The sequence below is a fragment of the Ictidomys tridecemlineatus genome, chromosome 2 (genome assembly GCF_052094955.1).
Source record: "Ictidomys tridecemlineatus isolate mIctTri1 chromosome 2, mIctTri1.hap1, whole genome shotgun sequence".
NCBI lineage: Eukaryota > Metazoa > Chordata > Mammalia > Rodentia > Sciuridae > Ictidomys > Ictidomys tridecemlineatus.
The window spans coordinates 231,765,488-231,906,648 of record NC_135478.1 but is presented as its reverse complement, the minus strand read 5'-3'; the positions used below and the strand labels follow the sequence as shown (position 1 = coordinate 231,906,648).

General features: G+C 47.3%; 2 protein-coding genes and 2 long non-coding RNA genes across 41 annotated transcripts in view; 2 read left to right on the top strand and 2 right to left on the bottom strand.

The window, feature by feature from the left end:
- Esyt2 (extended synaptotagmin 2) overlaps positions 1–58,645 on the top strand; it is a 77,359-nt gene extending 18,714 nt beyond the window's left edge. For 2 of the 4 annotated variants that reach the window (XM_078040946.1, XM_078040949.1), the window contains exons 2-23: positions 5,468–5,509; positions 6,306–6,440; positions 11,775–11,851; positions 16,297–16,369; positions 16,575–16,664; positions 25,564–25,619; positions 29,578–29,698; positions 31,909–32,085; positions 33,119–33,201; positions 34,547–34,595; positions 36,018–36,107; positions 36,524–36,619; positions 40,916–40,978; positions 44,436–44,510; positions 45,323–45,409; positions 48,035–48,184; positions 49,514–49,887; positions 52,001–52,099; positions 54,030–54,161; positions 55,055–55,160; positions 55,858–55,907; positions 56,010–58,645. In XM_078040946.1, the coding sequence (XP_077897072.1) occupies positions 5,468–5,509; positions 6,306–6,440; positions 11,775–11,851; positions 16,297–16,369; positions 16,575–16,664; positions 25,564–25,619; positions 29,578–29,698; positions 31,909–32,085; positions 33,119–33,201; positions 34,547–34,595; positions 36,018–36,107; positions 36,524–36,619; positions 40,916–40,978; positions 44,436–44,510; positions 45,323–45,409; positions 48,035–48,184; positions 49,514–49,887; positions 52,001–52,099; positions 54,030–54,161; positions 55,055–55,160; positions 55,858–55,907; positions 56,010–56,055 (2,271 nt within the window). In that variant the 3' untranslated portion in view covers positions 56,056–58,645. The remainder of the gene's footprint in view (positions 1–5,467; positions 5,510–6,305; positions 6,441–11,774; positions 11,852–16,296; positions 16,370–16,574; positions 16,665–25,563; positions 25,620–29,577; positions 29,699–31,908; positions 32,086–33,118; positions 33,202–34,546; positions 34,596–36,017; positions 36,108–36,523; positions 36,620–40,915; positions 40,979–44,435; positions 44,511–45,322; positions 45,410–48,034; positions 48,185–49,513; positions 49,888–52,000; positions 52,100–54,029; positions 54,162–55,054; positions 55,161–55,857; positions 55,908–56,009) is intronic. The other 2 variants (XM_078040947.1, XM_078040948.1) reach the window with 2 other exon arrangements.
- A 9,182-nt stretch (positions 58,646–67,827) lies between these two features.
- Positions 67,828–73,510, bottom strand: LOC106145427 (uncharacterized). 34 transcript variants are annotated; one of them, XR_013435571.1, is made up of 6 exons: positions 73,381–73,492; positions 71,344–71,369; positions 70,296–70,393; positions 69,215–69,653; positions 68,540–68,760; positions 67,828–68,446 (listed from the first exon to the last, which is right to left on the bottom strand). It is a non-coding gene; the product is annotated as an uncharacterized LOC106145427 (long non-coding RNA). The 34 variants fall into 34 exon arrangements; XR_013435574.1 differs by having other exon boundaries at positions 70,296–70,344; XR_013435567.1 differs by lacking the exon at positions 71,344–71,369 and having other exon boundaries at positions 70,296–70,344; positions 73,381–73,510.
- A 6-nt stretch (positions 73,511–73,516) lies between these two features.
- On the top strand, positions 73,517–132,671 carry Ncapg2 (non-SMC condensin II complex subunit G2). Of its 2 annotated transcripts, none has more exons than XM_078040944.1 (29): positions 73,517–73,655; positions 74,826–74,965; positions 76,608–76,724; positions 81,532–81,720; positions 82,854–82,968; positions 84,777–84,931; positions 86,935–87,069; positions 90,324–90,418; positions 91,404–91,473; positions 94,142–94,228; positions 94,647–94,739; positions 95,731–95,856; positions 97,545–97,724; positions 100,354–100,506; positions 103,248–103,470; positions 103,655–103,758; positions 106,946–107,119; positions 112,107–112,177; positions 112,424–112,577; positions 112,671–112,844; positions 113,507–113,623; positions 113,709–113,849; positions 114,237–114,336; positions 118,144–118,331; positions 119,456–119,596; positions 122,234–122,337; positions 123,103–123,203; positions 124,771–124,870; positions 132,304–132,671. In XM_078040944.1, exons 3-29 carry the CDS (start codon positions 76,647–76,649, stop codon positions 132,353–132,355), a joined length of 3,420 nt encoding a protein of 1,139 aa, XP_077897070.1. In that variant the 5' UTR covers positions 73,517–73,655; positions 74,826–74,965; positions 76,608–76,646; the 3' UTR covers positions 132,356–132,671. The 2 variants fall into 2 exon arrangements, with proteins under 2 accessions (XP_077897070.1, XP_077897071.1); XM_078040945.1 differs by lacking the exon at positions 73,517–73,655 and adding an exon at positions 73,713–73,731.
- A 5,015-nt stretch (positions 132,672–137,686) lies between these two features.
- LOC144375519 (uncharacterized) overlaps positions 137,687–141,161 on the bottom strand; it is a 15,885-nt gene continuing 12,410 nt past the window's right edge. Inside the window, exon 2 of the long non-coding RNA XR_013435588.1 lies at positions 137,687–141,161. This exon is cut by the window's right edge and continues 2,636 nt beyond it. This is a non-coding gene — a long non-coding RNA (uncharacterized LOC144375519).

The window sequence follows — 141,161 nt, the reverse complement described above, 5'->3', positions numbered from 1 at the left end:
AGAAACTTGAGTAACATTATAATGACTACTTCTGCTTCATAGAGGTAATACAAATAACAAACATAAAAGCTTGTTTTACAGTTGGAACTTAAAAGAGATTTGAGTACTTCTACTTTTTTAGTTGGAGAATAAGATTTGAAACTAAATGATACATGTTCATGCATTCTTATATGATTTGGGAACATGTTTTCTGTTATTCTGGGGTCCCGGTCTTTCTCTATGATGTCTTTACTACTTTAAATTCTGCTTTGTGAAACAAGCAAATGTTCATGAATTATGTATTAGCAACAAGCAGATTTTTTTATCTAGTGAACAGAATTTGAAATTTGTTAAGATTTACTTTCTTCAAATATGATATATTCTCTCATTTTCTTTGGCACTTTGAAACAACCATTTATAAATTAAAATCCCGAGAACTATTGAGTGCTTGGAATGCTTCTACAAGGAGCTGCCTGGTGTTCAAACCCATCCTTTATGCGTTCTAACAATGCAGGCTGCATTCTTATGCACGTAATTCTCTGCTAGTTCCAGGTAGATTGGCCTCTATAGAGCGTCCCCTCAGATTCTGACCTCACACATTGTGCCTTACATGGTCAGGATGCACTGTGGCTTCCTCCCCTCCCCTCTCCATCCCCAGTGGCTTAGAATCTTCTCTCTTCTTTGCCTTGTTTAAGTGATAGGAGAAAAAAAATCACACTCTTTTGTTCTCATGATTAACACTTCACCTATGATCACCAAAATATGGTGGTGCTAGGGGGCTGGGTAGAGGCCATCACACCAAGCAACAGCCAACAATAGCTGGGCGTCCTATAATTCAATTTGATCTTGACACTGTGTGCCTAGAATTAATGTCAGACCCCAAGGTTAAGGACTGTCCTGCAAGTTTGTTCCCCTTCAGATGTCAGTTGCACGGAATAGGTTGTCACCTGTGCTCCTTCCAGCCACTTATAAATCAGGGCTCCCACAACCCCTTCCAGGAGTTTGATTAATTTTCTACGTTAGCTCACAGTCTCAAGGAAACATGTATTTATTTACTGGTATATTACAAAGAACACCAAAAAGAATATAGAAGACCAGCTGGATAAAGAAATAACATGGGTCTGGGTCTGGGGAAGAGGACCAGAGCTTCTGTGCCCTCTTCAGATATGTCCCACACCACACTCCGTGTGTGCAACAACTTGGAAGTTCTCCCAACTCCATCCTTTTGCATTTCGGTACAGGATCAATAAATAGCCACAGGCTGGTTCAGTCATTTAGCCTTTGATGGTCAGCTACCATTAACCCTGTCCCCTCCACAGAAGTGGGAGGAGAGGCTGTTAGCCAGAGGCTAGAACCCTTTAATACAACTAGCCCCCTCTGGAGGCTGTCCAGGAGCCCTCTAGAACCACCCGATTAATGCCTGTCACCCAGGAAATTCCAACAATTTAGGAGTTCTGTGTCAGGGACCCAGTCACTGATTAATTCAGAAACAAAGGTTCTTTTATCACCTCATCTACAAGGGTTTTAGCCAAATATATCCCTGTTGTCTTTTTCTTGAATCCAGAAGGCCCGGCATTATTCTCCCCTCTCCATGCCAGCCCCTCTCGTTCCCTAGGGCTGGAGCTGGTCTACAAGTGCTCCATGCATGCTTTCTTCAGAAGGAATGGCCCGCGACTGAAATCAGAGCTCCCAGGTGTCAGGTTGCTCTTGCCCTCGTGTGTGGCTGTGTGTAAAGATGCTGTACTTACTTGAGTATAATTGCCCTGGCCCCTGGCACTGGTGAGTGTTCAGCTTTAGATGTCAACCTGGCGTTTAAGAGTGACAGGAGGGGCTGGGCTTGTGGCTCACTGGTAGAGCGCTCGCCTACCATGCGTGAGCCACTGGATTCGATCCTCAGCACCACATAAAATACAATAAAGGTATTGTGTCCACCTACAACAACAACAACAAATATATACATATATATATATATATATATATATATATATATATATTTTTTTTTTTTTAAAGAATAACAGGAGTAGGAATTCACTAGCACACTGGCAGACCCACCTGAGAAGTGTCAGTGAGCTTAGTGAATGGTTTTGGAAAAGCAGATTACTTTTTTTTTTTTTAATATGGGGATTAATCTTACCACTGAGCCACCACTCTAGTTCATTTTTTTTGTTTTGTTTTGTTTCGGTTTGGTTTTTTTTGAGGGGGGCTTCACTGAGTTGCTGAGGCTGGATTTGAACTTGGAATTCTGCAGTCTCAGCCTCCCAAATTGCTGGGATTATAGGTGTGAACCATTGCACACAGGAGAAGAGCACTTTCATTCTGGAACACTGGTGGGAGTCATTTTCCATGTTCAGTCATAAAGAGTTTGGTCAGCATGGTTGTATTTTCCCTTTAAAACTTAATATACCAAAAATTTTCATTAAAATCAAATTTGGAATAGATTATTTGTGTGCAATACAATCCTATTTCCAATTATCATTCTCTCACAGTATTGTTAAAATATTATTTAATTTATGAAAATTCCATTTTTACAGTTTTAGTTACTTTATAAAAATAGTACTTCTGTATTAGAACATTTTCTTATGTTCAATCCTAAGTTACAATAATAATTAGAAAAGTAATTTACATTTCTCATAAGGAATCTCAAAACTAAGGAAATGCATAAAGTGGAAGGTAAATCTTCATTCTCCTTGTGACTGCCTTTGTTTATATTCTTGCAAATGTCTACTTTTATAGAAATGTGTAACTTATAAAACGTTTTTATAGATACATATGTATGCTAACAGTATTTTAAGAATACTTGGCCCCTTTTCATCAATTTTGGTTGGTTGGAAGATCTGGCTATATCTTCTATTACCAGACAGTCATTTCTCATAATTTTTTAAAGGCTTTGTTAGAAAGTGGAAGTTTGTTTGATGTGTTTAAAATGTGGATTTGATATAGTGTACTGACTGGAAAATATCAGGACTATTGTTTATTGGCTCAGCTGATGAACCGGTCACAGATGGTGTCTAAGTAAGAATACTCTGATGCTGAGAAGATAGAAGCCCCGTAACCCTAAGGGGTGGACTAAGAGGCAGGGTGCAGGAGTTGGCCCTGTCCAGCGGAGGAGCATTTAAGGCTTGTGGGGAGAGGGTGAGACTGGAGGTGGTGTAGGTGGAGGAGCCCTTGGACTTGGGCGTGTGTGGTTCATTGTCCAGCACCAGCTCTTCAGAGGAGCTGGCAGGAGGAGGAAGTAGGGAAGATAAGAAGTAAACAAAAAAGAGCACAGTTGTTTGTAGTAGTGGCTGTTTTGTTTGGCTTGGCAGGAGTGAGATAAAAGGCAGGTTTTTCTACTGTCCATCCTTTCCCCCCTCCCTCCCCTCCCATCTCTTCTCTCTACCTATTATTATTGTGTGTATCTACGGAACTGTATGACCAGTATGACTCTGCAACCTGTACACTCAGAAAAAGGAGAAATTGTGTCCCATCTGATTCAAATGTATGATATGTCAAGGTCATTGTACTGTCATGTGTAACTAATTAAAACAAATAAAAAATTAAACAAAACAAAAAGGCAGGTTTTTGAAGGTGAACCAAAGAAAACGTGACTCCAGCTTTCTTTGAATATCAAGCTGAGAAAGTTTAACTATTTGATAAATAAGTAGGAGCTTGAGGTCTTGAATAAGATGGAATGAGATTCTTGTTAACAGAACAATGTTTCTTGTAGCTAAACTCAGTGAAGTTGGGACAGTCAGACACTTAGGTAGACACCTGCAGAGATGTCCTTTGGTGTTCAGTCTTGAATTCAGAAGGAGCACATCAGTAATAAAGTCTGGCTGTCGGCACACAAGGTACACAGTGTCTGCCTTTTATTCCTTCTCTTGCCTCCAGTGTTGGGTTAGATTTGGAGAGAAGGGTCAGAAAGGGAGACAGCCTCACAGCAAATTGGGAGAGACCATAGCTGAGTATCCGCTTTAATGCTTAGCTTACCCCTGTGTGTCAACCATACATCCCATTCCCGATCTGACTTTTAGAGTGTTGAGCTACTCTAGAGCAATGGAAAGAAATGGCAGATTACCCATTGCAAATGAATTGCACATAATTTTGCAACTTCATTCGATGGGTCTAGCAACTCTCCAACTTTCCTCACCGAAATCCCTGACTTTCCCAGTTCCCTGGGGAAAACTGGTTCCACCTGGATCAAAATTCACCTTTCAAAACTGACAGAAACTTATCCCCTAAAGTCCAGTGATCATCTCTAGCAGTTTCTTTCCTGACTTCTAAGCCATTCTCTGATTCTGGAATGTTGCTACCCCTTTGGTTTTTGCTGTCAGAATGGACTCAAGCTAACTTAATCTAGAAGCCCTCCAGCTCGGCTCGTGGTTCAAGCACAGTCAGTATGTTTTGCCGAGTGGTGTGAAGAATAGGGCCTGCTCGGGCGTGTGGACAGGAAGGAGCCAGAGCACTGCCAAGCCTGCTGCCGCTGCTGGCTCTCCTAGAAGTGCCAGGGCCTCCAGGGGCTGGTGGGCTGAGTAGTGCCTTAGTTAGGCCTCTGTGGGACCAAGGCTGGCCTTCTGCTGGGTGGCACCTCAGTTGTTGGTACTCAGAGGTGAGAGGTGGAGTTGGATCTCAAGACCCCTTCTTGGAAATCCCCCTACCTGCCATGAGAATATTCCCTGCCCAACTTCTCCGCCTAGTCCAGCTTCCTCTGCTGCAGCACAAGGTCAGAGCTTTAATTGGCTAAAGTGCTTAGGAAAGCTTTGGCATCAAGACCTTTCTCCCCTCAGTCACCAATACGGACGTGCCTGGGATCTCTTGTACCTCTAAACCAAAGTGTTACCACCGCATTGGTGTGGCCTGTGTGCTCCTCCTTCTTTGAAAACTCTGTCTGTGGCCAAAACAGAGCTACCCTTCTGCTGTAAGGATGCTTTATTTAGCTCCAACAGCAGGAAAAAATATTTTTTCTGCTTTTTTTCTAAGTAAGCTTATTTTTGCCTTTGCAAACTCTTCTAGTGCACAGTCTAACCCTGGAGAATGATAATGCACCCTTGGGAGGGGGTGGGAGAGCAGGGGAGAGGAGCTCTTGAAGAAGGGCATCTGGCTGGGTAGAACCGAGAGGGGCAACAGAGGAAGAGGTGGGTTCTGAAGGCTCCGAGTCTAGAGTTCTAGAACATGAAGATGGCAGTGCTAATGATGATCCTTTCAAAGAAGAGATTGTTTTTGTGTGTTCTGTGATGTTTCAGACACCAGGAACAAACATCTCTCTGGACAGTGGGAGGCAGAGAAGGTTCTGGTGGCATTTGTTGGCTCTTGGCTTTTCTGCCTTCAAGTTCTGAGATGGTGAGCCAGGGGCCACACCTTCCAGCTTTCCTCCTCCAAGCTTTGGAGCAGACTGTAGAGAAGCCTCATGTAAACACGGGACACTGTGAGAAGACAAGAGAGCCTGCAGGGTGTTCATCCACAGTGGGCCGGAGCCAGTCAGTCACGTCTCTGTATCTTTTTCTCTTAGGTTCATTTTCCAGACACTGAAAGAGCAGAATGGCTAAATAAGGTAAGATTAGAATATTCCAAATACCAGATATCAGTGGGAATTAGAGGATGAGAGACCATCTTTCCGTATTTGGGAATTTGGCTGTTGGCATGACTAGAGCTCATTTAGACTGCAGTGGGAGGCTCTCGCTCCCCAGAGAACTGGGTCTGCTGCCTTCCTCCTGAGTCAAGGCTTACCGCTAACCGAGAAGACTTGGGGCTCTCATTGCATCACTAACTGGCCTGTGTCTCCCTTTCTGGATGTAGAGCATTGAGTCTACTGTATGATGATCACAAGCACAAATTCAGGAAATGCTATTACAAGAAGGGAAATAATTCCCAAGAAACCTCGCAATGTATAATATGCTTTTAAGATATGTTTTAGGATTAGTAGACTTTGAGATTAGTAGACTTTGATCTTTATCTTGTACTTTGTGTATCTCTGGGGCTGTCTGTGAACACTCACCTAGATAGTAACCCCTGTAGCCCTGGTAGTCTGTCCTTAAACAAAGTCCCAGGCACTCACTAGAATCTAAGCAGTTAAGGTGTCCAGCAGTGAGTTGAAATCAGTCATCAGGTGTGCTGACAGCAGACTATTATAGAGCTTGTTCCTGCAACACAGTGGTTAATTAGTATTTTATCATCATAAGTTTTTAAAGTTTAAATTATAAAGTGTTGATTTATATAACAAGAAAAGCATTTCCCCCTTTTAATTTTTAAAACCAGATTGTGGCAAGCTACAGGATTATGATTTTTCAGGATAACTCAGGTACATGTGTATCATAGCGATTGTTAACATGAGTTCTTTCTCCTTCCAGACTGTAAAGCACATGTGGCCTTTTATTTGCCAATTTGTAGAGAAACTTTTTCGAGAAACCATAGAGCCAGCTGTGCGGGGAGCCAATACCCACCTCAGCACCTTCAGCTTCACCAAGGTGGACGTGGGCCAGCAGGTCAGCTGCTTCTTGGTGTCTTATTGTGCACACGGTAGGATTACTGTCAGAACAAGACATCATTAACCACTCCACATATTCCAGAAGGAACTGTCCACCAAGAGCCAGCCTGTGTGCCACAGTGTCACCCAGGACCCACACCCACAGGGTGCCTTCTGCCCAGGGCAGTCCCCGCATTGCCCACATGCTCGCTGCGCTTCTCCACCAGCTCAGCTTCCATTGGGTACTTTCTCTCTGACTCTCGCTTTGTCTTCCATAATGTGTCTTTCTGCCCCACATTCTTCTGGCAGAACTGCCTTTTAGATGTGCAGTCTGACATGTTAGAGTTCGACATGTGAATTCACACGAAACGTCCAATAATTGACAACAAGCTTTATATATTTATCCCTCTCAAGATGTTAAGAGCAACAGCTAAGGATACCTGCTAGATGGCAGGATCATGTTCATTAACAAGAAGAAAGCAGAGCTGCTGGTTGCTGATACCACCTCTAATGAAAGCTCAGGATTGAATTTAAATAACTTGGGCATGGCAAGTTTCTTTCTTTCTTTTTTTTTTGTTTTTGTTTTGCTGTACAGAAGTTCAACCTAGGACCTTGCACATACTAGGCAAACACTCTACCACTGGGCTAAACCTCCAGACCTTTTTGTTGTATTTTGAGACACAGTCTTACTAAGATACCCAGGTTGCCCCAAACTTGTGATCTCCTGCCTCTGAAGCCTCCAGAGTAGTTGGGATTGAAGGTGTGAGCTGCCACATTCAGGTTTCCAATTTTTTGTTTGTTTGCTTGTTTTTAATTTTAGTACTGGGGATTGGTTAGGGGTGCTGTACCACTGAGGTACATCCCAGTCCTTGTTACTTTTTGTTCCGAGACAGAGTCTTGCTGGGTTGTTGAGGCTGACCCAGAACTTGCCATCCTCCTGCCTCAGCCTTAAGTCAGTTTTTATAAGAATTACCAACAATTCAAGGTAACGTTGTTTTATATGCCTAATAAGAACTGGAGTCTGTAATGTTTTGAACGACCAACAAACAATAAAAAAAAAAAAAAAAGAACTGGAGTCTGGTTATACTTTTAAACCCATACAGGGTTCACACACTTCAGTGCAGAGACAGTGCTCAGGTGTCCTCCTGTGGTGTGGCTCAGGGCTGTAGCAGATAGGGCCTAGGGCGTGTCTGGCGGGTGCTGCACATGTCACCTCATGGCTGTGTCGGTGTCCATCCTGTCTCTACTGGTTGGAAGTTACTTTCACCCATCACATCTGGTTCATGCTTGTGGAGGATGCTCACTGCATATGGAACCCTGTGGTCATTCCACATGCAGTGTCTGCAGCGCAGGGCCCCTCCCAGCCCAGGCTAGGGTGGCTTCTTCCCTTAGTGTTCCGATGTCCACTAGGATGCACAGCTGCCCTGTTCAGGTGTCCCAGTATCTGCACAGGCTGCCTGGTGACCCTGTGTGGGTAGTGCTGCTTTATTTCCATGAGCTAAACTGATAGTAGCAGTTAGGGAAAACAGGGATACAAGTTAAAGTGCTGGAAAGAAGCTCCACAAGCCTTTCTGTGACTATCTGGATGGTACATATTCAAGCTCTTCATGGTGTTTTCTTCTCTTTTTCTCCACTCCTTCTTTTTAAAATCCTTTAAAATGTTGAGAACCATTCTTAGCTACAGACTGTACAAAAAATAGGACAAAGATCACTGTAGCTTACAGACCAAGTTTACTACTGTCCCCTACTGGAAAGAATGCTTGTGTTTATGGAGATTTAGAAGTCTAACCTCCGCTGCGTTTATTATTAATGATATTCATGTTCTATCACACATGCTTTAGTTTTGATACCAACTAATAAGATCCTTGGAGAAGAATGAAGCAATAGAGTGATGGTTAAAGAACACCTTACGGAAGAGTGACAGTCGAGGAGGACAGGTCACTGGAGACCTAGGGGAAGGGTCACAGGAGAGAAAGGGAGGTCACTTAAGGTGGCTTTCATATTACTGTCTACCCCATAACATCTCTTAAGTGGCCGCTAACCCTTGCTGTCCCTTCCAGAACTCCAGAGCATGAATGGAACCCGTTTGTGGAGCTTTCTCATGTGAGGTCACTCTCAGTCATCTGGAGTTGGGTTCTTCTTAATGCTCCCCCTAATCTAAGATGGCACTTAGGCTTGGGAAGGGCATGTGTTGGCTACTGCGCATCCTTAAGTAAGGGACGTTGTAGGTAACCCATTTTCATTTCCCACAGAGTGGGCTGATCGGGTTTCTGAGTGTCCACATGTCTTGTCTTGTTTTTAAGTGAGCTTTTGCATTATTGTGGCCGAAATACCTGACAAGAACAACTTAGAGGAGGGAAAGTTTTTTGGAGGCTCATGATTTTAGAGATCTCCAGTCCATAGATAACCAACTCCATCCCTCTGGGCCCAACATGAGGCAGCACATCATGGAGGAAGGGTGAAGTTATTGCAGTGTCAGAAAACAGAGGGAGACCTCAAGGAAGAAGCACCCCCCAGGGTAGATCCCAAGTCTCCTCTGAGACCCAAGGCAAACTCTTGGCTGTGCACCCCTGTAAAAATCAATAGCAAGTTATATATATATCCAGTATAGAGTGGTGCAGAGTGAACATTCCCATTCCAAAGGACTAGGGAATCGGGGGGCGTAGAAATAATGGGTGAGCCCAAACTAAGATGGAAACCCAGCGGGGCAAGCAGCTTTCCTAATTCTGCTTGCGACTCTGTACAGCATAGGACATAGGGCAGGGAGATACGTTCTACAGAAGCCTGGCAGCCTGGCCCTTGGCCATGCTGGGTGCAGCACACGTGGTCTCTTCAGCCTTGCTCTCTGCATGGCCAGCAGCCTTTCTCACCAGACAGTGCACATTACTGGCATCTTTAATTTCTAGGGTCTCCATTCCACCTTCACTTGCACAGCTTCATTCAGGACTCAGACCTTGCTACTATTTGCCTGGCTCCCAGGCCTGTCTTTGAAATAGGCATGGGAGCCTCCTGGTTTCCTCAACTCTAGCGTGCTGCATTCCTGCAGAACCAGCACCATGTGGATGATGCAGAGGTCTGCCAGCTAGTGCAATACCTGGACCCTGGAATCATGGGTGCAGTAACCTCTGAGTGCCTGCAGGGTTCATCATGTCGAAGCAACTTCCTAGACCCCCTGTGTTAGCAGGGTGCTCCCACTATCTCTTCTCAAGGGGATTTTTCTTTCTGGACCCTTTAGCCTGCAATGGGTATGGTTGGTCTTACAAATTCCTGAGGTGTCCTAAAGGCATTTTTTTCTGCTTCCTCCTCTCTTCTGTGCTATTTATTTATTTATTTAATTTATTATTTTTTTTTAGAGAGAGAGAGAGAATTTTTTAATATTTATTTTTTAGTTATCGGCAGATACATCTTTGTTTATATGTGGTGCTGAGGATCGAACCCGGGCCACATGCATGCCAGGTGAGTGCGCTACCGCTTGAGCCACATCCTCAGCCCTCTTCTGTGCAATTTAGAGGTTGTAATCTATTTCTTGTCCCCAGTTTTATAAGCATTCTTCTGGTCAAATTGCTTGTTTTTAAAATCCTTTAGCCTTGCTTTCTACTCCTGATTCTCATAGTAAATCTGGCTAAAACATGCCTGCAAATGCCACAAATGAATACTATACTGCTTTGAAATTTCCTCTATTAAATAAATTTTTAGTTCAGGGGATGGGGCTATAGCTCAGCAGTAGAGTGCTTGCCTCACACATGTGAGGTACTGGGTTCGATCCTCAGCACCACATAAAAATAAAATAAAGATGTTGTGTCCACCGAAAACTAAAAAATAAATATTAAAAAAAAATCTCTCTCTGTCTTTTTCTCTTTCTCTCTCTCTCTCTCTTAAAAAAAAAAAATGGGCAAAATGTAGACAGATTCTCTGCCAGAATACAATACAAGTGGCCTCTGGCGAATTCCCCAGAGTCTTCAATTCTTCTGAAACCTCATAAGTCCAGTCTGTACTCAATAGGTATTCTGTCCGGGGTCCCACCAGAGCCACCCATTAAACTGCATTTACAACATTCTAAAATTTTCTGGTTTACATCTCTAAACTTCAAAATTCCTCCAGCTTGAAAGACTTCTGAACCAACAGTCAGGTTAGTCACAGTTACAACCCAACTTCTCAGTACCGATTTCTGTTTTAGTCAAATTTTGAGACACTGTGACCAAAATGCCCAACAAGAACAACTTAGAGAAGGGAAAGCTTCTTTGGGACCCATGGTTTTGGAGGTCTCAGTCCGTAGACAGCTCACTCCATTGTTCTGGGTCCTAGGTGAGGCAGCACATCATAGGGGCAGGCTGCCGCTGAGGGAGGCTGCTGGGAAGCCGAGAGAGGGCCAGAGAGCGAAAGTGGTCACCGGGAAGAGGAGCCCGTCCATGGCACACACCCTAGCATCCCACCTGCCTGCAGTTACCACCCAGCAGTCCATTCAAACTAGGATGACCTGATTAGGTCACAGCCCTCCCAGTCCAGTCGTTTAGCCTCCCAGCATTCCTGCACTGCCACAGAAGCTTCTGGGGGAAGCTCATAGCCAGGCCACAACACCTAGTGTGGAGGGGACACTCTGGAGCCAGGGGTGGTAGGAGAGGCACGGACTCTTGGGTGAAGCCTAAGTGTAGTTGTGCGGCTCCTCCGGAGGCCAGACTTCAAGGCACTCAGACTCCAGTAAGCAGCAGTCCTCTGAAGGGGAGCTCTCACTGGCAGCTAAGGCTCCAGGGCTTTCTCCCAGGGATCCGGATGGACAAGTGCAGAAGGCTTTGATGTGATGATGTCTACCCAAACCCTCGAAAGACCAGTCGTCTGCCTTTTGTGTTTGCATTCATTTACCTGTTTCATATATTGGGTGTTGATATTACATCTACACTTTGTCTTTTGATTCACTCAGAAGCCTCATTTTTGTGAAAATCTTCAGAAATGAAGCATTGCCAATCATACAGAAAAAATAAAGTGAAATTATGTTTCAAACAATGTAGTAAGGATGGAGTACAGGGAAAGGATCGAATTAAATTGAAAGAGACCGAGTGAGGGTCTTGGAAGAGTACAAAAATTACATGTGCCCAGAACAGCAGTGATGCCAGTTTTTACTGAGTGCTTACTGCACAACGGGCCGTGAACGCAGTCCTTCTTATAGGGGAGAAAACTGAGGAATGGGGTTAGTTTGCTTGGAGTCCAGCAGCTAGCCAGTGTGTTTTGAGAGCAGAATCATAGCCCCTTCAGTCTGGTGCTAAGTCTGGTTCTCATCACCTCTGTGCTATATTCAATGTTTGACTTTTTTTTTTTTAACTCTCTGTATTTTAAAATAAGCTGCTTTTTGTTTCAGCCCCTTCGGGTCAATGGTGTTAAGGTGTATACTGAAAATGTAGACAAAAGGCAGATTATTCTGGACCTTCAGATTAGGTAAGTTTTTTTTGTGTTGTACTTGTGTCATGGTTAGTGATGGATAATGTCACTTAGCTGTATCCACAAGGTGAAGAATATAGTGAACACATTTTTTACCTGTTGTTTATTGAATTTGACTAAATATTCTAGATAAATAGCATTTATAAAATGTGTTAAATAAAAGATATTGAAACATTGTAAGAAAACTGCAGACCAGTCAGTATCTCTTATGAACATTGATGTAAAAATCCTCAACAGATTACTAGCAAACCAAATTCAGCAGCATATTACATACTGTGAACAAGTAAGGTTTAATCTCAGAATGCAAGGGTGATTCAATATGTAAAATCAGTCCAGTTCTCAGGATTTCACCATGCGACCAGTGCAATGGTTTCATTAATGAGGTTCTTGGCATAAAAGTTAGCTAGCGAGATCGAAATAAAACACACAGACTCAGTGACCTTTTTCCATGACCAGGTCCGAGACGGCTCCCCTCTCTGGCTCCCACCTCGAACCACCTGTAGGGCAGCGAGGATTACTCTGGGCTAGCAGGAGAGAGAGAGCGCGAGCGAGCACGCCTTTTATTGGGGAACAAGAAATTCAGGGGAGAATTCCATCCAATGAAGGTTGAGGGGGGCCGCACTCCAATCTCAGGGTCACTGATTGGCCCCCGGGGTCAGTGGTCAGTCACACCCCCACACGGACGGGTTCTCTCATCAGGAGAGGGCTCGGAAAGCTCCGATACAGCCGTAACGCCTCACACCCAAACCGGGAGTCGCCCAGTCACGTGTGAGAACGGCTCCCCACACTCAGGTGTAAGTACTCTGGTGAGAAAAGGTGTTCTTACAAGAGGCTGCACCTCATGACCTAGATGCCTGTCACTTGGCCTCACCTCCCAACACTGGAACTAAGGTTTTAACTCATGAACTTTTGGAGAACACACTCAGATCTTATCGGGGATAAACCCGAAAGAATTGAAGGCAGAGACTAGACAGATACTTGAACACCTTCGTTTATTATAGTGAATGTGCTGCATAACTACACGTCCATCAATGGTAGACCAATTGTACAATGGTGGTCGCATAGGTGACTTTGCTCAGTGACAGGGTAGCCATCTAGATTTGCGTAAGTGTCCTCTGTGACATTCACACAATGATGGCATCCCCTGCTGATGAATCTCTCAGAATGTATCCCTATTGTTAAGTGACACACAAGTGTATTTATAATAGCTAATAGATAGAAGCAGCTAGATGTCCAGGAAAGGATGAATGCATATACAAAATAGGGTGTACACAAGTTGCCCAGCCTTAGAAAAGAAGGGAATCCTGGCCCGTGTTGCAACGTGGAAGAGCACTGAGGTCATCATGTTGGTGAGGTAAGCCCAGTGCTAAAGGACAACTACAGTACAGTGCTACTTACTTAAGGAATCTAGAGCAAACAAACTCTGGGAAGCCAAGTAGAATGGCGGGCAACCAGGGACTGGAGGATGAGGAATAGGGAGTTAGTGTTACTGGGTACAAAGCTTCACTCTTTGCAAGAAGAGAGGGTTCTGGAGATGGATGGTGGAGATGTTTGCATGGCCTTACGGATGTTTTTTTGTTTGTTTTTTTTAAAGAGAGAGAGAACTTTTTTAATATTTATTTTTTAGTTTTTGGCGGACACAACATCTTTGTTTTTTTTTATATGGTGCTGAGGATCAAACCTGAGCCACACGCATGCCAGGCAAGCGCGATACCACTTGAGCCACATCCCCAGCCCCCTTACGGATGTTTTTAATGCCACTGATCTATACACAGAATAGTTGCAATGATACATTTTATGTATATTTAAAAAAATTTTTTTTAGTTGTATTTGAACACTACCTTTATTTTATTTATTTGTTTTTATGCGATGCCTAGGATTGAACCCAGTGCCTCACACATGCTAGGCAAGTGCTCTACCGCTGAGCCACTACCCCAGCCCATATTATGTGTATTTTAATACAATTTTTTAAATTGCAAAACAAACAAAAAACAAATCTGGGGGTCTGCTAGGTACCATGCCTAGAATAAAAAAGGCGATGTCCTTGTGTTAATGGTTTGGATGTGAGGTGTCCCTGAGAGCTCCTGTGTTGGAATGGCCGGAGGCGAGGTGAGTAGATCACGAGAGCTGTGCCCTGATTACTCAGTCCATCCTAATCTGAATAGAGAAATACCAGGTGGTGGCTATGGGCAGGTGGGTGTGGTTGGAGGAGGGGGGTCCCTGGGGACGTGGCCTTGGGATTGTATCTTGTCCCCATGGCTCCTCCCTGTCTCCTACTGCTTCTTGGCTGCGTGTTATGAGCTGCCTTTCTCAGCCATGCTTTTTTGCCATGATGCTCTGCTTTACCTTGGGCTCAACAATGAAGTTGTCTAACCTTGGACGGAAAGCTCTGAAATCACCAGCCCCAAATAGACTTTCCCTCCTCCAAGTTGCTCTTGTCAAGTATTTTGGTCAGCGGGACAAGAAGCTAACCAGCGCGCATGCCTCTTGTCTTGGTTCCTATTGAACGTGCTTATGGCTTCCTGCATTCCCGTGTGGCCTGGCTAGCAGCTTGTTGTCACTCTTGACAGATATCTGAGATAAACTATTTATAAGGGATAAATTTATTTTGGCTCATGGTTTTAGTCCAGGGTCACTTGGCCTGTTTCCTTTGGGCCTGTGATGAGAAACAAGTCCCGTCGGGAGCAATGGGAAAGGATACTGCTCACTGCGACTGCTGCAAAATGAAGAGAGAGGGAAGGGTCCCAGCATCCCCTTGGGGGGCATGCCCCCAGCGACTTGACTTCCTTCCACTAGGCCCCACCCCTTAGAAGGTCTGCCACCTCCCGGTAAGGCCAGGGCCGAGGCCTGAGCCTACAGCCCATGGGCCTTTGGGGGCATTTCAGATTCAGACTGTGACAAGTGCTCACAGACACATGCCTGCTGTGTATGGTGAGTGCCAGACACTGCGGACGCAGGACAGCTGAGCGGTTGTAGCAGTTCAGAGTGGTCTGTCCTAAAATGATCCTTGATTAAGGATCATTATATGTCATTTATGAGTTTTCAAACTAAGTTGCAATCATACAATAACTGAATAGAGTAGGTACCAATTACCTTTAATTTAGAAAAGAACATAGAATGTCTTTAATATGAGAAAACCTGCACCTTTTAAAATGTTTGACATTTGTGCAAAAAACATTGTTATCAGTGGAATAAGAGAAGGGCCATTGTATCTTCATGAGGCTGTGGCCAGAAGACCTGTCCACAGGGCCAATGACAAGCTTCCTGGAGGCCCACTTGTGTCTCAGGGAGGTCCTTCTCTAGAACGCCTGTCCACGGGCTGATGATGAGCTTCATGATGGTGGAACTTTGTTCTTTTGTTCAGGTCCCTTAGCCCAAGTGAGTTTACTGAATAAACATTTGAGTAAATCAGTTAGTGGATGTCATTTGAAGATGCAGCCATAGCAGCATATGCATTCTCCTTTTTTTTTTTTGAGTTCCATACAAAGTTCTTAACTACATTGGTAGTGGGGATGGGGAAAGAGAAATGGAAAAGAATTAGGAAATAAAAGGACAAAGTCTTAGGGGAAGAAAGGTAGAGTTTTGTGATGATTTTTGAAACAGGCTATTGGTGAGTTCACCAACTAGGAAGTATTCTCCTTGAGAAGAATCTGTAGGTTTGGGCTTTAACACCAGGAAATGAGTCTTAGAAAAATTTCATCCCTGATCCCTTTTGTTATTGTTCTCCACATGTGGCTCGGCACTCCTGGACCGTGCTCGTCAAATTCCACAAGAGTGCCTAAGCAGGAATGTGAGCCCTGCTGCAAAGGCCAAGCATCGGCTCCAGTCCTGCCCTGCCCTGTGCAATACGTATTTGGCTTATCATGTTCTTATTGGAAACAGCACACTTTGCAATCAGTGTCATAGTGGGTTCACATTTGTTGATCATTGTAAAGGTAAGCCCTGAACAGACCTACGGTGTCTAACCTATGACGTCACAGAGCCATGGAGCACCGGAACCAGAGCATGTTCATGACTGGAGAGAAGGGGTATAGAATTTCCTAGTGATGAAATGAAATCAAAACCTTTTTATGTTTTAAGCAAACAGGATTTGTATGACAAGTAAGAACTACATTTCACCCAGTGATCCAGGAGTTGCACTTGTAGTTCACATTTTATCTTTGGAAATGGACACTTACTGTAGTTGAGTGTTTATGTATGACAGGTGTGCGTATGGCAACCTTCCCTGGTGCTGTAGCAGGATTAGGTCTGGTAACAGCTGTGCCTGTGACCTAGAGCAGCAAAGTGCATAACTCGGGTCACACTGTCCAGTTTTCACCTTCAGTCTGATTTTGGTTGCTTTACTGTTGTAATATTCTGGCTGTAAACCTTGAGGTTCTATGGTGATTTAAAAACAGTTAATTTCACTCGCTTTATGTAATGCAGATTTTTTTCTTTGCTAGTTTTGTAGGAAATTGTGAGATCGATTTGGAGATCAAACGATATTTTTGTAGAGCTGGTGTGAAAAGTATACAGGTACCTTTTTTAAAATTTCATTTATAAAATTCTCTAATCTGTATTCAAAAAGAAAGAAAATTAAGAAGTTTGTCCTAGCTCAGAAAGTTTTTAAAGTGTGTGTTTGTGATCGTAGAGTGACCCAGGAAGTCAGATGCTTGAAAGTCCTTGGTGGCCCTGCAGAGCTACCTTCTCTTACGCGTTCTGGTGTCCTGTTTGCGTTTAGATCCACGGAACGATGAGGGTGATCCTGGAGCCTCTGATTGGAGACATGCCTTTGGTTGGAGCTCTGTCCATCTTCTTCCTCAGAAAACCAGTAAGTCAACACTTGTGCTATGTTTAGGACCTACAGAAGGATAGGTAAAGTGAAGGACAAAATTCTATCCGTAACTTACTCGTTTCCCTTTCTGATGCATGTGTCCTGTGAGTTTTTTCATACTCTTTGTGCCTTCACTGAGGATTTCATCTCTTGATAAGCAATGTTCCTTTGTGATTATGAAAATGATTGTTGTAGAAAATTTGAAAACACAAACTTTTTAAAAAGTGTAGGTTTAGCAACCATTTTATTTAGTGCCTGTCACTGAGGGTAAGTGATAGAGTCTTGCTCTTTTAACCCTCATGCCTCCAAATCAGGAAGTGGGATTGAGAGGTCTGTTTGTCCAGGTCATACAGCCTGCATGTAGATCTGGACTAGCCACCGAGAGCCATGTTTCCAACACTTCATACAGTGTCTTACCTGAGACCCCTCCCTGCTCCCTCCCGAGACAAGTGCTGCTGTCTATTGGATGTGTTCCTTCCCTTTGGGGGGTACATTTGATCAAGTAGGCATAGTGTTGTGTACTGTGTTTTAAAGTGAAATACTTTCCTTGACTTGGATAAGCTATAATGTTACCGTCTCGTGATGTTAGATATGCAAACAGGCAGTATTTATCACTTACTATTAACAAAACACATGACAGCACAACTATCGCTTCCACCAGACAGAGTCCCTCCTCCTCTGAGCACCGCAGCCTCTGACTGCCACTGTCTCAGTGTGCACTCCTATTAGATGCCAATTGACCACTGGGAGTTGCCCTGCCCTTACAGACAGGACCACAGTGACACGGAGGAATTTCTCTCTCAGCTTCATTTTCCACTGCTGTCCCAGCCACAGGGAACGAATGACACCAGGAAAATTGTCAGCTCCCTCTTCCATGGCTTCCTCCCTTTTTTTTTTTTTTTTTTTTGGTGCCAGGGATTGAACCCAGGGGTGCTCAACCACAGAGCCTCATCCCTAGCCCTTTTTATGTTTTTGAGACAGGGTCTCACTAAGTTGCTGAGGCTGGCCTTGAACTTGTAGCCCTCCTGCCTCAGCCTCCTGAGTTGTTGGCATGCACCACTGCACCTGGCTCCTCCCTCAACTTTTTCCTTCCACCCAGAATGTTTGTTTCAATTCCCGTCCCCCACACTCATTTATTTCCAGAAAATTTCCACATGTCCCTTCATGGGACAGAGTACCATTTTAGGCCATTGTAGGTAATTCTGAAAGCAAGGGCAGCTGTCTCCATATAGCTCAGCAGATGTCTGCAAGTGAACAGCTTCTTCTAGGTCTGCCACTCGGGGGTGTCCTGAGAGCCCTCTGGGAAGGTGCCTTTAATAGCATTGTAGTTTAAAGCAGGAATGTTAATTCATATAGGTTGATTCAAATAACATAATTAAAAGTATCGTTTCGTTTTGTTCTTGGCACTAGGGATTGAACCTAGGGGTGCTTAATCACTGTGCCACATCCCCAGCACTTTTTTTACATTTTATTTTGAGACAGGCTCTCACTAAGTTACTTAGGGCCTCACTAAGTTGCTGAGGCTCTCACTAAGTTGCTGAGGCTGGCTTTGAACTTTCAGTCCTCCTGCCTCGGACTCCTGAGCTGCTGGGAATATAGATGTGTGCTATTGTTTTTAAAATATGGGTTTATCTAAGTCAAACTAAGTGTAGTGCAGGTTGTACTTTTTAAAAAAATTTTTTTTAGTTGTACATGGACACAATACCTTTGTTTTATTTATTTTAATTTTTATATGGTGCTGAGGATCTAACCCAGGGCCTCGAATGTACTGGGCGAGCACTCTGCCACTAAGCCACAACCCCAGCCTTGCAGGTTGTACTTTTTCTGTGGAAAGACAGAATTGTGTCTTCGCTTTCTGTAACCACTAACATTTTTGTTCTCATTGACTCATTGCTTAAATCATGGACTTATTTTAAATGCATTTTAAGCCTATAGAACATGTAAAATTTTAAAGCTTCTAGAGTCTATATCAAATTTTACTTGTTTAAAATTTTGGGAAATGAAGAAATCCATAAAAAATTTCAAATTCATATTTTAATCTGGGATATAGCTCAGTGGTACGGTATTCACCTAGCATATTTGAGGCCCTCAGTTCAATCCCCCAGCACAAAAATAAATGAATGAATAATAAATAAATAAAATTCTTGTTTTTTTCACATATCAGTTATTTTAAAACCAGTATGTATAAGAAACTGACTTTCCTAATGACTATGAAAAGTTGATCTTGGGCACTGTAGCACAGGCTGTAGTTCCTGAGGCAGGAGGGAGGATCAGTTGAGCCTAGGAGTTCCAGGCTGGCCTAGACAACACAGGGAGAGCCTGTCTCTTGAAGTGAGAGGGAAAGAGAGAATGGGGCTGGGGGGTCTTAGTGGAGAGTGCTTGCCTAGCATGCGTGAAGTCCTAGGTTGATCCTCAGCACCACTGGGGGTGGGGGCTCTTTAGCACATTGCTGAAGAGTTTAAATTTACTCTTCCTTGGCTGAGGGCATTCTTCACAATTTACCAAAAAGTCTTTTTTTTTTTTTTCCTGGAATGTAACAAAATCCAAATATTTTAGTCTTCTTCAAAATTTAGCAGTGCTCTTACTTAGTTTGGATCTTCTACAGATTAATTTACTTTAAAATAACTGTACAGTATTAACCTCCAAATTATATTTTTTTGCCCAAGGGATGAGACTGAAAGTGCAGAATCTCCCATCTCCTTATATGGTGAGTAAAGTCACCAAACATGCCTCAGAGGGAAGGAAATTTTTTTAGTTACTTTTAGCTGGAAAATATGAGAATGGATTTATTGCTAGCTGCCAAGAGTTCTTTCTCCCTCACCCTGGTAAAAAATGCAGTAGAAGGACTTTTAGTTTTATTATTTTTTATTGTCTGTCTGATTTGGAAGTATAGTGCCGGAGATTCATGTGAAACTTACAAATTTTCTGCTTGTTGATTTGCTCACATTAGTTTTGAAAATATGGAATTTGTGGGAAAACCCCACAGTTACTGAAGCGATAGGCTTTTGGGGTCAGGGGAAGACAGTTTAATGTAGCAGGCTTCCTACCACTTGGCTCCACTCCTGGTTCTTTCTCTTCCTGCTGTGTGCTTTGAACAGCTCATTTCATTTCTCGGAGCCTCAGTTTCCCTGTCTGTAACATGGGGGTGACAGCATGATTAAATGTGAGAATTAAAGGTCAGTTCATGTAAAATGGACAAGGCCTGGCACATAGTGAGTCTTTAGATTTTTAAGACATTAAACATTTTGCTACACTCAGGTTTCACATTCTAGCTCCTGAACACTAGAGGTGAGTTATGGTGATTGTGTTCTGATAAGGGCTGAGGTTCAGTGACCAAGTTCTGCTTAGCACGTGCTGGGGCACTGCAAAAAACAACTGATAAGAACCAAATGGTGCCTGTTACCTTGGCTGTTGTCCCAGGGAGCCTTCTGATGTGCCTCAGGTGTGCGTTCTGAAGGGTGCTAACCCAGAAGTGCCCTGAAGCTGAGGGGAACCCGAGGTCCCTGGCAGGGCTTGCTCTGGATGTGTGCATCTTTCAGGACTCCTTCCGTCCAGGAGGGAGGGGCTGCTGCTGATGTCTTTTGAGCCACAAATTTATTTCTTTATCTGGCAAATGGAAATGATACCCTCCTTTTAGAGTTAGTGTGAGAAGAACTTGAGTCCTATTAGACTAAGATTCGAGAAATGTAAGTATTTTAAATGGGGCAGCAGAGGAGATGAACTTAATTACAAATAACAGTAGCATATGTTGTTGTCTCGTGAGCCTCACATGAGGGCTGCAGGCGAGTCCCAGGACAACCTGGAACCAGGAATCACACAGGTGGCAGCTGCCACGCTTCTGCTCCACTCCTCCCTCCGAGACCGGCTTTGGTTCTCTAGCCCCTGCCAGAGTCATGCCACTGCACCCCCTGGAGGCTCCGAGCCTCCCTCCTTCCGTTCTCACACTGGACCAGGCCTGGGGAGGGGGGACGAGGGGGTGGACGAAGCTTGAGGAGCTCACCCCTGCTGCCCGCAGGCCAGCTGCAGACACATCCAGACTCAGACCATACCTTAAGGGACTCGAAAACTTTGGGGACAATGTATTCTGATAAGTTTCACGGAACTGTGATTTGAACTCTTTCATTATTTTGACAGTCTTGTCCTACCCCTTGTGGTCCTTGTCCATACTGGGCCTTGGGGGTGAGCTCTCTCAGCAGCTGCCCCTCCTCCACGTGTCCTTTGTCTGTGGTGGGTCTTGTGGTACTGAGACTCTCCTGCCACACCCCCAAGGGACCTCGCTTTGAGACCTCGCCCGTGCTTCCTTCCCCCAGTGGCCTCTGTCCTTTAAGGTGGAGGGAGGACGGGGCTTTCTTTGTGCCTTTCTGCAGTGCTCCCCTTCCTGACCACTCTCCTGCAGAAGTGCAGCTGGCTTCCGGCGTGCGTGCCCAGTGTCTGTGGGTCTCTGGCTCACCCATGTTTGGCCTTTGGTCTTTCTTTAGGGTCTATCTGGACTCATCTCACTGCCCAGTAGGGGCCTTGTCCTCTTCCATGCTCAGCTCTCCCATGCCATCAAGAGTGGTACTTGTTTCACTGTTCCGTTCTCCAGGTGAGAGCTGGACATCTGGGACTTTAAAACATAAGGAAAGCATTCTTGGACTTTAACTCCAACCCAAATCACTAAATCAAAAACACTGGGGAGAAAACCCCACTGGAGAAGAATAGAGCCGTCAGTTTGTATTCTTAACAGATTCCTGGGTGCCTGGCCTGCGTGGACCTCCCAAGGGCCGCTCGTGCTCAGAACCAGCAGTGGGACTGCCCCGTCAGACAGTGCATTCCCTAGCCGCAGGGAAGGGCCTCTGCTGTTCATGAAACGCATGATGTGTCTCGCTGTTCAAGTGAAACCTGGTGTGCTTTTCCAGCTGCCGCTCGTGTTCTGCTTCTCACGGAAGAGGCACCAGCGCCCAGAGATAACTTCTGTGCTTGGAAACACATTTCCACTCACTGCTCAGTCTCTGAAACAAAGCTCTTAGTCATCCAGAAGCACTGGCTGCGTTTTCCCTCAGGAATCTTGGAGCCCTGTAGAGGCCAGCAGGGGCAGCTTCTGGCCTGCTTTTGCGAGGCACTTCCCAGAGCACTGCCTGGGTCAGGCCGCTCCCAGCTCTTCTGTGTCCTGTCTGACTTCCCAGGGGAGCTGTTGAGCTCTGTGCACACATGCTCTCACTCGCTCATCCTTGACCTCGCCCACCACACACTGGGCCTCACACATGTGTCCTCTCACTCATCTTCACACTCATCCTCACCCACAGGCTTGCCCAGTCTCCCCCACTGATCTTCATTGCCCGGTTCCCCTGCTCCCAGCTCCAGTGCCCAGGGGCAGGCCATGTACTGCTCAGTGCCTTTCCTTTCCCAGGGCCTGCCTTCTTGCATTCAGACTCTTCTCAGAACCCAGCTCAGTCCTGCCCTCCCTCGGATCCTGCCCCTGCCTCCTTGAAGGTTTGTTTCTGTGAACTTCAGCAGCACTCAGGTGCATCTCGGTCATTTCAGGGAGGCTCATGTGAGAGGACAGAGCATGGATAAACTTCATCCAAGCCAAGCTGGCAATGCTTAGGAGCAGGTGTGGCCAGGGTGGTCCCTTATGGAGCTACTGGAGGACAGGGAGGCCATGCACATCAGGGCCTGGGAGCAGGGCTGCCGTGTAGCAGAGGCCGTCCTTTAAAAACGTGGGTCCCGTGGGGAGACCCTGCTGTCCTACTGTCACGCAGCTGTGGAGGTAAAGGGTTACAAGTGAAATCACTTACTCTGGGTCTCAGTTTTCTTATCTATAAAACTCAGATTTGATCGTTCTCAGTTCCATGACAAGTCCTAAATTTGAACCTACTTTTTAAGCCAGTTTTATGCATATAACTTTAAAATGTATATCTGTTTTGCTTCCTTTTTTGACTTATTCCAATAAACCTTTAAGCTCCTGTGTAATGCTTTCATGCTCTTTGAAAAACATTATAATTTTTTCCTAGTTTTGATGCCCTTTGCCATTGCTTCTGTGGCAGAAAGACATCTTTCTCAATTCTCCATCATCTTCATAGAGTTGGTTTTTGGTTCCCACAAGTACAGCTAGTCTACTAATGCCCATTTGTGGAGATTTTACTTTCCACTAGGAGCAGTTTTTAGTATTTAAAATACTAGAAAATGTTTATTTTATTGCCATATCATAATTTTAAAATCTTCATGCAATAGCAGGCTACTCATAGGCAGATGAACATCGTTTCCATCAGTTAAAACAGAAGCATACTTTTTAAAAAAAAAACATTTATTTTTTTTTAGAAGTAATTGGACACTACCACTGAGCCACAACCCCAGCCCAAGAAGCATACTTTTTTAAACAAAACAATTAGAGGCCAGCCAGAACACACTTTATACTGGGTTTTCTTTTGTTCTGTTCTGTGTTTGGTTTAAGAGGCAGGGTCTCACTATGTTGCTCAGCTGGCCCTGAGCTCCTGGGCCCAAGCCATCGTCCTGCCTCAGCCTCGGCACCACCGTGCTGGCTACAAGGATTTCTCTACAGCACAATTGTACAGGACACAGTTAAGTTTCCAGCATCAGCCTGGGGCATGTCTTGTATTCTCCACTGATCTGCAGCAGGGTACATCTGGAGGAAAAGCTGATGAGTCACTATAACTAGAGTTAATTCTTGGGTTCTGGGTTATAATTTTGATCAAACAAGCAAGATGTCAAAACTGGTTGTGGGCATGTGTTTGGGATTGCTGCGTGCGGTAAGAGCATGAAGCAGGTGAATCTTGGGGAACAGGACTGGGAGCAGATTCCTTTGTTGTTGTTTATTCACTTCATACATGTTTTTGTCTTTGACAATTTGTGACAAGTTACATTTGTCCTTTTTTTGCATTTTTATCCAGAATGCAATTTATGTGGCGGTTCAGCCTTCTTAGTTTAGGCCAGTCTCTATTTCACCTGAGTATTTTAGCAGGTCCAAAACACCAACTAAAATTAGCTTCACACTGTCTTTAGTTCTAAAGCCAGCCCTTGTCTCACTCAAGTATTTAACAGGTCCAAAAATACCATGAGGCCACTTGGAAACATAATAAAGTCTCATTACAACACAGCTCTCAAGTATTCTGCATTATATTCTTCTCCTTAAAAGATGACTACTTAACAGTGCTATTAATAGGATTGTTAATTCTGTTTCCCAAAACGTGAGTGTCATGCTGCTCTAAGCAGGTTAGGACTGCAGTCTCCAAGGTGGCAGCGCAGTGAAGCGTGGTCGCAGCACTTGGAGGAGAGGTGTCTGTAAGAGGCGCTCTTCACTGCGTGCCACTGTGGACTTCTCTGCCTGGTGCTGTCTCACCCATGGTGGTGTCGCTGGCTCTCCTGCAGAAGCTTACCATCTCCCCTCAGCAGGGCGGCCCTGTCCTGGGGCTCTCTGGCTCCCCTCTCAGCTCTGCAGATGCTGCAGCCAAGACACAGGCATCTTCTGTGAGAGCACCACATAAAGTGCTCACATTTGAACTTGAGTCAAATGCAAAGATTCCACACTGCACCTCTGAGCATTCTGTGGTCAAGAGAAAGGGCCTTCGAAACCCTCAATAAAACCCTGTTGCAGCGTCCTCATCAGTCTGCAGCTGCCTCGTGTGCAAGTGCTTTTAGAGGTCAGGGGTGGTAACACTGGGGAGCACCTCTCCTTCCTCAGTTCTGAAACGTCTCATCCTCCTCGTTGAGAGTGTCGCGGTGCTTCTCAGTCTGCCCAGACTGTAACTGTCCAGCCCTCACATAGCGTGTGTCTCTGGTTGTGGCACATACCATCTCACAGCAGTCCTTCTGGTGGTCAGAGGGATGCCCACCCTGGAATCGGCCCTTTTCCAAAGCCTGGTGCTGCCCCCTGGTGGCCATCACCTCTGGGCCCGATACTGAACTCCCTGTGTAAGATTAACTACCTGTTATTTTTCTTATTTTCTTCCCAGGATTCATGTATCACTTCTATGCTGAAAAAAAATTATAGTTTTTAATGGATGCTTTTTTCCCCTTAGTTCTAGTCTATCCAACAGAATCTTGACTCTCAATTCATATTTGTGTGTAACCACTGACTTCCAGGGCAAATTTGAAGAGTTTTGTTTCCCTGGCTGTGAACGCAGCGGGGAGCATACAGCTCACCTAGCATTTTCCTCCACGAGTACAACACACAAGCGGTTTTACTGCATGATTTACTGCGTGATTCCATTTGATAGGAAAAATAGTTTTTCCAGTCAGTGGTTCTAACTAGTCCACGTCCACTTAATGGGATCTTGGCTAACTAGAGGAGTTCCTTTCTGAGATGGTGGATGACCAGTGTCACACAAGTGGGTGGATGTATTCGACTCGTTGGGAAACGCAAATTAAAGCAGTAATAAAGTACCATCATTTGGGCTGCTTTTTAATATCTTTTTTTAAAATTATGTATTCTTGTTTATTATACATGTAACATCTGTTTTTGGTGCAGGTATGTGAAAGACATCTTCACACATTTTTGTTGGCAATGTAAATTGGAAGCAGTATTTTTGGAGGTCAGGTTCATTTATGAAAATGAACATAAATTTTTAGCTTCAGATCTCGCTTTTTTAATGCTAGTCTGCATATGTACATGAGAAAATGTGTGTAGAAAGACATTCACTAAATCATCACTTGTAGTAGAAGAGAGATTTCAAGTGTTGGAAGTGCCTGTCTGTAAGAGGATGGGCAAGTACATCATTATATAGTTCTTGTAGAGAAGACCACGGCAGTGTGGCAGAGCAAAGCCAGAGGCAGATGTGCACACCAGGGAGGAAGCATGTCCTTGTCGCACCCCGGGGTGAGCCCTGGGAGGTGACATTGGATTATACTGCTGGAAGCAGTTGGATACTTAACGTTGTGCCCCCCTTTCTTTAAACAGCTGCTAGAGATTAACTGGACAGGACTGACCAACCTCCTGGACATCCCTGGATTGAAGTAAGTCCTGTGTGCGTCCTGTCGCAGTTGGCGGGTAGGTGAGGCCTTGTCTCGGTGTCGCAGAAGTAACTGGGGAAGGCTGAGAGCGGGCTTCCCAGGTGGCTCCTGGAGGAGCACTGCCCTCCCAGCCCCCCCAGGCTCAGGAGTGTGCTCCATGGAGCCGCGGCCCCTTGGTTTTCTGGTTTGTCCTGAGGCATTGTCCCAGTTGTGGCATTTCAGAAAAGTAACAGCCTTTTAATGTTCTATAAAATTAATTTTTAACTTGAGTTTTACTATTTTTCCATAAATAATAGAGAAAACTTGAGAAAATGAATCTGCTTCAAAACTAACCCTTTGTGTCCCTTTTTGTGTTCTTTCCAAACTGTGGCTGCCCTTGTCTTCCTCCTTGAAAGCACTGGGTCCACAATGGAACCTAGGTGTGAGATTTCTGTATCGTATCATTAGAAATCCCTTCATCAATCTGTAGCAGTTTAGTATCTGAAAAACAAGAAAAAATGCCCCTTGAAAAGCATCTGAGAGGGCTGGGGCTCAGTGGTGGAGCGCTTGCCTAGCATGCGTTAGGCACTGGGCTCCGTTCTCAGCACCACATAAATAAAGGTCCATCCACAACTGAAAAAAAGTACCTGAGAGCCAGCAGAGGTGGCGCACACCCGTGACCCCAACTACTCGGATCAGGGCCGACCTGGGAAGCTTAGTGAGGGCCTGTCTCAAAAAGGGCTGGAGATGCGGCTCCGTGGTAAAGCTCCCTTGGGTTCAATTCCAGAAGCATCTGAGACCGTGAAAGACGTGTGCCACAGCTGCACACAGTACCCCACCACCCTGCCCCGTGTAACTCGGGGCTGATGGACAGGCCCTCAGCCTGTCGGCCACCACCAGACAGGAGCCTGTGAGAGTACAGCGTTGTCGAGGCGCTCATCACGCTCTCAGGGAGCTTCACCTTCCCCTGGTGTTTCCCTGCTCACAGAGCATTCTTTGAGGGATGTCAGGCAGATTGTGAGTCCCTCCTGCTTTTCGGCATTCAGGATCCTGCCTTCCACAGCTGCTGCCAGCCCCTGCTCGGTAGACAGCAGCCTCTGTCAAAAAATGAACCCTTTGACCAGGCGCACGCCTGCAATCCCAGCGGCTCTGGAGGCTGAGGCCGGAGGATTACAAGTTCAAAGCCAGCCTCAGCAAAAGTGAGGTGCTAAGCAACTCAGGAGACCCTGTCTCTAAATAAAACACAAAGTGGGGCTGGGGATGTGGCTCAGTGGTTGAGTGCCCCACTTGAGTTCAGTCCCCAGAACAAAAAAAAAAAAAAATGAACCCTTCTCCCTGGTTCCAGAAAAGGCCCCAGGGTTAGCAGATGTGTCCACAACTTCTGTGATTCTGTGTACCCCTACAGGAGGCCAAGAAATGGGAAAACCCGAGAGAATGCAATATCCTTCAGTGGAAGCAGGGGAATGGACACGGGGTAGCTAGGCGGAAACAAGAAGCATCTCTTCAGGCTAGTGTAGAAAAGTTTATTCTAGTTAGGTGTGATGGTACAGGCCTGCAGTCCCAGCCTCTCGGGAGGCTGAGGCGGGAGGGTCTCATGTTCCAGGCTAGCCTCGCACCTTAGTGAGACCCCCTTTCAAAATGAAAAGGGTGGGAGTGTGGCTCAGGGTAGAGTTCCCTGGGCTCCATCCCTAGTATTGCAAAAAGGACAAAAGTCTCCTTTTGCTTTGCTTCCCTTCAGTGTTGTGAGTGCAACAACTGTGTATACATCAGTCTGCCCTGAAGTAAAGGTGGACTTATTGAGTGTTGCCTCTAATTCACACCATCTTACCACCTGAAGGGTGACATCCAAGGCGTGCAGGCTCTGGCAAGACTGTGGCCAGTCTCAGATCACATATGCACACAATGAACATACACATCTAGCTTCATTTTATTTAATATGCTTCTAGCCATTAGTTTATGTGTAGATCTTATGTATATATTCTATAAAACATTCCTATATAATCTTCTCTGTATATAGAATCATATTAAGATAGACATTTATTGAGCTAGAGCTGTAGCTCAGTGGTAGAGTGCTTGCCTAGCATGTGTGAGGTACTGGGTTTGATCCTCAGCACTACATCTAAATAAATAAAATAAAGATGTTCATTTACAACTAAAAATATTTTTAAAAAGATATACACTTATTTTAGGCTGGGGTGGGCTCAGTGGTAGAGCACTCGCCTCGCACATGTAAGGCACTGGGTTCGATCCTCAGCACCACTATCAAGTGAATCAGAGCTACAGCAAGCCTGTGTTATAGGTGTTTTCTAAAACGCGAGTTCTCGACACTGCGTCTGACAGGATGAGCTCTGGGGAGGCATGTGAGCCAGGAGCCAGCCAGGCAGCCGGCACCGCACTCAGGATGCAGAAAGGAAGCCGCACACCACGGAGGGAGCGGTGCCACAATACTTCCGTGGCCACCCCCGCCGCAGCACCCTGCCAGGAGGAAGGTGGAAGGTAGAGGGGCCAGTGGGGGCTGGCAGGCAGCAGCAGGGCTCCAGGACAGGATGGGGAGTGGTGCCTCCCAGACCAGCCGCTGCTGCCTCGGGGGCAGTGAGGAAGCCAGGAGCAGCGTGTGCACCAGGGTCCAGGAGGGCGCTGGGAGTTGTAGGAGGAGCAGGGTCTGTGGAGTGCTGGCCAGTGGCCACTGGCTCCTGGACACCAGGGCAGGTGTGGCAGTGCAGCGTGAACTGCACAGGCGTTACCGTCCAGGGGTGCTGGGTTGATTGACTCCATTCAGCAGAGAACTAAAGAGCAGGATAGAGACAGCAGTCAACAGGTTTACTGCAGAGGCCACAGACGGACTTCTCCAGAGAGAAGGGGCTCCAGAGCCAGTCGTCTGGTGGAGGGGTTTGACCTGTCCTTCTGTGGTCTCTGGTCTTCTGCGTATCTCCTGTTGTCCGCATGCTTCTCACTGTAATTGATTGGTGCCCCCCATGTCTACACACCTGTTTTAGTTTCTATTTCTTAGGAGCACAATACAGACATGTCTGTCTGATTGGGTCTCCCACTTGTGGGAAGTTGACCTCCTCAGAAGACCCTCTGCCTGCTCCTTTGTCCTGACCCTGCCCTAACTTCCTCACTCACCATCCGACCCTGGCGGCCGGCACCCTTCTGCTCCTCTCTCCCTCACCAGCACAGCAGCAAGGGGGTGCTCCAAAACCCCTTACTCAGGGACTCTTCCAGTGTGAGCACAAGTAGTTTCTACGTAAGAACACCGCAGGTTCCGGAGCACCCAGGACCATCCAGTACCTCCTTAGACAGCCTGTGTCCAGCGCCCCGAGCTTGAGCCTTCCAAGTCTGTTCGGGGCCTGAGGCAGGAGGATCTCAAGTTTGGCCAGCCTCAGCATTTCAGTGAGGCTGTCTCAAAATGTAAATTAAAATGGGTTGTTGGTGTAGCTCTGTGGTACCGCATCCCTGGGTTCAGTCCCACGTGCCACACATATGCATGTGCGCACACACACAGTATGTTTGTTCCTTTATTCTAAACAGTTGTATTCTTGTTACCGAGTTTGCTGTGCAGCAGTAAATAGGAGTTCAGAATTGTTAGTTGGTATGAAGAGAGCAATGAAACCCTTATACTTTGGGAGAAATTCAATATGTACACAAACATGGAGCCGGTTAATGTATATGTTAATAGAAATTTAGAGAAATGCTTTAGTTAGGTATTAAATCTTTGACGAAGCCAGGTAGAAGTACATGGAAGGTTATTTAGAAATCACGAAGTGTAGCTAGAATTTATTTGTGATCTAAGAATAAATTCTCGCTCCTGGTTACCAGCCCAGCCGAGGCCCTGAGTGCTGGCTTTTGTGTTGTGTTGAAGAAGTGAGCCTGCTCCTGCCCTGTGAGCAGACACCACCTGTGTTGATGGTGACATTCGTCAAAGTTGATAGCAAGTGTTGACATATCTGATTGTTTTTTCTTTTTACCTCCTAAATAACAGTGGCTTATCTGATACTATCATTTTGGATATAATATCAAACTACTTGGTGCTTCCCAATCGAATTACTGTTCCTCTTGTCAGCGAAGTTCAGATAGCCCAGTTGCGGTTTCCTATACCAAAGGTAAGTGTGACACGTGGCGGGCGGCCTTTTCAGATAGGTGGGTCTCGACATAGCAACAGCTGTCCAACCACACTCCGAAGAGAGGTGCTGCTGCACGTCAGGCCTGGAGCCTGTCAGAGACTCCAGGGCAGCTCTGGACCTCAGTCCCTTTCCTCCAGAGTGCATAGGGTGTGCAAGTTCTCAGACTGCCAGGGGCAGCAGACAACCTGGTCACCACCGCAGGCGTCCGTCACATTTGTTTGTAATAGCTCTCAGCCACAAGCACAGTGACTGAGAGGATGAGGATTTTGATATGAAGACGTGTATCAGCTTTCTCTGGGACACTGGGAAATGGTTAGCTTGGCGTCACCTGATGAGTAATGTGGTAAAAGAGGAGCTTATGAAACAGCTCACTTGGACAAAATTGGATGAGCAGATTCTTGAACTGAGTGGCACATTGTTTTGTGGATGTGTGACTTGGCCAGCTGGGCCTCAGTTTCTGCAGCTGTAAGATGGGGTAACGGGGCCCACAGGGCTGTGTCCCAGACGTCAGCGTCCCCTTCATGCCTGAGTGTGGAACCCCACTGGTCCTGAGGGTATGGTGTTCCTGGGTGTGCCAGCCCCTTGGGCCAGGTGCCACCTCCTGACTCTGTCTGGACGGTAGCCTCCAGTTGTAAGGGAGACAACTGCTGTGGTGCAGTAAGACCCAGCGCTGACATGGGTCAGGCCACTTTCACTGAAACAGGAGGCAGGTGGGTGCTGCTTCAAGGATGTGTGGTTCTCACCTGTCTCCTGAGCGAGCTGGAGACCGCTGTCCACACCTTCTCCTTTTTTGGTTAAATTAGATGTTGGCAGCAGTACACAGACCATCAGACCTTCTTGAGCACTCTTGTGTTTAAGAGTCACCCAGAGGAGTAGTGCCGTTGGCGCTTGACGGGTGGGATGTGACACTAAGGTGCAGAGGAGCGTCCCCTCTGGAGATGCAGGTGGAAATTGTCATGCTCCTCGCTGCGTGGGCCTTCTGTGCCCTGAGTGCAGCAAGCCCCGATCCTGCCTGGACCTTGCTGCCCTCCACCCCACAGGGCCTAAGAGCCAGATCTCCCAGGCTTCAGCCTTAGGCAAGCATGAGGAAGAAACATCTCACTGTGTGTCCGCAGAGCGCTTGTCTTCCTGTGCCAGTCCAGTGGGGGCACTGCCTCTGGTTCTGTTAAGAGTTGGGTGCCAGAATGCTGCCTGCCAAACTTTACCACCTTTGTTTGCCTTGAGACAAACCTGAGTAAATGTTTTCTTTTCAGTCAAACAGCATTTGAGGAAAAAATACTGTATTGGAGTTGATGGGTAACGCCTATTTCAAAGTTCCAGTGTTGTCCTCTATAAAGCAGGTTTTATAACAGCACTTCATGCCCTTCTAAAGCTGGGTGTTGCCAGGCACAGTGGTGCAGCCCGTAATCCCAGCGCTCAGGAGGCCGAGGCAGAAGGGTCCTGAGTTCAGAGCCAGCCTCAGCAACTCAGTGAGACCCTGTCTCTAAACAAAATATTTTTAAAGGGGTTGGGATATGGTTCAGTGGTTAAGCACCCCTGGGTTCAATCCCCGGTTAAAAAAACAGACTGGGAAACTGGGTGTCATGGCTATATCCAGTGCTGATGTTTCCTGTCGTGTTCATCCTTCCTTCTTAAGACAGACCCAGGCGTGCTGGCCGCTTCCACAGGCCTGAGAGCCCCAGGACCTCTGCTCGGGGTCCCTTTGCCAGGGAGCTCTCTGCAGGCGCCCTTGGCTCAGTCCCTCCTGTGTCTGAGGTGTGTCTACTCTCCCTTCTAGACAGCTCCACTCCTGTGCTCTCGCCCACCAACTCCACCTCAGTACGGGCATCAGCCCCGGGTCTCACACATGCTAGGCTGCCGTTCCACCACGGAGCCACATCCCTGGCCCTTTTTTATTTTGAGAAGGGGTCTGGCTAAGTTGCTGAGGCCTTGAACTTGAGACCCTCCTGCCCTAACCTCCCATAGCTGGGATTGTAGGTGTGTGCCACAAGCCCAGCAACTGGCACCTTTTCTCAGCCCTGGTCTTCTGACCTGCCCCATCTCTGCTGCCTGTGCTGGGATGTACGTAATGGGAAGAAGGTCTTCGCTTCGCTGCCTCGGCAGCTCTTAGGGCAGGGTCAGGCACGCAGCTGCCCAGTTCTCCATAAGTGAACCAGTGAGTGGCGAACACAGCCTGCGCTTCCTTTCAGGGTGTCCTAAGGATACACTTCATTGAAGCTCAGGATCTTCAGGGGAAAGATACTTACCTTAAGGGCCTTGTCAAGGGAAAGTCAGATCCCTATGGAATTATCCGCGTGGGCAACCAGATCTTCCAAAGCAAGGTCATCAAAGAGAACCTGAGTCCGAAGTGGAATGAGGTGTATGAGGTAAGGCTGGTGCCCTGGGGGTCTGCTCCAGGTCTGCTGTGCAGAGGCATGGCCAATTGAGACCATGGTTTCACTTCTTTGTATCAATTTCCCTTTCTTTAAAAGCATTGTACCCTGTCTCCCTTCCTCATAATGTTCTTGCCATGTGAACACATAGGTTTTTAAACCTTAATTATATAATGATATCATCATGAGTAATTGGCAAAAATATTTTTCATAATGTGAATAGTTTGTCTTTTTCTAAGTAAGAAACATTATGTGTTGTTATTAACACAAACACAAAAAAAGACATTATGTTGTATTGCAGACTTTGCATTTAATACATCTGGACATCTTTACATGTCAGTGAAGGAGAGCTGCGTGATTGTAATCCCACCCGCTGCGTGGCACCCTGGTGTTTTACCTGGGGAGGCCAAGCTGCCCAGGGTGGCAGCACTGTATGGGACAAGCCACGCAGGGCAGGCACCCCAGCGGCACTGTAGGAGACAGGCCGCGCAGGGCTGCGAGCGCCAGTGGCACTGGGCAAGGATGGCATGGATTTCTCTTTCGCCTGCCCAGTTCTCCCCGTGTAGATTCCAGGAATGCAAGATCAGATCATGGACTGTTCTCCAGAGCACAGGGCTTCACCTGTCCCTCCTCCCGTGCTTGGTCCCCCTGTGTCTCACCCTGCGAGGTGAGTGGACAGCTGGTGGTTTTCAAGGGCAGCATTGGCACGGAGCCGTTTCAGGGCTTGGGCAGTGGGTCCTGCATCATTGCCCTGTCCCAGACCTTAGACGGTCTTAGGGTGACATCCTGTGATGATGTTCTAGGAAGGAATATACTTGAGCTTTGAGAAGTCATGCAGTCAACTCTAGGTAGGTATAGTAGGCTGTCACTACATTGGCAGGCATTTCAAATGGCCCAGTCATCAAGCTGAAGGTAAAAACTGCTTGTTGCTAGAGAATAGTTAATGGCCATATTTGCCATAACCATCGTACTCAATAGAAGACGATATTAGTAAAAATGCAATAGCTGCTAACCATCAATCTTCCAGGCTTTGGTCTACGAACACCCCGGACAAGAATTGGAAATTGAGCTCTTTGATGAAGACCCAGACAAGGATGACTTCTTGGGAAGGTGAAGAAGGCCTCTGGCTGTGGGGACAGTGTGGGCACTCCGCTCTCAGTCACCCTCACAGATAGGAGCTTTGAACCTACTTATTTACACGTGTGCATTTTTAAATGCCTCTTAGATACAACTTTCGTTTCACATTTCATTTCTTAAGACATTTTAATTTCTAAAAAGTCACACTGAAGAGAAGACAAGCCACTAGCTCTAGCTGTCTGTCACAGTGACCACCCAGGGGTACTTGAACCGCCAGTTAGAATGGAGCAAGCCAGGAGACTCAGCAGTCACCTGCAGAGCCTGCCCTTGTGCGGAAAGCAGCTATTTCAGTTTACTGGGATATAGTAAGTTGCATTGTTCCTACACTGGGAAAATAAATATTGACTTGTGGGGATAGAGCTCAGCGGTGGAGTACTTTCCTAGCAGGCTTGAGGCCCTTTCAATGGCCTGTACCACACGAGAATAATAATGATAATACTGTTTATTTATTTAAAATGATATATATTATGGTAATAATAATTGGTTTAAAATTGAAAATTTACATAGCTTGGGAAAACAAACTTTAAAAAATAGACTTCTGCCTGATCTTTATTATTTAATTTATCATGACAGAAAAAAAAGATGCAGGAATAGATAGATGACACTGCAGAGATTTGAGCCTCATCAAGAACAGCCCTGAGTGGCATGCCCTGGCTCCAGAAACCACAAGCCTGCAGAGGACAACCAGAGCAGTCCAGGCAGGACAGGGAGCTCAGCATGGAGGCTGCAGGGTGCAGACCTCACAGGAGCCTGCTGCCAGGGTCAGGGCACAGAGGTCCACACAGACCCACAGCACAGGGGCAAAGAGGAGGGCCCTCCAGGAGGAAGCGCCAGCACCTCGTCCCTTCACAGTTGCTGCTGGCCCTGTGGGGTGGGGCGCTCTCTGCTGTAGAGCAGGCTTCTTCTCACACAGGCTGGCCAGAGGCTTCCGTGGGACCCCAAGTCAGGTGGGCCTAGCGCAAGCATGCACAGAAAGCCAGTCCTGATTCAGTACGTGCCAAGTGCTGTGCACAGTGATGTTTGGCAGTACCCAGCAGAGTGTGTAGAACACGAGGACTGGCGTGCACACTGCACCGAAGGGGCCTAGTTCTTGACAGCTCTGACCTCTGCCTCTGATCTCACAAAAGTGCAAACCCTACTCTTGTCCTTGCTCCTCTTGACACTGGGCAGAAGCTGGAGGATGCCTGTGGGAAAGGGGCCTGCCTCCCGATCACCTGTGTTGTGTTTTAGAGTACTTTTTCATAGACAGGGGCTTAAGATTACTTCATTGTAAGAGCTGTGTTTTGTGTTCTAAACTTTTGTGTTGTTATTCCTATAGTCTTATGATTGATCTTATTGAAGTTGAGAAGGAGCGCCTTTTAGATGAAGTAAGTTTTCTCTGAGTTTGGTATATTTAATAAGCATTGCCTGAGCACCTACTGTGTGTCAGAGATAGGGAGAACCATGCTGTTGCCCAACTGTCAGTGCAGGAATCCTGGCTGATCCTGTAAGGACAGCATTTACTTCATAAGTATTAAGAATGCAGGCCCTTAAAAAATATCAAAAAAAAAACATAAAAAGAAAATAACTAAAAGAATAAAAAAACAACGAAAGAATATAGACCTTTTAAAATAACAAGCTAAAAAGAAATAAATTTAGTCAGGCAAGGTGCCACATGCCTGTAATCCCAGTGACTTAGCAGGCTGAGGCAGGAGGATCACAAGTTCAAAGCCAGCCTTAGCAAAAGCAAGGCACTAAGCAACTCAGTGAGACCCTATCTCTAAATAAAATACAAAATAGGATTAGGGATGTAGCTCAGTGATTGAGTGCCCCTGAGTTCAATCCCCTGTCTCTGCCACCAAAAAAGAAAAAGGAATATCAAATCAGATGGTTCGCCTAGAGTACCTGCCACATGCTAGAAATTCTTATGGACAAAAAAACATAAAGCTGACTCTGTGGCAGCAAACTGTGGCATACTACAGGGTTAGGGCAGAGTCTGAGAAGCCACCAATAAGGGGAGTTGTCATGATATCTGTAGTTAATGGCAGAAATTGCACCATGCAGTCAGATTATAAAAGAGAGCTGTAAATACCATTCGAATTTAGAGCAAGAAAATATTATTTCAAGGGCTGGGGTTGTGGCTAAGTAGTAGAGCGCTTGCCTCACATGTGTGGGGCTCTGGATTCCATCCTCAGCCCCACATAAAAATATAAACAAAATAAAGGTATTGTGTCCATCTATAACAAAAAATTAAGAAAAAGAAAATATTATTTCAAACAGGGATATTGGTATCAGAATAAAACATCAAAGAGGAAAAATATATAGAGGCTTCTAAAAGATAGTCAGATTTAAGCAAGCGAGCTCTAACCAGCCAGACTGGCGTCGAGATCCTGCTGCTTCCAGAGCAGCCACCTGCCCACAATTGCACAAGACAAACAGAACAAAGCCTTGGGCTTTTTATCACTCACTATTTAGGGACCCTCTTTAATGGACCATTTTGTGGTTTTTAAGCCAGTGTTTGACGCCAGTGTTCAGTACTTGGGAACCCACGCTGGCTGTCTCTTGGCCTCTGAACTCCCTGTGAGTTACATGCAGGACTTCCTAGTGCACGAATCCTGTGTGCATGGGAGTGGTGGTAGTGCTGCTTGGCGGCTTTCCTAGGGAGGGGCTGATGATCTCATGTTCCTGGCCATCATCTTGGAACACGAGTTCGGTACGTCAGCTTGGTTGGGCACTGGGAGCAGCAGCAGTGCTTGTGGAGGCAGGGCTGGACATGGGTCTCTGACTGGACTTGAACTCTCTCTCTGTAGTGGTTCACTCTGGACGAGGTTCCCAGAGGGAAGCTGCACTTGAAGCTGGAGTGGCTCACTCTTGTGCCTGACGCCGTGAACCTTGACAAGGTGCTGTGCAGTGAGATCAGTTTCTCCAGACGGTGTTGCTTCTTAGCTAAAAAAGTTTATACCAGTGGTTTTTATCATTGTGCTGTATGTGTCTACAGTAGTATCGAGATAAATTAAAGAAAATGGGATTTTTTTTATAGTGGACTTTACAAGTTATACACCTGTTTTATATATCTTGAAATGGTATGCTTACTACAGGACAGGGATTTGGAGGGCCACACATCACCGAGTGCTTCATTTGATTGGTGTGTGTGGGGATAGCAGTCTTGTTTAAAAGACACGTATTGTACATTTTCAGTCTGTTGCACATATTGTTAATTTCTCACTTTTGTGGTTGTCTTATGCATAATTGACATATACAGATAGGAAGAGTCTCTAGTCTTGTGGACACACACTAAGGCCTTTTCCTCCCCTAGGTCCTGATGGACATCAGAGCTGACAAAGACCAAGCCAATGATGGCCTTTCTTCTGCACTGCTGATCTTGTATTTGGACTCAGCACGGAACCTTCCGGTAAATATAGCAGTGCTTGTTCATTTGGGTGCTTTTTTTCCTGATAGCAGTTCTAGCTTGGAAATCACTTCTTTGTTTACCCACGGTGTGGCACCTGGTCTTGTCTAGCTGAATTTGATTTCACGGCAGTGCAGAGGAGCAAGAACAGAGAGCATAAGTTAATGTTTGCTTTGCATGTCTAGATTCACATCTGATCAGTGAAACTTCACTGCCTAAAGGTAGAAATCACCTTTATTTGGAATGGATAAAATGAAGCCTCTCCGATCACAGACTCCAGTCTTGTCCTAGTTGTAGCACAACAGTGCAAAGGATGCTGTACCCTGGAGGTGTCCAGGAAGCTTCCAACAGAATGGGTAGAGATGAACAGTGTCTGAGTAATCTGCTGCCAAACAGACACTGTTCTGCAGCTAAAAGCACATGCTTATTTACATCAGAATTGTTTTGTCCTAAGGAAAAATGAAACACACAATTACAGGTCTGTAGGGATGATGGTAACCTTGAAGAGGTGATTCTGTTGACCAGACCAGGTAGGAACACTGCCAGACTTCAGCCCCCCATTCAGGGTAGTGACATTGTCATTGTGAACACTACACCATTTGGTATTTTTTCAAGTGCCCACATGCTTGTTCACCAGGCAGTCATTCTCTATCTAATTGTACAATTAAATTATTTAATTGTATCAATGACGAGTTTTGTTGAAAGAAAGAACACTGCTAGCAGGTACTGAGGTGGCCCCAGGACTGGCCATCACTTACTTCTCACTGCATGGTCAGTGGGTCCCCTCACGTGAGTGCATTAGTGAGTAGCAGTCTGCAGACAAGAAGCCGACTGCGCAAGTCTGTTTCACGAGAGGACTTCACACACGTGTTTCAGTCTATCATGCACTTTCCTTCAATGAAGCTTTCTTGACTGATTTTACCTTCTTAATTTCTTACATTTTTCTTAGAAGAATTTACCTTAATCTCTTTGCCAATCTTTCTATCTAAATCTGTGGCTTTATCTGTTATAATTTCACTTTGGGAAACGTTACTTCATTATCATTTAACCCTTCTTCAGAGTTTCTCATACAGAACGTTCTCATTTTACCAATGATGTTTATTATAAAATGTCTTTTAATGTTACAATGACTTATAATGCCTGGTGAAAGTGAATTTGTTTTATATCTTAGAATATAGAGCATAGGGTGGGTGAACTGGCAAGAAAGGCTTATGCCCATCTATAGAACTGATGTGTTTTGTCACATTAAATTGAAATTTCAATCATGTCATACAAACAAAAAACAAAAAAAGAAAAGTGATGTACTGATTTTCTGTTAGCTGGGCAATTTGTGCATGAAGTGTGCTGTGGCCGTCAGAGGCACAGGATCCCCGCCACCGGGTATAGTGAGGGTGGGGACCTTCCCTGGGGTCCCCATGAGCTGGGATCCTTTGGCTCTGCCTTGGCACTGTTTTCCTGTGCTTCTGGTGCACTCATTGACCACAATCCACCGTTCTTTGCTTTTTCCTCCCGTCTGCACTTTCTTAAGAGTATCTTCGAGGGAAACTTTGGGTGTGGCTACTTAAAAGAGAGGCGAACGTCGGGACTAGTGTTTTGTGAGAATACTACCTCAGTCTATAGAGCACTATTTGTGAGTCCTCAGGTCCTTTCCTTTGTTGATTGAGTTCTGCCGGAGTGTGGCCTGGACCTTCTGTGGAGTCTGCTCGTGTGGAATGACGGGGCATGCTGTCGTCATTTTCCTGCATGATTTCAGTTTCTGTGTATTCACTCTGTGCTGGTTTTGTAAAACGTAACACTGCTTCAACATTGGCAAGTGCATCTGACGGGAGATGAACTAAACTGAGATGTCTCGATTGCTGCTGGCCCGTAAAAAAATAAAAATTCCCATGACGAAGAAATGAAGCCACGATGTGAAAATTGTTTTGTAGTTCATCTCCATGTGAGATGTAAATATCTTCTTGTTCCCTTTCCCAAACTTTCTTCTATCTGCCTTTTCCTCCTGACCAAACACAGCAGTGTTAGAGCGTCCTTTCTTCCAGTCCATCCCTCTAGTCCATGCTCAGTCACCAAGGCGTGGTCACGTGAGGACAGGCAGTGCCCTCCTGGTCGGGCCTTCTCCCTCGGGGAGAAGAAGACCACTTTGAGGTCACTGTCCAGTTCCTTTTAAGGAATTGGAAGGCTTTCTTAGAGTGGATAACTATGCACTTTTGTCTTAGTCTCATTACATCTGTTACCATGCCACATGGGTGGGACCTCCACTGGGTGCTCTTCTGGGTCGGTACTCTTAGTTGGGATCTGGTCTCACTTGCTAGGGGCACAGAAAACCACTACTGACCTGTTAGTCTAGAGAGTCGCCCGTCAGACTAAACTCTGTGGCTGGCAGGGTCCCAGAGTCCGTTTGCCCCTGAATCTTACGGTGACAGTGCTTTGTGTTCTCCAGAGACGGAATTTCTGTTTCCAGAGCCTTTCCACATGCATCCTCAGCTTCGCTCGCATACCATGCGTGAGGCACCAGGTTCCATCCTCAGCACCACATAAAAATAAAAAATAAAGATATCGTGTCCACCTATAGCTAAAAAAATAAATATTAAAAAGAGAGAGAGAGAGAGAAGGTGGCAGGACAATACCTAAAGGACAGATATTTGGCCCCATTTTACAGATGAGGAAAGCCAAAAGCCTAAGTCCACCGGTAGGTGGATACTGTGGCCCTCCCAGCTCTGTCCACGCTCCCGTGCTCACGGCCAGGAGGCCAGTGGCACGTGCTCTTGTTATTTCAGAAGCAGTCCTTTGCTTCTGGCGTTACTTAGTGATGACCAAGTAGCTGTGCTGTGTGGATTCTGTCTCCAGCAGCTTTTCCAAATTGCTTTTCCCATTCTACAGCTGCCTGCTTCTGCAAAAAGGAGATGAGCCGGGTTTTTTACATTGTTTTTTAGTATTTAGCCTGTGACATTGCTGGGTTCTCAGTCAGGTTCCCCCCACATGGTCAACTGTGCTGTTCCATCAGGATATATGCACCACAGGCTATTCCATGACACAAATGGGAACACTCTGTCACCTGCTGGTGTCCAGCGTGATGCCAGATCTGCTCCCTGGGTCTTCCCGACAGGCTGCCATGGGAACTAGTAGAGCTCCAGGCGGCCCCGGCTGCCTGCCTTCCCTCCTCAGCCATTTCACCCGACTCCCCACCCGGAACTGAAAGCAGCAGCTTTCCTGCACGCTGGCACGACCTCGCCCTCATGGAGGCTCCTGGAACATGCCCTGCTCTTCCTCTCCATCACGTGCTGCACTTGAGCTCCGGCCGTGGCGACCAGCATTCAGGAGTCAGGCGCACACCGTAGCTCGTGTTATTGAGCACTTGCTAGGAGCCAAGCAGAGGACTGTTGATGATGTTTTTCAGATTGGAGATGAGACAGCACAGAGGACATAATGACTGAGATCACCACAGGATTGGGAGTAGCAGAGCTATCGCTTCAGCAGGGTTATGGGCTCATGACTCCACATGTGGAGTATATCTGAGACAAGTGGTATTTCTGCAGTGCCTACCCTGAACACAGCAGTGCAGCATAATGGCCACCACTGCTCAGACCCTGGCGAGGGTCCTTTTCTTGGCTCTCCTTTAAACAAAAAAGTCCAGTTGCTGCTGCTGCCTCAGTTGATGGTGAGAGACCCAGGGGGAATGATGCCTGACTTCTAAGCCTTAGTCCTGGACACCTGCCCAAAGCCTTTCAGTGACTTGGTCTCTCTCACATCCAGGACTGCAGCCTTCCACGATTGCACACAGCTCCTCCTGCACCCCTGGCCCCACATCACAGCGGCTCTCCTTGTTGCCCTGTAACTGATGCATGTTGGAATAATAATCACATTTGTCTCAGCTACATTTGCCCAGTGTGAGCATCAGGAAAAGTCTCTGCAAGCTGGAGTCGTCATCCTTACCCTCGAGGGCCAAGGCTCCCAGGCTCGAGAGGGTTGGGCAGCGTGGCCCATCATTGTGTACTTAGTGCTCAAGATTTTAAGAGTTTATTCGGGCAGATGATGACAAACAGAACCCTACCTAAAAATCTCTCTTGAATTTTTCAAGTCCCAAAGGACAGGTGTTAGGAGAGTAAAGGATTGTGGAGGACTTGAAACACATTTTGAAAGCCTCTAAGGTGAAATCTTGGGCATAAAGAATCCTATGGTTGGGGGTTTTGCTTAAGTTTGTGTTTACTCTCCTAGATGTTCGTGTCATTAACCTTCCATAAGCTCCTCATTGCACGTTTTATTAACCCTTGGTGTATTCATTTTCTTCTGACCTGAAAGAATAATCCATTAGACTTTAACCCTGGTGTCTTGAAGAAGGCTGCCGTTCAGAGAGCGCTAAAGGTAAACCAAGTGTTCCCTCGAGGGTGCAGCGTAACGAGGCATATTGAAAGAGATGATACTTGAGCTCGCGAGGCGTGGCAGGCTGCCTCCCTGCCAGCCCATGGTTGGTCATCCTGTGGAAGAGAGCCTGCTGTTATCTGAGAAGTGGTAGGTGGAAACACAGCAACTCGGAAGGTAAATTTTATAAAGCTCCGATATGACACAGTGTCTTTCCTCCTGGCCTGGAGCAGCTCCCTCTAGGGCAGTTTAAACATCTGTGTTTCATTTGGATTTGAATTTTTGAAAATGGTGATCTAGAAGTTCTACTGAAAAATCTCAACCAAATGTTAGACTGTGATCTAAAGACACGCCTTGCGAATTGTAAATATGTTTTTAAGAAATCGCCTCTTCCAATATGTTCAGTAGGGGCTCTCTGAGGCCACAGCCTCATGGCTTTGGTGCTGCGGGTCTGGGTGATAGATCTTTCCAAGAGCTTTGAATTCATTAAACGAGGTATATTGGAAACTAAGCTCCACTGCTAAGACATGGTAGCGTGTGTTTGCAGCTAAATTGTTAGCACGTTTCTATGACTTATATTGTTTTGGTTTTTTTCTCTCTAATTTCTCTGAACATTTTAGGCTTACATATTTGGAGTGGGGAAATTTTAAAAATCATTCTTTTAAGAAAATTCCCAAAGAAACAGGAATGGTTGTTTCCTTCAGAAAAATGAGTGAGCTTACAGCAGGACACAGGCAAAATCTGCTTCTTCATGTCTGTTGTCCTACACTGAAGAGGGACACGTGGGTGGTGAGAGCAGCCTGTGTGTGCCGTCAGCACGTGGTGAAGCCTGCACCCACAGGACACTGGGGAGCTGGGGTCAGCACTGCTCTCCTGTGCTCTGCTGAGGAAGGCCATGGGCCAGCAGTGCAGTGCTCAGCAAGGTGGGCTGAGAAGTCAGGGGTGTGGGCTTCCCTCTGCTGTACTTGGGGTGTAAGTGGTATCTTCTCCTTTGGCTTGCTGAGGAAGTTAACACAGGGCACATGAGAGATCCTCAGGTAGACATAGATGTATTATCATTATCCTGTTATCACATTAGCCCATTTAATAAAGCCTTCCACCAAGTTTCTGAAAATAGCATTGTGCCCATGTGATAGTCATGGAAACAAGGTTTCAAGGGTCAGGAGGCAGAACTGAGATTGAAACTGGAGGCAGTCTGACTCAGCAGCTCATATTTCATTCAGTTTGTGACTTTGAATTGTGCTAATGTATTTTGAATATAGTGTCATGGTCTAAAAGTTAGTAAGTGATTTAACTTTTTTTCACATAACCTAACCATCCATCTTTAGATACACTGCTGCTGGGAGGGTGCAGGGGTGCACGTCTGTAATCCCAGAGGTTTGGGAGGCTGAGGCAGGAGGATCACAAGCCAGTCTTAGCAACTTAGTAAGGCCCTAAGCAACTTAGCAAGACCCTGTGACAATATTAAAAGGACTGGCAGTGTGGCTCAGTAGTTGAGCACTCCTGGGTTCAGTCCCCTGTACCAAAAAAAAAAAGATCCACTGCTATTTTATGTACCACTAAGGGAGATTATAAAATGCCAGTTGTGTTTTGATAGTGTTTGTTTTATACTTAGAAAATTTTTTAGATTTAGGTTAGACAGATTTTTACTGTCTGTCATGTGCATCTCCGAAAGGAAGATGGAAGCACTGTAACTTGGCCAGAGCAGTGCCAGCTGCCTTACTGCTGCAGACTGCCCAAGAGCAGGCATGCAAAGCTAGTAATGGCGAGTCTCATTCTGTTTCCAGAGATGTTAGAAAGGGAAGGGGGAAGTGTGTCTTACAATTGGAAGATACTTGAATGGATGGCCTATTTCAGTGAGGAAGAATTGGTGTCAGATAAGAATCAGCTCAGCTTCTGTGTTAAGGACCTAACGCAGTGATGGCTCACTCAGGACCTTCGTTCCTGGCTCCCACCTCTTGGGGGGGGGGGCTGGCAAAGACCCACCCTCCTTGGGGCCAGAACCAGTCGCCTCTCTGTGCCCAGCTGCCGGGGAGCTATGGAAGGGAGAGCTGGTCACAGAGGATGAGTGTAGAGCTGGCTCCTGGGGTCTGTAGTGGAAGGAGAAACAGCTGAGCAGCTGAGTCATTGTCCTCCACCACGGTCTTCTGTGGCCTTGGACATTTATTTTTCACAGTGTTTATTTCATTTTTCAGAATGCATGCATATCAGAAAGATGAACCAGAAAGTAGATTATCACAGCGGATCTTGGCAAGGAATATTATTTCCAGCAATTATGATTTTGATACCTGTTTCTCATGGCTGCAGTGTTGAGGATTGACTCAGAATTACTAAACTAAAAACACTTTTGTGACCTTCTAGTTAATTTCCACTAACAAATCTTAATAGCATCTCCCTGTGGGGCTAAGTTGAAAATAAACCTCAGAACACATACCTCTTGTCTTACTATGTTTTCCTTTATCAATTGTCTGTGCTAATGTGCTTGCCATTTTTTTTGTTTCCTGAATTTTCCCATTATATTTATATCTGCTTAATTTAATGGTTCTAAACTGACATTTGTTCTCCTAGTCAAAATTCCTTAGCAGCTGGTAAGCAAGAGTTGATGTCTGACAGCTGTGTGTATTTGAACGGAGCATGCTCAGTTAAAAACGTGAAGCTGTGCCTCTCCATGGCATTCTCTCACTCCAACCAGGGGTGTTCTGAAGTACCATTCTTTCACATTTGTCTTTTCTCATGTTTTTTGGTTTCCATTCATTCCACTTTTATATATTTATGTTATCAACTTTTGAGAACTGTAGTTAACATTAAAGATTTTTTTTCTTTTTTATTGATTTTATTATTTTTTTTTAAATACACGACAACAGTGATTAAAGATTTTGTTTTTTAAATTTAAATTTCGGAGCTGGGGTTGTGGCTCAGCGGTAGAGTTTGTGCTTAGTGCGTGTGAGGCCCTGGGTTTAATCCTCAGCACCACATAAAAACAAATAAAATAAAGGTATTGGATCTAACTACAACTAAATTAAATTAATATTTTTAAAAATTTAATTTTCACAAAGAAGCTTGCTTTAAAAATTAAAAAAAAAACTTTTAACATGTAAAAATTAGGTGCAGCTGGTGTAGTGGCATGCACCCACATCCCAGCAGCTCAGGAAGCTGAGGCAGGAGGATTGCTTGGGCTTGGGCATCACAAAAAAAAAAAAAAAAATCCTATCTCAAAAACAACAACAAAAAAAGATTTGTACATGAATGTCAGTGTTTTAGTTCACTTTGTGGTTGGAGCAGTCATGGCCCAGGGTGTGCTTAGCAATTGTTTTGTGGCTAACTTCCCCATGTACTCCTTCTATCTGAAACGTCAGAGATGAGTAGAAGTGGCTCTCAACATCAGCCAAACATTTCATGTTTAGTAGGCCCGTTTCAAAATCTATGTCTATTTATTTTGTTTCTTTTTGTTTTTGGATAGTCAGGGAAGAAAATGAACAGCAACCCAAATCCTCTTGTCCAAATGTCCGTCGGCCACAAGGCTCAGGAGAGTAAGGTAAGTCCTCCAGGCTGCCTCTGGGGTCACTGCCACTGTGCGCCTACGACATCCTTGGTTTCCTACATCCTTTTCCCTTAGAACATTCACTTTGTAAATAACCAGCTGCTTAATTCAATAAAAAATGTGTGGTTTGTCTTTTTAAGATAATATTAAAAATTACCACACAGATGTTTCATGGGTATGCATAGAATAAATTCCCCAAGTTTCTTTTGAGCACTATTAATATTTAAACATAACCAATAGTTCTTAAAATTAAGCCAATAAAGTTAGGTTCAAGAATTGAAAGAAGGTGTTGCTGCCAGGTGTGGTGGTGTACACCTTCAATTCTAGCTCCTGTGGTGGTTGAGACAGGAGGATGGCAGGTCTGAGGCCAGCCTCAGCAACTTAGTGAGGCTGTAAGCAACCTAGAGAGACCCTCTCTCAAATTAAAATTTAAAAAAAGGGCTGGTGATGTCACTCAGTGGTTAAGCACCCTTGGGTTCAATCCCTGGTACACACGCACACAAAAAAAAACCTAAGTGGACCTCTGTGTAGTACCACTGAGCTGATGAGGTCGCGGTCACTGAGCAGACTGGTCAGGTTAGAAACAGCTGATTTTCCTGACATATTCAGAAAGCTCTGGACCATCCTCTATGTTCTTAATACTGTTTATGCTTAATAATATAATGGTAGATGCACTATAAGTATATGTCTTAGGATTATATTAAAGTCGTCCTATGCTTCTGAACACATTAAATCAGTAAGCACAACATTGGGATCCCTTTTCCACAGAAAGTATTGTAGAGCTGATATTGGTATATTTCTTCCAGATTCGGTACAAAACCAGTGAGCCCGTATGGGAGGAGAACTTCACCTTCTTCATTCACAATCCCAAGCGCCAAGACCTTGAAGTTGAGGTATTTTGTTTGCAACTTTTTAACTGATGTGTTGAAATGGAATTGACGTACAATAAGTTACACATATTCAAATTGTGCTGTTGGATGAGTTATGACATGCAGGTGTAGATGAAGATGTATACAGACCCATGGACACATCACCACAATCAAGATAAGGACTATAGTACCCATCCGCAGGAAAAGCTCCCTGGTGCTCTGTAACTCAGGCCAGATGTGCGCGCGCGCGCGCACACACACACACACACACACACACATACATACACACACAAGCAGATCTGCCTTCTGGGGCCTCGTTGTAACTTGCTTAGATTTTATAGGATTGTGTGAATAGAGTTACACAGTGCGTTCTTTTTGTTTTGTTGTTTTGTGTAATGATTTTGGGGTTTGCTGTGTTGTTACTGATAGGTGTAGTATTCCATAAGTAATATTCCATGGGATGGAAGCATCCCTATCGGCTTGTCCAGTACAAGGGTGACAGTACAAGGGTGTTAAAAGTTTGGATCCTTTCCTGCCAAGACCTCTTACGAATGAATCTGCTCTGAGTCTTTGATGTGAGTCTTTGTGAGGACCTATGCCTTTGTTGCTGTTGGGTATGTACTGAGGAGTAGAAGGGCAGATGCACATGGACCTTCTTAGAGTGCTGCCAAGTCATGTTTCATAGTGGTGGTGCCTTTCATGTCCCCACTGGCAGTGTGCAGCAGGTGCTCTTTCTGCACATGCTGCCAAGACTCCATGGTTAGTGGGTAGAGGTAAAGCAGGCCTCTCATCATGGTCACTTCTGTGATTTCAGTAAGTCATGGTCAGCCTTGGTCCAAACCACAGGCCGCATAATCACAGGAAGGGAGAGTCCTGTGCCGTGCCGTGGCCACATCTGAAATCCTAGCATCCTGGGAGGCTGAGGCAGGAGAATCACAAGTTCAAGGCCAGCTGGGCAACTTAGATTTAATGAGATCCTTTAAATTTTTTTTTTTAATTTTAAAATTTTTTAAAAAGGGGTAGGGGTATAGCTCTAGTGGTAGAGCACCCCAGGTTCACTACCCAATACCAAAAATAAAGTAGGGAGCATGCATATATCACGTTAAGTTATCTTGAAAGTGTGAGAGACCCATTCACATAACTTATTATAATTTATTATACATATTGTTAAAGATTGTTCTACTTTATTATTTATTGTTGTTCATCTCTTGTTGTGCCTAATATGTCAGTGAAACTTTATCACAGGTGTGTATGCATAGGAAAACATGTGGTGCATAAGGTTTCGGGTACCCACGGGTCATGGAGCCCAGGGACCAGGGCAAGGGCCTGCTGCTTTGCAATGGTGTGGGGTGGCCGTTGCAGCGTGAGCCTCATGCTGTGTTCCTGTGCTCTGTGTCTCTACCGTGACATCACGTCTGCTCACTTCCTTTGCCCTTTTATTGTTGTTACTTGTCTTCTTAATGCTGAATTCTGGAAACAGGTCCTTGATGGATACATGTCGTGTGGATATTTTCTCTCAATCTGTTTGCTTGATTTTGCATTTGGTAACAAAGACTTTGCAAAAGCAGAACCTTCAAATTTTGCTGATGTTCATTTTTTTATCTTTTTCTTTTTAGTTCATGCTCTTCGTGTCCTATAAAAGCAATAAAAGTTGCCATACCCTTGTTTCTAAGTGTTTCTCCTCTGCCTTATCCTGGAGGTTGTATTTCTAACTTCACATTTAGGTCTATGTCAAGTTAATTTTCATTTACAGCATCAGAGAAAGGTCATAGGTCATTTTTTTTGAGAGAGAGAGAGAATTTTAATATTTTATTTATTTTTTAGTTTTCAGCAGACACAACATCTTTGTATGTGGTGCTGAGGATCGAACCCGGGCCGCACGCCTGCCAGGCGAGCGCGCTACCACTTGAGCCACATTCCCAGCCCCCATAGGTTGTTTTTTAATAGATGATTGTACTATTTGTTCAGCAGGTTTTTTGTTCTGCTTGGAGATTTGTAGTTTGTTTTTCACATAACTATGCATTGAACCCAGGAACAGTCTAACACTGAGCTACACCCTCAGTCCTTTTTTTTTTTTTTTTTTTGGTGTTGATGGATCTTTATTTTATTCATATACTCATATGTGGTGCTAAGAATTGAACCCAATGCCTCGCACATGATAAACAAGGACTCTACCACTGAGCCACAACCCCAGCCCCAACCCTCAGTCCTTTTTATTTTAAGACAAGGTCTCACTAAATTGCCCAGGCTGACCTTGAACTTGCGATCCTCCTGTCTTACCCTCCTGAGGGCTGAGATCGTAGGCTGCACCACCATGGCCGGCAGATGACCAGGCTTTTAAAGTAGATGTTTTCAAACCAACCATGTAGACTTTGAATAGGGAAGACTTGAAAGGAACCCAGAGGTGCATTTACTGCACAATCAAGTGTCACCAGTGAAGACCTCACACCTCATTGCGCGTGAGCACGGCCTTCTCACAGGGGCTGAGGACCTTGCCTTCCTGCAGCCCATGCCTCTAAATGGAGACATCACTTGGAAGAATAAGGCTCAACATGTCTGGGCTTTTTAAACGTGTTTTCTAAACTCTGTGGGCGCTCTGTAGTTCCTGTGCCTTCCCCTCCGGTTCAGTGTTGTGCCTGTAACCTGCAGGTCAAAGACGAGCAGCACCAGTGTTCTCTGGGCAGCCTGAGGATCCCGCTCAGTCAGCTGCTCGCGAGCGACGACATGACCATTAACCAGCGGTTCCAGCTCAGCAACTCAGGCCCAAACAGCACTTTAAAGATGAAGATCGCCCTCCGAGTACGTACGCCTTTGGTGATTGATGCTGTGTGGGAGGAGGCCATCTGCTGGCAGCTCCACACCCGTCCTGGTCAGCGAGGCAAATGCTGCCATGGGTGCAGGGCAGGCGGGGCCGGGCTCCCACAGAGGTGCTCTTGAGGAGAGTGGACCCCTCGTTTGGCCCTAGGAGCCCACTGGGCTCACTCCCAGGACAGCTGCAGCACCTGCCGATGGTGAGGCCGGCCCGGATCACACAGTGCTCTGCCGAGTCTACCAGCCGTTTTTACCCTGTGGTTCAGAAGGTGCTGCTTCTGCATTGACAGAACTCTCTCCTGAGGCCGAATTTTCAGAATTATTCAGGAGAGAGAATTTAAACCCAGCAATAGGGCAGATTTGAAAATAAAACCAGTAAATATTTGGGGAAATGCCAAAACTTAGTAATAAGAATATACAAATTGAAAAGTCAATTTTTCTTTTTTGTTGTTGTTGTTGTTTTTGGCACTGGGGATTGAACACAGGTTCTCACACTCTACCACTGAGCTATTCCCCTGCCCCAAGAGCCAGCTTTTAAAACAGACTTCGTCTGTAGAGGGTCCAGAAGAAATGGTTTCCTTGCACCTGGCCAAGACACTGGGCATTGGTGTAGCCTTTTCAGGAAGAACTGCAGTATCCCCATGCCATGGCGTCCAGGACTCTTTGAACCTGAAATCTGACTTTTGATAATAATGCAAAACGTGGGAGGGTGGGGTACAGCCCAGTGATGGAGGTTGCCCAACACAGGTGAGGCCCTGAGTTCAACTGCAAAAAGCGGGGGAAATTCAGGGAGGCCACAGAGTAAAGACCTTGGCTGCAGCCCTGTTTCATGAGAGCAGAAAACATCCTCCAGCCATCTCAGTAACCCCAAAGTGGAGGAGACTGCTCAGTGGGATGTGCCAGCCCCAGGTCCCAGGAGAAACGGTGTGGCTGCCCTTCTCTCTCTGGGCCTCCTGGTTCAGTCTACCCGTGCAGATGAGGGCCTTCGTCTCCTGTCGGGGCAGCTTCAGTGGCTCTGTGTGAGACACAGTCGACAGTTGGGCAGGAAAGGGTGCAAGTGGGGGAGCCTGGAGAAGACACAGACCCGGTGTTTGTTTTGTACAAGTGATGTTCTGATCAAACTTTGCTTTTCTAAACTTTCTGTGATATGGTATTACTTTAATAATTGAATAACCAAACAGAAAAGATTAGATTTTTTTTTTAACATTTTGAGCCGGTTTTAAAGAAATATCTGTGGAGGAGTGCATCTGAAGCCAGCCAAGTGCCAAGAGGTTACCAGTGTCATTGGTTTCAGTGTTTGTTTATGTCCACCTTTAGGTACTCCATCTCGAAAAGCAGGAGCGGCCTCCAGACCACCAACATTCAGCCCAAGTGAAACGACCCTCTGTGTCCAAAGAAGGGAGGAAAATACCTGTCAAATCTCAGGTGTCTGCATCTCCAGGCACCAGCGGGAGCAGCACGGCGCCGTCCACACCAGTCACTGGGGGAGGTGACAGACCTGGTGTGGAAGAGAAGACCCAGCCCCCTGAGGCCAGCCCTGTGGCCCAGCGTGACCTGGGCAGAAGCTCCTCCAGCCTCCTGGCCTCTCCGGGCCACATATCTGTCAAGGAGCCCACCCCCAGCATAGCCTCAGACATATCGCTGCCTATCGCCACCCAGGAGCTGCGGCAACGGCTGCGACAGCTCGAAAAGTAAATGTCCACTGCCTGGCTCTCACTGCGCCACGTACCTGGCGCCCGGGTGATTGTTCATCAAGCTCGGCGCTCACCCAACATGTCACGGGGGGTAGGCAGACAGAGTTTATGTCCCACACCCAGCAGGGCGGGAGATGCCTTCTTAAATTCACTAGAACAACTTCAGGTGGTGTTGCCGTTTTGCCCACTGTGTCTGACTTTCAAAATAAAGCCTGCCAAGCTGGGTGTGTGGACAGGCATCTGTAATCCCAGTGACTTGGGAGGCTAAGGCAGGAGGATGGCAAGTTGGAGACCAGCCTCAGGAATTTAGTGAGACCTTGTCTCAAAAAAAGGGGGGGGGCTGGGGGTGTAGCTCAGTGGGGGAGCACTTGCCTAGCACATGTTCAGTCCTCAGCACCACATAAAAATAAATAAAATAAAGGTATTGTTTCCATCTACAACTTAAAAAAAAAGATATTTTAAAAAAAGAGAACCTGTCATTTTTTTCTAGGACCATTTAAGGATTAGGAGGTGGTAGAGTAAGAGGTTCTCTAAATGGGAAAGGAAAGAGGCTTAGAGCCATGAAGCTATTGCACCACCCCCCATCCCAGGAAGACAGACTCAAAGGACACCCTAGAGACTTAGTGGGTGGTGAGTGGGAAGGTTTGGCAAAAGGCTTTTTTTTATTTTTATTTTTTGGCACCAGAGGTTGAACTCGGGCACTCAACCACTGAGCCACATCCCCAACCCTATTTTGTATTTTATTTGCTTAGCACCTCACTTTTGCTGAGGCTGGTTTTGAACTCAGAATCTTCCTGCCACAGCCTCCTGAGCCGCTGGGATTACAGGCGTGCGCCACTGTGCCCAGCTCAGAAGGCTTATCTTTACTGTAAAAGAACAGGTTGTCTAGCTGGGTGTTGTGCGACATGCCTGCAGTCCCAGGGACTGGGGCTCGCAAGTTCAAGGCCAGCCTCAGCAACTTTAGCTCCTGTCTTAAAATTTACAAAAGGGCTGAATATAGATCAGTGGTACAGCCCTGCTGGGTCCAATCCCCAGTACAAAAATAACTGAGCAGGTCACCAGGCCCCGTGGTACTTACCTATTATCCCAGTGGCTGGGAAGCCTGAGGCAGGAGGATCACAAGTTTGAGACCAGGCTCAGCAACTTAGATTCTGTCTCAAAATTTAAAAATTTCAAAAGTGCTCCCACTTGCTGGCGCACTTTCTCTCTCTCTCTCTCTCTCTCTCTCTCTCTCTCTCTCTCTCTCTCTCTCTCTCACACACACACACACACACACACAAACACACACACAAAGGTACTGCTCTTCTGTGTGTGGTCAGCATCCCGTGCCTGCTGTCCAATCCCTGTGTGTCTCTTTGGATACTGTATTAACCCCCTTGATTCATAGATGTTGCTGATGGTGTCTTCAGAAAGGAGAAAAACAGACCAGTCATCAAAGCTTCAGACATTAACATTTCCCCTGAGTGGAAGAAGTAGGACTGACCTTTGAAATGGTTTCTCCTGTCATTGGGAGAGCCGTGTGGAGTGGTGGGAAAACAGAAGGGAGGCAGAGGTGGAAGGTGCTTGTTCCCCGCTGGTTCTCGAGCGCACCAGAGCTCAGCAGGCGCCAGTGTCCGCCAGTCGACATCTGGGAGGCTGTGTTTGGCCCATGCTCACTTTGTCCCGGGCACTTTCTCATGTCCATTCTTTTGGGGAAAAGAAATCACTCTTCCTGCTCTCTTTCTGAAGGAAACCGAGTTTTAAGCCAGGAGCCACCTTTTCTTAGATGATAGTGGGGAGTAGCTGACCACCCCTTGGACCCTGAGCAGGAGCAGTGGCTGTGACAGGAGTCTCTTCCCACCTGCAGCAGGGGCCTTGAGGGGAAGGAAGGCAGGGCCTGTGCCCGCCAAGACACAACCAGTGTTTCAACAGGGAGATGAGTTTGTCTCCTGGTTACTGTGGGCTGTCACCTGAAAACTGTTAGCTTTGAATAAGTGTAAAGAACCTTCTGGTAAAGTAGCGCTTGCTGGCTGTGCGTGTGCGGGTGGCCCCTGAGGGGGAGATCTCCTGCCTGTGCTCAGTGCCCTTGAGTGACAGCTCTCCTAGTGACTTTCTGCTCTGCTTCCCACAGTGGGACAACCCTGGGGCAGTCTCCGCTGGGGCAGATCCAGCTGACCATCCGGCACAGCTCCCAGAGGAACAAGCTGATCGTGGTGGTGCACTCCTGCAGGTGAGGCAGCAGGCAGGCCCACCTGCCTGCAGAGAGCAAGCCAGGCAAGCCTGCTGAGGTGGACCTGGCAGCCCTCTGCCCTTCCACGCCGTGTGGAGCCTGAGGGCTTGCAGCAAGGTGCATGTCACCCAGATGGCAGCAGCCGGTGCCACACACAACAGGCTCACTTCTGTGAATGTGGTGTGGGTGTGAGGAGAGCCGAGAAAAGACGTATCACTCCCTCCCTCCAAAGAAGTCTGAGCAAACTGGAAGACAAGTTTTTTAGATTGTTGGAATATGGAGAAATGGGAACACAGAGGTGTTGGAAGAAATAAACGTTCACCCCAAGTCTGACAGCAAAATTTTGCAACCTAGAATAAGCTGTTTGAATGAGTAAACAAAACAAAATGCAGCAACACGGACCCTTCTGAGAAAAGTACCAAAAATTCTGCCCCCAGCAGAACATGCCAGTAGCCGCACACACACACACTCGCTCACACACAGGCATGCCACCTTCGTGGGCTTTGCTTTTGTTTTTGGTACTGGGATTTGAACTCGGGATGTTCTATCACTGAGCTGCACGCCCAGGCTGTTTATTTGTTTATTTGTTTGCTTGTTTATTTATTTTTAAAATATACTTTAGTTGTCAATGGATCTTTTATCTTATTTATTTATTTATATGTGGTGCTGAGGATCAAACTCAGGCCCTCATACACACCAGGCAAGTGCTCTATCACTGAGCCACTACTCCAGCCCCCTGTTTATTTTTATTTTGAGGCAGGGTCTTGCTAAGTTACTAAGGCTGGCCTGAACTTGAGTCCTCCTGTCTCGGCCTCCCAGTAGTGAGATCCCAGGCGTGCCCTTCACTGTTACTGCAGTCCTAGTAGGCATCCCTTTTCTGTTCTCAACATTGTTTCATAAGCATCTCTGTTGCTCTCTGGTCATGCTCACAATGTTACAGTGACCTCTGAACTTGCTCTGCTGTACTTTGTGACATTCCTGGATGTTGGACATGTCTGCATTACATACCATAGTGAACGGTTTTATTGAACAGCTTTTTGCACTAATTTTCAGGAGTAGTATTAATTCAAAAGAACCATCGAAGGTGTGATTCACAACAGGTGTGGTGCAGCTCTTTCAGACAGCGGCCATGGGCCCAACACTGCTTGGTTCCTTCCCCACAGCAGGCGAGGGTCATGTAACCTGTCCCCTACCCCATGCACCAAGTGAGGAAGTGCAAGGGGGTTGACAGTGTCACTTAATTTAATAAGGATGATGGCATGGGATTACTAGTTATTTTCCTTTCATGTGATTTTGTCTGTGTTGGTAATAGTTTAGACAGATAGAATTGGTAACATTTAGAAATAAGATTATGTGAGGAGCATGGAGTTTGGCTCAGTCATCACAGAGCCCTGGGAGAACAGGGGAGGCAGAACAGCCAAGGCTGTGGAGCGGGTCTGCAGACACCTATCAGGGCTTCCTGGAGAAGGTCCTGGGAAGGTCTGCAGTGGAGCCACGTCCCCAACCAGGAAAGCCAGAGGGGCCACTGGGAGGGCTCCCCTCAGGGTTGTGCCGACACGGGTCTGGTGGCCTTCTGGAGCTTGGTGGCTTGACCGTGAGGCTAACTCCTGTTTCCTCATGTGGGTAAGGCAGTGGGAGTATTATGTCAAGATGTGTAGAAGCACAACAGGGACGCAGAATGTCCCCCGACCCTGGACCTAGGACACAGAGGCAAGGTCGCCTCCGGCAAAGCCACTGACGGAAGCTGGGGCAAGAGGCCAGCAGGCAAAGGTGGGCAAGGCAGACCTCTGGAGCTCGGCTTGGTGTCTCCGTGTTACTTCCAGTTGTTCAGGCAAACTGAGCCCACAACTGGAAAAAGTAAATGTGGATGTGATGGTGTTCTTCTTTCCCTCGATTCTGATGTCCTATCTTTTTTGGTTTGTGTTAAAAGAAATCTGATTGCCTTCTCAGAAGATGGCTCTGATCCATACGTCCGCCTGTATTTACTGCCAGACAAGAGGAGGTCAGGGAGGAGAAAAACCCACGTGTCGAAGAAGACATTGAACCCAGTGTTCGATCAGAGGTACGATAGAGCCTTGGCTCAGGAGGGAAGAGAGAGCAGAGGTGCGGGAATGAGAGAAGGCTTGCACAGCCAGGTGCCCAAGACTGTAGCTACCAGGGGCCACAAGGCAGAGGTGTGGCCTCAACCCCCACCTCTCCTGGGTGCACCATTATGATAAGCACAAGGCATTCTGAGCTTCCTGCAGAAACCTCGATGCTGAGCACAGTAGGCGCAGGTCACAGGCACCCAGTAGGGAGACTAGGGACTGAACAAAGGTCTTCTGAAGGCCCTGAAGAAAATTCATTATGATGGGCAGTGACTGTGGATACTTACTGAAGACTTGAAGAAGGTCCATCATGGTGGGCAGTGACTGTGGGTACTTACTGAAGACTGGAAACCACACGTTTTGCAATTGTTTTATAATAACGTAATGAGCTCATAACATCTTAAAAAACAACATTTTTATGAAAACAACTATATTTTCCAAAACAATTTCTTAAAAATTATTGAATAATATTATCGCATGTTTGCAAACCTCCAGTGATCTGACCTGACAGGCTGTCATCTGCTTGTGTGGGGTCTTGCTAGGTGACTTCCTGAGAGCATCTCAGGACCCATGTAGGATGATTGGGTTGGGCCCTGCCTCGGGGTCTGCTGGTGGTGGTTTGGAAACAGTAAAGCCAGGTGGTACCAGTATCTGTGGGCTCACAAGAAAGGTGCAGCTTGCTCACTGTCTCCATACCAGGAACTGGATCTAAACTGTTGGAAGCTGTCAGGTATGCACCAATAGGAGAACTCCATTTTACAAGACAAAAGAAGCACAATGTTTGGAATGATCTTATAAACAGAAATGCCATTTTAATTGAGATACACAGAAGTGTGGAAAAAGTTGGTAAGGCCCTGTGTCCCCTCAGCTTTGACTTCAGCGTGTCACTCCCTGAGGTGCAGAGGAGAACCCTGGACGTGGCAGTGAAAAACAGTGGCGGCTTCCTGTCCAAAGATAAGGGACTTCTTGGCAAAGTAAGTGTCCAGAGCCTGGCGTGTTGCTGTGCCTGGTGGTCCTCAGGCCCCACCCCGTGCAGGTCTGAGACCACACTCAGCTATGAGGGGCTGCACAGGATAGAGTGCATTCCAAGGCATTTTAAGTTGTTCTCATTGTCTTTACAGTTTCAAATTATGGGTTTATTAGTCATACCAGGAACCTTCAGTTAAAGAAAAGTTGGTTCTCAAGTTTTTAAATTTTTATTCAGTACTACACTAAAAGAAAACACGGCTGGAGATTAGCTCAGAGGCAGAGCACTTGCCTAGCATGTGTGAGGCCCTGGGTTCAATCTCCAGGACCACAAAACAAAATAAAAATGAAAAAAAAAATCACAAATGAAATGTTCTGTACAGCTCCACCTTCTCAACTGATTGCACAGTCCCTCTTCCAACCAGTGGTGGCTTCATCTCGGAATTCCTTGCCATCTTTGTCCCTGGCCACATTAGTTTCTGCATGTGGTTCCGTATTCTCCACCAGTACACGTGAAGGTGAAGTTAGGGAAGGGAGCTCTGGACTGCAGACACCACTGGTGGTGCAGCACAGGGAGCCCACATCAGGTACGATGCCGTTGATGCACACTGGCCAGGCCCCATCGGTCAGCTCTTCTGCCTGCGGGAAGGAGCCCTTGCGTGCAGGACTTTCTCTGCCATGCTCACAGACACTTCTCGCCCACAGGTGCTAGTTGCTTTGGCATCTGAAGAGCTCACCAAGGGCTGGACCCAGTGGTGAGTGGCCTTCCCCCACAGCCGGGTGGAGCTGGTGGAGTGGGCGCAGTCCTGGGTGTTGGCTAGAGCCTGACCTGTGTGCTCTGCCTCTGTGCTCCCCAGGTACGACCTCACCGAGGATGGCGTGAGACCACAGCTGGTGACGTAGCCCCACGGACACGAGGGCGACCTGGGGCCTGCTGCCTCTGTCCAGTCGCACCTTCCTGCAGACGTACCAATGCTATTTTTATAATTTCATGTACTTAGTTATGCCTACCTTGATGATTTTATAAAACTGTTGACATTTTAGGCAAATGTGGCCAATATGGTTGTTCGATGTACTGGGCTCCTTCTGTGCTTCGCCTGGCCTGCCACGAGCAGCAGGGCTGGCGTTGCTGCCCAGGGAGCGCTGACCCTCTGGGCCAGGCCTTGTTCGTCCACCTCTGAGGTGCCCTGTGCCGTGTAAATAGACTCTATTTTTTATAATCTTTACATGCTGGCTTGGATTCAGAAGAAAGTGGATCAAGGAAATACATATTTTCTTCTAAAACTTGTTAAATTCTTGTGACAAATAATCATTTTCATCTTTGCAGCAGAAAGTTCACAGTGACCTATTTTGTGGTGTTTCTTTTTAAAAAGAAAATTTAGAAAGATTATCAAGTATCTTTATTATAAATGATAATTATCCGTTATAAATGATAAAAGAAAGTATTCAGAATATTAATGTTTTCATAAGTACAAAGATGTACTATTGAGAAGTCAAGAGAAGGGCTTGTAAGGAGAAGTGCTGTGTGCCTGAGTGACAGAAAAGGTGGAGAGAGCTGTGGCAGTCCACAGACGTCTGTTCTAATTGCTTATTGCAGCTGGTTCATGCAGCAGTGCAAACGTGGACACCTGAGGCTCTCCTGAAAGTGCGGCTTCCCCTGTGTGTCATGGTCCCCAGATGGTGATGGAGGCTGGTTGTCAGGTTCCCAGCCTACTGCGGCAGGTTGTGGGGGACGCTGGGTCAGGTGGGGAGCTGTTGCTGAAGCCTGATGACTGGCCTGTTCACGTGAAGCAGAGCCCAGCTTTGCCTCTGCCAGAACACAGGGCCCCAGGGACCCAGGGAGCTCTCCCACTGCCAGCACTGAGGCCGTGCGGCCCAGCGCTACCTGGGGCTCCTCCCTTTGTGCCATTGCTGACCTGAGTAATGGGGTGTTGTCGTGCAGTCCTTATTTGGGCTTTCTTTCTGTTTAGATGATCAGAGCGCTTGGTAGACTTTCGTGTTCCCAAGCCTGGTCCCAGGCGAGCTGTGGTGGTGTGAGTCCTGCAGGCCTGCCAAGGGTGCACTGTGCAGAACGGCTGCTCGTCTGTCCCAGGCAGCAGGACCAGAGGGGGGAGGGCTGCCCTGGCTGTGGGAGCACGCAGAGCTCCTCATGCCAGTGGAAGAGCGTGCAGTGTGCTTCCTGGGCCCAGACATCCCAAAGTGCCTGTGGCTGACGCCGACTGTTACTGCTCCTCCTGTCCCCCACATGAGTTTCTTTCCGTTCATGGCTCACATTCTTCTCCACGGTGAATTTGTAGTGGAGTCTGTAGCTTCGGCTCACGTTGCCTTTCACCGTAGGACCACTACAGTCTCACTGCCTCCTGTCTGCTGACACTTTCCCCTGAAGCCTGTCAGTCACCCCAGTTCTTACCAGGACTGTCCTGGGAAGAAGTTAATGTGTCACACACACGTGACCTATATGTACACAGAACATTTAATTGTATTTTAGTAGCCAGAGAGCAGTAAAATCTTATTAATATCTAGTTGTTTCTTGGCATTTAGGTGTTTTTTTAAGATTTTTTTTTTAATTGTTGAAAATTTAGGTCTACTGAAGGCTAGACTGTGTGAAGGGGAAGATGCATCAGAATTTTCACCAACGTCCTAGACATCTGGGCTTTGCACTTTTAATTGCTTCACTTAATAGAATAAAATGCTTTATTTAAGCAGCTAGGCAAAATGAATGCAGTGAAGGGCAGAGAGCCTGGAGGAGGCCAGGTGGGCAGCAGGACACGCTGCCCTCTGCTGCCGTGAGTGGGGAGAGCTGTTACCCAGGGTTTCAGTATGAGGTCCCCACCGGCAGGTCCTGAGACCTCTGGGAAGTACCTCGGTTCTCTTTAAAAGGAAGGAAGGGGCTGGGCTATAGTGCAGAGCTTGCCCACATGTGGGTTCCGTGCCCAGCACAGGAGAAGGGCAAGGGAAGACCTCAGGCAGTGTGTGTCTCCCTGACAGCTCTGTCGCAGCACGTGGGGAAGGCGGGCTCCACACCCAGGGTCTGACCGGGGAGGAACCTGGGTTGTCCTCAGAATGTTAGCTTTGGGTTTCTAACAATTGATTTGACTACAAAAAGCCAAACCAATGGAGGAGAATTAGCTCAGATGAAATTTGAAGTGCAGTTCCGTTGGCTTGTGCCCCTGGGTTGCCCATGCCCTGCCTTAAAGTGGGAAGGTGTTGTTTACAAGTGCCAGCCTGAAACAGGAGCGCCTTGGAGGTGGTTTACACGGTTTATGTCTGCACTCTGAGGAGAGCTCCGTCCTGCCCCAGACCTGAAGGCCAGTGCTCCTAGACTGGGCAGCTGTGTGTTCATCCTCTGGTTGCTGCAGAACTCTGCTCCAGCCGGATGGTCTGCCCGGTGGAGGGGGGCGAGGGCCTGTCAAAGCATAGGAAGTCCTTTTCGCTTAACCAGCTTCACATGGCAGTGCATGTATTTATTCAATAAAGCTTTTCCATGATCTCACTTGTGACTTGTTTTTCCTTTGTCTTTTGAAATGAAATTGTTACTGTGGTACCAAATAACTTGGAAAATAAGTCCCCACACAGTGTGAATTCACTTCCCCGTGGATTTGATTTTCAGATCACTGGGTACTGTTCCTCCTATTCCCGTCTAGTTTGATTCCCCTCTGCCTAGTTTATTAGACTCGGTTTGGAAAGCAGCTCTTCTGCAGGGCAGTCACGAGCAGGAAAAGCAGACCCTAGTGTACTTTCTAACCAGAGCACCAAGCGGTCAGGAGACAGAAGCCGCTAAGGGTGTTGGAGTGCTCTTGGGAGTGCTGGGGTGTCTGTCCTGACCACAGAACTGGATGGCCTGAGGGGTACTTGGTAGTCTTCTCTTCGCTTCTCAGAATGTAAGTTTGCTTCTTTACTCATTGCTCATCTGCCGTCTTGATAATGCCCTTCTCTCTCTCTCCCTCTCTTCCTGTGTTGCGGGCATCAGACCCAGAGCCTTAGATATGCCAGACAGGGGCTCAGCCACTGAGCCCCGTGTGCTCAACACTGTCTTTGTCACCACTCAGACCTTCCTTCTGAGCTCCAGGCCAGTTCGTCCCCCTGCCTCGTGGCATCCGTCTGCCTGGATACTCGTGTTGTCTCCTGCTGTCCGTCTGCCCAGGTGCCAGAGCTGGAGAGCTGGACAGCACCTGTTGCTGCTCTCTCCTGTGGCAGATGTCTAGGCCTTGAACCCCAGCTTTAGAGTGTGTCCACTTCAACTGCTGTCCCCAGCCCAAACCCAGCCCTTCCTCTTGACAACTCCTGGGTTCAGCCTTTTCCCCTCCTCTCCCCCTCCCTTTGCCACCAACCGTCAGAGGGATCTTTCAAAAACCCTCCCCTGTGCTGTTCTCCATTGCTCTTCACAATAACAACCCAGAGCACCACAGGGCTCGTGGGGGCCTGCCACTGTCCCAGCCAGTTTCCTCGGCGGTCCCGCCCCTGAGTTCACCTGCCTCCACTGCCAGGCACGCTCCTTGACTGAGACTGGCCTGCTGGCTCCCACTGCCCTTCAGCTCCCAGCTAAAGGACAGTTTGTGGTCCCGCAAGACGCCTGGTTATCGCCATTCTCTTCTCAAGCTGGCTTCCTGTTGCAGACTTGGTTGCCTTCATCATACTTGACAGTCACCCCTGAGGTTTACTGCAGACTCTCCTGCCGGTAAACTGCCAAGGGCAGGGATCACTTGAGTGTTATTGAAATCTTTTCCTCATGGCCATTCTTGGCACAGAGTCAGTGCACCAGATATCTGTTGAATAAATGCTGTACACAGTTTGGCAGACCGTACATAACATTCATTTGTCTTAACAAGTTTTGATTCAAAGAAAGATAGAAACCTATTGACAGTCTTCAGTAAAGATGAAAGAAATGTACTGATGAGCACAGTACTACTGTTGAAACCAAAAGCCTCCAACATGATTATCCGAGGAACAGCTGAGGCCAAAAAGTGGAAGATAGCCAGGAAGTCTGTCTGCGTGCATGCGTGCGTGTGTGTGTGTGTTTTCTGAACTCTTGGGTAATTCAATTTAAAAATGAATAGATTATCTTTAAATTTTTGTTATGAGGGAGAGTCGCTTTCAGATATAAGATTGTCTGCCTGAAAAACCCAAGAAAATAATCTGAAAACTCTTGGATTTGACAATAATAAAGAGGTCAGTGAAGAAATGTACAAACAAGTCTGTGGGTCTTATGTGCCAACATTAATGGCTAATAGAAAATACCATGGAAAAAGCTGCACATCAGTGAAAACCAGCAGCCACCGAAGGACGGAGGAATGGATCTATTGCTCTCCAGAAAGTCCCATCTCCAAAGAATTTTTACTATGTAAACTGTCTGGGTCCTGGGGAAACTCTCTCCAGAGTGTTTGTCAAAAACAGTAGCTTTGGGGGCTGGGGACATAGCTCAGTTGGTGCTTGCCTCATGTCCACAAGGCCCTGGTTCAGTCCCCAGCACCACCCAAAACACAACAAACAGTGGCCATGTATAATCGTAGTCCAACAATTAAAAAAAAGGAACCACTCAGTGGCCATTAACACTGCAGCTGCCTGAGTCCAGAGACCCCTGGGACCAACAAGAGACTGATCGACACTCTAAAGGAGGCCTGCGAAGAAATGGTGGAACACAGCCACGAGGGGAGAAAGGCAGGAGGGACTCTCCTGAGGAAGTCCAGATGTTGGACTTGAGCAGACAATCAACTGTGTCACCAAAGGAATCCAGGGTGCCTCCCCGGCACCACGTAAAAATAAGTAAAATAAAGGTATTGTGTCCATCCATAACTAGGAAAAAAATTTTAAAGGTGGGGGGGATTGGGGTTGTGGCTCAGGGGTAGAGCGCTTGCCTAGTGTGCCTGAGGCACTGGGTTTGATCCCCAGCACCACATAAAAATAAAAAAAGGCACTGAGTCCATCTACATCTAAAAATATATATATTCCAAAAAAAAGGAATCCAGGGTGCTGTGCTGAAGAACTGGAAGGGTGGTCGAAGGATGCCTCACAAAGCCATGTCAGCAAAGGAGGGCACAGAAGGAAACCTCCTGGGGTTCAGATTCAGTAAGCAGAACATGAATTTCAGTGGAGCTTAACAGACATTGGACGGACAGAAGAACCAGTCCACGAGATAACGTGTCCGAGGAGCACAAAGCCACAGCCTGCAGAGGAAAGAGCAGGCACCAACTCCCGGGGGAGTCTGAGGAGGGAGCCAAGAGAAATACTTCAGGAACATTGAGCAAAAGGTTGAAATCAAAAGACCAGATTACAAAAAATTACCCAAAAAAGTTTAAGATAGAAAAAAGGAAAAAATAGAAATAATGAACAAAACCACATTTGATAGAAAACTTTACCCATTAGGAAAACTCAAGGAGCTCTAAGTAGGATAGACTTGAGAAAGAGCCTTGTCTGGGCACGCCTCGTCAAGCCCTGAGGACGAGAAGGCTGGTTCCGGGTCGGTCGCCACGGGTCCCACCAGGAGCAGAGTCCAGGAGGACGAAGGCGCTGTCAGACCCATGGGTGGTGATGGAACCAGGACCTGGAGCCTGCAGGACAGTGCTCTACCTCTGAGCTCCTCTCCCAGCCTCTTTTTTTTTTTTTTTTTTTAAATCATTTTGAGGCAGCCTTGCTAAGTTGCCCAGGCTGGCCTGGAACTTGCAATCCTCCTGTCTCAGCCTCCCAAGTAGCTGGGATTATAAGCATGCACCACCACACCAGGCCAGATTTTTTTTTATAAAAATAATTTATTACTGGCCAGCATGCCCTGTAAGAAATATTGAAGGGTGACTCTCACTTCATTGTCTTTGCATGTATTTATGGTCTTGAAGCATGCTCCATGGTGTCTGCTGTAGTCTGGAGGGTGGGGGAAGGGTCCAGTGTCATAAAGCATGACATGCAGAGTCACGTCACGTCCAAACCTCCAGGCTGCCGCACGAGACCTGGAGCAGGCCGTCCTTCTCTGCACCTCCTGGTGCCTGTCAGTAAAGTGGGATAGCTGCCCTGCTTATCCAAAAGGAAGTGCCCAGGGCAAAATGAGACCCTACCTGGGCTGGTACCCAGCCTGGGACCTCCATCAGGCGTGAGGACAGGCATCCTCACCCGCCAGCAGTGCTGTTCTTTCCTTTGTGCTCTGCTCCCCTTCCCCACAGTGACCCTCTGGTTTCCCTGCCCCTGGCCACATGTCCAAGAACCAGTCCCTCTCCTGCCCACCCCCTGAGGTCAGAGCTGTCACCTGGTTCCTCCATGGTGCTCCATCTGCACAGTGCACCATGCAGCGAGCCAGTGCTCTTGGTGGCTATTCCACTCATCCCAGCACAAATCTCCTGCCTTCATTGTCCCACCCCACGGTGAAGCTGGGGACACCAGCACTCCAGGTCCCTGCCTGTGCCCTGACCCTCCAGGGGGAGCTCGATCCAGCGTCTGGATCCCATTCTCAGCTTTGTGGAAGTGGAGTCAGTGGCTCTTGCTCCCTCTGGCTTCTGTGCGGACGTCATGTTTGTGAGGGGCAGGCGGTGTCTTAACAAGGTGAGACTGAAGTCTGGGGTGCAGTGATTGGGACCAGCCCCGGCCAGAAGTGGCCACGCCCACACCCCAAAGCCCTAAGACCAGCCTGTGGCACAGTGTCCACCCATCCCTATGCCACACCCATACCAGCGCACCCCATTCCCTGCCCAGGACACCAGGCCGGCAGGAAGGACTTCTGCCCAGAGTCCTGCCTCCTCCCAAGACCCGCAGCCTGGTTTCTCCTCCCCCAGAATTAACCTCCTCCCCAGCAGCTCCACTGAGGATCCACAGGCCAGGCAGCAGTGCCAGGGCTGTCCCTAGACAGGTGCTCACTCAGCTCCCGCCATCCTGCAGTGCAGGACAGCCAAGTTCAGAGTCTCCCGAGAACTGTGACCACACTCGCACAAAATTACACAACATAACATACAGCATACAATATATACAACACACTGCTGTACTCATACAACACACAGTACACAAGTCATACCCAGTACACAGATGCCACAGTAGCAGACACAGCACAGCACACAGTGTGCAACACACACAACACAGCAATACATATAACACACGCTCAAAAGAACAGACATAATGCCACACCTGCCAGCACACACTTGGTATACCACAACACTCCACATTACACAATATGCACATAACACAAAATGTGGACTACACAAAACACAAGTCACAAATAGCACATGTACTACACAACATACATGAACAACACACGCTAGATACACAAAATGCCGCCCAGTGCTCCTCTCACACAGCAGTGTCTGAAACACGTACCTGCTGCATACCAGGCAGTGAGCACGGCAGTGAGGAGGCCTGTCCTCCAGATCAAGGTACACATGTGCTCTGGGGTGTGTACAAGTGTGTACTTGTGTAGGAGTGTACGTGTACACATGCATAGGTGTGTGCACATCTGGTGTGTGTGACTTTTGTGAGCGGGCATGGGGGTGTTTGGCTCTTCAAGACAGTGGTCCTCAGGGAGGGCATCTGTCCTGGGCACAGTGAGGCAGAACCCGGGAGATGGATCCCAGGTGGGGTCTCTGAAACAGCTTGGTGGCACAGTGATCATCTCTCTTGGGAATCTGGTGGGCCCGGGCGTCAGTGTGCCTCGCCTTGTGCCTTTGGAGTAGGGAGATTCTGAACACCCATTCTTTTTAAATTTTTGAATTTTTAAAATTTGTGCTGTCCAATGTTTATCAAGTGGATCTTGAAGAGAATTATCAATTTTGTCATTTTTTGAATTTTCTGGGAATATCTCCTATGTTTGAATGTTCCCACTGTAGGTGCAGATGCTTCTTTTTTTTTTTTTTTAAAGAGAGAGAGAGAGAGAATTTTTTTTTTAACATTTATTGTTTTAGTTCTTGGTGGACACAACATCTTTGTTGGTCTGTGGTGCTGAGGATCGAATCCGGGCCGCACGCATGCCAGGCGAGCGACAAGGAGCAGACATTGCAGGCGTCCTGCTCCCACACACGCACAGCCTCCATAGCCAGCATCTGCTGCGAGAAGATCTTCTGGCTGAAGAGGCCAGCACCCACATGGACACATCCCACCAGAGGCCATGCTTGCATTGGGCGGCCTGGGAGGCAGGTTCTGCACACAGCCTGGTGCCGAGCAGCACCACTGTACTAGGACCCTCTGTGCTCCCCTGTTCTTGTCCTCCGCCCCTGGCCACACCGGGCTTTGCCGTCAGATGGTATGCATGATTCCAGACTGGATTCTGTGACCTACCAATGTGCATTTACATTTCCTCTGTCTTTTCCTAGCTTATTAGCCCATTTCTTTTTAGTGCTGAATGACATTCAGTCACTGAAAGGTCTCCTGGTAGCTTCCAAGTTTGGGCAACACGAATAAAGCTGCTGTAAACATTTGTGTGCCTGTGGTTGTGTGGACATAAATTTTCAGCTCCTTTGGGTAAATATTAAGGAAGGTGACTGCTGGCTTGTATAGTAAGGGTATGATTTTTTTGTTTGTTTGTTTGTTTGCAGTGCTGGGGATAGAACCCAGGGCCTTGTACATGCTAAGCAAGTGCTCCACCACTGAGCTGAGTCCCCAACCCTATTTGTGTTTTATTTTGAGACATATAGGCTAGGCTGCCACTGGCCTTGACTGTGGGTTCCTCTTGCCTTGGCCTGCTGATCTTGGGTCACAAGTGTGTGTGCACCATTTTGCATTCCCATAGCAACAGTCAGTAGTTCCCGCTGCTGCACAGCCTCTCCAGGTATGGTCAGGGCTTGATTGGGCCTTTCTGAGAGGTATACAGTGGTGTTGTTTTAATTTGTTTTTCCTCAATGACATGATGCAGAACACCGTTGCACATGCTGTTTGTTATCTATGTCTCTTTTTCGTGAGGTGTCTATGAAGTGTCTGTTAAGGGCTTTAGCCTGTTGTTCATCAGGCTGGTTTTGCTTTCTTTTAGTTGAGTTGGGAGTTGTGTGTGTGTTTTGGGTAACAGCTCTGCAATCAGATGAGCTTTTTCTTTTTAATTAGGTGGATAAAATATCTTTATTTTATTTTTATGTGTTGCTGAGGATCAAACCCAGTGCCTCACAGGTGCTAGGCGAGTGCTCTGCCTCTGAGCCACACCTCAGCCCTCAGATGAGCTTTTTGCAAATATTTCCTCCTAGTTCTCAGGCCAGGCCTGCTGTGAGTGGGCCCGTGAGGTGCAGAACAGCAGTTCTCAGGCTACGCCTTCCCTGAGTGGGCCCGTGAAGTACAAAACAGCAGCTCTCAGGCTGCACCTGCCCTGAGTGGGCCCATGAGGTGCAGAACAGCAGCTCTCAGGCTGCGCCTGCCCTGATTGGGCCTGTGAAGTGCAGAACAGCAGTTCTCAGGCTGTGCATAATCCTGATTTATTCCATTTTGTAGAATTGTATTTGGTCATGAACTACTTACTCTATGCTGAATACCTGAGCCAAAGTATAATGACTCTGTACGTTATTTGTACAAGTAAACCGCCACCATCTGCCCAGTAAAACCAGAAGGCACAACGTGATAGAATCAGGAGCACATGGACACGTGGCCACCTTTTGGCCATCACACCAGCATTTCCTAGGCTTGCTCTTGTACTCAGGAAGGAGAAAGATAAGGGGAAGAAGGCAGAAGAACAAAACAAGCCTAGGACACATAAAAAGGGCAGAACACCTCACCTCTTGGGTACCAGCTATGGCCCCCTTCTCCCTCATGGAGAAATCTGTTACCCTTTTTAAATAAGCATATGAAGCAGGGTGCTTCTCTAATGTTCAGACTTCAACATGTGAGGGAGCAGAACTGGTCAACGATAACCAGCGGTATCATATTTGGAGGTTCCATGGAGATCTACACCAAGGTAGGCTCCTCTCCCCACACCCCACATCTGTTTGAGGTGCATCTTTCTGTCTCCTTCATTTTGGAGGAATGATGGGCACCTGTTGGCTACTTAAATGCAGTTAGTGCAGCCACCACTCTTCAAGAGTCAGGTGAAAGGTTTCCTGGCCTAGGAGCTCTCAATCACCTGTTCAATACAGAGCAGGCATGTTGGGTTCTTCCAAAGCCACTTCCTACTCTTCTGTCCAGGTCTGGAGAGCAATTGGCGTGAGTACACATATCCTAGTCCCTATCTGCCTTGGATGAGTGGAGGTGGAGGAAGGAGTATGGAACAACTGTGGAATTTCCAGCCTGAGCTACACTCAGGCGAAAATCCTAAGGTTCCTTCTTTTGAATCCCCTCCTGACCCCACTAAGGGGTATCTAGGGTAATTGATAGATGAATGGCATTGAGGGAAAGCCCCAATTACATTTGCCTCCTGTGGGCCACGCAACCCACCCCTGCATCCATTCCCTCCTGAATGCTCTACTTCCTTAGCAGATCAGAAACAGCAGCAATTCAGATTGTAAGACTGAGAGAAAGACATGGGATGATTAGTAAGAAAACACCCAGTTCCCTCTGTTCACTTAGCCAGTCTTCACCAGCCAGTTTAAAATCTCCCATTACTGTTTCTGTGCTCAGATGCACTTAATATATTAAAAAAAAAGCCACACGAGGGAGGCACTCTATTTAACTAACCCTCCACTACACTCCTCTGGAAAGGGGTGTCTGTTATACGCCAACAACCAATAGATGTTCCCCTTACCTTCTGGAGATCCCTTTAGTCTACAGGACGGCATTAGACACAAAAGGTTAAGACACATACAATTATTTTCTTTTTTCCATGGGTTTTCGTAATCAGGAGTTATAGTGGCAGGGAGGAGAGCAGTAACGCCCTTAAGTCTGAATCCTCCCAGGGTCTCTGGCACAGGCAAACGGGGACCCTAGCACTTTCCCAAAGGAGGCCGGAAATAACTTTGGCAAAGCCAGGTGATGAGAGACAGGTTTTCTGGACTATAATGAAGCTCAAGTTTAGGGAGATGTCCCTAATATATTGGATAAACAGTTTTCTCTGATAAAGGAGAAAACCTGAATTTTCCTTCACTCATTTAGGAGCTTCTCTCTCAAATCAGTGTGTAGACTGACCACTAGTCGACATACTGGGAAATTACAGATGATCAGGAAAGTGCCTTGTTTCCATGTGTTGTCAGGCCTGACCTCACTCTCCACCATGAGAGAAGGCCTTATGGAATCACCCACTGAGGAAGAGAAATCAAGGGGGCCCCCAACGTTAAGAACAAACTCAGGGAGATTTCTGGAGGATCTAAATAAATATATTGGGATGTTTCAGATTTTATGCCAGGTGTTTGACTTCCCCTGGAAGGACATTATGTTATTACTTAGCTAAACTTTAGCCTCCAATAAGAAGGAAGCTACCCTAAAGCAAGCAGCTAAAAAATTGGGGGATGGACCTACATCTTGTTGTGAGGATGGCCTTAGGCCTGAGCCTAAGCAACTCCATTTTTAAAACTCCAGTTTGAAACTGCCGTGAGTGGGCCCGTGAGGTGCAGAACAGCAGGCACACCTAAGGAGCCCTGCAGTACGGCCTGAGACACAAACAAGTCTCCCCACCCTGACAAGCTCCGAGTGAAGCCTCTGGCAGGCTGTCCTTACCCCATAAGAGGGAGAGGTGAAAAGATCAGGGTGGAGATGACCAGACAGATGTTTTAACCCCAGGGTAAATGGTGTCACTGAGAGATCAGGGGGTTAGGGTGGGGTGAATTTGAACATTAGCAATGCACGCCTAGGCAAGCATGTGAAGTAGGGTTTATTTAAAAAGCGGTAACAGACTTCTCCCGTGTTCTGCCTTCTTTATATGTCCTAGATTTCCTTTCTTCTCCTGCCCTCTTCCCCTTTTCTTTCTTCTTTCTGAGTATGTGAGTAAGCCTAGGAAATGCTGGTGGGATGCCCAAAAGGTGGGAAACAGGTGGGCTGAGGGGGAAGGGCAGGATGGAGCAGTCAAGGACAACCTTATGGCTTCCTGTAGGGAGGGGCAATTTCTGGGACTCGTTACCTTGGCAACAGTGGAGCAGGGGGAAGTTCTTGATAAGGGTGGAGGAAGGGCTCTGAAAGAATTAACATCTCAATCCTTCAGGGGACAGTCTCCAACTTCCCAGACTCACTCAAAATTGGCTTCCGTGATCTGACCTGACTCGATTTACCCATCTATACTGACAGCCTGTCTAATTCTGGCTACACCCCCACCCGATTTTAGGAGCTCCTTACTGCTGTAAGGAAAAGGGACAACGACTGTTCTGGCTTCTTCAAGCTGGAAGGGGGCAGTGTGGGGCAAGCAGTTCCCTTTTGGAAGTCAGGTCGGATTGAAGTCTGGTTGGGGAAGAACAGTCGTAAAGTCATCTGGGGATGAGTGCTTCTAGGAGAGAAACAGAAAACATGAGTACTAAATAAATGGAGCAGCATCTGGAACATGTCAGGGTACACCATGAAGATAAGAGAATTCTCTCACCATAACAAGGTTGCAGAGGACAAAGCCTTCATTTGGGATGTAAATCTTCAACATGTGAGGAAGCTGAATTCGTCACGATAACCGGCAGAATCAATATTAGAAATTCATATTGGAATGGGATGAAAGATTCAGCAGTTGCCTGCCTATCAGGTGACCTGCAGGTGTTCAGTGAATGGCAGCCCCTGAATGGCAGGTGTGAATTCATTGCCATTCAGCAAATTCTAACATTGTGGAGAGAGAAGTGTTTAGTCTGTGCTGATGGCGCAGCTGGCTCTTGAAGGCCCAGCTAGGTCTTTAAAGAACTCATTGATTTTAGTGGGGACTCAGGGCCAACACCTCCTGTCTGGAGTCTGCTGGAACACGGTGACTCTCACAAAGCCTTTCTCTGGCTGAGGCAGGCGTGTGGCAGGAGCAGCCCCAGACACAGCCCCTGTTGCTGCAAAGGTCTTGCACACTGTGGTCACTTGCTCAGGCAGCTGCCCCATCCCTGCCCACTCCCTGCTGTGATTCAAATCCCCAATGTGGCACACGGGGGGGGGGGGGGTCTCCTCTCCTCTGGCTGGACATGCCTTGCTACATCAACTTCCTAGTAGTGCACCCATCATTCTATACTACTTGTTTAAGTGATATTTTTGATGTATTGAGTTACATAATACCCAGCTGCATTTTGCTCACATTGTTTCTCTGGGCAGGACTGGCTCCTCTGGTGGCAGTGCCACTTCAGTCTCATCAAGACCTTTAGGCTCCAGTGCCGAAAACAAAGCCTGCCCAGACACTTAGGGCATGAGAAAGTGTGGCCCAGGAGTGGGGGGTCCTCACAGGGCAGGTAAGGCAGGTGGCTGCTTGCAGTGCACGTGGTGTGAGGCCTTAGGAGCTGGGGAGGAGTGCAGAAGCAGGAGGGTGGAGCAGGAGAGGAGATGGGTTGGGAGGACATGCTCTGGAGGGGGCAGGCTGGCTTCTGGGGCTCCCTCTCTACTTCCTGGGAAGGAAGCAGAAGGCCTGGGAAGACAGGTCCTGCCTGAGGCGCTGACCCATGCTGCAGCAGTCACTACAGCAAATGGGGGCTGTGGTCTGCTGGGCGGCAGGCTCCCCTCACCAACAGGAGGAGGGGGATCTGAAAAGATGCACCATCTTGTCTTAGTGTTTTGTGCTACAATACAATTCCTGACTCTGTAATTTGTCCATTATTAAAATAAAATGGGGGGAAGCGTTGGGGATGGACCTCACTGGTGCTCTGCCACTGAGCTATAGCCCCGATCCTTTTTATTTTGAGACAGGGCTTAAGTGGTTGAAGCTGGCTGGCTTCAAACTTGTGATCCTCCCTCTTCAGCCTCCCAAGTAATTTGGATTACAGAAGTGCACCACCACACCAAGCTGAGACTGAGTGATTTACGAAAAACTAAAATTTATTTTTTCCCCTTCTGGGGCTGAGAAGTGCAAGCTCAAGGCACCAGCAGGCTCCCTGTCTGGTAAGGGTCCCACTTGCAAGAGGATACTTCTCCTCACATGGCAGAGAGCAAAATGGCAAAGGGGCAGACTCCCTGAAGACCTCTTATAAGGGTACCTTATCCTGCCCAGTAGGGAGGTGCCCTCCAGGCCTGGTCACCTCTCTTCCCAACAATGTCACATTGCAACACAGATTCCTAGAGGGGACACACTCAAACCTGTTAGTGTTTTAGTCAGCTTTTTCGCTGCTGTGACTAAAGGACCCAACCAGAACAACTGTAAAGGAGGAAAGGTTTACTTGGGGGCTTACAATTTCTGAGGTCTTCGTTCATAAAAGGCCAGATCCATTCCTCAGTGTTCTAGGTGAGGCCGAACATCATGGTAGAAGAGTGTGGCAGAGGGAATCATCTCACATGATGATCAAAAAGCAGAGAGAGACTCCATTGGCCAGACACAAATATACACGCCAAGCCACACCCCAATTCCCACCTCCTCCAGCCACACCCTACTACTCCAGTTACCACTCAGTTAACCCCTATCAGAGGATTAAGGCACTGATTGGGTTAAGACTCTTTCAACCAATCATTTCTCCTCTTGTTCTTGCACTGTCTCACATGTGAACTTTTGGGGGATACCTCACGTCCAAGTAACAGTCAGCTTTGCTCTCTGTGACCAAAATACCTAACAAAAACAATTTAGAGGGAGAAGTTTATCTGGGCTAATGGTTTCAGAGGTTCAGTCTACAGTCAGCCAACTCCACAGCTCTGGGCCCAAGGTGAGACAGAACATCATGGCAGAAGGGTGTGGGGAAGGAAAGCAGCTTAGGACAGGCAACAAGGAAGCAGAGGGACAAGATATATAATCCCCAAGGCACATCCCTAGAGACCCACTTCCTCTAGCCATGCCCACCTGCCCTAGTTAACACCAGATTAGGCCATTCAAATGATTACTCTATCACTTGGATTAACCCACTGATCAGGTCACAGCTCTCATAATCTAATCATTTCACCTTTGAGCATTCCTGCATGGCCACAGTTTTTGTTTTTGCAAGGGGGGGGGGGCGGTGCACCACAGCCAAACCCTAAAAATCCGTAGCAGTGTGCCATTTTTCAATGGTTCATATTCTTCCAGATCTTTTTTTGGACAGGGTTAACTGTAATTTGGCTGACTGGCTTGACAGTGAGGTCTGCATTCAACAAGTGGGTTATTTAGAACATATCCTATAAATTTAGTGATTTCAATCTGTAGTTGTACAAGGTCTGACAAAAACATTTATACCAGTAGTGAGTTTTTAACTTTAAAAAACTGTATTGGCAAATATGCCTTCAAACAAAGAGCAACAGACATCACAAATGTACCTGGGTAGTGGTTTTTGGTAAATTTCCTAGAAAAAGAAAAGGGAATGACCCCAAGTGTCTGGGTAAAACATCTGGGAAGTCCAGTGGTTTCTAAGGCTCTGCTTTCAACAAAAGTTGGAAAACCAATCAAGTTTTTAGCTGACAAAAACTAAATAAAAGGAATCAATGACAGGCAGAAAGATGTTATTTAAGTAAAATATTGTGCAAAGAACTTACAGACATCATAGAGCCTCTTGGGGGTATGGGTTCCTAACGCACCTGTGGCTCCCCCTTGCACTTGCTCAGCCATAATTTCCCCTTCCTCCCCTCCTCACTCATCTTCTTCCTTTTCATCCTCCCTGCTCCCACTCTTCTCCCTCGTTCCTCCCTTTCTCTCAGGTTCTTCCTCCTGCCTTTTCCTCCCTCTCCCTGCCCCTCCCTCCTCTTCCCGCCCCCATTTCTCCAACTTCTCCCCACCCCCAATCCTCCCACGCCTCTTCCGGCCCCTCCCCATCTCAACTCCTCCCCTCCCCATCCTCCCACCCCTCTTCCCGCCCCTCCCTACTCCCTCTTCCAGCCTCTCTCCTGTCCAACTCCTCCCCTCCCTCAATCCTCCCACCCCTCCCTCCTCCCTCTTCCGGCCTCTCTCCTGTCCAACTCCTCCCCTCCCCATCCTCCCACCCCTCCCTCCTCCCTCTTCCGGCCTCTCTCCTGTCCAACTCCTCCCCTCCCCATCCTCCCACCCCTCTCCTCTCCAACTCCTCCCCTCCCCATCCTCCCACCCATCTTCCCGCCCCTCCCTCCTCCCTCTTCCGGCCTCTCTCCTGTCCAACTCCTCCCCTCCCCATCCTCCCACCGCTCTTCCCGCCCCTCCTTCCTCCCTCTTCCGGCCCCTCTCCTCTCCAACTCCTCCCCTCCCCATCCTCCCGCCCCTCCCTCCTCCCTCTTCCGGCCTCTCTCCTGTCCAACTCCTCCCCTCCCCATCCTCCCACCCCTCCCGCCTCCCTCTTCCGGCCCCTCTCCTCTCCAACTCCTCCCCTCCCCATCCTCCCACCGCTCTTCCCGCCCCTCCCTCCTCCCTCCTCCAGCCTCTCTCCTGTCCAACTCCTCCCCTCCCCATCCTCCCACCCCTCTCCTCTCCAACTCCTCCCCTCCCCATCCTCCCACCCCTCTCCTCTCCAACTCCTCCCCTCCCCATCCTCCCACCGCTCTTCCCGCCCCTCCCTCCTCCCTCCTCCGGCCCCTCTCCTCTCCAACTCCTCCCCTCCCTCAATCCTCCCACCCCTCTTCCCGCCCCTCCCCCCACCACTTCCTGCCTCTCTCCTGTCCAACTCCTCCCCTCCCCATCCTCCCACCCCTCTCCTCTCCAACTCCTCCCCTCCCCATCCTCCCACCGCTCTTCCCGCCCCTCCCTCCTCCCTCCTCCGGCCCCTCTCCTCTCCAACTCCTCCCCTCCCTCAATCCTCCCACCCCTCTTCCCGTCCCTCCCCCCACCACTTCCTGCCCCTCTCCTGTCCAACTCCTCCCCTCCCTCAATCCTCCCACCCCTCTCCTCTCCAACTCCTCCCCTCCCCATCCTCCCACCGCTCTTCCCGCCCCTCCCTCCTCCCTCCTCCGGCCTCTCTCCTGTCCAACTCCTCCCCTCCCCATCCTCCCACCCCTCTCCTCTCCAACTCCTCCCCTCCCCATCCTCCCACCGCTCTTCCCGCCCCTCCCTCCTCCCTCCTCCGGCCTCTCTCCTGTCCAACTCCTCCCCTCCCTCAATCCTCCCACCCCTCTTCCCGCCCCTCCCCCCACCACTTCCTGCCTCTCTCCTGTCCAACTCCTCCCCTCCCTCAATCCTCCCAGGCCTCTTCCCGCCCCTCCCCCCTCCACTTCCCGCCTCTCCCCCCACCACTTCCCGCCTCTCCCCCCACCACTTCCCGCCCCTCCCAACTCCTTTCTTCCCTTCCTGCCCCTTCTCCAACTCCTCCTCCCTCCTCCTCCTCTTCCTTCCCTCCTTCTTGCCCCCATCCGCCTCCTCCACGTCCTCCGACGAGGAGGCGGCAGGACACGTACCAGCGCGGTGACGTCAGCGCACGCACAGGCCGCGGAGGCCGGCCGGGTGCGCCCTATGGCCTCGAGACCCGGACCGGGCTCGGCGGCCCGAGGCCACGCCCAGGAGGCGGGGCCAGAGAGCCTGCGCGCGCGGAAGTGTGGGTGGTACCAGAGGCCTCCGCCGCAGCTCTCGCGAGAGCACCCGTAGATGACGCGCAGGAGGGCGGGCGCGCTAGGGCGCCGGCGGGTGTGTTTGAATCTGGTCCGAGCGCGGGAATCGGCGGGTCTGGGGCGAGGTGAGCGCCGGGCGAGTAGCCGAGTGGGTCCACGGCCCGGCCCCAGGCGGGCGGGCGAGCAGGCAGCGCCACGCGGGTGGGTTGCCTCAGCCCTCTGCCCCGGGCCGCGATTGGCACTTGGGGTGCGGGGGCGGACGGGCCGCGGGCGAGTAGCCGCGGAGACCCCGACCGCACCGGGAAGCGGAACCGGCCCTGGACCCGAGCCTGACCAGACGGCACCCAGCCCAGGACCGGGGGCTGACTCCGACGGGACCCCAGCCCTGGACCCAGGACTGACCAGAGAATACCCACCCTGTATTCAGGAATGACTCAGATAGGACCCCAGCCCCGGGCCAGAGACTGACTCGGAAGGACCCCAGCCCTGGACCCAGGACTGACCAGAGAATACCCACCCTGTATTCAGGAATGACTCAGATAGGACCCCAGCCCCGGGCCAGAGACTGACTCGGAAGGACCCCAGCCCTGGACCCAGGACTGACCAGAGAATACCCACCCTGTATTCAGGAATGACTCAGATAGGACCCCAGCCCCGGGCCAGAGACTGACTCGGAAGGACCCCAGCCCTGGACCCAGGACTGACCAGAGAATACCCACCCTGTATTCAGGAATGACTCAGATAGGACCCCAGCCCCGGGCCAGAGACTGACTCGGAAGGACCCCAGCCCTGGACCCAGGACTGACCAGAGAATACCCACCCTGTATTCAGGAATGACTCAGATAGGACCCCAGCCCTGGACCCAGAACTGACCAGAGAAATCCCACCCTGTATTCAGGAATGACTCAGATAGGACCCCAGCCCCGGGCCAGAGACTGACTCGGAAGGACCCCAGCCCTGGACCCAGGACTGACCAGAGAAATCCCACCCTGGACTCAGGACTGACTCGGATAGCTCCCCAACCCTGGACAGGAGACTGTCTCTGACAGGATCCCAGCCCTCGACAGAGGACTAACCAGAGAAGCCTCACCCTAGACCCAGGACTGACTCAGACAGGCCCAGCCCCGGACCCAGGACTGACTCAGATGAGATACTACCCCTGGACCCAGGACTGACCAGAGAAACCCCACCCTGGACTGGGGACCAACTAGAGGTACCCCAGCCTGGGCCCAAGACTGACTTAGGCAGGACCCCAGCCCTGGACAAGGGAACTGACTAGAGATACTCTACTCTAGTCCTAGGGCTGAGCCATACAGGATCCCAACATTGGACCTCGCACTGACCAGAGACCCTCGGCTTGCTGAATCAGGCAGGACTCCAGCCTTGAAGCAGGACTGACCAGAGAGTCCCTACACTAGACCTAGGACTCACTCAGGTAGGACACTGAACTGATCCAGACAGGACTCTGGACCTGGGATGATCTAGGGAAGATGTGTCCCTGAACCTGGGACTGACTCAACTAGGACCCTGCCCTGGAACTGGAAAAAGTGACAAGAATCAGGTCAAAGGGGAGGGTCTCAGATCTGCCTGCCTGGGGCATGTGACTCCATGTGCTTACTGTATCTTATTGGATTGTTTAGTTTTCTAAAGCTGTGAATTGGTGCTAACCATTATTATTCTTCAAGCTTGTTGCTGGCCAGTCTCTGTTCCCTCTTCAGTTTCTTGGTCTGTAGGAGTTTTGGCCCATCATTCAACCACTTGAGTTTAGGGATTAGATAGCTGTATGTAGGTTTACATATGTGGGGACTCATCAGTCTGAGGTTGTATTCTACTTTTGTTTGTTCACTTTAGAAATTAAAACCTAGGGCAGGGTTGTGGCTCAGCGGTAGAGCGCTCACCTAGCATGGGCGAGGCCCTGGGTTCAATCTCCAGCACCACATAAAAATAAACAAATAAAGATATTATGTTCAACTACAAACTAAAAAAAAAAAAAAGATGAAATTAAAAACTAGGATTATATGTTAAGATGACTTCCTATTCTCAAAAGTATCACCAGTAATTTTCATATTGCACTATTTATAGCAATGCAAGTTATGTTTTAAATTTTTATGGCTTTTTTTTTTTTTTTTTGTTTTGTTTTGTTTTAATTTTTTTTATTGGTTGTTCACAACATTACAAAGCTCTTGACATATCATATTTCATACATTAGATTGAAGTGGGTTATGAACTCCCATGGCTTTTTTATTAGAGCATTATAATTGTACATAGTATTTGGGCTCATTTTGACAAAACAATACATACAAGCAATTTGATTTACATCCCCATTTTCCCCCTTTCCCTTCCCTCCTCCTTTTCCCATTCTCTCCTCTTTTACTGATCTTCCTGTCATTCCTAAAGTAAGGGGTTCTGTTGCAAATATGTTCCATCATTTGCTATTCCTTCATCTTTAGGTGACATATTTAGAGTAGGGTGTGGCTAGCAGTGGTGTAAATGTAAATAGGATTGATTGGGGAACCATATGCAGGAAGGAGGGTGCAGGGAGTCCCCCTGAGCTCTAATCCACAGGGGCAGGGAGGAGGGCGCTGAGGTTGGGCATGCCTAATGCACATCTAAACAAGTTTCCAGGTGTCCCCAGAGCCACCTGGTCCTCACTTGGAATAACAAGCTCATGCTGAATAATAAGAGACTGTAGGTAGGATCCTCCTGTTGGGAAAATGACCCTTTAGAAAGGAAGAATCTTCAGAATTCATCATTGGGGACCAACCTGTTCTGCTGTTGAGTTAACTCAGATCTTCCTGAGCTGGCTTCTTAACCCTAAAAGGGATAGGAGGTGAGCTTCTTTGGGCCATTTGAATTTGTTCTTTCCTTAGTTGGTAACTTCATTAACAACTGATAATGACATTATTGATATTATGTTGATAATATCCTCAGAGAAGAAAACATTTTTCAGATTATGCATTTTGTATTCTTAGAAACTATCTACCATAGGTGGTACAGGAATTTAATACCAAATTAAATCCTGTAGGAAAAGATACATTTGCAAATGTAAGTTCTGGTATGCTTTTGTTTTCCATTAGGGTTACAAAACAAATGCCATTTGAACAGTTTCATCTGTCATGGAAAAGCGTGAGACGTTTGTACAAGCAGTGTCTAAGGAGCTGGTTGGAGAGTTTTTGCAGTTTGTTCAACTTGACGTAAGTGGTTTGGCTTTATTGTGATGTTAAGTATTAAAGATCCAAAATTATTATGTCCCTAAATGAGATACATTTATATCATCCTTAGGAAACAACCACTATTTTAAATAATATAGCAAATTTTTTAGATTCAAAAGGCTGAGCTAAGTATAGAAGATAAACAGAAGTTAACCAGTTAAAGACCAGTCGAAGGGAGGGATCCCTTAGGACTGGAGAAGGCAGTTTGAACCTGGAGAGGTTCCGCAGGGCCAGAGTGCAGGTGTAAGGAGTGGAAGGGAAGGGGAGGCCCTCTTGGCTTTGGCAATAGACGTTTGTGTGTTTTGTGTTAGGAGTGCAACACATGTGTATTTAAAGTCCAAAAGACTGTTGTTGCAAACAGCATACCCCAGTGTTCCTAAAACCACAGTTAGCTGAACTGATGATACATGTTAACATCAATTTAAATCAAAAGGTAAAAGTGGCTCTTGGGAGCACATCAGTGGCTTCCTGATGACAGGTGTTCCAAGGCGCCTTTCCTCCAGTGGCCCCTGTTGCTATGAGCATGTGCAGTGTTGCTTGGCAGCCAGTGGCATCTCAGTGGACTTCTGAATTATGCCTCATACTAATGAAGTATTAGTTTTAGTTTATAATTAACCGGCTTTATTAACAATAAGTACCTGTGTAGCTCATAGTTAAAAAAAATAAAAGTGGTATATGTAAGGTTATGTGTTGCTTGGTTTCATCAAATTCAGTGTTGAAATACCATTTTGTGTAACAAGGACAATTTCCCATATTCAATCTGATAAGAACTAAAGAAAGGACTTTCCAGGGACAGTGGCACATTCCTTAATCCCAGAGACTTGGGAGGCTGAAATAGAATTGCAAGTTCAAGGCCAGCCTCAGCAACTTAGTGGGACTCCGTCTTGAGATAAAAAATTAAAAACAGGGTTGGGTATGTAGCTCAGGGGCAGAGCACCCATGGTTCAATTCCCAGTGCAAAAAAAGAAAGGTAGTATTGACATAAGTCAGTTTGAGGTGGCCTCTCCAAGGACAGCTAGTTCTGCTATGTGTTTACACGTGTGTTGCTGACAATCATTGCATTCTGCAAAATTGGTATGGCAGATGCCTATAATCCCAGCAGCTTGGGAGGCTGAGGCAGGAGGATTACAAGTTCAAAGCCAGTCTCGGGGCTGGGGTTATGCCTCAGCGGTAGAGCGCTCGCCTAGCACATGTGAGGCACTGGGTTCAATTGTCAGCACCACATAAAGATAAATAAAGGTATTGTATCCATCTACAACTAAAAAAAAAAAAAAAAAAAAGCCAGCCTCAGTAACAGTGAGGCCCTAAGCAATTCAGTGAGACCAAAATAGGGCTGGGGATGTGGCTCAGTGGTCAGGTGCTCCTGGTACCTCTCCCCCACAATACTGGAACCTACTAAAATGGCAGTTTTATGCATATTAAGTCACTAAGAAACACATAAGTACTACACTAAGTGTGACATTTTACCTTAACAAATATTGGAATTTATAAGTGGAAGTGGGTGCCTATGCTTGCATGACATACCTGTCCCTCCTGTGTGCGGGAAGAGAACAAGAGAAGAGAGAAACAAAGACACTGCTAGCCTGAGGGACAAGCAGTGTGGCCGGGGATGGGGTGGTGAAGTGGAGGGACCTGTGAGTGAATGGGGTACTTATGCTGAGAGGCAGATGTGATGGACTTGGCTGCCAGGTGCCCAAGGCGTGTGTTTTGCATGATCCTGGTGGCTCCATTGAGCAAGGTACACTTTTCTGCATTTACCAGGTGTTTCTTGCTCATAAAATTTCTCACATTTTTTCTCAAATAGTTCCCTAACACATAGATAGCATTGGAATAAATTTCCAAACATGTGTTATGGAAAACTGACTGTTCCCTGTGTTTTGTCCTCTTTGGAGACTCTCTGACAGGGAGGATACAGCACTGAGGAGTCTTTTTTTTTTTTTTAAAATACAGCAAATTGAACCTAGGGATGCTCTACCACTGAACTACATACCCAACCCTGTTTTTTACTTTTTATCTTGAGACTGGGTCTTATAAGTGGTCCAGGCTGGCCTCAAACTTGGCAATTCTCCTGTCTCAGCCTTCCAAGTAGCTATGATTACAGGTGTATGCCACCAGATTGGTGGGGATTCGGTCCTTCAACAGAGTTGTCAAGTGCTTCTGTGTGCCAGGCACTGCTCTGAGAGTTGGAGCTATGGTGCATGCACAGCAGAGGTTCTGCCTGAATGGAGTTGATATTTCAGTTGCAGAAGGAGAGAAGCTAAGTATACAAAGCAGGGAAGGGCAGGAGGGCTTGGTGATTAGAGAAGGCCTCTAGGAGGTGACATCTGACAGAGGTCTGAAGGGACCCTAGAGATTTGTAGTAATGGAGAGGCAGGGTACACTTGGGAAGGAGGAAAGCACAAGGTGAAGATGGAACTGTAGCCAGTTAGGTCCTATAGAACCTTGTAAGTGGGAAAAGGGCCGCTTCCTCTGTATCACCCATACAGAGGGGGATAGGAAGGAGAGGGTATCAGTGTAGGGTGCCAGGGCTCGCCTAGTGAGGACTGGAAAGTGGCTTTGGGTATTGTGGACCTCGGTAGGAATGATTGGTGGAGCTGTGAGGTGGGCCCTAACTCATGAGGTTCAGATTCAGATGCACCTCCACACAAGTAGTGAAGGTGATGAGGCTCACAAGAAATACAAAGCTCCTGCGCAGGGGCCTTGTCCCAGGTGGAGCCGGGAGCATGTTGCCCAGGGACACAGGTTGACCCTTCACTACAGGATCAGGAGGGAGGAAGGATCAGGCCCCTGTTTCCTCCCTTCTCTTTCCTCTTAAAATAACTGCAAAGTTGAAAGAGACGTGGCAAGAATGGTTCCAAGCACACTGAGACCTCCCAGTGGCTGCACTGCTACCTGTCCTCAGCCTTGTGTTCACACATGGTTTGAAAACACTGAGTCAGCTGTAGACCTCCTTACCCCCCAATTTAAGTGTATATATTTTTAAAGTATTCCATTTTATAACCACATTAAGATCCTCAAGCTGGGTGCAGTGGGGCACACCTGTAATTCCAGCTGCTAAGGAGGCGGAGGCAAGAGGATCACAAGTTCCAGGCCAGCCTCAGCAACTTTGTGAGTCCCTGTCAAAATAAAATAACAGTGTAGGGGCTAGCTTAGTGGAAGAACTCTTGCCTAGCACACATGAAGCCCTCGGTTCTATCTTCAGCACCACAAATACACACAGAAAAGAATCTTCAAAATCTGAAATTTAACACTCCAGTAATACCTTTTTGTGCAGTACATATTCATATTTGCACTAGTGTCCTTCTCTGCAGTGCTTCCTGAACCAGGCCCAGTCCAGAGTCATGTGTTTCCTTTAGCTGACATGCTCTTTGGGTATCTCTCCACCTTCCTGTTCTTTCCATAGCACTGAGGGTTTAAGAGTGCCTCTCTGTGGCTCTTGAGAAAACCCTTCCCTCTGTCTGATGTCTGAGTAGATCCAGTTTCTGCACCATTTCAGCAGCACTGTCAGAACCAGAGCATGCATCAGTCCCGTGTGGGTTGCTGGTGTCCATTAGTCTGCACTGGGGCTGCTGTTTTCCCTTCTTAAGCATCAGCAGCCTTTGGGGATATGTTGGCGCTGCAGATGACCTGCTTCTCAGCAGACTTCTACCTGCTCATTTCTGCAACCTTTGAAAACCTTGCTGAGTCTTTGTGATAATGGTGGTAAAGTTGTGCATATTCCATTACTGTTCAACTGCACTCTGCAGCGTGCCATTGCTACTAATGTAAGGTTTGTTATTATTTGTTATTAAGTTGGTATAAGTAATAGTACACTGTTGATTCTGACTTGGTAGGCAATGTCACCATATTGGTCCTCAGATTGTCCCAGAGTGGCTGCAGTAAGTCCCTTTAACTGGACTCTGTAGTTCTTTTTTTTTCATGGTTCTGGGGGTTGAACTTGGAGCCTCACACATGTTGGATAACTGCTCTACCCCTGAGCTACATGCCTAGCTCTTTAAAAAATGTTTATTTTGAGACAGGATCTTGCTAAGTTGCCTTGACTAGCCTTGAATTTGCCAGTCCTCTTGTATCAGCCTCCTAAGTCGCTGCAGTGATAGATCTGTGCCCGACTCAATTCTGTATCTTTTTGACAATGATCTATATTTGAGATATTGAAGAGTAGGTGAGGACTTCTGCCCGGAGTGAGAGGAAATGGGTCCAGGGGATAGTTGGGGAAATCTGAAAGGGTCTCATTGGCTAAAGGAGAGATCACTGTCTAAGGAGGAGTAGAAGATGATTTTGAGGGTCCACATGGGGTTGGACATCAGAAACTGAAAGTAGAATCATTCTGCATGAGGTCGTTATTGTTTAGTATTCTTTAATGACCTAATTATAGGTGTGGAGTTGGTGAACTTTGAGGGGAAGGTTTTGCTAAGTGGGTGAAATTTAAACTCTAAAGATTAGATCCTAGGAAAGAACAAGAGGAAGAATTCACTCCATTCTAATTGATAGTACCTATACTTTTCTCCTTTTAGGCTTCTGAAGACTGTGACTACGCTTTTTTTTTTTAATATTTTTTTTAGTTGTAGATGGACACAATATCTTTAATTTTATTTATTTATTTATTTGTATGTGGTGCTAAGGATCGAACCCAGGGCCTCAGGCATGTGAGACAAGCACTCTACCACTGAGCCACAACCTCAGCCCCAGTGTGACCATGCTTTTGTAACTAAGTTAACAAACTTTTCTTTTGATGATATTTTGAAGAATATACAGCTAACTTTTATTTTTTTGTGTGTTTATTTTACAGAAGGATGCCTCTGACCCTTTCAGCTTAAATGAGTTGCTAGATGAATTATCAAGGAAACAGAAAGAAGAATTATGGCAAAGATTGAAGAATCTGCTAACAGAAATGTTGTTGGAAAGCCCGGTGGATGGGTGGCAATTAGTGGATGTCCAGTGTCAAGATAGTATGGAGACAGATGGTGTTCCAAAAGTGGTATGTTCTCTATTTTTTTTTTTCAGTTGTTGATAGACCTTTATTTTATTTATTTATTTATATTCAGTGCTAAGAATTAAATCCAGTGCCTTACACATGCCAGGCAAGTGTGCTACCACTGAGCTATAGCCCTAACCCCAGTACGCTATCTTTTAAAAATAAAAAAATTACTCCTTTGAAGGGGTATTAAAAAAATACAGTATTTATTGTGCATTACTGATTTTTTTTTTTTTTTTTTTTTTTTTATGGGCGGGAGGAATGGGGATTGAACTCAAGGACACTCAAACATTGAGCCATATCCCTAGCCCAATTTTCATTTAGAGACAGGGTCTCACTGAGTTGTTAAGTGCCTCACTAAGTTGCTGAGACTGGCTTTGAATTTGCAATCCTCCTGACTCAGCCTCCTGAGTCTCTGGGATTACCCATGTGCACTACCATGCCCAGCTGTGGTTCTGGGTGTTGAGCCCAGGACCTTGTGCGTAGTAAGCAAGCACTCTACTGTTGGGGGCATCCCTAGCCTAGAAGTCAGTTCTGTTTGTAGTTTTGCCTACGTCCCAGCCTGTCTTCTCGCACTCACTATTGCTGTTTTAGGATTTTCAACTGTCCCAGCCTGCTGCCTCACACTCACTATTGCTATTTTAGGATTTTCAACTGTTGGGTATCAAACTCAGGGCCTCACACGTGCCAGGTGAGCACTCTACCACTGAATTCCATCCACAGCCCTAGGACAGCTGACTTACTCTGCTTCAGTTCAGTCATCAAAATAAGCCAGAAGTGGCTTGCTTTTAGTAATTTAGTATCAAGTTTCTTTTTCTTTTTTTTAATATATATTTTTTTAGTTGTTGAGGGACCTTTATTTTCTTTATTTATTTATATGCAGTGCTGAGAATTGAACCCAGTGCCTCACACATGCTAGGCAAGTCCGTTCCACTGAGCCTCAACCATAGCCCCTCAAGTTTCTTTTACTTATTTATTTATTTTGTGGTGCTGGGATTGAACCCAGGGCCTTGAGCATGCAAGGCAAGCACTTTAACAAGGATCTGTATCCCTAGCCCTCAAGTTTCTTTTAAACATGAACTTTAAGGTGATTTGATACACTCATGCTTTGATTTTTTTTTTTTTTTCATTTATAGAAAAAAAGCATAGAGATAATTCAGGCAATCACATCTGTGATTCTGGCTTCTGTGCCAGTGATCAATGAAAGTGAGAACTACGAGGCCCTCTTGGAATGTGCTATCATCTTAAACGGTAAGTGCCTCTAGTGTGAGTGGCCTTCTGTTTCAGCAAGGTGGAAGCAAAATGGCTTAATGGCAAAGCTTACACTCAGAAAAGGAGTGTCCTATAAGTGCTGAGCAGCTTACAGTCTTGGCTCTGTGAAGGTGTTTCAGTGGTGAAGAGGAACAGTTTTGAATAGCTAACTGCTATTATCGAGTCAAGAATGTCAGTCTTGACTCACTGGACTAGTGACCAAGAGCTTATTTGAAGGACAGTGTCTGATTATAAATTTGTCAGCTTGTGTTACTGTCAGGTAAGTATCATTTGTCACCAAAGATTTGTGGCATTGATTTTTTTAAAAAAATATTTTTTTAGTTGTAGATGGACATAAAACCTTTATTATTTTGTTTATTTTTATGTGGTGCCGGGGATTGAACACAGTGCCTCACACATGCCAGGCAAGAGCTCTACCAGTGAGCCACAACCCCTGCCCCTGTGGCATTGTTTTTTATTTTTTAAATCTGCCATGAGCATGATCTGAGGAGAAATTGCAGACTCCCAGGATGCTTACCAGGTTTTAGCTGGACTATAAGGCAAGAGCTATTAACTTAGGAGGCCTTAGTCTGGATTAATGAAAAATATAATTGTGAAATATTTACATAAAGTTACTTTACACATATAAAATATGTAAAAGCAATGCTTTGTTCTTTTTTGATATATATAACAATAGAGTATATTTTAAAAGCAGTGTTATCTTCAGGATTGGGTTTTTTTTTTTTTTTTAGGACCATTTCCAAGAACCCTTATCTGTCACTAGATTAGTGTGTTTTCATGTCACAGATTGTCTGGTCAGACCTCTTTCTTGCCATCACTTAGATTTTGTGGTGTTACTCTGTATTCTTGAAGTACAGTATCTCAAAAAGTCAACCCAAATTAATATAAAAATAGTTTCTAAATGCTGCGTGATTTTTAGTACCAGTTTATTTGTGCAGTCTCCAGATAACTTTATTTTGTTTGATACTGGGCATCAAACCCAAGACAATTTATCACTGAGCTACATCCCTAATCCTTTTTATTTACTTATTTATTTGGTGCTGGGGATCGAACCCAGGGCCTTGTGTGTACAAGTCAAGCACTCTACCATCTGAGCTATATCCCCAGCCCCTGTTATTTTTTACTTTGATACAGGTGTTGGTAAATTGCTTAGCCTAACTCAAATTCGTGATGTTTCTGCCTATGCTCCCAGGTTGCTGAAATTTCAAGCCTGTGCCACTGCCCCTGACTTTAAATAACTGATAAAATGATTAATGCTAACCTTGTAGTTATTGCTGTGTTCCCAGTCAATTTCAGAATTTTACATTTGTATAATGGCATTCAGAAATCTATGGATAAGTATGAACACAGTTAATATTATTGAGTTTTTCTGTTTATATAACCATTCCAGATTTTTTGTTGTTTTCATTTTTTAGTTTTGGTATGTGGATTGAACCCAGAAGCACTTTACCACTGAATTATACTCCTAGGCATTTTTATTTTGAGACAGGGTCTTACTTAGTTGCTGAGGCTGACTTCAAACTTGGAATCCTCCTGCCTAATCCTCCTGAGTCACTGGAATTACAATGACCACACGTGGTTTGTGTCTGTCTTTATAATAGTAGTAGATCAGTTTTTTATTAAACATTCACATTCTACAAATGATGTTCATAAATCTTCGGCAAGTTAAACTTAAGTTAACATTTTTTGCTTAACAATGATTCTTGGTACAGAGTCAATTCTGTTTACTGTTAAAACTGAGGTGACAATTGGCTCACTAATGGAGAAACCACTGTGCTCTGTCCTAGGCATTTTATATGCACTACCTGAATCTGAAGGAAAACTCCAGAGCTCCATTCAGGATCTGTGTGTCACCTGGTGGGAGAAGGGCCTGCCTGCCAAGGAGGACTTGGGGAAGACTGCCTTTATCATGCTGCTGAGGAGGAGTCTGGAGACTAAAACAGTGTGTTTGCATTCTTAGTGCATACTTCACTAAGGGGCTGTGTGTGGCTGCCAGAGGCCTGCTAAGGCGGCCTCCCGTGTAGGGGTTCTTCACCGCCTCAGATGTGTAGAAGTCAAGGGTGGGTGTGGCAGCTCCATGCAGATTGAAAGCCAGGCTTCCTCCTCTGTTTTCTGGGCTGTGGCTTCTCTCTTGTGACTTCAGTAGGGAGGCAGCTGCTCCACCTGTACTGCCTCATACCCATTCAGGTCGGAAGAGGGTGGGAGAAGAGAGGGCTAGCTTCCACTGCTACTGTTTGCAGGAGAATGAGAGAAGGGCTGGGCTGCGGAGAGGTGCTTGTGTGTGTCGTGCTGAGGGGGCGGGTGGGTCAGGAGCATTGGAGATCCAGGTGTGCTTGTGGGTAGTTGGGTTTGTTTACTGGCTGGGCCAAGGGGGAGACAGTGCCTCTGAAAGCTGATTTCACTTGGACTGTTTCTCAGGCTTTCATCCTGGCTCTCCAGTCCAGAAATCTAGAAAATGAGTAATTGTCCTAGAAAATCAACAATTGGATCTCCACATAATAATACATAGGTACATTTTAGCAAATTGGAAATAAAAATCATGCATAATTCCACCACCCAAGGTACTCATTGTTATTTTAGGACACCAACGAGAGTTTTTGTTTTTGGTACTGGGGATTGAACCCAGGGTGCTTCACCACTGAGCCACATGCCCAGTTCTTTTTTTTTTTTTCCTTCATTTTGAGACAGAGTTTTACTAAAGTTGCTTAGCATCTTCCTAAGTTGCAGAGGCCGGCCTCAAACATGTGATCTTCCTGCTTCAGCCTCCTGAGTAGCTGGGATTACAGGCATCCTCCACCATGCCTGGCTCAAGGGTAGTTCTTACTGACCCACTTCTAATATCTCCTTCCTTAGGATGGATTCTGTAGGATATGAACTTGAGGTTTTTTCTTTTGTTGGGGTGTTTGGGATGGAACCTGAGGCCTCAAGCTTGCTAGGCAAGTACTCTTACCACTAAGCTGCATAACTAGCCCTTTATAAAAAATTTAATTTTGAGACAGGGTCTTCCTAAGTTGCCCAGGCTGGTCTTGAACTTGCCATCTTCCTGCCTCAGCCTCCCAAGTAGCTGGGATTTCAGATATGCACCTCTCCTAACTTGATGGCTTTTGAGGGTTTTCTAAAAGCTTGTACCTATTGAGTTCCCACCAACTATATCTGGGCTTCTGTGTCTAGACCCCATCTAAGAGCAGTGAGTATTAGAATAGAAAGCCTTTCGGCTGTACCTCAGCTCAGTCATTTTCCCTGCTGGACAAGGGATTAACTGAGAAACCTTTTTTTTTTTCATGAGAATTTATGCCATCACTGATTTGTCTTTTTAAAATCCACTTTCTGTGCCACTTAGCTTTAAAATCAATACTCCATTTTTAAGTAGTCACTGACCACTTGAGAGTTTTTCAATTTAATATAAAAAAATGAAGAATTTGGTTCCCTAGTTGCACTGCTACATTGCAGGAGCTTAGTTGGCAGATATGGGTAACAGCTGCTGCAGTGGCCTAAGAGGACAACATCCTCATCCTTGTGAATAGCACTGATTTCTGATTGCTTTTGCCATTTTACAAAAATGTTCTCTAGGGCTGGACATAGTGGCACATGTTTATAACCCTAGCAACTCAGGATGCTGAGGCAGAAAAATCACAGCTTCAGGGCCAGCCTCTGCAACTTAGCAAGACCCTGTCTCAAAAACTAAAAAGGGCAGAGGATGTGGCTTAGTGGTAGAGCACCCCTGGGTTCTATCCCTAATGCTAAAATAAACAAAGTTCTTTAGAGCTCCAAGGGGGATTCACAAATTTTTAAGATCTGTTTTCACTTGTCACTATTTCCTACTTTTTGATGATTCATCTATAATTATTATTTGTGACATAAAATATACTTTGAAATAAGACCTTATCATTCATTAAAACAACCAAAAAACAAGTATAACGTTTTTCTTTCCCTTGTTGTTTCTAGGGTGCAGACATATGTCGGCTCTGGCGTGTTCATCAAGCTCTATACTGCTTTGATTACAATTTGGAGGAAAGTAGAGAAATCAAAGATATGCTGCTTGAGTGTTTCATAAATGTTAATTATGTCAAGAAAGAAGAGGTAAGTGGGTGTTTCTGCTTTGGTCTCTTTGGCTACCTCCCAGTAGATGTTCTTCCCAGATTATGTGGCTGCTGTTGCGTAGTCTTGGTTCCCAGGGAGAGCAGGCTCAACCATTGAGACCTCCATAGTCACCACACGTTGTGTTTCCTGCAGGGCAGTGTCAAAGCAAATACTTTACAAGTCCTTGCTTAGTTTGTCACTTGGTCAGATGATAACAGGAGTCTCTGAATCCTGGGGGGCATAAATTACATTTTAAATTAAGAGGGTTAAAAATGGAGGGTTGGGGCTGTAGCTCAGTGGCAGAGCACTTGCCTAATGTGTGAGGCACTAGGTTCGATCCTTAGCACCACATTAAAAAAATAAGCAAATAAAAATAAAGGTATTCTGTCCATCTACAACTACAAAAACTGGGGGGGGGGCGGGAATGAGGCTGAGAAAGTTTGTTCTTGTGGATTAGGTCTGACTTCTGCCCAGATTCTTTGGGGGTTTGGGGATGAATGCATGGCCTCATACATGCTGAGCTCACGGTCTTGCACTGATCCATACTCCCAGCCAATGCTTTTTCTACCACAGTGCTGGGGCTTGGACCTAGGCCTCCCGAGTTCTGGCTAGTTCCCTGCCACTGAGCTGCACCCAGTGCCTTGTTCCCGCTGTAACCAGCATGTGCTTAGGACTGTCCTCATAGGGTTCTCCATTTCCCTTTCTCACCCATCCAATAATTCCAAGGGAGGCTTGTGGCCTGCTGCCCTGCTTGTCCTGAGGCTGCTCACACAAGGCAACTGAGCACCAGGAACTTGGCCAGTGCAAATCAAATGTGCCTTAGATGTAAGATGCATGTGAATATGAGGACTTACATGAAAAAATGTTTTGGGTACATTGTTTTCCTTTTTTTTTTTTTTTTATGGTGCTGGGGATTGAACCCAAGGTAAGCACTCTACCAACTAAGCTATATCCCCAGCCCCTTGGGTACATTGTTTTATATAAAATACTATTAAAATCAATTTCCTTTTATTAATGTGGCTACCAGAGAATTAAAAACTGGAATGGCTCTGTGAGGTGCGTTTAGTGTGGACTGTGCCCTTGCTGTGTCCGAAGCTGCTCTGACATAGCCTGTTTGGGTTTTTGGTAGCCTGACAGATGGTGACAGGGCATCCTCCTCCTCTGAAACAGTTGCCTGCTCCAGGTTCCACAGCTGTTGTTGGGATGACAGGTTTGCTGGGTGTGCAGCCTCTGAGAGTGTGTGTGCTCATCCTTGTTTGTTTGCCTGGTGGGCCAGGACCTTAGTCAGATAATTGGGCCTCAGTGTTCACCAGGATCAGAGCAGCCCTGTCACAGCCTCCCTGCGAGGAGCAGATGAGGCCATGCTAGGGAAACAGCCAGTGCAGTTGCCCGTGAGCGAGCGTGCAGGGAGGGTCTCAGCTTGGGTTGTCTGTGGTTGCTGTGTGACACTGTTGCTACTGGAGGGACTCTGGACACATCCTACACCCTCATCGCCAGGATTGTTAGGAAGTTTGGGAGAGTAAAGAAGTTATCAGGGTAGTCACAGCCGGGCACAGTGGTATACATCTGTAATCCCAGCGGCTCAGGAGGCTGAAGCAGGAGGATCCCACAAGTTCAAAGCCAGCCTCAGCATTGGTGAGGCACTAAGCAACTCAGTGAGAACCTGTCTCTAAATAAAATACAAAACAGGGTTGGGGATGTGGCTCAGTGGTCCAGTGCCCCTGAGTTCAATCCTTGGTACCAAAAAAAAAAACAAACAAAAAATGGGGAGTCATGCCAATCTGTTTATTTACATCAACTCACGTGAGCAGTTGAATTGCACCTGTTTGTCCCACAGCTGTGTGCAGGTGTGTGGCATAGGCTTAGGTTTGTTGTGCCCCCCCCCCACTGCCTTTTAAATTTTGTGCTCCTGTGAGTGTAGAACACCTATGCTGTTTCCTAATCAGTCACTGATTAAGTCAGCTCACTTCCAGTCATTTTGAGCCACAACTCTTCTGGGGATTGGGGCCTGCACATGCCAGGTGAGCTTTGGGTCACTGAGCTATAGCAGCCCTGCCCTGCATGCTGTCTACTCCTGCTGGATACTGCTGTTTTTAACATGGTTTGGTTTGGGTTTGTGTGCACTGGGGCTTGGACTGAGGGCCTCTGTCATGCTGAGCAAGTGCTTTGCCACTGAGCCACACTACCCTACTGGCCTCCTTCCAGTTAGCCTGCTGTTTCTTCAGGCCACGCTGTCTGTAGTGGTGCTGGTGAGCAGCAGAGACCGTGGTGTGGTCACTGGTAAGTTGAAGGGCAGTGTAATGTGTCCCACAGAGTGCGAATTTGTACTCTTAGCTCATAGTGCAGCTGTAGTCTAGTAGCATGCACATAAATTAATCTTACACTGTATAATTAATGTCATCAGGCTCAGTATGTATGAAAATTCTCACTTGGCAAACACTTAACCTCTTATCTACTGAGTCTAATTTCTTTTTTTGGTACTGGGAATAGAACCTCAGGTGCTCCACCACTGAGCTATATTCCTAGCTCTTTTTATTTTTTATTTTGAGACAGAATTTTGCTAAGTTGTCTGTGGCCTATTGAAGCTGCTAAGGCTGGCCTTGAACTTGGGATCTTCCAGCCCCAGCCTCCTGAGTTGCTGGGATTGCAGGTGTGTCAGCCCCCAGACTGGCTCAAGTGTTTTCATTTATCACAGTTTAAGTAAACTGTTACTCAGTTCCATTTTAGGCATTTTATTTTATTTATTTATTTTCTTGGTACTGGAGATTGAACCCAGGGGACACTTCACCATTGAGCCACATCCCCAGCTCTTTTTCCCCCCCCAGACAGTGTGTCAGTAAGTTGCTGAGGCTGGCCTCTAACTTGTGATCCTCCTGTCTCGGTCTCCTGAGTCACTGGTATTACAGGCCTATGTCACCATGCTTGGCTCATTCTTTGATTCTGGACCTCCTATCCACAGTGGAGCCAGAATGAAATGTTTATGGACCCCTGGTTTGGGTCTGTATGGTTCTGCCAGAACAGAGGCACTCAGGGTAGCCTCTACTCCATCCCAGGGCAGGAGACTCTGCAGCTCCAGGGTCGCACAGGCTTCTGCGGACGAGAGCCACCACCTGCAGCCTTCCCGACTCCTTTCCTGCGCATACATCCAAGTTACAGCTGCACTTCCTCTTTAGGAACAGCTAGCTTTAGTAGAATCATTGTTGGAAGTTTTTATTTAAATACAATTTGAATGCTATACATTTTTTTATTTGTAGGGACGAAGATTTCTTAGCTCTCTCTTCAATTGGAATATAAACTTCATTAAAATGATCCATGGAACCATTAAAAACCAGTTACAGGGATTACAAAAGTAAGTATTGAAGGTAATTAAAATTTTATGCTATCTTAATCTGATTTTGAAAGATTCCATTTTTCCTGACCTTTAATAGTTAATGTAATATATGAAAGCCTTAGAAGTTGTGTCTTTCATTACTTATTATTTATTGTTGTCTCACTGAGTAGTATTTTTTTTTTTACCCTCTATAGGTCATAAATCTTTCAATAGTGACCGTTGAAATTAAGATTTAACTTGTGATAGTTCTTTAAATAGTCAGATTAGATGCCAGTTAGATCTTGGCCACAAAAACTCACAGTAAAGCTCAGGTCACTAGTACATCTGAAAATATTTTGAATGTCCACTTCACCTTCCAGTTAAATGTGGGCTGGGAGGAGCTGAGCAAGCACCAGAGGTCCTGGTGGAGGGTGCTGTACCAGCACCACCCTCTTCCCAGCACTGTCAGGGACAGGGCCACATGTGTTGCAGGTTTTCTAGGTGGGCGCTGGGCATAGTGTCCCAGTGTCAGGCAGCCGTGTCGGGTCCAAGTTAGGCTTGGGTTCTGATCTCGGATGTTCTACGTTTGTAGAATGTTGGGTTGAACTAATAGGTTTCTAAACTTCTGTGGCTCTGAAGACAATTCTGGTATCATGAGGCTTCCCATAGGTGAGGAATTAATAGTCTGGAAAGTTCAGAATGATTCCACATAAACATTTCTAGTACTTAAACTTTTGACCTTAGACGTGGTTCTGGGCTTTTGTTCCCATGGTCTCAGAACATGGTCAAGCTCTCAGTAAAGGGCACCTTTTACTGAGGAGAGGAGTCTCCACTCACCTTCCTCCCCAGACTTGCCATTTTCTACTTTCTGCTTCAGGTAGGTGACATCTCTGCAGATGATTTGAGAGCTCTAGTTAGGCAAAGTTTCCTCTCCCCTGAGGTAGGACGGTCCCTGAAATGATATATGCCAATAATATGATTTTTTAAACTTGTACTAATACAATTTTCATTTTTTTTTCAAAAGGTATTTGATGGTACACATTGCAGAAGTTTATTTCAGAGCTTGGAAGAAGGCTTCAGGGAACATTTTGGAGGTATTTACATCAGATGTTGGTTGTACTCTGGTTACTGAGAGTCACCAACGAGGGATGTTTAACCCTGGTTGGTGCTAAGAAGGGGAGGTTGGAGGACCTTGATGGGTGAGTGACTTGCTGGTGCACTTCATGCAAGGGCAGCTGTGGCCTTGTGTCATTTGCTGGAGTGCAGCTTGAGTGGAATCAAGGTCTTGTTCCACAGCTTGAGACCTGGAGTGTCTAGTCACGGGTTTGGGGGCCAGGAATGTGGCCTGTCCTAATCGCGGAGGGCTGAAAGTGCAAGATACACTCCAGATTTCAAAATATCTCACCAGTCCTTTCTAAAAATATTGGTTTTATGTTGAAACGGTAGTGGTTTGGATGTAGAAAACATTAATAAACATTTTAATATAAAAAAAATATTAGAATATGTTATGAATTAAAATATAAAAGTATTCCAAACTATACATAAACAAAACATCTTTAAAAATAACAATAAAAGATACTGTCAGAATAATACTAACAAACAAAATATATTATTTACTTTTACTGTGTTTTTTTTCCCTGTTTTTAAAGTGACCCCTACAAAGCATAAAGCTGTGGTGGCTTGCGTCCTGTTTCTGTGCTTAGCACTTTTCAGGACCCTCAGATACCTCCTCCTGTTGCATTGTTTTGAGAATGTTAGCCGTTAGCAGCTGTGACACTTGGGTTATGCAGACATGGCATGGAATTCAGAATTGCAGTGGAACATTGAGTGCCATCTGTTTTCCCTCATGCTTTCCTCAGGCTGGGTTCTCAAGGAAGCGCTAAGCATCCTACTGCTCTGGCGAGCTGGCCATGGCCAAAGGGCGTGCAGCCACACTCTTTTTTAAAAAATATTTTTAAGTTGTTGATGGACCTTTATTTTATTTATTTGTATGTAGTGCTGGGGATCGAACCCAGTGCCTCATGCATGCTAGGCAAGTGCGCTACCACTGAGCCACAACCCCAGCCTCTGCAGCCACACTCTTGTGCCTAACACTTGCTTCTCTTGCCACATGTCAACTGAAATTGCTTCTAGAACTTAAGTTTCCATTAGATTCCCTTGCAGACAACTTTTAAAAGTTTTAGAATAAATTTTGGGGGCAGAACCAGAATTGTTATACTTTTTTTCCTTTGCATTGTTTTATTACTGCATAAAACTTGTTCTCAGGAAACAGTGTTTGTCTTTAGAGTGTTCTGCCCCATTTTCTCTAGTAGTGTTTTAAGAAAAGAATTGATTAGACTTGTACAAAATTATCTCCAAAATGTGCATTTCTCAGCCCTACTTCCTATTCTTTTCTCCCTTGAAGTTTTTTGTTGTTTTATTTTGGGGCACTTAACCACTGAGCCACATCCCCAGACCTTTGCTTATATTTTATTTAGAGACAAGGACTCACTGAGTTGCTTGGGAGCTTACTAAGTTGCTGAGGCTGGCTTTGAAGTCACGATCCTCTTGCCTCAGCCTCCCAAGCCACTGGGATTATAGACATGTGCCACTTGCCTGGCACTCCCTTTAAGTTTTTAAAGCATATTCCAGATTTGATGTTTCATTTCTACAAAATTCAATGTGTATCTCTAAAAAGTGTGTTTATGCCTAAAAAACCTAAAAAATTAACAATAAATTCTTGGTATTTTTTTAAATTAATCAACCATATTAAATTTTTCTACTTGTCTCAAAGTGTCTTTTAAAATCTTTTGAGTCAGGACCCAAAAAGTTACCAACATGTTGTTTCCTTGTAAATCACTTCTTGAAGACTGTTCCTGCTTGGTTGTTTCCCTTTTTTGTGGCACTAGATTGGAACCCAGGGCCTCACGCATGCTAGGCAAGCGCTCTCCCACTGAGCTGCATCCCAGCCCCACGTGGCCCTCTAGTCTGCGCTGGCCTGTTGGAGGCTAGGCCACTCGTGTGGTGGCGTGGAGTGCCTGTGCTCTGTGGCTGGTTGGGTTCAGGCCTCGCAGCGTTGCTGGCTTCCCGAGCAGTGTAGTGGCTCAGGCTTTACCCTAGGTCCCACAGGTTCCTGTTCACGTTCAGTGTGTGGAGACCTATGGGTGGCTTCCGGAGAAGGAGATATTTTTCAAGATGACCAAGAAGAAGCCAGTTGATAGCACAGCCTCCTCTCGTCCTCCCTTAGAACCTTGGAATAATGGGTGGAGGGACTACAATGCAGGGTAATGGACCAGACCGTCCGCTGAGGTTTTGGGCTCCTGTTGCAAGTCTTTCCTCTTTGGCTTCACCTGAGGTCTGCTGAGGAGGTTCCCACACCCTCCCCTGCCCAGCCCTTCTCACCATGAGCCCCAAGAGTTCTTACTTCAGTCTGTTTGGAGTCCTGGCCTCCACTGTAGAGGTAGTTCCTCTTCAGTTCTGTGAGGCTCAGGTTTGCAGAGATCATTCATGTCAGCGATGTCATAGGGTAGGGGACTCCAGGTCTGTGTGCCCTCGCCCCTCAGTCTGTCATTAGTGGCCTTGAGTGGTAGGTAGAAGCCTGCCCTGCTGTGTGGCACAGACTCGATGCTTTGTCAGGCAGGATAGCAGCTGAACCTTCTCCTTGGTTTGTGGAAACTGAAGGCACTGTCAGAATTAGGGACTTAGAATAAAGGTTTTCTCTGATGAGGACAGGAGGCATGCTGTCCATGTGCCAAGTGCCAGGCCCTGTGTTGGTCGTTGCAGGCCATCGAGAGTGACTGCATCCAGGACTTCATGTTCCACGGCATCCACCTGCCCAGGAGGTCTCCAGTGCATGCCAGAGTGCGGGAGGTGAGCGAGGTCCTTGTCACATGGACTGTGGACACAGGGTTGAGATCTGTCCCATCATTTTTGTCCTCAGGTCATTGTTGGCTAAACTAAAGAATCCAGTTACGCTTTCACACGTCGATTGGTGGGGTTCCTTGGGATGTGGATGTTTGGTGCCTGGCAGTTGTGTTCCTGTCATGAGGGTTGTATGAGGACAGCAGAGCTGTGCTATTACTGAGACAGAACCCTGTGCTGTGAGAGGTTGGGTTTCATGGAATGAATTATATGTCACTGCTGTTTAAAAATCTGTGAAGTGAGCACATCATTAATACCAGAGTTGATAACGTGGTCCACAGAAAGAAAAGAGTCACTTGTCACCTTTCAAATTCTTGAAATCAGCAGCACCCTTTTTTTTCCTCCCTTCCCTGGTCCTGGCCTGCAGGTGCTGAGTTACTTCCACCGTCAGAAGGCGCGGCAGGGTGTGGAGGAGATGCTGTACAGGCTGTACAAGCCCATCCTGTGGAGGGGGCTGAAGGTGTGCACGTGGAGCGGGGCCGGGTGGGCTCTGATTGGAACCCGTCATTCATAGTGGACTTGGTGGTAAGAGTAAGGCTGCAGACCTGTGTTTTCTGGAATTTTGGAACAAAATTCTTTCTTTTTTTAAGACAAAGTCCTGATCTGTTACCCTGGGCTCCAGCAGTCCTCTTTACTCAGCCTCCTGAGTGGCTGGGATCAGGCACGCACCCACTGTGCCCAGCTCTCAGAATCTTTTCTTTCTTCTTGCTTGTTTTTGCAGCACTGGGGATTGAGCCCACGGGTACTCTGCCTCTGAGCCCTATCTCCAGCCTTTTTTACTGTTTATTTTGAGACCAGGTCTCACTGACTTGCCCACACTGGCCTTGAACTCACCTCTCAGCCTTTTGATCAAATCTTTAGCAAAACCATTTTTTGGATGCACTTAATTGGAAAGGTAGATTAGTTCAGTGCTGAGTACACAGTTGTTTTGAAGTAGCAAGTCGGGAATGAGACTGGGGACATGTGTGAACACCACTGGGGCTGAGTGGGCTGCCCATTCTTCATCCTCCGCTCCACCCCAGTGTCCTCGTGCCCACCACAGGGCAAGAGGCAGAGACTTCCTGAGCATCCTCATGGACACACAAGTCTCCATGAACCTTGCTGGTGTCACCTGACATGGGATGGCTGTCTCTTTGTCGCATAAGATGGGCTTTGATGTGAAGAAGATAAACTTTTATGTCTGTGGACATGGAGTTTGGCTTGATTTCAGGATGTCCTTACCAAGTTCGGTCTGCTTAGTCTGTTCATCCCTGTAGGCATGTTGAGCATCCTGGGCCCAGTGCTCCACTGAGCTGCCTTTTGGCTAGTTTGGTCATTTTCAATGCTATAATTGACTTTAACTTGTAAATAGGTTTCTGTTAAGGTAATAGAAGTATTCATTTGAGAACTTCAGACTGAAGGCTTTGTGTGCTTTTCTGGGATTCTGAACTACTCTTCTCTTATTATTACAGGCCAGAAACTCAGAAGTGCGATCCAATGCTGCATTGCTGTTTATTGAAGCATTTCCTGTTAGAGACCCAAACTTCCACACCATGGAAATGGATAGTGAAATTCAGAAACAGTTTGAAGAACTGTATGTACGTATCCCATGTGGTCAGGCTGCCTGTGCACTCCAGCTCTGCGCATGTGGGGCACTGCTGCTGCTGGCAGGAGCCTAAGGGGCCTGCCCCTGAGGAACTGAGGGCCCTGCTTCAGAGAAGGGCCCGTTCTCCTGGCCTCCTTGGAAACTGAGACCGAGACCTGCCGTCCCTTTCTTCTGTCAGTCCATTGGGACATTCAGTTTTTCTTTCTCCCCTGTAGTTGTGACCATCATATGTGGTGCCCCTGTCCCCTAGTGGAGACGGGCCTATGTAGACCCCTGACTTTGACACCACCTCCCACTTGCTGGCTGTGACTTCTGATGAGCTGTTGGTCTTCTCTGTGTCTTCATCTCTCGGGGTGGCTTGGTGTGCCAGCCCGAAGTCATGGGGAGCATGCAGACACTGCTGTGCTTCCAGGGAGGTGCCTTCTGGCAGGGGGCTGCCTGTCTTCCGTGGCTGGAGAGTGCTGGTTCTGGTCCCCTCACCTTTGCAGGTTCCTGATGTGTTATGTTTTTTTGTTCTGGTTAGTAGCAAAATGACAGGAAGAGTAGTCACCACCCTGATGTTACCCATGGTACTCCTGAATGCTCCTTCGCTTGTTTCTGATTTATGAGGAACTTCACCTGTGGAAAGTTGAACTGGTAGTACAGCTAGGATCTGACATGAACCCTGGAAATGAGCAGTCTTCAGCGTGTTGTGCTCGGCTTATCCACTCATGTGTTCAGGAAGGTTCCTTTGCAAGTCTGTGGGCAGATGTTGCTGGGCACACCACAGCTGGGCTTAGTAGCTCTTGGAAGTTGCTCTGGTAACTCGGGTGCAGAGCTTTGAGCCACTTCTGCTGCACACACTGGATGCCCTGCTCTGGGGTGTGTCAGCTGCCCCTTCCCACTCACAGTGCTGCTGCATTGTTTTGTGTACTTTGACTGCTTGGCCCTACAGGATGGTCACTCCTGTTCCTGACCACATGTAGGGGTTTGGAACACCTCAGCAGGCAGAGTGGGGAGCAAAGTGCAGACAGCTTCGCCTCAGTCCTGGCCCTGCTGCTTGCTTGGCCATTCCTATGTGGATTGAAGCATTGTTTTTTTCTGGGCTCTGCGCTATAGCATTTTGGAATTCAAGAGAGTGGACTACATGGGTAGTATCTGTATGAACTCTGGCCACATCTGATGGTGTGCGGAGCTCTGAATGGTGGAGCTGGTGCTCAAGACCCACTGTGAACAAGGCCCTGTGTGCAGGGAGCAAATGAGCTGCACATGCTTCCGAGCTGTTCTTGAGTGCTCCACATCAGAAGCACCACTAGGGTGGGGCCTCTGCATCTGATCAGCCAAGTGTGGGTTGAAGATATCGGGAGAAAATGTGTTTTATCTGTCAGGCGCTGTAGTCACTGTGTCCTAAACAACACACGTTGTTTTAGCATCACAAGTAAATCAGCAGTAAGGTGCATGGCAAGGTGTATCAGTTTTCGTTTTGCCTCTTTATTTAAGGGAGTTGAGCATCTGTACTTCAGCATCCTTAGAGGGTGGTCCTGGAACTAATTCCCTTGGAGACAGTGTGACCAATATTTCTATAACTTTAAATGTCTACTATTAAGTTATAGATTCTCCAAATGCTAGTGTATAAAGCAAATGTCAACACAAAGGGAACTGATTTAAGATTTTTAAGCCTTTTTCCCTTCCTACTTACAGAGCCTTTTAGAAGATCCTTATCCGATGGTCCGTTCCACAGGGATCCTTGGTGTTTGTAAAATAACTTCCCAGTACTGGGAAATGATGCCCCCAACCATCCTTATCGATCTGCTGAAGAAAATAACTGGGGAATTGGCATTTGATACCAGCTCAGCTGATGTTCGTTGTTCTGTCTTTAAGGTAAGATTTTTAAAATTATATGGTGATGTTTAGATATTGTAGAATAGTAGCAAAATACGGAGAAGGAAAAAGACAAAAACATACCCATTATTGGGCTCCATAGAGAGAGCTGTTGATACTTTGTATGTGTAAAGTACAATTATAAAGAAACTAAAGTGTTTTCTGCAGAAAATGACTGCCCAATAATTCCTAGTGTTCACTGTATGGGGCGCACTCCCCAGTGCTCTTGAGTTCGTTCTTTTTTGTCTTTGTGGGGTGTCTTGGGAAGATGCCTGTGTCGTGGCTGAGAACAGGGTCTGCAGGTGCAAGGGAGAGGACTGCAGGACCGCGGCTTAGAGCTCGTGGCCTGTGCTGATGGCTGTGTGACCTGGCCCTGCGCCCTCCACCCTGGAGGCACCAGGAGCCCCTTCACGGGCCTGGCCTTGGTGTTTCTGTACTCTGCTGATCTAGCCCTGAGCCATATGAAGCTACTCCTCTGCCCACTTTGTGAGTCTGCCATCTTCACAGATAAGTATTTAGAAGTCCTTAGAGAGGGATTGCACTCTGCCTTGCACAGAATCTGCTCAGCACGTATTGGGGTTAACTTGAATAATGGTTTATACACCCACCTGTCACCAGCCCAACACTAGTTTAAACTTGACAAGCATAGGCACATTTTATTTCCTAATCAACCTGGACCAAGTCACCTGGGTTTGCAGAAACTGACATGGATGTCAGATCCTATGGTGGTCATTGATTTCTCTGCTTCCATGACTTGGGTGACAACAGAAGAGCAGTGATGTAGTATTGGGCCTGGGACAGGGGCTCAGGCCATGATGACACATTCTTGGAGCTGACTCAGGAGCTGAGTGATCTCACTTTCCTCCACTGCCGTCGACTGTCTCCTCTCCCACTTGGTGTCAGACTGCCGTGCCTGTGGGCACTGCTCTATGACCTGCTTGCCTGTTGCTTCCTGTGTCCTTGCTTTGGGCACCCTTCCTCGCTGGTCCTTGCTGAAACCTGAAGGAAAGCAGGTCTTCCCTGGGTTGCACCAGGTGCAGGAACACTTGTCTCTTCCCCTGCAGACCTCTTGGCAAGCCGCCTGCTGTGTGGCCCGTTGTTGGCACCAGCCTTTCACTGTCAGAAGAGTGTTCCTCACTTTCCTTTTCCTTACTGCTTCCAAATCCCCTCTGCAGTGAGCACTGGTCTTTGGCCAGTAGAGCACCTCTCGCCAAGCTTACTTGTTTCTCTGATCTCAGCCAGCTTCAACCCCGGAGCAGTCCTTTGTTCTGCTCACTGTCACAACCCTCACCTCCTTTTCCTTACTGCTGCCAGTGCTGGGCTGTGTGGTTTCCACATGGCTTGCCCTCAGTCTGAGGGGCCTCACTCAGTGGACAGTGTCTGGAAGTTCCACCTGTGGCCCGCATACAGCTCTTAGATGGCATGGTCTTGAAGAATGTGACTCAGCCACATAGACTCAGACAAGCACAGGCTGACAGATCTGGAAGGAGGTGTTTTCTTCAGGGTCCAGCCCTCCCCAAATGTGCTGCCCTGGAAGCTGGGGCACTTCATTCCTAAGGTCTTTGTGGCAAATGGTGCAACTCTACCCACCCCCAGCACCACTGAATCTACCACCTTTTCTGAGTCTCTGCTACCCCGCAGGGTCATCTCTCTCTCCCTCATTCCTTCTTTTCTTTGCAATGGCAGCACCATCTGCTCAAATGCCTACCTGCCTGCTGTTCTTCCTCATCCCCTGCACTCTGCACTTCTCTGAGATTGCTTTCTCCTGCTGCTGTGATTCAAGCAGTGTGCCCTGGCTCAGTCACCTCAGTTCCGTCCTTCTGACTGCAGTCTGGCAAATCCTGGCTTCTGACAAAACTCCCACAAGTTACAGCAAACTGCTTTGGGCAGATGGGTCTCGTGTGGGGAACAGTGTGGGTGCTGGGGTCGAGATGGAGACGGAAAACAGGGAACCCCTAGGACAGGTGGGAGGCACGGAGCCTCTGGTGGTGTCCAGAGGTGCCCTGCAGCCCAGTGAATCAAGTGCTGAGACGTGATACTTTAGAAACCAGATGTCCTTGAAATTTAAAACAACATGACTCATTAAAATAAAACTTCAAGAACTTGCAGAAGTGTCCCTTTTCCTAATAATGGGAGGAAGTAGATGATGAGTTTGGGAATGTGGGACCTCAGCTCCAAGCTGGCACCTCCTCTGACCTGTACTGAGTCCTCACCTCTTCTCCTGGGGTCTGAATATCCAGGTTAGCCATACAGGCATACTAGTTACCCAGGTGGACATTGAGTCAGGATCCAAAGTTTATTGACTGTTAAAGACCCGGCTTTAGACACAGCCCTGTTTGCCAGTCTGCTCTGAATCTTCCAATTAAGGTCCTACAGGGTTGGGCAGAGGGTACTCTGGTCTCTTCTGTCACCAGGTCAGTCTTGTGGCATGGAGCAGTGATGGCTGGCCCCCAGTTGTCAAAGCGATGCTAGCTCGTTGAGTGCTTGTGGATGGCACGTCCAGGGAAATGTGATTTGCCCTACTTGTTCATTTTCCTGCGCATTGGGTAAGGGTGGAGCTTAGCGTCCTCCTAAACAAACTTGTCTCGGCATGTTCTGATGTTGAGCTCTCTCTTTCCCCTTTGTGTAGTGTCTGCCGATAATTCTGGATAACAAACTGAGCCACCCACTATTAGAACAGCTTTTGCCGGCACTCAGATACAGTCTTCATGACAGTTCGGAGAAAGTGAGAGTGGCGTTCGTGGAGCTGCTGCTGAAGATCAAAGCTGTGCGAGCTGCAAAGGTGGGCAGCTTGAGTTCCTGTTACCACAGGGAAGAAAGGGACATTTGTTTCCACCCAAAAGTGGAAAATGTTTTGTACTGGGGATTGAACCCAAGGGATGCTTAACCACTGAGCTGTAGCCCACCCCTTTTATAAATATTTTTTATTTTGAAACAGGGTCTTGCTATAATGCTTAGGGCCTCAGTAAGTTGCTGAGCCTGGCTTTAACCTTGTGATCCCCTTACCTCGGCCTCCAGAGGTGTGTGCCACTGGGCCTGGAAAAAGACAAAGCAATTTTAATTTCAGGTGCTTTGGTATTGACAAAGGTGGTAACGGCTGCTTTTGACCGATAGCTGTTCCAAGACTTTTTGTGATTTTCATTGAAGATTCTGGAAATGCCAGTATGTTTCTTCTTTGAAAACATTGATATAAACACCTCTTATGTGACTGTTCATCGTTCATTGGGTGTGTTTGTTGCAGTATCTGGAGTAATATTTAGATACTTGACACCTTCCTTGGGGAGGTTGACTGTGAACCCTCTCCCTCCACCAAGGGAGGCTTGTAACAAGTGTAACAAGTGTGCACTGGGGCGTACAACATGCTGCTGGCACCATCGTCCTCTACTAGTTCTGGGCCCTTCAGTCCTTGCTGAGGACGTTGAGTGCTTTGGACTCAGCTGTTACTTGGTGACATCATGAACTCTGTCCCTCCTCCTAGCAGGTCACAGACTTACATCATGCTGTTATGACGTGGCATTGAGAAACACCTGACAGGTCTGTTGGTCTTGGGTCAGCGATTCAGACTTGTGTGTTCACGTGGGGAAAGATGCTGTTTGGTTCAGACTTGTGTGTTCACGTGGGGAAAGATGCTGTTTGGCATAAAAGGACAAGGAGGGACATTTGTGGGGCTTGTGTGGAAATAACTTAAGGTTTATGAGTAAGAAGGAAGAGCATTGAAGTATCTAATGTGTGGCCAGCTGTATAACATGGGGACTGGTGCATGCAGCCGCCTGCCTGTGAGATACTCCTGGAAGGTGTGAGACGCAGGGGTCCTGCATGTAGGGGAAGGAAGCGTTGTGCAGGCTTCAGTGCTGAGCTCTGTGAGGCTGTGCGTTGGCACTCATGCCAGTGCTCCTGGGAGTGTGGGCAGGAGAAAAGTCGTGTACTTCAGTGATGGACAGGCTGACCCTCTGAGCGTATTCTGCATGTGGCTTTCCATCCTGTGTTAGCTGTGGTGGGCTGTCCCCAGGCTGAGCTGGCGGTCAGGAGAGGCCCCTGTGCTTGCAAATGCCGGTCAGAGCCTGTCACAAACCTCTGTTCTGTGTATGGGGTTGTGGTGACAGTGTGACAGAACAGCCCCTGGGGCTTGTGCTTGACCACTCTGTAAAGTGAGTTCTGTGAAATGACAGCAGGTGAACTCGAGGCCAGTGGCCGCTGGGACACATCTGCTGCTGTAGCAGCCACACATGCAGGCCTGCTGGTGCTGTCCAGAGTTGCCCATTTGGACAGTTCACACTGGGACATGCAGAAAGGGGCCCATGTGTGAAGCAGATATCAGAGATGTTGCCCAGGTAGTCGGAACAAGGTCTGGCACTGGTCCCTGTTCTCCTGCACCCTGAGTGTACCAGCCTGACTCCCCTGAGACCCCCAGTGCTTCAGGCAGGCTTGTGGCCTCAGTTAGCTGAAGGTTCTGGTCCACAGGGGACTGAGTGCTCCTCCTAGTGGTGCCTGAAGCACGGAGCCATGTCCTGTCTCCCCAGAACCAGGTGGGTGTCCAGTGGCCATGGAATTAGTAGTGGCATTGATGACAGTTCCGGTGCAGGAGGATGCCAGGCAGCTGGAGGGGGAGCACCAGCCAGTCCCACGTTGGTCGGCCCCCCGGAGTCAGAACTCGGGTGAGCTTGTGTGTGCATCTGTTATGTCAGAACAATGTGACATACTCCAATGGTGATGAGAAGGATCTGTGGAAAATACCAAGGAGATGGTCCTGAGATCGAGGCTCCTGAGGAAAAGCCTGGTCCAGGTCCCTGTGTGCAGGTGAGGAAGTGTGCTGGGACAGGCTTGAACATCCTGCCTTAAGATCCGTTTCCCTCCCGTTCTGTGATAGTCCTCTCTTGTCTTGGATCTCTTGCTCAGAAGCTTGGTGTTTTCCGAAGGTGACTTGAGTGCTTTTCAGTACGAGGACTATATGGTCAGTTCTGAGTATGTACTTGCCTGGCTTTTGAGGTAGCTAGAGGAGGGCGTGGTGGGAAGAGACTAAGCTGTGGAGGATGTGAGGAAGGGGGCTGTGATATTGGAGGAGCCTTGCTGAAGGACCAACTAGGCAGCCCTGGGGTGTTCAGGAGCCATGCGCAGGCTGCTAAGACAGAAGTGTTGCATCCCTCTCGAAATTGTTAAATGTGTTTTTAAAATTTACTACTCACATTTAATGGGCCAAAGGGTTAGGTTTTAGGAAATTTAAAAATGGCTTGATTGGAAACTATGTCTGTAATTTGAGAGTTTACTGTAGAAAAACCGTGGTGGTGAGTAATGGTGACTAACCTTCTCCACAGCCTTGGACTTGGGCATCTTATACACTGGTCTTCTTAAGAGGTAGATTGATCTGTTCTTCACAGGAATCACAGATTCTAGTACAGTCATTTGAAATGAATGTTCTTGAATGCAGAATTAGTCCCTTTGGTTTTGTTCTGGAAATCTCCCTGAAGCAGTTTCCAAGGTCACTGGAGTGATTGATGCTTCCTTCTGCCCCTGTGCTCTTCATAGTTCTGGAAAATATGCCCCATGGAGCACATTCTGGTTCGTCTGCAAATGGACTCACGGCCTGTGTCCCGGCGCCTGGTGAGCCTCGTCTTCAACTCCTTCCTGCCCGTGAACCAGCCAGAGGAGGTCTGGTGTGAGCGCTGCGTCACGCTGGTGCAGATGAACCACGCGGCTGCTAGGAGGTTCTACCAGCACGCCCACGAGCACACCGCCTGCACCAACATAGGTTGGAGTCCCACCCCCCATGCTCCTGCCCACCACGTGAGGGCTGGCCCCTCTGGCGGCTTCACGCTGGCGTGTGTTGTGATGACTTGTCTCAAGGTGTTTCACTGTTTGGGATTATAGTTCTGAGTAGAAGACTGATTTTGTAGGAGAAACATGTTGATTATTGATTGTTGTAAACGTTTTAGCCAAGCTGATCCATGTTATTCGCCACTGTTTAAACGCCTGCGTCCAGAGGGCACTGCAGGAGCAGCAGGAAGACCCTGAGGAGCGGGAGAAGGAGAACGCGAGTGTGAGTGGCACCCCAACCTCCTGCCTCGGCTGTCTTCTCCCTGGGCTTTGTGTTAGGGATATTTTTATTTTCCATTTATTTCTTTAGTACTGATAAGCAAATTACTTTGGAAGATCCAGTGCTGTTTTTAAAGACCCTCTGGGTATCCTTTGCAGTTTGTGGTGGAGTGAGGGTGGGTGTAAAGCAGAAGAAACTTCCCTGTGGCAGCACCTCGTGCCAGTGTCCTTTGCCTCACTATGTGTTTTGATCCCACCTGGATATAGCTCAGATGGGCTGGATTCTGGTGTCCCCAAGTTCACACTGGGTGGGCGGTAGTGTCGGACACTGGGTGGGCGGTAGTGTCGGACACAGGCATTCACATAGGATTCTGCCAGAAATGTCCTGGGGCTAGATTTCTGGGTATGAGCTTTATGTAGGAAGTATAATTTGTCAAAGGGAATTTTTAGCTGCTATTAGAAATCCAGAGTGCCCTGTTTTAGCAGAAGGAAGCAGCAGCCAGATGAGGGCACACTTTTACTTACATGCAGATCTGAGGTAACTATAGTACCCAGCTGGATTAGGACGCTGACCCTGGAGGGAAATTTCAAGATACCTGTGCCGAGGTGCTGTGCCCGTGTGTCCCTGTGTGGTCAGGTGCCGGGCTGAGGGCCCCTCTCAGGTGCTGCCATCTGAGCTCACCTGGAAGGGCAAGGCAGGCAGGTGCAGCTCTGCCTCCTCTCTGGGGAGGCTGTTCCACTAGCCTGTCGCAACATACCCACCCATTGTGCCCTGACAGGCCACCAGACATTTCCTTTTCTCTTTGCTGAAAAAAGTCCAGGAAAATAAAAGTGTGGTGGAGGGAGAAGGCACACAGATCAGTGCCGCTGTCATTCTCACATGGTGACTTCCTCGGGGTTCACGCTTCGGGGAGGAGTTTGAGTCCCTTTGTGGCTCCCTCTTTGCTGGGCTTTGCCAGGGAGGTGGTGCTCTGGAGTCAGCTGGAGGTGCCAGCTCAGGGGTTTCCAGCTGCTCAGTCTGCAGAACCCCGATGTGCACCGAGGGGAAAAGAGCAGCCAGGTGTGGAGGAATGGCCCCCAGGGGACACCTGCCTGCTCGCACCAGGAATAGAGATACTTTTGCAAAAGAGAACGCACATCTCATAGTGTGGTGATCGAGAGATTCTCACTCTGTACCTGCTGAGGGGTTCTTTACCCCAGTCCAGTAGCTGGTCATCATTGAGGATGTGCATGTTGTATCCTCAGGTCAGGTTCCACGACGCCAGCAAAGACAAGGGTTTAGAAACTACTCCATGGTGCCTGTGGGAAAAACATGTAGTTTGTCTGCTAGGACTTGTTATTCCAAGAACATCTGTGGTCAAGAGCAGGCATTTATGAAGTGAACTCTTAAGGCTTTCCAACTGCTGTCCCCTAAAAACCAAAGATGTCCTCGGCTAAACTTTATTGTTGAGCATGTTTCTCAAGTGATGTTCTCAAAGCGGAGGTGATGGTGATAGCAGAAAATAAGCAGCAAGGCTGCTGTGCTAGGTCATGGGCTGCTTTGGTTTGTTTTAAAATAAATGTCCTATTTTTAGACTTAAGTTGGTGGTGCCTACCTGTCACGAACCTGAGTACTCTGTGTCATGAATTTGTCTCCTTTCTACAGAGTTGGAACAGGAAAAAGGAGAGTTAAATGCAGAAAGAAATTTCTTTAAAAATTTATTTATTTTATAGTAGAATGCATTTGGCACATTGTGCACAAATGGAGCACAACTTCTCCTTCCTCTGGGTGTACATGGTGCAGAGTCACTCCAGTCGTGCAATCACACATGTATATAGGGTAATAACGTCTGTCTCATTCTACCATCCTTCCCATCCCCACAGACCCTCCTCTCCCCTCACTACCCTTGCAGAATGAAAATTTTGTCAGTCTTACTTGTATCATTCTTCTGATAAGCCATTAGTGGTTTCTTTGCTTTTAAAATTGATCGACTGGAATGCATTTTAAAGCATTCTAATTTTGTGTAGAAACCACATTTACCTCTTCTATATACTGTTATTAATCAAATTTAATTTTTCCCTTGTCCCATCCTTGTGTAGTTAGCAAAAAAAGTACTAGACTGGGCATGGTGGCACATGCCTGTAATCTGAGTGAGGGGAGGATTGCAAGTTTGAGACAGTCTCAACAATTTAGCAAGAAAGACCCTGTCTCAAAATGAAAAATTAAAAGGGCTGGGGATGTGGCTTAGTAATAAAGCACTCCCTGGGTTCAGTCCCCAGCACAAAACAAACAACTAACCGCCAAACAAACCCAAGCCTGATCTGACTCATCCTTGTCATCTCAAGGCAGTTTCCTTCAAGGAAACTGCTGCAGTGGTCACTTAACACATTGTCAGACTGTCTTGCTGTTATGCATAGGCCTCCTACAGGGATCACTGGTGGACCTCACCCGTGTGTGTCTGCCGGCGGCCAAGTGCAGTGTGGTCTCTGGTGTGCAGCAACAAGGGCCGCCAGGCAGGGTGCCACACTGTGCCGTGGCCGGAGGGGATTCGTCAGATTGCGTGTTTGGGTCACTGTGAGCATGCAGGGGTGTGGTCCCCCACATACCAGCTCGAGGTCAGGAAGCTTCATGTCAGAGTAGACCAGGGATCCCTGACTTGGTGGCTGGAGATGGCGAGCACGTGTCCCTCCAGTTTAGGACTGTGGACTGCTGGCCACAGAGGAAGGTGGCTGTGATGCTGCATCCGGTAGGGCCCAGGCAGGGCCAGTGGCATGCTCACAGCCTGTCACTCCTTCATTCGCTTCGGGGTTTGTGTTGACAAGTAGCGTCCTTTGGTTTTAAAAGAGTTTTAACTCATGTAAACTGTTTCTTTTTTTTTTTTTAAATATCTTTATTTTGTTTATTTATTTTTATGTGGTGCTGAGGATCGAACCCAGTGCCTCACGTGTGGGAGGCAAGCGCCCTGCCACTGAGCCACAGCCACAGCCTTGTAAACTGTTTCTTTAAAGGAAGTTAAATGCGGTTTATTGAGAACTTAATTTTTGGGTGGCATTTGAAGGAAATTGACCTCCCTAGTAGAGATAGACAATCCAGTTCTGTTGAGATTTCAGAGTAGCTGACCTGTAAATCTGAGATGTCTTTTGAGAACAGTGCTCTAGGCTTGTAACACCTGCTGTCAGACGCTGTCACAATAACAGTATTTGTGTCTTAGGTTCTGGACAAAATGCTGTCGGTGGATGATGTTGCATCCATGGCAGGTTTACTAGAAATCATTGTGATTCTCTGGAAGAGCATCCATAAAAGTCTGGAAAACAATAAAGAGGCCAAGGTCTATACTGTCAACAAGTTCGCCTCTGTGCTTCCTGAGTACCTGAAGGTATTTAAGGTGAGTCCTGGCCACGCTCCTACACAGGGCATTTATGGTGTCCACGTGGAGTTTGGAAATGTGTGCCTCGTGCAGTGGGTGAATCTGGCGCCTTAACATGTGTGTTACCCACATACCAGCTGCTTTTTATGGCAAAAACATGTAAACATTTGCTACTAGGGCTTTTTGAGACTACCATATAATACGTTATATGAACTGTGGTCCCGTGTGCTGCTGTGGGCCTTTGAGTTGACGCCTCTTGTCTAGCTGGAACTCGTGGCCTCTGGCTAACATCCCCGGCCCAGCCCCTACAGGCACCATGCTCTTCATGTGTGTGATTTCTGTTGGGATGAAAGGAGTTTTTGTTTCTTGGCACTCTGAAGAAAGTTTATATTTTTCTTTTCTTTCTTTCTTTTTTTTTTTGAGAGAGTGAGTTTTTTAATATTTATTTTTTTTTAGTTTTCAGTGGACACGACATCTTTATTTTATTTTTATGTGGTGCTGAGGATCGAACCCAGTGCCCTGTGCATGCCAGGCGAACACGCTACCGCTTGAGCCACATCCACAGCCCTATTTTCTTTTTCATAAAGAGAGGTTTATTTAGGAAAGTAGATACATATTCAAGGGAGATTGTAAGCCAACTCCAGAGGAAGAAACAGCCTCTTTTCTTTCTGGAAGCACTGGGGATCAAACCTAAAGCCTCATGCGTACTAGACAAGTGCTCTGCCACAGAGTTACATCCCCAGCCCAGCACAAAGTTCAGACTTCAAAACCAAACTTTAAAATATCTAAGAGGTGAAAGCATATTTTTTTGCCCAATCATATAGAAAGCATAGTGTAGATATAGAAAGGGCCCAGGTCTATGAACCACCCTTTTCAGCTTAAGCGTCATTCTTGGCTTTACTGCTGACTGTGTGCAACTGGGGGCTGTGCAGTTTTTATGAGTCTTGTTTCTGGGACTATCAGGTTTCTAAGCTTTTCTGCTTCTGAAATGAAGATGGCCTACCACAAAGGCAAGTCATCTTAGTTGCCAAATTTATCAGTAAGTCTAAAAACTCAATCATGTTACCCACATGTGACACTGAGAAACCAGTGTCACATGTGGGAGGCCCTTGGATTGATCCCCAGTACTACCAAAAAAAGAAGATATCCCTTCCTGGGAGTCAGGGAGGGTGGGCCACTGTGACTGAATGGCAAGACACAACACATCAGGACCCAACTTCTCTCATGTTTTTGTTTCATGTGTATTTTCAGGAAAAGTTCTTGTCCCTTTAGGATCCACTGTTTTCTTGTTCTCCCAGCCAAGATCTTTGCTGTAGGTGTGTTCTCAATGGGATCTGAACAGTCAAGATCTGCTCTGTCTACTGTTGCAGTAATGCTAGCTCTAATGAAGCTGCTGTCCACGAGCACACCACAGTACTGGGTGCCGCTGCCCCGGGAAGCCTGGTACAGTGTCTGCCTGCTGTTGGGTTGTGTGCTCTGCTTAGGCCTAGACTGGCTTCAGAGCTCCGAAGCTGTGAGTGCCTGGCAATCTTCACTGTTTTCTAAGGATATTCTGGTTCATTTTGTAGAATTTCCCAATAGTTTTCCTCTTCTGAGAGTTCAGGATTCCAAGTGTACAGTTAATTTTTTTCCTTTTATGAGTATTGCTTTGATTGATTATACTATGGCTTAACCCAGGGGTACTCTACTACTGAGCTATATTCCCTGTCCTTTTTACTTTTATTTTGAGACAGAGTCTAGCTGAGTTGCTGAGACTGGCCTGGAACTTGAATCCTCCTGCCCTAGTCTCCCTAGTATCTGGGGTCGCAGGTGTACCACTGCACTCAGCTCATCAGTTTTTTTTTTTTTTTTGGTTCTGAGGATTGAAACCAGGAGCGTGTAACCACTGAGTCACGTCCTCAGCCCTTTCTCGTATTTTATCTAGAGACAGGATCTGACTGAGTTACTTAGCACCTCTCTTTTTGCTGAGGCTGGCTTTGAACTCGAGATCTTCCTGCCTCAGCCTCCCAAGCTGCTGGGATTACAGGATATATACAGACATGAACCACCACGCCTGGCTAGTATTGTTTTTTTTTTTTTTTTTAACATTTATTTTTTAGTTGTAGTTGGACACAATACTTTTATTTTATTTGTTTATTTTTATGTGTGCTGAGGCTCAAACCCAGGGCCCCGCATGTGCTAGGCGAGTGCCTACCATTAATCCACAACCCCAGCTCTATTACTGTGTTTAAAGGAAATGACAGCATGGAATTTTGTTCCTTCTGGTTCTGGTTCTGGTGTGTCTGGGATCTGATGGGTGCCTGGTGACAATACAGCATCCATTCATGTTCAGTATATAATATTCATGTTCATATACAACATAGCGTATATTCATGTTTGAAATACTAGAAAAACTAGGGGTAGTAGGATCATACCCCAACATCTATATATGTTAAAACCCAAGGCTACGTCATTCTAAACAGAGAAAAACTGAAAGCATTCTCTCTAAAAACTGGAACAAGACAGGGATACCCTCTTTCACTACCATGTTCTTTTGTTCAATATAGTCCTTGAAATGCTAGCCAGAGCAATTAGGCAAAAGAAAGAAATTAAAGGGATTAGAGTAGGAAAAGAAGAGTTCAAGCTATCCCTATTTGCCAATGACATGATTTTATATTTAGAAGACCCCAAAACCTACCAGAAAACTTATAGAACTCATAAATTAATCCAGCAATAGCAGGATATAAAATTGACACTAATTAATAAATTGCACTCGCATATACCAATGATGAATCATCTGAAAGAGAAATTTGGAAAACTTTCATTCATAATAGCCTCAAAAAAACCCCAAAACACTTTGGAATCAATCTAACAAAAGAGGTAAAAGACTTCTACAATGAAAACTACAAAGCACTAAAGAAAGAAATTGAAGAAGACCTTAGAAGATGAAATGACTTCCCATGTTCTTGGATAGGTAGAATTAATATTGTCAAATGGCCATGCTACAAAAAGTATTCAGATTCAATGCAATTCCTATTAAAATTCCAATGACATTCTTTATAGAAGTAGAACAAGCAGTCACGAAATTTATTTGGAAAAATAACAGGTCCAGAATAGCCAAAGCAATCCTTAGTGAGAGAAGCAGGAGGCATCACAACACCAGAACTTAAATTATACTACAGAGCTATAGTAACAAAAACAGCATGGCATTGACACCAAAACAGACATGGAGACCAATGGAACAGAGTAGAAGGCACAGAGAAACTCACACAAACACTGTTATACTAGACAAAGGTGCTGTAAACATACACTGAGAAAAGACAGCCTCTTCAACAAATGATGCTGGGAAAACTGGAAATCCATAAGTAGCAGAATGAAGTTGAACCCCCATCTCTAACCCTCCACAAAACTGAACTCAAAGTGGATCAAGGACCTAGGCATTAGACCAGAGATCCTATGCCTACTAGAAGAAAACGTAGGCCCAGCTCTCTATCATGTCGGCTTAGGAACCGACTTCCTCAATAAGACTCCTAAAGCGAAAGAAGTAAAAATCAAGAATCGATATTTGGGATGGTGTCAAATTAAAAAGCTTCTAAGCAGCAAAAGAAACAAACCAAGAATGTGAAGAGAACCTACAGGATGGGAGAAAATCTTTGCCACCTGCACTTCAGAGCATTAATCTCTAAGATATATAAAGAACTCAAGAAACACCAAAAGACAACAACAACAAAAAACCCTCTAAATAACTCAATCAATAAATGGCCAAAGGAACTGAATAGATACTTCACAGAAGAACTATGATCATTCAACAAATATGTGAAAAAATGTTTCAATTTCTCTAGCAATTAGAAAAATGCAAATTAAAAGTACACTGAGATTTCATCTCACTCCAGTCGGAATACAACAATCAAGAATACAAAAGACAGTGAATGTTGGTGAGGATGTTGGGAAAAACGTTCACTCATACATTGCTGGTGGGACTGCAAACTGGTGTACCATTCTGGAAAGCAGTATGGAGATGGCTCAGAAAACTTGGAATGGAACCAGCATTTGACTCGGTTATCCCACTCCTCAGTATATACCCAAAGGACTTAAATCAACATACTACAATGATGCACCCACTATGGAACCAATCTAGCTAGGTACCCTTCAACAGAAGAGTAGATAATGAAAATGTGGTATATATGCATAATGGAATATTATTCAGCCATAAAGAAGAATGAAATTATGGCTTTTGCCTATAAATGAATGGAACTGGAGACTATTATGCTAAGTGAAATAAGCCAATCCCAAAAAAACAGGCCAGGTATTCTCTCTGATATGTAGATGCTGACATACAATAAGGAGCTGGGGAATAGACGTTCTTTGAATTAGATAAAGGGGAATGAAGGGAAGGGTGGGGGGTGGGTATAGGAAAAACAGTAGAATGAATGGGACCTAACTTCCCTGTGTTCCTTTATGAGCACACAAGCCATGAAACTCCACATCGTGTACCACCACAAAAATGGATCCTAATGAGAATTAGTTATACTCCATGTCCGCATAGTGTGTTGAAATGCATAAAGCGAGCCTATGTTAACACATCACAGCAGACAGGGGAATGAAGGAGCCGGTGGGTATGGAGAAGACCCATGGAACGAATCTCACATGACTTTCCTTTGTATGTGTATGGACACACCACAATGGAATCCAAAATGCATTCTAATGTGTAACAAAAAAGAACAAATAAAATTGACAGAATAAAAATTAAGGCATGAACACGGGACTGCAGCAGGGACTTTCTTCCCTTCTGGCTACTGGCCTGCCTGTGTATTTACAGAGTCCTGGAGCTGTGTCACTTGCAGGCTACTTGATTTAGGAGGCCTCTTCTCCCTCTTGGCTAGTGGGATTAGTTGGTACGGTGAAGGATGGCTGCAGTGCTCACTTGCAGCTCTGGAGATGGGCCGTTAGGCGTCCTGGGCCCACGCTTCTGAGACGTCCTGGTGTCAGTCACCTGTTTGTTTTGTTTTCCTTCCTGTGCTATTAGGATGATCGCTGCAAGATCCCTTTGTTTATGCTGATGTCCTTCCTGCCAGCCTCTGCTGTCCCTCCATTCAGGTATGGACCACTGTGCGGGTGGGCCCTGGAGAGATGAGGGCGAGTACCAGGACTGCCCTCGGGAGTCTGGGCGCTGTAGCACCTGGGGTGGTGACGCTCGGGTTCAGGTACAGAGCTCGAGGTCCAGCTCACCGCCATCACTGACCTTCTGGGTTGAGATGTGTTGTGAGCCCAGAATACACAGAGCTACTTAGAGGAGGACTGTGGTCAGGGTACTGACCTGCTCTCTGAACCTGGCCTTCCCAGCTGCAGTGTAGTCTCCACCTTGAGGAGCCAGGAGGAGGGCACAGCGGATCGGAGCTATTGCACCCTGCTGGACTGCCTCTGCTCGTGGGGGCAGGTGGGGCACATCCTGGAGCTCATCGATGACTGGCTGCCCAGGGAGCGGCCCCAGACCCAGGTGCGTGTCAGGCCTCTGGAGCCAGGCCAGTGCAGACAGCTGTTTGGAGGCTTGAGCTGTGATTGTCCACTTAACGCCTCTGTTCCCCTTCAGAGTCATCCAGCATCCAAACGCAAAGTGCAAATCCATGACACACGCCCAGTGAAACCTGAGCTGGCCTTGGTTTACTTGGAGTATTTGCTGACCCATCCAAAGAACAGGGAGTGCTTGCTCTCTATGCCCTGGAAGAAACTTAACCATCTTTTGAAAGCACTTGAGATGTCAAAGGTAACATTCTCCTTGAAAGTTGAGTGATTTTGAATGGTGGTAGCAGTGACAGGTAAAACGTAAAGTTTTCCTATTGACGGTGCAGTAGTATTTTTTGAGCTGAAAGAAATGAAGAAAGATGGTCCACAAGGACATGGAGACAGCAGGGGAGTTAAGCAGAGCCTTCTACCTGCTCGAAGCCTGCGTTTCTGCCCAGGTTTTGGGGGCCCTGGGCTTGGTGGGTGAGTCATCCCTGCTCAGCATGCCAGTCCCAGGAAGACTTGGAGGAAACACTGGCTCCCTTGAAGTCCTTGGTTTTTCTAGGAACCTTGGGCAGTGTGTGAATTCCTCACGTCCTCAGCGCCCTGTGGACCTGTTTCCTCCCTCCTGGCTGGCTTGGCTACTCCTGTAGCAGTGAATAGCACCTATAGTTTAGCAGAGCCAGGCACCCGGTAGGGCAGGGTGCATGGGGCTCTGTGCACACCCTGTGGACCTGTCCTGCTGGGCCAGCTGTGTGCTTCTCGGGCCCACTCAGCTGTTCATGTTCAGGGACAGAGACAGCAGAGGTCAGCTTCACCAGAGCTGGGTACCTCTAGTTCCCCTGTGCATCCTGATGGTACTTGCCTTAGGACGATATGGGGACATGGTAAACGGAATGTGGCACTGAGGTTGTGACATTGCAGGTAGATCTGGAATCACTTCTGCGGTCGCCAGATGGGAAGCCCCCTCACTTCAGCCAAGCAGCTGCCCTGCGAGCCTTCAGTCTGCACTGCCGGCTGAGCATTCACCTGCAGGTCAAGGTGCGTGGCCCCAGCCCACTGGTGCGAGCAGCTCCCTTCAGAGGCGCTTTCTTTACCACCCACCTTGCTGTTTTGTGTTGCACAGTTCTGCTCAGAAGGGAGGGTTCATCTGTCCATCTTGGAAGACACTGGGTTTTGGCTAGAAAGCAAAGTTTTGCCTTTAATTCAAGATCAAGAGGAAGAGCATCTGAAGCTTCAAAGGGTTGTCTACCAGCAGATCATCCAGGTGAGCCATCTGCAATCGTGTGCTCTGTGCACAGCTGTGTTCCCTGCTTCATGTGTCATTGCAGACCATGGCCTGGGTCCTTGTAAGTGTGCACAGTGGCACTTACATATCTAGAGTTTTCCTTTGTGCAAAGTCCAGGCTGTGTAATGTGAATGCAGCTTCACACATTGCATGTGATAGGTATTTGGTTAGGTTGGTGGACTCACATCTAATATGTCTCTAGATTTCTTAAGGCAATAGAAATGAGAATGTATCCTCACACAGATTTCTTTAGAAACATCTTTGTGTCGGCTTATGAGAAGTGGTCCATCACATAGGAGAAGTTCTGTCACACCTGCTTGGTCCTCTTTAACAGCTCTGCTGGTGAACCTTATCTGTCTCTTACAGACCTACCTGACTGTTTGTAAAGACGTCGTCCTGGTTGGGCTCGGAGACCCCCAGTTCCAGATACAGCTTTTACAGCGGAGTCTTGGAATCATGCAGACAGGCACAGTATATTCCATCCTCTAAGGACTATTTATGGCAATATAACTAGTCCCCTGCCTGTCCCTCTTGTGCTTTGTGGGCTAGGATTCTGGCTTTCAAGTGACAATAAATAAAGGTGCAACCAGCTTATACCAAAAGAAGGGTTCATTGGCTGATGCTGCCAGGACGTGCACGGGTGTTTTTGGTGCCAGACACACTGCTCCAGCCTCTGCTGCTCCTGCTCTCTGCTTCACAGCCGGGCAGACTACCCTTCTTCTTTTTTTTTTTTTTTTTAATATTTTTATTTATTTATTTATTAGTTGTAGTTGGATGCAATATCTTTATTTTACGTATTTATTTTTATTAATGTGGTTCTGAGGATTGAACTCAGGGCCTAGTGCATGCTAGGCAAGTGCTCTACTGCTGCGCCCCAACCCATCCCGACTCCCTTTCTTATTTCCTGTGTAGGGAATCTGGCAGAAGAGCCCTGGGTGGCTAGGATCTGGCTTTGTGCTGCTGGTGTGGGGTGAGCTGGGAGTTGTTGTGTAATGCCCCCCAGGACCAAGGATAGGTAGTGTAGGTGGCCCATGGCAGCTGGCCACATGGCACCCTGTTTGCTGCTGCTAGGTACTCAGTTTCGTGTGCTCAGTGAGGCGGTGAGAGGGCAGCCACCTGAGCCATTGAGGTCCTGGCCACCAGAGTCTTGGAGTCTGTGTCAGAGAATGGTAGGAAGCATGGTATGTGCTTGGTATGGTATGGGAAGCATGGTAGCATGTGATGTGCCCTGGAGGGCCTGGTATCTGGGGTTGTTGCCATGTCCCTCCACCTTCTGATTGTTGTCTCTGGCTAGGAAGAGTACTCTTGTGCTGTGACCCCTAAACCCTACTCCCAGCCCCAGCCAGCCTCCAGCCCCATTGCCTCCGTGGGGTCAACTGTTGAGAGTGACTGAGACCCAGGAAGCCTCAGCATTTGAAGGCGACATTTGTGTAGGCCTGGACTTGCTGGGTGAGGCTGAGAACCCTTCCCTGTGGCAAGCTGCATTGGGCACACTGCAGCCGCTTGGAGGGGAGCCCGTTGGTCATGCAGCCCCACAACAGGAGGGGCTGTCTCGTTCTGCTGCTGCTGGAGTTGGTGCTTGGGTGGTCCTGGAGCTGGGACGTGGTCCAGGCCCTCGAGTTGGTTCAGAATTCCCAGAGGTAAAGCCCACACCTAAAGCAGAGCCAGTATTGTTTGTGGTCAGTGGCTTTTTTTCTTAAGCTCTATGTTCTGTACTTGAGTTCGATGATTAAACAGTCAGAATGATTGATTTTTTAAACTTATCATTTACGAATAATTTTCCTCTAAGGACTACTTCTTGTGTTTACAATGTCTTTTTATTCCGAGGAGCTGAGTAGAGTCCTGGTCTCAGCTTCATTACATGATGATGTCTTTTTCCTCAAAATAAGGTCCAGACTTGACCGTAGCTGTGAACTTCTTGCCCACACATTCCAGTAACCAGCGTTCCCAGATGGGGTGCCCTGTGTAGCCATTCTCCTGCAGCTGTCACAAATAGGCCTGGAGTCCTGCTTGGCAGGTCAGCCTGGTAGACCTGCAGTCTAGAGTTGGCTGGACCTTTTCCCAACCTGAGAGAGTCCTAGTCAAGAAACCATTGTAATTTAAGAAGTTATTTATGTTGATGTTGATTATGGACCAAAGAAGGGGTCTTCCTGGGACATAGCTGAAGCCAGCCACAGGCATCCAGGTGCCCCCACTAGCGCATGTGTGTGCCTCAGAAGCATGGCCGCTCTGCAGAGTCAGGAACCAAAGCCGCAGGACTCACAGGAGAACGTCTCCTGGTGAAAAGTACCATCGCAGGTGAAAAGGAAGGTTAGGTCCGTGGGAGACTATCTTGAGTGCAGAGGTGAAGGAGGTTGGTGGAGCGGGATCTGAGGCGGGGGCAGGGGGGCTCAGGCCAGGCTGGTGCTACGGCTTGCTGCCCTCCCTGTTAGCAAGTACTTGTTGATTTACAGACCAGGGGCATCCTAAAGAGATCAGCTTCTGGGGAGAGCCCTCGGAGCCAAGACGCTCAGGTTCAGGCTGCCTAGCAGTGTGCTGAGAACTCTGTCACCTGCAGAGGCCTCAGGCCAGCACCTGCCATGTCCTTCCTTGCTGTGTATCCGCATGTCTGCAGGCGGCCAGGTGGCCTGATCAGTGCTCTTCTGTTCTAGGTTTATGTGGCACATATGCTTGAAGATAACAGGGTTCTGAATTAGAGTTTCTGGATGTTTTTGCTGGCATCACAGCGATGACCCAGGCAGAGGGGGATGTCAGAGGACAGGTCCTCTGGTTTGTGGGCCTGTGATCTGCAGAGCACAGTGCCCCTTCACCTGCCCCACTGAGGGTGTAACCACACTAGGAGCTGTGAGGAGTGTGTCCTTGCACCTTCTTTGTATCCGAGTGCAGCTCCTTGAAGATCTCTGCTATGGGCTTAGAGATCCACATCTGCTGCTGATCCTGGCTGAGCTGTGAACCTCAGGCCTGGAGGTGGCACCAGATCTCCTTTCCGCAGGTGGATCCGGAGATCTGAGGCAGAACTTCCCATGCCTCTGCTCTGTCATGCTGCTTGCGGCGCTTGCAGGCCCGTGTCCTTGTCTCCTTGCTGGTCTCACAGGAGAAGTTTTGTTACTGAAGTTGAGGGTCAACAGGGTGATGTCTAAGATTGCCTAGGATTAGGACTGTTCCCTGGGCACAGAAACGGAGGTACAGCAAGGTAGAGATGGTGTCTAGAGCAGGTCATTGCAAGGGAGTGGAAAGGTAAGGGAAAGTGAGATGCACCGAATGATGAGGCTCTGGTCTTTGGGTGAGGTTGCAGGGTGGGGCTGGAGGGGACGGAAAGCCCTGGAGAGCCAGGTAGCCAGGCTTCCCAGCCCAGCATTTAGTATAGCTGCTGCCCCTTGTGGGTCGAGTCAGGCGCCAGTGTTGTGTACAGTTGATGGCATGACTTGGGGTCATTTTGCCCTTTCTGGCCTAGCACCACCAGCACAAAGTCACACAAGTATCAGCTGACCCTCAGCTGCTTGTTGGCACACATGTGGCCTTGGGAGCATGATGTGCCCATAAGCCTATGACCCCTTTATGGAAGTGCAGTAAGACTGCGGCCTCCGGGTCAGTTGCCGTGTCCGGCCCTCCGCTCACCTCTAGCTAACTGCCTGCGCTCACAGTTCCTATGCTTCCTAATGGGGTATATTTTAAGTACAGGGTGGACTCTAGGACAGCACCTTACAACATGGCCTTGTGTCCACACAGATGAGGCCCAGCCTGCATCTGGATGGTGTGTCACACTCACCCACAAAGTTCACAGGAGCTGGCTGGGCTGTTATAGTTCAGTGTACAAAACAAAGATGAAAATTCAGGGTTTCAAGGATGAATGGTATAATATAATCAGGTTTACACAGGAGTAAATTTTACCAAATTAATGCAGCCCAGTGAGGAGAAACCTGGAAAAGAAAGAGAATAAATATGCTACTGCCGAGTGTTAACCACAGAACCATCGCTGTGGGGTGCTTGTTGAAGCTGAATGTCGACTTCACTCTTAGCTGGGAGAAATCACGGGGTGTGGGAGGAGCCTCACTGCCACGTTGCCCTGTGTTCACACAGCTCAGTGGCTGAGGGCATTGGGTTTCACACCTAAATCAGACAAAGCTTTTCTATTTTAGTTTAGGTTAAGAATTTAGATTACTCTGATCAACATGGAGTTATATGCTCCTTTGATCTACCTTCAGATACGCATGTTAAGAGATTTCATCGGGCTTCTGTATCATGTAACTGATTCTTCTTTTTTTCTTTCCAGAGAAGGGATTTTTTTATGGCTCACTGCTTCTTGGCATTCTGAAAGAGGTGACAGGAAGTTCCTGGATTCAGAAACCAGATTCAGATGAGGTCATTACAGTGTTGTATGATACAGTCCAGAAAGTGTTTCAGAAAATGCTGGAATCTGTTGCTCGGAGCTTCAGGGAGCAACCAGAAGAAGGCCTCCAGGTACTGGCACCCTCGTGGTGGGCTGTGCTGTGGGTGAGGTGTTCTTGGGTCCCTGGGCTGGGCTTGTGGAGACCCAGTGGCAGGTCTGGGGGCCCAGCCCTCACCCATGCATCTGCTGCAGGGCTGGGCCAGTGTCTGTGCTGCAGGGCCCACTCAAGACACTCTCCACCGAGGGCTCTAGCAGGAAGCAGAACAGATCGCCCCAGCCTCCCAGCAACGGTTGCTGCTAGAAATATCCAGATAGAATAGACTACCCCCACCCCGACACATTTTTTTTTATTGGGGCATTGTATTTGTGCCTGTTGAGGGGATTAGAATAGGCTTTTGAAAAATGCTAATTTTTGATTATGTGTAGAATGAGTAGACACCTTGCCTGGAAGAAATTTGCATTAATTGAAGTGATGCGGGATTATTGAGGAAGGAACTCATACAAAACCCATATACCATATTTGTTTTACTCCTAAAGATAATGCAGTGCTGGTTCCTGGACAAGTTCGTGTTGTTATTGGAGAGCCATTCTTTTTCTATTTAACCATTCTTAAAATACTAAAGATTTCAGTTTTATTCTATCCTTAGCTGATGGGTAAAACTGAAGATTGTTTGCCATATTTTTCCTATTCTAGTTTGTACTTGAATTCATTTCAAATGTTTGTGTCTTGGCGTCTGGGATCTGTTTGTGTAAAGTAACTTATGCCAAGACCTCGTGTTCCTGTCAGCTCTTGACGTTGGTTGAGTGGCCTCGTTCAGAACACGTTGTCGTAGAGTTGATGTCTTATTTTAATGTCATCGATGTTTCTCCCTATGCTTCTTTCTTCTTTCCTCCTCCCTCCCTCCCTCTTTCCCTGACTACTGTTGACTCGTCTGTCTTCAAAAGTTTTCGTTTGCTCTTGGTGAGGGAATGTCAAATGGTGGTTTCCAGTGGGCTTTGGTCACGTCTGTTTTGCTGTGATGCTTGGAGCCTCGAGTCAGCCACAGAAGGGAGCCCGGTGGGCTCTGACGGCAGGGAAGCAAGCTTCCTGGCGCTGGCACCAGGGGTGGACAGTGGGAATCCTCATTTCAGGGTCTGCCTGTCCTAGGTAACCTTGGTGGCAGCTCCACTGAGGACAGCCTCTGTCTCCTTGCAGCTCCTTTACTCTGTCCAGACCCCTCTTCATGCATTCATAACCACCGTGCAGTCCTGGCACCAGGACACTCCTGTCCACCGCGGCGTGCTCTCCACTCTGATTGCTGCGCCTGTGGTTGAGATGAGTCACCGGCTGCGGAAGGTAAAGTATTTGGATCCTGAAACGGTGGTGCCTCTTCTTGACTGTCCACAACGCTGCTTCTACCAGCAGCACAGTTTTGAGTTTTCAAACACAGCTTTTATGCGCTGGCTCATCTTGAACACATCTGCTGGTCATACCTTAGAGGTCCGAATGGGTCCATCTCTGTTAAGATTCTTTCCTAGCCAGGTGGGGTGACACATGCTTCTTAATTCCAGCCGCTCAGGAGGCTGAGGCAGGAAGATTGCAAGCTCACAGCCAGGCTCAGCAAAAAGTGAGGCCTTAAGCAACTCAGTGAGAACCTGTCTCTAAATAAATTCAAAATAGGGCTCAGGATGTGGCTCAGTGGTTGAGTGCCCCTGAGTTCAATCCCCGGTAATAAAAATACAAAACAAAACAAAACAAAAAACATTCTTTCCTAAAGCCTGGATATTCGGGGGTGAGCAGAATGCAGGAGGACCGGGCTGTGTTTGTGTAGAACAGCTTGTGTCTCTACCTGCTGTATTATTAACCATTTTTTTTTTTAATTTCTAAGCATAGGAAATTTGAATTTCTGATAGGATAAATTGATAATTCATTCATTCCTACAGACTATCTTATTTTCCTCATAGTAGCTGTGGATGAATAGAAGGTGATTATCATTAATACAAAAATTATTAGCCGATTTGGTTGAAGAGCTATGTAATCAGGGTGGCAGTTGACAAAGAGACCACGAGGAGGTGGGTAGTGATGTAAGAGGACATGGGAGTTAACAGCAGGGTCTCAGCCCAGAAAGGTGGGCTCTGACGGGATTCCTACTGGGAGAGTTGGGTTTACACACACACGTGCCACTTAACCATGAGGACACGCCGTGACCCCTGTTGGGCGACTCCGTACCACTTCCTGGAGTCTGCCTGCCAGTGGGGGTGCGCTCTAGAGCTCCACCATGCGTGTGCCAGATGGCACAGTCTGAGGGGACATTGGCATGGTGCAGTCCCTGGGTGGCTGGAAGGTCTTGTGTGGTGCGTGACTGTGAGAATACAAACTGCCTAAGGTGTTCCCTAAATTCTAAAGCATGAAATAGAATGAGGGCCTCCTTACAGTGGGACAGGAGGTTGTCTGCCTTAGTGAGAGGAAGATGAGGCCAAGTGTGTGCCTGCTGCTGACCTTGGCAAAGCTGGCCCTGCACCTGCTCTGCAGGCTCCAGCAGTGCAGCTGAGCAGGCCCAGCTGAAAGTGCTGGCCGTGCTCCACTCAGCTGTCCCCCTCCCTTGTGCTGGGGGGCTTCCTTACTGGGCACACACTGAGATTAAGCTGATCATCTCACCAGTTGTTCCCTCTGGTCCCATCTGCCCTATGATTTTCTCAGATTTTCTTTCCTTGCTCTTTTTTGATGAATCAGGTGTTGCTACTCTAGTATCTTCTCTGTTGACTTCACATTATTCTTTGTGTACTTTTGAGTGATTTCTCTAGACGTTTCCATATGCAAGGTGCAGTCGTCAGGGTCTGCCTTCCACAGCCACCCGTGCCAGGTCCCTGCTGGGGATTTAGCAGTGCTCTTGCCAGTAGAACCCTTCCACCCTCCTGCTGTGGTCCTATTTGTACTTCTATATGGGCTAAGAATCTTGACCCATAATTAACAGTCTTTTGTCTAACAGTATCAGAAAGCCCTTGCAACACAGCTCAAGATGTAAAGCATTCTAATGATAAATAGTATCGTTACACATATCACAGTGGCTGACTTCACCATCCAGATTAATGTTCAAGCCCTGCAGAGCAGCTTGGGATACAGCCTTCCCTAGAGCTGTGTGCAGGTGGTTTTCATTCACCAGGGAGGCACCTGTGCAAGCTCGTGGCTGATGGTAAAGGCCTTGGTTGTCCAGCGCTGTTGAAGGACTCTGCCCTGCAGGCTGTGGAGCATGCTTTTCCTTTGACCAGGCAGAGTCTGCCCGCCTGGCACAGCACAGACTCACCAGGAAACGGAGCCGGCCAGGGGAGAGCCTCCTCCGCTCTGAAGAGGAGGGAGTTGGACTTCGCATAAATGCACAGTATTCACAGCACGTGACCCCAAACAAAAGGCTTGTTTACACGGGGATTGAACCCACATGGGCTTAACCACTGAGTCGCACCCCAGCAGATCTTGTGCTAAGTTGTTTAGGGCCTTGCTAAATTGCTGGGCCTCCTGCCTCAGCCTCCCTCTCAGTGCTGGGATTATAGGCATGTGCCACCGCACCCAGCACATCTGGCACACGCACGGTGGAGCTCTAGAGCGCACCCCCACTGGCAGGCAGACTCCAGGAAGTGGTACGGAGTCGCCCAACAGGGGTCACGGCGTGTCCTCATGGTTAAGTGGCACGTGTGTGTGTGTAAACCCAACTCTCCCAGTAGGAATCCCGTCAGAGCCCACCTTTCTGGGCTGAGACCCTGCTGTTAATTCCCATGTCCTCTTACATTTTCTTTTTTTCTATCTCTGTCTCACTAAGACTCCCTGATGCACAATAATGGATTGTCCATGTTTATTGTGGACATTTCGATAGTTACTGAAAGTCACTCTTTCGAGTTTCTGGAGTGCTTTCTCAGGTGTAGCAGAAAGCTCAGAGAAATGTAAAATAAGCCTCACCCCAGCCTCAGTTTATAACCTCTGACTTGAAACTTTTTCTAGATTTCAGATTTGGAAGAGCTCACTCCACCAGAGTGCCTTTCTGACCTTCCTCCGTTTTCAAGATGCCTGATAGGAATAGTAATAAAGTCTCCGGACGTGGCCAGGTAACTGTCCTCTCTGCGGTCTGAGGCTTGCCTGGCTGTGCCTCCTCTGACAGCCCCTGCTCTTCCCATCACTCTTACATTTGGAAAGGTGCATTTTCTTCTGCAACGAAAACTTTCCATGGATATTTCCCCCCATTTCAGTGATCAAAAATGTGTACAAGAAACTTACATGAAGAAAACCCCTGTTTTCCCGTACCGCATGTCCACCTCCTTTGTCTGGTCATGCGAGCATGAGTAGCCTTCAGTTGAGGAGGAAACAGGAGGTCGTCTAGTACAGCTCCCTGCACACGTGCTCTCAGACGCCTTGCTGGGTTAAACGTCAGGGTAGCTTTTGTCCATGTGTAGCTGTGACCCTTTCCCCAGCCCATGTGGGGAATCCACGGCTGAAAACTTGGGGTCTGGGGGCACAGAGCACTGGCGGTGCAGAGGGAATGGTTCTACAGATGGCAGGCACCTTAGGCCCTCATGGCAGGTGCGTGCCCTGAATGCCCTGAAAACCCAGAGCACCTTTTTCAGCAGTTTTGAGTCATGTGGTGGCAGGTGTAGACTCTCTTAACCCGCCAGTGCTGTGCTCTCTCCAGCAAGGACACCTGGTTTCAATGCCTGACTGCATGTCATGGTGCACTCAGTACAGTGTATGGGAAGAGCTCAGCTAGTTTCCCACCTTGCAAAAGGTGGTGTGGTTATTGATGAACCTCCTGTTTATTGTTCTGGTAGTTATCAGCACGTCCTGCCGAGTAAGCGAGATGCTTGTTAATTTTACAGGTCGTTTCTAGACGAGTTGAAGGCGTGTGTGATTTCTGGAGACATTGAAGGCATTGTGTGCCTCACAGCTGTTCTGCATCTTATTTTGGTGATCAACAAAGGTGGGTTACCTTTTCTCTCCTCCATCGGGAACACTGCTGGGTGTGCCTGAGCCGTTGGCAGTATGCGTGGGCGCTCTGCTCCTTGCTGGCTCCCCATTAGGCGGGCCTGACCTCGTAGCCAGCCTGCCTGCCTGTGCAGGAGCTTGTGGTCCCTCTGCACTGTAGTTCCTGTCCACTTTCCACCTTGCACATTGGGTGCCTTCCAGCATTCCTTTCTGCCTTAGAATTGAATTTCTCTTGATGTGCTGGCTGGGCATGGTGGCACGGGCTTGTGGTCTCAGCTGCTTGCGGGGCTGACAGGATGATTACTCAATACTAAGAGTTTGAGTAAGAGTATATAGGCAATATAGCAAGACTGCCCGCCTCCCAATCTGCTCCCCCCAGAAGTGAAAAATGTCATTTGTTAATGATGTTCATGTCAGTACTCTGCCTCTTTCATATCCCATCAAGTAGAAACAGCCGTGGAAGAGTAATTGGCAGCAGTAAGCTGCCTGCGACCTACAGTCGAAGCACCATCACTGGGGTGGCCTACCTTTCAGCGTCTCAGCTGTTGGCAGAGCTTTTTAAATTTAGTTTGCTGTATGTGGAGAAGTCTTCTGTTGAAACAGGCTGTCCCCAAGAGCCTGAATGTGATGTGTGTCTATAGATTTATAATACAGGTGGACTACCTTTATCCCAAATGCCAAGTACCAGCAGTCTTTCTCGGATTTGGAAGTTTTCCAGATTGTTAAATATTTGCATAGACTGTCCTGGGTGAGGATCTCTAATTTAAAAAAAGTCAAAGTTCAAAATGGTTTAAAATCTGAAACTTTTAGAAGACTATCATAGAAGAGTCAAAAAGTTTTAGATTTAAGGGTCTTTCAGATTATAGACTTCCAGTTTAGGGAAGCTCCATATGTACTATTTTTTTTTTTTTTTAAAGAGAGAGAATTTTCTTTATTTTATTTTATTTTATTATTTTTGTAGATGGACACAACACAATGCCTTTATTTTTTTATGTGGTGCTGAGAATCGAACCCAGGTCCCGCCCATGCTAAGCGAGCTCTCTACTGCTGAGCCACAATCCCAGCCCAATATGTACTATTTTTTAACTTTGTTGGACTTGATTAGGCACAGAAAAGACTTGTCTAAGAGGAACGTCCCCCCACCCTCTGCCCCGAGTTAAAATCCACAACACCAGGGAGGTGCCACATTGAAGGTCCATGAGCTTCTCTAAGGGACCCCTGAGTTTAAATGCACAGCATGAGGGGCAGTGCCCACAAGGAGCTGTGAGGATGGAGCCTGGGGTGCTGAGTGTCCACCATTGCTGAAACTGGGGGAGAGCTCTGAAATATGCCCATTGCCCCTTCTGTTTGGTATGTGGCAGAGAGCTTCTTTAAGGCTGTTGGGTCAGAGCCCCGGGGCTCCGCCCACAGCCTAGCCTCCACGAGTACACGCTGGACCTTAACAGCATCCCTGGGTGGGTCGGCTGGAAGGGCACATGGGAGTGGCTGCATGTGCAGAGCATTCTGTGCCTCTGTGTTGACACTGTGTTTCCTTCCCCTTTCCCACTGTGTTCTTGTCACAGGTAAACACAGAAGTTCCAAAGTAAAGGAGACTGCAGCCACTGTGCACAGAAAGCTGAAGGCCTTCATGGAGATCACCCTGGAAGAGGACAGCCTAGAGAGGTGAGTGGGCGCCATGCTCAAGATCAGCAGCTCAGAAGCTGTGGAGGAAGAGGGGGGCACTTCTGTGTGTCTCAGGGAAGAATGATCACTTGGCACTTGCTGCTCTGGAAAGAGAAGGGCGTTAGCTCAGAAGCTCTCCAGGTAGATGTTGCTTTTGCTGGCTCGCCATACTCTGCAGCGGGGCATTTCCTGAGCACCGTGCCTCTTCCCGCAGTCGCCATGCTGGGTGGCACTTGCCCCTCCTGAGCCTCTGAGGAGCTGCTCCCCTCCTCTGGGAGGACAGTGTTGCTTGCTCTTCCTGAGGCTCTGGAGCAGGCTGTCCTTGCTTTACACGTACCAGGGTGACAAACTCCACTCCAGGTCGGCTGCTCCCTTTGGAGAAAGGCTTTCAAAAACCCTGAATTTATAAGTGGACGTCCAAAGTAGCTTTCATGACTTGTTTCATAGTCAGTCACCTGGATGCTCACTTTCTAGAAATTGGCCTTACAAATATGTTTGAGAACTGAGTTGCCTGGAGGTCATGGGATCCATTTCTGTCCTGTGGACCCTGGTTTTAATCACTGTCAGTGAAATGAGACCCTGTTGGCTCAACTGGGAATTCTCAGAATGTAGTAGCAAGGCCTGGTTTCTTTGAAACTCACTTCAGATTTTAAGAAATCTTTTTGCTTTTCTCAATTGTTAAAGGCTTAGACAGTTAGCAGTTTTAGATGGTATTTATGTGACATTCTACTCTGAACACACATCACAGGCTAACACCATGATATTCAGGTGTGTGGGTGATGCTGCGTGCAGTCAGTCCAGTGAAGCCACGCAGACTGCCACATGCCAGGAGCAAGGTGGCTTTGAGTCACTCACTCATGGCAGCATGCCGGGAGCCACACAGCCTCACTTTGTTGGGTCTCCTTCCGTCTCCAGGACTATCCTGTCCCTAGAGCCTCACCTCTGTTGTCTACAGCCTACAGTCCCTTTTCCACCCCAGTGAAAAGAAGCCCCCACTGCACTGATAGCAGAGGAAGGGAAGAGATGATGCCCTCAGTATCCTCTGGGACTGTTCCAGGACTCAAGGGGAGAAACTGCTGGGTCATCCGTGCCTCTCCTGCTGCCCCTGTGGTCATCTCTAGGTCACTAATGCCCTGTGCCATGTCAACACTGTGTGAATCGTTGATACACTGCATGGTTTGGGGAATAACAGCAAGGAAAAAAGTGTGCACATGTTCAGTGAAGACTAGTGTTTTAAAAATATTTTCAATCTGTGATTGCTTGTGTGTATGCTTGTGCAGCCCACAGACTCAGAGGGCTGGCTATTAGTAAATCTGCTAATAACAATTCTTGCAATGTTAGAATCAATGGGTTTTATTCTAAGACTTAATTTTGTAGGGCTGGGATATTGCTCTGTGGCAGAGGCCCTGGATTTGATTCCCAACAACACCAGAAAATTTTGAACGAAGTTGAGGTCCATAGCAAGATGGAAGAGAAAGTGCTGTGGTTTTCCATATGCCCATGCCCCCAGCATAATGCACCTTCCCACTATTGGCAACCCATACCTGGGGCACACTTGTCAGACACATCACTGTCACCCAAGCTCCGTGGTGCACATTAGAGCTCGCTCTTGGTTCTGAACCTTCTGAAGTCTGAACAGACGTAAGAGGACCTATACCCTTCACTGCAGGACTGCACAGAGAGTGGTTCCCCTGCCCTGAATTCCTGTGTGTGCCACCTGTTGATCCTCCCTCCCTCTGAATCTGCAGAGTTTATACCTAGATGTGTAAGAGGACGGCAGCATCTTGGGGTTGGTCCCACCGTTACGAGGACTCGGCAGTCCCTCCCTGGGCTGTGTGCCGGCTGGGGAGCCAGGGCAGTCAGTCTTGTGGCTCAGGCCCCGTCCACAGGACTAAGAACTAGGGGGAAACAGTGTAACTGCCAAGGCCAGAGAATCTGGGAGAGCTTGGAGACTACGGAACCCAGAGTGCTGACATCGGAGGTCAAGAGAAAGGTGTCAGCCCCAGAGGAAGGAGCAAATGTGTCCATCTGTGCATCAGGCACATGGTTCTTACTTCTGGACACACCAGTTTAGGAGCTGCGGTCCTCCGTTACACTCTTCCAATCACACCCAGAAAGGAACGCCTCGCCAGTCCTCTGGGTACCCTTAGCCCCATCACGTGGACAGGGGGCTGTCCTCCACGCCTGCTGAGACAGCTGGGCTACTTCCAGGTGTGGGAATCACAAACACAGCTGTACGCAGGTCTTGTGTGACTAAGTTTTTTACTCCTGTGGGTACAGACCAAGGGAGACTGTTGCTGGGTCACAGAGTGTGGTCAGTTGTATAAGCAGTGGTTCACATGTCCTCCAGCAGGACTGTCGCTTTGCATTTCCTCCACCATGGAAGACAGTTCCTGCCGCTGCACGTCCTTGCTGGCCTTTGGTGTGGCCAGCACTCCAGTTTGGGGACATTTTATTAGGTGTGAAGTGGTATCTTGTTTTAATGTGTATTTCTCTGAACTCATGGTGTTGTACTTCTTTCCGTTCACTTATTTGCCCTCTGAATTACTTCTTTGATAAAGTGCCTGTTGAGATCTTTAGGCCATTCTGAAATCAGACTGTTTTAGTCGGCTTTTTCAATGCTGTGACCAAAAGACCTGACAATTAGAGGAGGAAGGTTTTTTCTGGGGGCTCAGAGCTTCAGAGGTCTCAGTCCATAGGCAGCTGGCTGCCTTCCTGGGGCTGAGAGGAGTGATGGCATGAGTGGGCTGTGAGTCTGACCTCATGGGTCATCAGTCCCCTGACAGGGATTGATTGGGTGGTGACTGTGGACCCGTGGGGGGTGCTGGAGGAGGGGGTCTGTGCCTTTGGTATTTGTTTTGTCTTGGTTGGGCGGAGCTCCCCTCTGCTTCCTCCAGCTTCTTTCCTCCTGCACACCCACCGTGATGTGCTGCCTCATCTCAGCCCTAGACATGGGGGTGGCTCTCTGAACTGAGACCTCTGAAGTAAACGCTTCCTCCTCTAACTGTGCTTATCAGGTGAAATTCTGAGCTTTGCTTCTCAGTACAGGAGGTATTTTCCCTGTCTTTCAGGGTTTTCTCTGACTTTTTGGACGTTGAACATGGTTTGCCCCCATGTGATGTTAGTGTTTGTCCTGTGCAGTGGCCTCTGGGCTCCCTGGGCTGCGCCTGATGTCTGACACTGATGTGGGAACTCTGGGTTGTCATTCTTCACACTTTCCCTTCCATCTGCTTTTCCTTTTGGAGCTCCTGTTGTGCATGTGTAGGACCTTCACTGCTTGTCCCATGCTTTCAGATGTTTCAGTATTTGTTCTCTGTACTCCTCAGTTTTCAAGGTTTCTATGTGGTCAGTGTGACGAACACACACCATGATGCTGTGGTGATGCCATCAACACACCCCCAACATGTCTGTCTTTCCACAATGTCGGGATTCACTGGGAACCATCACGTCACAGGCTGCACCACCTAGCAGTGGCAGTTCACCAAATGCTCAGGTGACGCGTTCTTCTATTACAGCCTTCACTTCTAACATCTCGAACTCTCAAGTCACAAAGGAGACTTCACACGATGGCATACATAGACTAAGAAAGAGAAGAAAAGGTCACAGGATGCTGAGCCAGGAGCACAGGCAGAGGCTTGAAGGCAGAGTCCCAGCGCCACTGTGGGTGGTCAGGTGAGGGTCTTAGCCAAGCAGTTCTGCAGAGTCGTCAAGGCAGAGGGTCCCCACGGAGGGCAGTGTTAGCTTGAGTGGGCCATGCATAACCTTCAAGGGCAGGAAAAACTGCTCTCTGCTGAAACCCAGTGGGACTGGACATGGGAGATTCATGCCTGTGGCCATTTTCCTGGGCAAGACTCATGACTAGTCCCAGGTGACAGGGTCAGGGTGTCACTGTGGACAGTCTTGCAGGCTTTTCCTTTTATGGGCCTAAGGTAAGGTGGCTGCATCTGGTGAGGTTGGGTTGGCCACATGTCCAGGTACTCGGGATTTAGTTTGATAAGTTAGCACATGCGAGTTATTTATTAAGTTATGCCTGATGGTGGTGCTGGGCAGGTATTGCTTGTTTACTGTACAAACCAGGTATGGAGTCATTACACTTGGCTCTGGTACTCAAAATGGAGTAGTTCAAGGCAAACAACAGCTTTAAAAAATGGGATCACTCAGGGCGGATGCCGTCTGAGAACTGCTGTTCTGTGAATGTTGGGATCACTAAGGGTCAGGTGCAGCTGAGAGCCTCTGTTCTACACACCATGGAGTCACCCAGGGCCGGTGCAGCCTGAGCACACTGCTCTGTGGGGTGATTTAACAGCAGCACCTTCTGCCCTCTGCAGAGTGCTCTGATTCTGAGCATGAACTCTCGAAGATAATGACCTTGTTTTGAGATGGCTGGAGCTTTTGTGCATCAGAAAATACGTGCAGCATAAAAAGTGTGTATCAGACACACAACTCAACAGGGCGACCACAATTACAGCTCTAGGAGTATTAACTCATCTTTATTTTAAAATGCCGTTAGTGAGGACACCGTTTTGGGTGTCACATGTTTTTACTGCTGAGGGGACGTGGACTTGGGCTCCTGCTGCAAAGCCTCATTGCCCTTCACCAGTGTCTCTTAGGAGCAGGGCCTGAGGAGCTAGAAGCTCTGAGAGCAGAGCTGGCTGTGGACAGCCTGTGTGCTGCCCAGGTGGTGTGGGGAGCTGTTCCCGCCAAGCCTCGCACTCTGGGCCGCCCTCTCAGTAGCGGGGAGCCAGTGCTCTGCATTGCTGGGTCCCACCCCTGTGCCAGCAGCGACCCAGCAGAGCCAGCGCTGAGGAAACTCAGTCTAAAAAATGGTTGAAGCAAAGCATTCACCCAAGGGGAGGAAGCAGTTGAGGTGTCACATTCAGAGTGTGTTTCTGAATGACCTGGTTTAGTGTTGGACCTGAGAACCTTGGCCAGCTGCCATCTCCAGGGCTCCAGGACCCTTGTTCCAGGGGGTGTCTACACAGTGGGCCTCGATTCAGAAGTGAGGAATGGCTTTCCCCCCAGCGAGGTTGGCATCGGTTGGCTGGTTGGGGTGCTGAATAACAGTGGCTTCTTACTGTGCCTTGGCTGCCTCACCCAGCGCAGAGCTAGGTTGGATGCGTCCCCTCAGGGGGAAGAACTTGTGTGTGCCAAGGAGCTATTTTACCATCACTAGTGTGAAGACAACACCTTGTACTTAGAGGTCACAGCCCTGTGAGCCTTTCTGAAGGTTGGGTGATCTCCCAAGTCTTCCCACTGAGGACATGCGCTGAGCTCGTGCTGCTGGCACAGTGGGAGCCACGTGGGGCTGCTCTGGGGGCAGTGGCTGAGCAGGGCTGGAGGAGAGCACCTTCCTGCTTTCTGGTCTCAGCACTCCTCCACGTGCTCCTGGGCAGGGCCTTTCTGTGGCTTCCTTAGAGCACAGCCCTGTCGCTTACACACAGGCCCCTCTTGAGGGATGGTGATGTCCTTCATCCTGCTCTTTGCTCAGTGCATGGGTCCTTGGTGACCACAGGGTGCTGCCTTGGCCACTTCACAGATGCTGAGCCTGGGTCCTGCACTTCACAGGCTCAGAGCCCAGTGAACTCACCCCCCGGTTCTCACATCTTATGCACAAGGAGATCCACAGCCCACCAGGCTTGGTGGCCTAAGGTTCTGCTGCTGTCCCTTTAGCTGTAAAGCCCCAAGTTCTCTTCCTCTTGTTCTGCAGTTGTCATTGCTTCTTGGGTCCTCACAGTGCACTGACCCAGTCCTCAAGCAGCAGCAGAGCAAAGGGGTGGCCTGCTGTGGGGCTCCCAGCATCTGCCCAGCATCCAGTTTGGTCCCAGGACCCTCTCCACTGAGCCCTGTCCATCCTGAGTAGCCAGGGAGTGTGCCAGCCTTGTGGCTGGCATGGATGTGGGCCAGTGGAGCCATGCTGAGGTGCGTAGGCAGTCTGCCAAGACAGCCTCACGTCTTCCTCTTCAAGGTTCACGCGCCCATGCCCTGAGGAGGTGGCTGTGACTCTGCCCCTTCTGTCTCAGCTCCAGCTCCAGATTGGCAGGAGGGGCAGAGCTGGAGCACTGTTCTCCCCAGGCCCAGGGCTTGGCAGGAGACCTGGAGGAAGCAAGACCGCCTAGGGCAGTGGTTGCTCCTGTGAGGTCCTCCCGCTCCTGAGGAGCTGGGCTCCTGGCATCCCTGCAGGGGCAGGTGCCCCCAGCCCTGTGTGTGGCATCCTTGGGCCCCGTGCCCATCATTTCTGGCCCCACTTGGGGCACCTCATTTGGTGGTGGGCCAGCAAAAGGCCCACAGCAGCCCCAGGAGCTCCGCCAGAGCTGTTGCCACATCGTTCTGCAGAGGCCCTCTCGATGAGGTCCAGGCCAGTTGTCTCGGTGCTGCCTGGCACACAGGACCCAGTGCCGAGGGATGGGGTCTTGAGGGACAGAGGACCTGGACAAGTCTGTTTTCTTCCCTTAAATCTGTGTGGGTCCGTGTAGAAAGCACATGTACCTCTGAGTGGCTGGACAGACTTACTGAGCTCCAGGCAGACTCTGCAGAGAGCTCTCTGGGTCTGTCTTGAGGTGCGGGTGCAGGTGTGTGCACAGCGGCCTTGTGTGACTGCAAGGTGGTGTGACCTGGGTGTGCTGACTGAGCCCAGCACTTCAGAGTAGAGCTCGCCTGGCTCATAGCACGACCTTGAGAACATTCAAAGTGGCCGTTGTGCTTCACCTGGTCGGATGGCTGGATAGGCTGCAAGGCTGCATCAGGCAGAAGGGCATCATCTCAGCGGTGGGCACAAGATCAGGAAACAGCGTCTGCGGACTCAGGAGGTTCAGTGTAGCTGCGGTGTTATCTGGGGTGAAGGGCAGGCTGCTGTGCCCAGCAGAGCTGTCCAGGAGGTACCAGCTGGTGAAGCCCTGGGGCTGAGCCTCCTGCTTGCAGGGGTGTGCTCAGTTGTAGGAGCAGAGGCAAGGTGCCAGCCTCAGGCAGGAGTCTTGATGGGAACAGGCCCTTAGGAGTGGGAGCAGAGCCTGGGAGAAAGCGCAGTGAGTTCTCGCCCCCTGGCTGGACAGGCAGGGCCAGGTGCCCAGAGGCCTCGAGGCGTCACAACTGGCAGGGACGGTCCCGCTGCAGAGCAGGGCCGGAGCCTCCTCTACAGAGCAGGGCTGGAGCCTCCTCTGCGCAGCAGGGGAGAATGGGCCAGAACAACCTCGTGTGCTTCTCCCTGTGCCGTGGATCTGAGGTGCGGCTGAGAGGAGGGCCGACCTGAGTGGGTGCACACAGGCACCATTGCCAGGGCTCACTGTGTGGGGCTGGCCCTGGCGGGACTCCCGACCTGCACTTGCAATGGCCCTGCCGCACCCTCAGGTGCGCCCTGGTTATGTTCCTTTGGAAATGTACACTTGGATAACCTGGCCTTTTTTTTTCCTGTAGCTGAGTCAGTCTTTGTGTTTCAGATTTCTCTACGAATCGTCAATGAGGACCTTGGGGGAGCTTCTTAACTCATGACCAGGCCACCACCTCTTTGGACATGTCCAGTAGGGAGAAGGACTCAGAAAGTGAAACAGTGCGTGGGCATTTCCCCAAGTTTCTAACATTGATGATGGGGCTTGGGGAGTGAGCCGAGACCTCGGAAGTCCTCAAGGTTTGCCCAAGACCTACACAAAGGGTATGTTGAATACAAAGGACTCAGGTGTTAATGGTGCCAAAGTTCATGGTGCAGAGGGGAGAAGGACACTTTCCAGCAAACCTGGTTGTTTTAAAAATGATTTTTTTATATATGATACAGCTTGTAAACCATGAATAATAAAGCACTCACCACATATTTTTGCCTTTTGTTTGGAGACATTAGTTGTTGAGAGCCACAGCCAAGTCGGAATGGCGCCTGGCATTTTACCAGAAGGAGTGGTTGAGAGGTGAAGCCAGCGAGCCATTAAGATGATGATAATTAAGTTAAGCTGTGTATAATTGCTGTGACTGGATGATGCTGGATTGAAACAGGCTGTGTATTCAGTTGTATGTGGGCCCTTTGAGTTCCCAGTGAGTTCTCTGGGAGTTCCCTTTGAATTCCCATTGAGTTCTCTCAGAGTTCCCGAGTTCCCCATTGAGTTCTTAGGGAGCCTGGTGGAGGTTGGAGGGAGTTCCCTTGGTGTGTGGTGTTCCTGGAACGGCCGCGTGGGTGGCGGGTGGCGTGCGCGGGAGTTCTGGCAATAAAGGAGTTCCTGTTTGAACCTACAAGTGCCTCCTGGCGGCTCGGTTACTTTGTTCCCAGCCAGACTGCAGCATTTGGGGGACGCCTAACGCCTGAAACTTGGGGGTAAGTGAAATTGCTCGCCCCGAGGGAAGGCCAGAGAATGGGTGACCATTTCAAAAAACAATGTGTTCTTGTTTTGATTTGTTTTGTTTTTGTTTCAAGCTGCCTGTCCCTAGAACTTTCTCAGGCAAACTGGGGAAAATGGTTGGCTCAAGGTTTGAAGTTGTTCGCCCCTGAGGAAGAGATAGAGATAGACCACAAATGCACATGTCAAGAAAACAGAAAAACTGATACCATGATTTTTTTTTCCATTTTTGTTTTGTTTTGCTTCTGTTTTGTTTTGTGTTATCTTGTTGGGTTGCGCTATTTTTATAGCAGAAATATGGAATTAAAAATTAGTAAAAACCAAACCGAAAGGGTGTTAAGTAAATTGCTAGAGGAAGGAGGCATCTCAGTAAAATCAAGAACAGTTAGGGCATACGTTAAGACGATACAAAGGTGTAGTCCATGGTTCATCAAAGAGGGGTTATAAAATATATCACAATGGAACCATCATGGTGAAGATTTAAAAAGGATAGAAAAGGAAAGCCCAGGAACTCTGCCAGTTGGCAGATTACTGTTATGGACGTTGGTACAATCTTGTTTCTTAGTCAAGGAGAAGACATTTTAGATTTTAGAAGGAGTTTTCCCATAGGAGGAGGGTTTAACCAAACTGGATATGATCAAAGAGGTAAAATACCGGGTATTTGCCCACGATGCCATAGAGGGAGACGTTGGGCTAATGAATGCCGTTCTCAAACCACCATGGAGGGTGCTCTGTTATCAAAAACTGGACAAGGACCAGGTGTTTACCCACGATATCGTGGAAAAAAGCATCGGGCTCCATTGCCAAAAAACGGACAGGGGGGCCCAATGCTCCGGGGTCCATGATCACAAATATACGGGGCACTGGAGGAACCCAGCAACACCATCAGGGTAGTGCCCAGGACACATTATCCATGAGATCCCTCATCAGACAAACCAGAGGGAGCGAAGGGTTGGATATCTGTGCCTCCGCCAGAGCGGTACTAACTCCAGAGATAGAAGTTCAAATCATTCCCACAGGGGTAAAAGGACCTCTTCCCAAAATTTCACCAGGAGATAGAATAGCACAGTTATTAATAATGCCCAGCCTGCATGATAAGTTTTCCAGTCGTACTGTAGAAAGAGGTTCCAGGGGATTAGGCTCCACAGGTGTAGATTGGGCTATGCTGTCTTTGAATTTAGATTCTCGCCCAATGCTAAAACTAAATATTCAAGGACATGAATTTAATGGGCTACTGGATACAGGTGCAGACCTTAGCATCATCTCTCATCAAGAATGGCCAAAACATTGGCCATTACAACAAGCCACTCAAACGCTTCGAGGCCTAGGAGTGGCGACTAATCCCGATAGAAGTGCAATGGTATTAGATTGGAAGGATCCTGAAGGATGTGAAGGAACTATACAGCCATATGTATTGGATCAATTAGGTTTAACATTAACAAATAACATCAATCCAAATGTGCCCACTATTATGGCTAGACAAGGTTTTAGGAAGGAAAAAGGATTAGGAGAACAAGAACAATAGCAGCACCAATACAAATAGATCAAGGAACAGAGAGACATGGATTGGGTTTTCAGGAGGGGACACTGAGACAATAAAAATTGCTTGGAGATCAGAAAGACCAGTATGGGTTCCTCAGTGGCCTCTTTCTAAAGAAAAGATACAAGCAGCCCATGACCTGGAACAATTAGCGGAGGGACATATACAACCTTCCATATCTCCCTATAATATTCCCATTTTTGTCATTAAAAAGAAATCTGGTAAATGGAGATTATTGTAAGATTTAAGAGCCATTAATAATGAGATGGTTATTATGGGACCTGCTCAATCGGGGATTCCTCAATTGTCTGCTTTGCCAAAAACTTGGTATGTTTTATTTATAGATATTAAAGATTTTTTTTCAATTCTAATTCATCCTGAGGATAGTTCACATTTTGCATTTACTATCTCAACACTGAATCATGAAGGTCCCGATCAGAGATATGAATGGAAAGTATTCCCTCAAGGGATGGCTAACAGCCCAACTATGTGTCAAATTTATGTTAACAAAGCAATCCAGCCACTTAGAAATCAAAATCCTGAACTACAAATATTTCACTATATGGACAATGTATTATTAGCACACAAAGCTAAAAACACATTGCTAGAATGTTATGCCCCACTTACAAACTTATTAAAAAATTATAATCTAGAGATAGCAATAGATAAGGTACAATTAAATTTTTCAATTAATTATTTAGGAGTTCTATTATCCTTAACCATGGTCCGTCCACCAAAAATTCAAATACGAGTAGATCAACTCAAATCACTTAACGACTTTCGAAAGTTATTAGGAGACATAAATTGGATAAGGCCTTATCTAGGCATACCAACAGGTGAGTTGGGACCTTTATTTGATATCCTAAAAGGTCCATCAGATCCAAATTCACCCCACATGTTAACGTCTGAAGTAAGAAAGGCATTAAAAATCATTGAAACATAGATGGAAAATTTGCATCTAGATAGAATTGATATAGTCTGCCTTTATTATTTATTGAACTACCAACAAAAAAAAAATTCCTACAGGAGTATTTTGGCAGGAAGGTCCATTATTGTGGATACATTTATCTTATTCTCCTAACACTATTCTTACTAGGTATCTGAGGCTGTAGGACAATTGATACTCAAAGGAATAAAAGCAGCAAAGGGAGTGTTTGGAATTTCTCCCAATAAAATTATTACTCTATATACTATGGATCAAATTGATGAGTTAACTAATGAATTAAATACTTGGGCAATAATCATGTGTAAATCTAATGTTTCATTTGATAACCACTTACCATCTAATCTTTTATTGTCTTTTTGGTCTTCTCATCCTATAGTTTTTCCAAAAATGACAAGAAAGAAAAACACCTATCATGAATGCTCCAAGTATATTCACTGATGGGTCAAATAATGGTAAAGCAGCAGTAGTTACCTCGATCAAACTTTTACATTTTTAGTACCCAAACAATCAGCTTAAAAGGTAGAGCTTAATGCAATATTTCAAGCTTTTGTGATGTTTAAAGGTTCTGTATTTAATTTATTTTCTGATAGTCAGTATATAGTTAATGCTATAGTATCCCTTGAAGAGCTAGTAGGATTTCCCCTTCCTCTACTGTTTTCTCTTTGTTTTCCACTATACAAAGTCTAATCTGGGATAGAAAAGATCCATTCTTTATAGGACATATCAGGGCACACACAGGATTGCCTGGAGCCCTTAGGTTGGGCAGTGATTTAGCAGATAAAACTACACATGACGTACATATTTTCTCTACACTAGAAGAAGCTACAAATTTTCATAAAAGGTTCCATGTCAATGCTAATACTTTACAAAAGCGTTTTAAAATAACTAAGGAACAAGCTAGACAAATAATAAAACAATGTCAAAATTGTGTGACCTTTTTACCACAAGTTAATCTTGGAGTCAATCCTAGAGGATTGATACCTAACCATATTTGACAGATGGACGTCACACACTTGCCAGAATTTGGAAAATAAAAATATTTGTATGTTACAGTTGATACTTCTTCCGGATTTTTGATGGGCTCCCTTCATGCCGGAGAAAAAACTAAAGATATCATAGCTCATTGCTTACAAAATTTTGCCACTGTGGCTGTTCCAAAACAGTTAAAAACAGATAATGGCCCTGGTTATACTTCTACCTCCTTTAAACAATTTTGCTCATCATTTGGCATTACTCATATAACAGGAATCCCATACAATCCACAGGGACAAGGCATAGTTGAAAGAGCTCATCAAACTATTAAAATGTACTTATTAAAACAAAAAGGAAATTGGGAAGGGATATATATTCCCCAAAGATAAACTTAAAATAACCCTTTTTACTCTAAACTTTTTAAATTTGGATTCATCAGGGCTTAGTGCTGTGGAAAGGCATATGTGTCCAAAAAATGTACATAAGCCCAAGGTACTTTGGAAGGATATTCTAACAGGACAATGGAATGACCCAGTGATTGTCTGGAGTCTGGGGTCTGTTTGTGTGTTTCCACAGGGAGAACAGCAGCTGATTTGGATTCCAGAGAGATTAACTAAAGCGATTTCTACAGACCAAAAAGAAGATGATTGGCTCAAATCCATAACAGCTGATATCCAGAACTCCCATTTGGCTATCCTTACATCTTCGACAGTGGTTCTCCCACACCTGGAGGCTAATGAAACCAGGATGCTTTTTTCAATATCTGTTTTATTATTGCCCTTTCCCACATCATGAAGTTCTATTTTGTTTTTTGAGCTCATACAGACCTAGGTTAATGTTTTTCTGATCAGTTCTATTTTTTGACTGTGGAGTTTTTAAACATTGCAGTGGAGATTTCACCAGTGAAAAGCTACAAGGCCTTTACTATTATGTGTTGTATGTATTGTATTATGTGTGCACACTTGTGTTTTGTGTTGTATGTCTCTATGTGCGTATGTCCATAGATCATATATGAGGAGCGCTCATGAAAAAATGGACCCAAATTTTATCATTCACGTGATTTTAATGGTTTAATTTAAATTGGGTAAACAGCTGTTGAGGTTTGTTTTAATATGTGAACAAAAAAGGAGGTTAGCAGATCTGTTTGTTTACTTTCACCTTTCCTTTTCATTATATTTAATAATTCTGTTCAGGATAATGTAAATTGTTCAGAAAATTGTTTTCTTAGTGCCTGTTGGAATGTTACATAATTTTTTCTTTAGCCATCATTGTCAGAATTCCTATCTTCATCTCAGTGCCAGTGAAAACAAAGATAAAAAACTGTATAAACTGATGCATCAATGAATAATAACTCAACAAGTGATGCTCAATCAAGGAGTCGATTTACTTTGGGAGGAAATGGACATATTGATGGATTCCTCTGCTTTGAACTGCTTGCAGAACTTGCCTGGACTATATATCACTTGTACGCATTGTGAACTATCTTGGTGCAGTGAATTGTGGTAGTGCTGGGGGTATCTTTTCTGATGGTGTTATCAGTGGTACAATTTTTCTAAAAGGAGCCATCAATTGGCTTGGTGTCTGTGGCATTTTTGTATCCTTCTCCCTTCTGCTTATGATGGTCGTTCAGCTAATATTTGAGGGCCAACAGAGGTGAGGCAAAGAACCTCACCCCCCCCCACACACACACACACACTGGTGCAAAGGCCTATCCACAGGTGTGGCTGTATGCTGGGCCGGTAGTCAGTGACAGGTAAGATCCAGTTGCAGTGGTACCAACCTAAGACAGGAGACTGATGCCTTGAGTTCAGCTCATCTGATGACGGGTAAGGACTATGTGTAGTATTGGACAACCTAAGACAGGCACGGTCCCTAAACCACATGCTTGGTGTTTAATTAAACAGAAGGGGGAGATGTTGAGAGCCATAGCCAGTCAGAATGGCCCCTGGCATTTTACCAGAAGGAGTGGTTGAGAGGTGACTGCCAGGGAGCCATTAAGATGGTGATAATTAAGTTAAGCTGTGTATAATTGCTGTGACTGGATGATGCTGGATTGAAACAGGCTGTGTATTCAGTTGCATATGGGCCCCTGCTGTCCGGCAATAGGGAGGCTCCTGCTCCCTGGGGCACCTGTTGAGTTCCTGTTGCGTCCGTTCTCCTGGAGCTGGTGGAGGGCAGAGCAGTTCCAGTTGGTGTGTGGTGTTCCTGGAAGGGCCGAGTGGGTGGTGTGGGAGCGCGGGAGTTCGGCAATAAAGGAGTTTCTGTTTGAAACTACAAGTGCCCCCGTGGTGGCTCGGTTATTTTGTGCCCAGCCAAACTGCAGCAATTAGTGTTTCCCGGGAGTCAGGCCCGTGGCCCTGGGCCTCCACAGCAGAAGCTGTCAGCCTGTGTCCTGAGCATGACCTCAGCTCGCATGCCCGGGAGAGCCTGGTCTTTCAGCACCCTGGAAAGGGGACTCGGTGCACTTACGTTTCCTGCTTAACAAAACATGGGCGACTGGGCAGGGGTGTAGAGCCCTTCTCACATGTGAGGCCCTGGGTGCCATTCTCAGCACTGCGTATAAATAAATGAATAAAATACAGGCTCATCAGGCTGGAGTCGTGGCTCGTAGGTGGAGTGCTTGCCAGCACGTGTGAGGCTCTGGTTTGACCCTCAGCACCACATATGAAAAAAAGATTGTGTCCACCTATAACTAAGAAATGAATGTCCATCAACCACTAAAAAAATATTTTGAAAAGCTATGGGTGACTTGCTGTTGTTACGGTTATTCAGGGTGTTTTGCAGAGGGCTTCTGAGAAACTGGAGGTGGGGTTGGAGGAGAGTGCGGCTTGACCCGGGTGACTTTCAAGTGCCACTTAGCAGACACACCTGGTAAACAGAACCCATTCTGTGTGGCTAAAAGACCAGTGCTGTCGATGTTGTCACTGTCATTTGCTCAAATGGGCTTCTGCTTGCTTATCACTGGCAATTCGCTGAGGAAGGGATTGCCCACACCCCCAAATTCATTCCTCCCTTTCCAGAAGAAATGACCACACAGTGGCCTCCAAGCCCCACTGAGCTGCTGCGTGGGTGGGGGCCCTGCAGGGAGCCTGTCTTGCTGGCCCAGGGAAGGGTGGATGCCCACTCCATACGCACCTCACTGCTGAGACCCCAGCACTGGTGATCCCACAGCCTCCACCTCCCGCTTTCCATGAGCTGTGAGAAGACAGACCAGGGCAGCAGCCCTGAATGCCTGTCAGGGCTGGTCAGCCCTTGTGCAGGCCAGCAGCCATGGCCAGTTGCCCTGTGGACACCAGGATGGCCACTCTGGGGCAGTAGCCCTCCTGCCCGCTCCCTGCTGGACACTGGGGGCATGGCCGCCACAGAGGCCGCAGCTTGGGCAGCACCACCTGCCAGCAGAAGCAGGGAAGCTCTTGGCTGCCTCTCTGGTTTTGCCCTTGGGTGCATGCCCTCTGTGAGGAAGACCCTATTTGCCAGCCCCCTCCCTGTGTGACACGCACCTGGTGGTGACGATGTTCTCCAGCCCTCCTCTCCATGTGGCATGCACCTAGTAGTGGTGACATTCTCCAGCCCTTGGGAGACTTTCTGTGTGGAGTGGGTTGTGATGGATAGAGCTCTGCTGCTGTGTTGTGATGTGAAGATGGTGTACCTGTCAGCCACACTTGTGCTCATGTTGCTTAAGCCTCATAGCTTCAGGCTGGGAATGAAGTCCAGCTGAGGACAGACCCCTGTGACTGCCCCCTGGCACCGGCTGTTTTAATCAGCCCCTCAGACCTGCCCCTCCACCTCACCTGCTTTCCCTACTGCAGCACTAGTCATTGCTGCCCTGTAGGTGCCCCAGCATCTCCTGGTCTCCTGCAGCCTTGTAGGGCTCTGGCTCCACCCCACAGCATCAGTTCAGATGCCTGTGCTCTGGCCGACTCAGGGTGCGCCTGCTGTCCCTTTGCCTTCTTTTAGAGGACAGTAGCTGTTGATGGCCAGTTCCCAGGTCTGCTAACTCAAAGCCTTGCCAAAAGACATGCTCTGATTCTGTGCACTGTCCTGTGTCAGCCGAGGTGGTTGGTTGGGTGACTCTGGTGTAGGCACTATGTGGGACGAGGGGAAAGTGTTGGATTCCCTCTTTATTACCAACAGTGACCACCTTTTACCTTTTACAAGCAACTAGTGAGGGGTTTTGTTTGTTCATTTTGGTACGGGGGATTGGACCCAGGGTGCTTAACCACCGAGCCATATCCCGAGCCCTTTTTAAAAAATTTTGAGACAGTCTCATCGAGTTGCCTTGACCTTGTGGTCCTCCTGTCTCAGCCTCCCCTACCCTGAGTCATTGAGGTTAGGGTGTGCACTACCACACCCAGCCACAGTTCCTGGCCGCAGGCAGGGGCTGGGTCAGGTTGGGTCCTGAGTCCTCAGGTGTGCAAGCAGGCTCTGGGGCCCTGCTGTCTGCAGTGGCACGTGGCTTCAGGCTCCTCCTGCACCCCTCCTGCCCTGGCCTCTGGTCAGCCATCCTCCCAGGACTGG

Excerpts from the sequence above, each read along its gene's own strand:
- Ncapg2 (XM_078040944.1), top strand. The coding sequence starts at position 76,647 with ATGGAAAAGCGTGAGACGTTTGTACAAGCAGTGTCTAAGGAGCTGGTT. Across the intron at positions 76,725-81,531 it reads TGCAGTTTGTTCAACTTGAC|AAGGATGCCTCTGACCCTTT; the intron begins GTAAGTGGTTTG and ends TTTATTTTACAG. Across the intron at positions 82,969-84,776 it reads ATGTGCTATCATCTTAAACG|GCATTTTATATGCACTACCT; the intron begins GTAAGTGCCTCT and ends GCTCTGTCCTAG.